Source organism: Lupinus angustifolius, chromosome LG06, assembly GCF_001865875.1.
Source record: "Lupinus angustifolius cultivar Tanjil chromosome LG06, LupAngTanjil_v1.0, whole genome shotgun sequence".
NCBI lineage: Eukaryota > Viridiplantae > Streptophyta > Magnoliopsida > Fabales > Fabaceae > Lupinus > Lupinus angustifolius.
In genome coordinates, this window is record NC_032014.1 from 31,802,545 (window position 1) to 31,944,211 (window position 141,667).

A 141,667-nucleotide genomic window follows, 5' to 3' on the forward strand; every position below is an offset into this window, starting at 1 on the left:
TTGTGTGCGATTATTGGTTGCGATGAGTCGAGAACAACAGAAACGAGGGAAGCAAGAAAAAGGCTCAAATGGTGCTGAGAAGGTCATTGTTGCAGTCAAGGCATCAAAGGAAGTTCCAAAGACTGCTCTTGTTTGGTCTTTAACTCATGTTGTTCAACCTGGTGATTGCATTACACTGCTAGTGGTTGTGCCTTCACAGAGTTCAGGTAAAGCCTCTTTAACCTTCGTTGTTTACAATTGCGCTTCTCTTTTCACGAGATATTGTTTCTTGGTAAATGCCTCTTTTTTCGAAGTGCTAAGTCTAAATTGGTTCTTTCCTATTTGTAAATCCTTTTATCATAAGGATTGCTTTTGTGTTTTAATCTGAATAAATAGATGGTAGGATGACATGTAATAACACTGCTTCCGGTCGTTTATTTTTACTTCCTTAGTTCTAAAGAGAATAGTTTTTTATTGTTGCTATCAATTATACCTGTCATCCATTTGAGGTAGAAGTCTTAATCTGCATACATGCTCTTCTTGACTTTGTTATTGTGTTTGATTTGCCATTTGAACCTTCACTATTCCTTTATTATGGGTATGTTTCCTGACTAGTATTCGGCACATTTTCAGGCCGAAGATTATGGGGTTTTCCTAGGTTTGCTGGTGACTGTGCTAGTGGTCACAAGAAATCTCATACTACAGGAACAAGTTCAGAACAGAAGACTGATATCACTGATTCTTTCTCTCAGATGATCCTTCAGCTCCACGATGTCTATGATCCTAATAAGGTTAGTAGCCTCGAGTCCTTGTCTTTATGAAAGGTTTCCATTGAATGTTGAGTCGGTATCATTATATGCTAACTTTTTTTGAACAGATAAATGTCAAGATTAAAATTGTTTCCGGGTCTCCGTGTGGAGCAGTGGCTGCAGAAGCTAAGAAAATCCAAGCCAATTGGGTTGTTTTAGACAAGTAATAATCTATCTTATTTTTCAACATATAACTGCATGCATGATATTGTAATGAGAAGCAAAATTGATGAATTTTCAACTTCTGGTTTACTATTTTAATTATCCGAGATCATAATTTAGTTGCTGCTGTTGGTATTTTCGTGTTGCTTTCTTTGCAGACACCTCAAACACGAGGAAAAGTGGTGCATGGAAGAGCTGCAGTGCAACATCGTTGTTATGAAGCGTTCCCAACCGATAGTGCTTCGCTTGAATTTGGTTGGATCCCTAAAGAAGGATATTGAAGAAGCAGGTCCATTACCTTCTGAGCAAGATGAGATGGCTGCAAAACAAACCAAGAAGAAGAACAATTCTTTAAATTCGATAAAAGGACCAGTTGCCACTCCAACTAGCAGCCCCGAGCTAGGGACATCGTTTACTACAACTGAAGTTGGTACTTCATCAGTCTCAAGCTCCGATCTAGGAACTTCACCATTCTTCATATCTGAGATGAATTGCGAGTCAAAGAAAGAGGAAACTATCGAAGAAAATCAAGAACTCGATGATACTAATTCAGATACAGACAATGAGACTTTGTCCACATCTTCAGCAAGCTTGAGATTCCAGCCATGGATAGCTGATTTACTTTTACATCAACAATCTTCCCAATGCATAGCAGAAAGATCAGAGAGATCTCGTAATACGCCTCAATCATCTACAACCAGAGCTTTGCTTGAAAAGTTTTCAAGGCTCAATAGAGAAGCTGAACTTGAAATCTCAACCTATAGGACTACTGAATTGGATTTTAGCGGAAATGTAAGAGAAGCAGTAGCATTATCTAGAAATGCTCCACCCGGTCCACCTCCATTATGTTCAATATGTCAACACAAGGCTCCCGTTTTCGGAAAACCTCCAAGATTGTTCAGCTACACTGAGTTGGAGCTTGCTACTGGTGGATTTTCACAAGCTAATTTCTTGGCAGAAGGAGGGTTTGGATCTGTTCACAGAGGTGTTCTTCCAGACGGACAAGTCATTGCTGTCAAGCAACATAAATTGGCTAGTTCTCAGGGTGATGTTGAATTTTGCTCAGAGGTAGAAGTCCTGAGCTGTGCTCAGCACCGAAATGTTGTTTTGCTGATTGGATTCTGTATAGAGGATAAGCGAAGGCTTCTAGTTTACGAGTACATCTGCAACGGATCTTTGGATACTCATTTGTATGGTAATTTCTCTTGATTCCATACAAAATTCTGTTATATGGAGATATGTTTTTGAGTAGGTTCGAACTTACGTGAGCCATTCAACATACAATGTTGATGTAGTGCATTATGCTACTTAAAAGTAAAAAGTGTCATCAAATATTTGGGAAACAGATGAAATATGATAAATTTATTTGTGGCTAATGATATTCATGCCTTTAGACTATTAGAAAGGACTTATCTAATATCTGCAAATTTAATTTGAAAATCTTGTATTTGTTTTTAGTATCATGATGTTTTTGCATAATAAAACTATTGCAATATGATATAAGATACATGCTACTGGCACTGATTTGATCGTGATTTTGTAAACTGACACAATACTTGGAATTCTTTCAGGGAGGCAACGAGAATCATTAGAATGGTCTGCACGGCAAAAAATTGCTGTTGGAGCTGCTCGAGGGTTGCGGTATCTACATGAAGAGTGCAGAGTGGGTTGCATTATTCACCGTGATATGCGGCCAAACAACATTCTTATCACTCATGATTTCGAGCCACTGGTAGGATAGTGTTTTGCCTGTTTGTGCAATGCAACCTTAAAGTTTACAAATGAAAGGCATCATTAATTTATCTGTCTATAGTATGATTCTCTTTTTCTTTAAAAAAATGTTCAGTTCATTAAATAATCATGTTGAATTCTGCAAGGTTGGTGATTTTGGACTGGCAAGGTGGCAGCCTGATGGAGACACAGGTGTGGATACTAGAGTAATTGGAACTTTCGGGTATGTGGTGTATCACTTCGCAGTTAGTGTCAATGTTGAACTTGTCCGCACAATATAAACTTGCAGCTAAGCTATATTGCTGCTATGTAGGTATTTGGCTCCTGAATATGCTCAAAGCGGTCAAATAACTGAAAAGGCTGATGTTTATTCATTTGGAGTGGTATTAGTGGAGCTTGTCACCGGGCGAAAAGCCGTCGATCTCAATCGGCCCAAGGGACAACAGTGTCTTACTGAGTGGGTAAGTCAGAATATTAGTATCTTATTTGTTAAAATCTTTAATTGTTTGATATTGGCATCATCTCAAGTGTTAAAATATCATTAATGAGAAACATGACATGACCATAAATTTCTTTTGTTTCGCTCCGGCCTAGCCTTGAGTGACCGTGTGAGTGTTTCAATATTATTCTACAGGCGCGACCATTGTTAGAAGAATATGCCATTGAGGAACTGATTGACCCAAGTTTGGGAAGTCACTATTCAGAACATGAGGTCTATTGCATGCTACATGCTGCATCATTGTGCATAAGGAGAGATCCTTGTTCTAGACCACGCATGTCACAGGTAAGTGAAATTTTTTAAGCTAAACTTTCTCGGGCAAGTTTTGACATTGGATAAGTTACTTTCATATTTTTTAGAACTTGATCTAGACAGTTATAGGCTATAATACTGAAGAGTCTAAAGGAAAAGTTTGCCTGCATATCTTGTTCAAAAGGATTAGAACATGTCCCTTAAGATATGTATAGTAATCAATTTATAGATTGCTTATGTTTGATTCTTTAAATTGGTCCACTTCCCCTTTTACAAAATCATTAAGGTATAGCATTTGCAAATGTATTAAAACAGGATTGAACTTTGTGAATTCTATTTTATGTTTGATGTATTCTATAAAATATAAACATCACAGAATAGGACATGAGGTTAAAAAGTGAGACATTTTTGTTCTGCTAATAGGGGTAAAATCAAAACCACTCTATTAATGTCACATTCTTCTCTGTTTTATTATGTTCCATTCTATTGCTACCTAAAGAATTCTTGATAGCTTCTTATGTGAAATTAGAGAATAGCAATGGCTTCTAATACACTAAAGCCATATTTGTTTACATGTTGCTGTTCTACCATCTTTTGCTCCCTTACCTGACCGTGATGACATACTTGTGCTTGTGTTCAAGGTTCTCCGAATACTGGAGGGTGACGTGGTGATGGACCCAAATTACATTTCAAGTCCAGGTTATGATGCTGGAAACCGGAATCGTTGATTATAGACAGAATTGCAGCAGAGGCTGCAGCATTAGAATGGTTTAGTCATTGGAAGTGGTTAGTCGGAACTCGGAAGCTCTCTCTTAATAACAGGCCTGACTATTGGAAAGGGACAAAGGCTAGACAGATATCATGTGAAGATGACATTTAATGTTGTTCATGATGAAAATTGCATTCTTGTGATGCTAAATATGTTACTTGCCTTATTATTATATGTAGTTTTCTTTCTATTTTTTTGCAATGCAATCTAGTTCTGCAATGTATAGAGTAGAGGGGAAGTAGGATCGGCAACGCACGAGTCAGTATCCTCTCCGGTACTGGAGAGGGAAGTGACGTAATATATTGAAACTTTTGATATTCTTTTGGGAATTTATGTAAACTATAATGCCTGAATGGCATTTGATCAGGTTCAAATCTCTCTCTCTCTCACCATCTAATGCATGTGAGTTTTTTGGTCTCTTTTAATACCACTTTTTTCATTTGTCATGGACTAATCAATCTCTTGACACTTTTATCATACTTTGATAAAGATACTCTGAACTAGAAAACTGGCAATGAAAATCAGTTACCTTTAAGCATTGATGAGGTGTAATCATTTTTATATGTTGGATTCTGAAGTTTTGAATCATGTAAAGCAAAATATCTTGGTTGTCTGATGATGACATGTCTTAGAGGCTAAGGTCCAAAGTCATGTGATCATGTGACATGTCTGTTTATTGGTTGAGAAAAATGTATGCATCGATATTATACGAGTTTTATATATTATTACTATATTATCCATTATTCATGTTTTATTATTATTGACTCTTCAAAAAAAGTAATACAAATGAATAAGAGACAATGTATTAATTATGTATAAATCTTTACACTGATATTATACTCTTCTGATCATGATTTGGCATATTCAATGCAAGTCTTGCAGTATGCAGAGGTATCTTTTCCTCAAGTGCACCCATAGTATTTGCATGCACATCATTTTTTGAAGGAAAAGAAACAAGTCATCTAAGAAAAGCACAAGAAACTTATCAGTACATAATTGTTATCATTCAGTTAACCTATTTGTTAGTATATATAAATTGCAAGATGATTAAATCCATAGTTAATTAAATAAGAATAAAGAATTTCCTCATATCAGGAGATAATTTATTTTCTCCGGCAAAAAAGTTTGCCTGCATATCTTGTTCAAAAGGATTAGAACATGTCCCTTAAGATATGTATAGTAATCAATTTATAGATTGCTTATGTTTGATTCTTTAAATTGGTCCACTTCCCCTTTTACAAAATCATTAAGGTATAGCATTTGCAAATGTATTAAAACAGGATTGAACTTTGTGAATTCTATTTTATGTTTGATGTATTCTATAAAATATAAACATCACAGAATAGGACATGAGGTTAAAAAGTGAGACATTTTTGTTCTGCTAATAGGGGTAAAATCAAAACCACTCTATTAATGTCACATTCTTCTCTGTTTTATTATGTTCCATTCTATTGCTACCTAAAGAATTCTTGATAGCTTCTTATGTGAAATTAGAGAATAGCAATGGCTTCTAATACACTAAAGCCATATTTGTTTACATGTTGCTGTTCTACCATCTTTTGCTCCCTTACCTGACCGTGATGACATACTTGTGCTTGTGTTCAAGGTTCTCCGAATACTGGAGGGTGACGTGGTGATGGACCCAAATTACATTTCAAGTCCAGGTTATGATGCTGGAAACCGGAATCGTTGATTATAGACAGAATTGCAGCAGAGGCTGCAGCATTAGAATGGTTTAGTCATTGGAAGTGGTTAGTCGGAACTCGGAAGCTCTCTCTTAATAACAGGCCTGACTATTGGAAAGGGACAAAGGCTAGACAGATATCATGTGAAGATGACATTTAATGTTGTTCATGATGAAAATTGCATTCTTGTGATGCTAAATATGTTACTTGCCTTATTATTATATGTAGTTTTCTTTCTATTTTTTTGCAATGCAATCTAGTTCTGCAATGTATAGAGTAGAGGGGAAGTAGGATCGGCAACGCACGAGTCAGTATCCTCTCCGGTACTGGAGAGGGAAGTGACGTAATATATTGAAACTTTTGATATTCTTTTGGGAATTTATGTAAACTATAATGCCTGAATGGCATTTGATCAGGTTCAAATCTCTCTCTCTCTCACCATCTAATGCATGTGAGTTTTTTGGTCTCTTTTAATACCACTTTTTTCATTTGTCATGGACTAATCAATCTCTTGACACTTTTATCATACTTTGATAAAGATACTCTGAACTAGAAAACTGGCAATGAAAATCAGTTACCTTTAAGCATTGATGAGGTGTAATCATTTTTATATGTTGGATTCTGAAGTTTTGAATCATGTAAAGCAAAATATCTTGGTTGTCTGATGATGACATGTCTTAGAGGCTAAGGTCCAAAGTCATGTGATCATGTGACATGTCTGTTTATTGGTTGAGAAAAATGTATGCATCGATATTATACGAGTTTTATATATTATTACTATATTATCCATTATTCATGTTTTATTATTATTGACTCTTCAAAAAAAGTAATACAAATGAATAAGAGACAATGTATTAATTATGTATAAATCTTTACACTGATATTATACTCTTCTGATCATGATTTGGCATATTCAATGCAAGTCTTGCAGTATGCAGAGGTATCTTTTCCTCAAGTGCACCCATAGTATTTGCATGCACATCATTTTTTGAAGGAAAAGAAACAAGTCATCTAAGAAAAGCACAAGAAACTTATCAGTACATAATTGTTATCATTCAGTTAACCTATTTGTTAGTATATATAAATTGCAAGATGATTAAATCCATAGTTAATTAAATAAGAATAAAGAATTTCCTCATATCAGGAGATAATTTATTTTCTCCGGCAAAAAAAGTATGACATGTGTACTATTTTGTTTAGTTTTAGAAATATTTTTACAAAAGATGATTAAATATTACCCATGTTATGATTTTAGTGGCCACAAGAAGATAATTTATCTTCTTATACTAGGAGATTCTTTATTCTCTAATTAAATAAGAAAATGATGGAAAGAAAATTTGTTGTGTCATTTTGAGTCTCATTATATTTAATAGTCAATAAATAATGACTAGAATGAAATGATATTTAATAGTCTCATTATATATTTATTTATATTTTTTTAATAATAATGATGATTAAAAATAAATGATAGATAATGAACGATATTATATAAAACTTTTACAAATGTATTAATTATTTTCTCATACATTTTTTCCTCTACTTTACATCACTCCATATATTAAAATAGTGTGTTTGACCAAAATAAAATAAATTTAGTTGAAAAATTAATTGATTATTAATTATAATATTTTGACTACTTTGGGCAAAGTGTGAGACTTATTTTATATAAAAAATGACATGCTATTCTTTAAAGAAAGAGTGTTACACTAAATTTAAATACAATATAATATATATCCACTTAGAAATATTTATACATATTTAATATATTGTGCATCATTCATTTATATTTTATTTTTTAAATAATTAATAATGATTAATATAAACGATAGATAATACAATCTCATTTCAAGTATACTCATAAAGGAAACAACATTTGCTTTTGTTGTTGAAATAAAAAAAATTGTATTGAGGTATTCCAAGTTTCGCCCTCACTCCTTAGTCTTCAGTGAAAACTCTGAACACTGCATCTTCTTCTTCATTCCTCCATTGCGATTCTCAATGGACACAAATGTTGACCCACTTCAAAACCCAGCCAAAAGGTCAATTTCACCTCATCAATTTCCTTTTTTTCTTACCATTTTAGCTTTTGACCTAATGAAACAAGTAATGTGAATTCCTTTGTACGATTCTTTCATTTATTTTTTCAATTTCTTTGTTTGGGATAATGGGTATCTTCTATTTTGTAAATCATCATGCTAAAGCTTGCTTTTTTTATTGTGTTTGGTATTTTTCAGCGATTTTTAATTTTATAAAATAATTGAATAAATTATGGAATCTTCTATATACTGGAAGTAGAATGAAATGTAGTGAGTTATGTATGATTGCGTTTTTGTTACATAGCTTTTAAGGAATAGTTGATTCCTTTCATGTAGACACAAATGCTCGGATATAGTTAGTGTATTACCTGAAATTTGTGTTTGGTATCTGCTCAGCGTGTTGTAAATCTTATAAAAGAGTTAAATAAATGACGGAATGTTCTATTTCGTATGGTATATATCGAGAGGTTGAGCTTTGGCGTAACGATACGATTGTTGTCTTGTGATATGGAAGTCACAGGTTCAAATCTTAGAAATAGTCTCTACGCTTGTAGGATAAAATTGCATATATATACATTTCCCTATGCCCCAATAGGTGGGACCCTCATGCGCCGAACCCTTTTTTATTTGTGTGTACAATTTTGTTTCTTTACATAGCTTTTAAAGAATAGCTGATTCTTTCAAGCAGGCACAAATGCTGTGCATGCTACAAGCAATATAAGAAAAAGGAGCATCTTATAGAGCACATGAAAATCTCATACCATTCGATACATCAGCCTAGATGCCCAATCTGTCTTAAGCACTGCAAGTTTCTTGAGTCTATCAGAGAACATATTTTGGGTTAGTTATCATTGCACATTCGATTTGATGTCGGCATTATTACTTTTTTAATGCCCCTTGGTTTCCTCTATGTTTTAGGTCCATCTTGTTCAGATATCTTCTCCGAACAAGGTTGTCAACTTTGCTTGAAAATATTTGGTAGCTCCGGGTCTCGCAATGAGCATATGGAATTTTGTCGGCTGCCTGCTCCCATTCCCCTGGTAAGTTGATCATTGGAAAAATTCTTATATGATTAAAACATGTTTGCTTTTCGCAATGAGCATATTGTTATATGTTTTCTGTGGAACTGTTACAGGGAACAACCGCGTCGCCCACAATAGTACCCGATTTTGATTGTCAAGATTCTTGTGATGAGAACCATGTTGGCATGCGCCCTAGAGCAATTGCAATTGACTGTGAAATGGTTGGTGGAGGAAGTGATGGGTCGCTTGAACTCTGTGCTAGAGTATGCTTGGTAGATGAAGACGAAAAAGTGATCTTCCACACCTATGTGCAGCCTCAAATGCCTGTTACTAATTATAGGTATTTTTTAAATTTGTATGCTTGTTTTCCTTTACCACCAAAGAGAAAGATGAAGAAGGAAAAATGACTTCGGGGTTAACGGTTGACTTTGCTTGACATTTTCAGATATGAGATAACTGGGCTGACAGAAGAGCATCTCAGAGATGCCATGCCACTCAAGCAAGTTCAACAAAAGATATTGCAAATTCTACACAATGGAGAATCCATCGGCAAAGTTAGATTGGAATCGTCGGATGGTGGAAAGGCCAGACTTCTTGTGGGGCATGGCTTAGCTCATGATTTAGATTGTTTGAAATTGAGTTATCCCAATCACTTACTGAGGTAGATGTTTCCTGATTAGCTTAGTTATGCTTATTAGTTCCAATAATCATTATTGACAATCACTTATTTCACTTCGTTTCCTTCTTATCCCTTTTAAGGACTTGTCCTCTGATCAATAAAATGATTATTGATTAGTTGGAACTTGGAAATCACTGAATTATTTCCCCTTTTTTGAGGCCATGGACAAGGTTATAAGCTGAATTGTTGAATCCACTTTGGATTATATGACTGCTATGGTGATCAGCTTTTTGTTAACCTGAAAAAGTTTACAGATTTTAGTGAACCATTCCATTCTATTTTCCTAGCCAGTTGCTTTAATTTTTCATATATTAAAATTGTTAGGTTGATTGAATTTTCGCTTGAATGGACGGTTTCTATCTGGAGAACTGATCTTCGAATTTATCAGAACTCAGTTTTTGTCTAATGTTTGTAATTTTGTGATTCAGGGACACTTCATTGTATCCTCCATTGTTGAAAACAAACTCAGTCAGCCAGTCACTCAAGTATCTCACCCGAACATATTTAGGGCAAGTTAACTTTTTCCTCAAGCTTCTTTCTGCATTATCCGCTTCTTCTAACTTCGGATTTTCCATTGTCTTTACGATCAAACCGATACAATCCATCTTTTCCACATGCATGTACATTTAGCTTTAAATCAATTGATCCATTTAATGACAGATTCATTGTAAGTTAAAACACTTTCTATTGCATATGTCAATATGTCATATAAATTGGGAAATCTGGATGGTTCTGAGTGTCAGGGCAATACAAAGCAGTGGTCATATAACTTACCATCCTGCACCATTCATAAACATAAGATATAAACACACTTTGTAGTTTACTGCATCTCTAGAAAAAACACACTTTTCTGTTTAGCTTTCAAATTTCTACAGTAGGGGTTCACATAGTTTAAATTCACCATTATCTACTATACTAAATACTGATCCTATATCATTGTGTTTTGGCTTTACAGTTATGATATCCAAACTGGCACTCATGACCCATATGAAGACTGTGTTTCTGTAATGAGACTGTACAAGAGAATACGAGGACAAGTTCATCAGGACGAAGGCAACAGAACATCGACTTCGACCGCAAGTAACAACATCATTCCCGAGTCTGATCCCTGGGGGTCGAAGGAAGTTGACAATCTCACACCAGATGAACTATATGCCATGTCAAATTCAAACTTCAAGTGTTGGTGTTTGGATTTGAAGCCAAGATCATCTTGAATTATTGATCTTTTGACAACTTTTGTCCATAACAGTCTTGCATCCAGTTTCTAGGGAGCTACTCATAGATCTAATTTTGTGTTTGGATTTGAGGCCAAAATCAGCCTGAAACATTGAGCTATGCAGTCTTTTGTCTATATCACTTACCCAGTTTCTATACTCAGATCTAATCTCATATTTGAGTTTGAGGCAACAAAATCAGCCTTAACCATTAGATATGATATGATAAAGTGGTTATATTCACACTGTTATTTTTCACTTACACCACTCACTCTTAATTGCTAATCTTATTTTTTTTCCATCTGATAGTTGCAGAAATAAGATTATGATTAGAGTGAATGTAAGTAAAAATAAATTATAGAACAACCATTACTTCATTTTGCAGTTGTGTATGACTATGCTCTGTGTGCATCTGATTAAAATGATGAATTTCACATATACAGATACAAATTGCCAACTAGAGATATATAATCACACTTTCCTATTTTATTTTTTTAAAATATAATATCACAATTTTTACCTCAGCCTTTTTTACATCTATTTTGTAGCCATAGATTATGAAGTATTTTTTTTTATAAACCATTGATTGTGTAGTATTGTTACTTCCGAAGCAAAAGAATTGTGTGGTGAATTTGTAAAAAGTGTAAAAAGGGACATGCGTAAAAATTAACTGAAATAATTAGAATATGCATTTGACATTGGCAAACAGAATAATGTTCAAAATAAGTTGAACTTAAATTAAAAACGAAATACATCATGGGTATGCAACTTGAGATTTAAAGTATAAACCCACACCACATTATTTTCAACTCTGTCTCTCTCAAACATCAATCCTTCTATTCAATTTCCTCAACACAAAATTTGGTCCAAGTTAGAACCTTGAAGCACATTTTAACAAAATAGAATTAAAATTAAAACTAGTGTAACTAACAACACCACAAAATTCACCTATCACCCACCAATCATAACAAATTTCTTCACAAACCCCAAACCCTTTTATTAGCATTACTCCATCAACTAATTCAGTCAATTTTATTTAGTGCACAGAATACATGTCTAATTGTCTACTATCACTATTGCAAAATATTACACAAATTAATTCTTCAAATCACATTAACAAAAAAATACATACATCCAAAGAAATAAAATCAATGGTTTTAAATTTGGACCCACATCTTCCAATCTAAACATTGTATCATTTCATATATTCATTGTTCTTCATTGGTCAGAAAAGTAAAACATAAATTAAATATATATTAAGTGACCAACGAAAAAACAATGGTACATGAACTGATACAATGTTTCGGAGTTGGGAATGACCAAAACCATATTGAGACCATAATTTTAGGCAATTGATCATAATTTTAGATCAAATATAAGTTTCCTTTTCCCCCAATTCACCAAATTAACAACATAATGGTGGCAAAACAAAATAACAAGATGAACAAATTAAGAGATAGAAGAAACATGGACCAATCAAGAAGCACTATAAATCAACGCATCAACTTCTTCTTCATCCACGAACAAATCATCGGTCCTCCTCAACACGGCGTGCACCACCACCAGCACCGCCCCGATCAGCACCGCCACCAATATATTCGCGGTAGCGCCAGTCAGCAACAGCAGCCCTACCGTAACCACCGCCATGACGCCGAGCACGGCGCGATCGTTGACGGTGCGTCCGAATACGACGAGCGGCTGGTCGCGGAGGAAGTAGAGGAAGAGCCACGCGGCGATGAGGACGACGAAGACGATGAGAGAGATCGGGTGCCAGAGGAGGCTGAGGAAGAGAACGAGGAGGAGAACGATGGCGTAGTTCATCTGGAAGAAGGAGAGGTTGGTTGGAATACGGGAAACGGCGTCGGAGAGGCCGTGGGGGAGGGAGAAGGAGTGGAGGTGGAACATGGTGTTCCATGGGCGGCGCGTGGAGAGGCCGTCTTTGATGCGTTGTTTGGCGCGTGTGATGAACTCGAGGTTGGAGGTGGTGGTGGGAGAATACGAGGTTGGGATTGTGCCGTAGTTTGTCATTGTTATTGTGATTTCAATGGAAAGAAAGAGAAGTGAAGACAAGAAATGTTTTGTGTTGTTTGAAAGGGGTTTTGTAAGGAAAAAGGAGAAAATGAATGAATGATTAATAGGATAAGAATTTGTATTAATTATATATTTTTTATTTGTTTATAATCAATATTATCCCAAATAACTAATCTAACTTATTACATTGGTTTAATGAGGCAAGGTCATATTAAAGCTACAAGGTTGATGGTTGATTATTGAGAACGATATTTGTTAGGATGGACAATCACGAACAATTGAACTTTCACATTTGACCTAATACAATAATAAAGTCTTATAATATTAGGCATGAATTCTCTCTATTAGTAGAGAGTTCAGTACTAAAATGTGATATTCATAATGAGTTTGATGATTTATAAATATTTTAAAATCTACACTGTTAATTTTAAAGTATATGTGTTTATCATTTTACCCAATATTAAACCCCCAAATATTAGAGAAAATTTGGATTCTATACTACTGAACCATTAACTTGTTTGTGAATTATAATATATATTTCCTTTAGAATTTATCTACCTAATATATCTACTATCTTTATTTATTTATTGGCTTGTTTATTGGGGATTTGTGTTTGTGATGTGGGGTTTGTCTATGGTTTTATTTTAGGATGATTGCCTTCGTGAGTTCATCATAGCATATGCAACTTGGAGAGTTATGAAGATATTTGAGGTTTACTTTTCACTATTGGATTTACATTTCCTTTTGTGTTTGTGTAATCATGGAAATATTTTGGTGATTGGGGGTCACTCTCATTTTTCATCAAATTTGTAAGTTTGTTGGGGTACTTTCTTTCATTTGGTTGTATTGTTCAACCAATTTTACCTATATTGAAAATGGGAAATAAAAAATAAAATCAATAGTGGAAAAAAACAAGTGAATTCAGAAGATTTTCATACTTTGTTATTTTTGTTTGTTAAGAAAATATTTTTATATTACTTTTTAAAGATTCAGGTGTTATTGACTAAAAGAAAATAGTTATATTCTTATAATTAAATTAAATATTTATATTTTTATATTTATTTAGTTATTGCTTTTTTCCTCACAATATGTTAAGTAACATAAATCACTATCTTTTATGTGAATTTCCTGGTAGGCATCATTTTATTGAGTTTAGGCACCAACATGGAAGATTATCAATCAAATATAAGATATCAGCTTTTTTTTTATGTGAATTTTTTCCATGGTGAAACTTATTTATGTTTTATTCTTTTTAAAATAGATTTGTAAACTAGGCTCTACAAGCCTTTTTAGTTTTGAAAGAGGTCAAGCTATACAATGTTTTTATAAAGATTTATATAGTCACTGCATCATTTATCATTCATTTGAATTATATTTTATGAATAGTTAATAATAATTAAATATTAATAATGAATAATACAATAACAATGTATAAAAGTTATTCAATGTCACTGCATATATTTTTTCTCTTAGAAATTTATCCTATAACATACTAAATTGATAAATTCTTGCCATAACTTTACAAAAAAAAAGGAACATATGTTATGTGTCATAAACTATATCATTATATGTGTTACTTACTATAATTAATTATAAAAATATTTAATTATTATATTTTTAATTTAAATATATAATTTTCAAATAATCATAATAAATGATATAATATAAGTAATTGTACATTTTTATGAGACAAAATATATACGATTTAAAATTATTAAATCAAAAGCCCGTGGCAAGGACTAACTTAACGAAGGTCCAGGCCAGCAAGGACACGTGTTCACCATGAATCCCCAATAAGGTTGGCAAATATTTTTCTATTTGTTTAGTTTCCTTATTCAAATAAATATCTATTATTTTCCCCACTTTGTTGACCAAGTAATGATAAATAAAATTTTGTGTATATTTTTCATACTATATTTTATTTCATCCATTGTTTTCTCATTAGTTTACAAAAATAAATCCTGAATTAAATATATAAATTAACATGTCTCCACGAATAAAAAAAGATTTTATATAGAATGAAGTATATTATGAAACAAATAAAATTTGTTAACCTTCAATCCTATATTCCTATGATTTGTAAAAGAGGGAGAACCCATTTTATTGAAAAGAAATTTCAACAATGTTATATGTTATGCTACTTGAACCAGATTAATTAATTTACAATAGACAAGAATAACCAAGATGTAGACCCATTCAATTTCACATGTTAATGTAGAGGATAGTTAATATGGTAATGCACAATTGCATTCATAGTCATATTAAAAATGATTACCATAATCTAATGGTTGATGATGGTAATTTTTTCCTTCTTAATGATCTTTTAACCATGAAAGATGACGGGTGGTGGTGAAGCAAGAATGTGAAACAAATTCAAAGAACCCAAATTATTAAATGTTAGTTTTAATGGAAGATGGACTCTTGAGTGAGTAGTTGGTGATTTGGTGTAAGAAAAAAGGTTTTGATTTTGTTTCACCCCGACCAACTAACTGAGCATTCCACATTGCTCCAGCTGGTCTCCATCCCAACTGCTGAGAATCAGGTACTGTTGTGTTGTTCGCATAATTCACAATAATTCTAATAGCACGAGATAATCTTTATTAGCTGAATCACAACTAAGTCGCTCTTTTTAAGACGTCTCATGGTACTGCTAAAATTGTGCAAGCAGACTGTCAACCACGCCGTCCTTAAGATAAAACAACACAGTTATTTGTTATATGATTTCTTACTGCACTGTAAGGATCATTCTCGAATACACCACAATACTGATTATCAATGTCAGTTCTTGAATTCTCACATTATAACTATATGTGCTAATTCTTTATCCACAATACTGACTACCAGTGTCAGTTGTCGAAATCTCACTTTGGATGCATGTGTCAATTCTTAAGTGTCACGGAAAGAAATGGGGAAAAGGATGCCGAAAATGCATTGGTGGAGTATTAGGGGAGAAAGAAAATTTGAGAGGAAACGCCTTCAACTTGGTGCAAGTTCTAATAAGGGGAAGATGTCTTTATTTATAGCGTGAGACCTCCAACAGATCCCCATCCGAAGGCCCAAAACAATGGCCAAAACACAAACAGTCACAAGATCTGACGGCTAGAATTGTTGATCACACATATCACAATCTCAATCCGTGATCCACTCCCCCACGCTTCTCACTTTCCAACCGTGTTGACTACGTCAAACACGTGTGGCATATGTGTGTTGACTTGGTCAACACACAGTCTAAGCCCACATAGCCCAAAAATAAATAAAATTAAATAAATGTTTATTTAGAAAGAATGTTGGGTCAAACACGAACCGAACCCAAGCCCGACCTGAACACGAATCGAGCCGACCAGCCAGACGGCGGTGGAGGAGGTGGTGGTGCGCATGTGTGTGGAGGGGTTTTGTTTGTGTGAGTCCCCACTCACTCACAAAACTCATTGTACCCCTTGGGGCATACTCCAATGATGAAACTTAAGGCTTATAAAGCCTTCAAACTTCCCTCATCCAAGGAATGTGGGACTAGTGAGTTTTTTTATTTCACAAACTCAAAAGTCACCATAAATGACTTCATTAATGTGCATTAAAACCACTTCAAAAACTCATCATTTTTTAACAAATTCCAACAGATACTTTCAGGAAAAAAAAAGCTTTGTCAGATGCCTTATTATTGGTCGGATGCACTAGGCTAGTCCAAGGACTACTACCCCGGAATTTCACCTGACACACTGCCAACAACGTATTGTCATGTCTCCCATAAATCTTACTTAAACTCTTGCCAACACGACAAAGACAAGCTTACGGTACGACTATTAGACCTGCTATAGGCTACAGGTCAACTACACACAGAGTACAGTCTTGCCAAATCCGTCCGACACGGGTGAAGCAACCTCTGGAAAACCCAAATGGTCAGCCACGTCGACAATACCTGCTAAGAATTGCTTCATCTATCCTGCCACTATAAATAGGGGAATCCCCCATAAGGAAGTATTCATTATTCTCTCTTATTATTCTTGCTCTCTAGCCTTAGCTCTCTATTACCTTTCGTCAATCTCATACTGGCTTGATCATCGGAACATCTTTTCAAATACCTCCATTGACATCCAAGCTTAATCCAAGCACCTCCAAGAAGACTCCTCACCCGCATTCTAACCCGACTTATATAAGAAGAACTCATGCCCAACCTACCAACCTTATCCACAAAAGAACATATTTATTTAGTTTGAACTTTGAACATAAATCATACTAATTACACAACTCTACAGTGTCTCTTTATTGGCTCATGATGTTCTTCTGCTACTATGCTTAGTTGCATTGGCTAATTTCATAAAATTATGATTTTAAACTCCCTACTTAGATACTTAGATGTATTGGTTAATTTGATAGCTCTAATACATAATACATTATCCTTTCATTTAGTCTATATGCATACTAGATTCCACATACCATGTACCATATATCAAGTTTGTCATAAAAAAGTCTTATAATAATAATAATATAAAAACTAAAAAACCACATAAAATCAGTTGCAACACATTGGAACTAGTACCATGTAACTATGCTAAGTACGTTTTCTTTACAAATTGAGGTAATTGATCTTCGATAACATTTATAAATTCTGATGTGTGACCATCAAACCATTGTTCTAGTAGTGCAAGACTCAGCTAGATTCTTAGGATGACCAAAATGTCAAAGGTTCGATTATTGGGAGCAACACTTGTTAGGAGAGATATCCATACATCCTGAAAAAAATTAGTTACTTACCCAAAGGGTGAAGGAATATCATCGATAATACAAAAAAATTCTGTTGTTTGTCTATTGGGCTGATACCTAGGTTGGGCTAAAGTTGGACACTTTGGAAAATTGACAACTACAGTCCATTGGGCTATGACATGAACCAAACATAACAAAACTTGAAAGCCCAAACCCACGACACAATACATAAAACCAAACCGGAAATATCTTTTGACATTGTCACACTTCTTATCTCTCTCTTTCTTCATTTGCTACTACTATAATGCAAGTTGTGTCTTCCACATCGTGTTTTCTGAAACTAGGAGTAAAAGCTTCATGGGACACACAACAAAGACCCTCTTACAACCCAAATGCTCCTAGAAAAGAGCTTAATAAGAAGCTTACAAAATCACAATCCCCTCCTTCTCCTCCTCCTTTGATTTCTACCAAGAAAGAGCAATATATTTCTGATCTTTTGAAACGCAACAATGCTCCAAATCCTTCAACTATAAATGGAAAACAACAACAACAACAACAACAAGAAGATGATGCTGATGATAATGGAGTATACTTGGGATATGAAAGATGGTTGCCAACTCCACCTAAAGTTGTTAAGCCTCGTTCTGTATTTAATGCTGCAACTTTAGCTTATATTGGTGACTGTATCTATGAGGTTTTGTTGCTACCCATTTTCCAAATTTTGTTCTTTTGATTTAATTAATTTACTCTACTTTTAACTGGATATCAAAAGTTTATTTTTTTTTCAGTTTTAATTCCAAAGTTTTAATTTTGGCTTTTATAATTACAAGAGAGATAGAGAGATATAGATAGATAGGTTAGTGGTAGTGGTGACATAAGTTGTAGTAACTTAAAAAAAAGTTGGGTCAGTGCTTGAGGCTTCCACTTAGTGAGGTTTAAGGAGGGTAGTTGTAGGCTATCATGTAAGGGGAGAGTTTTCAGATATTGATGTGTTTGTGATAGACACCATGGCCACGATGTTGCGTCTGCATCATGTGATGCGGTCTGCAACCATGGCCTGATGCGGTATGTGTTCACTGCTTGATCCTGTTGTGACAACCACTGCAGCTGCATCTTGTGATGTGATAGGCAATTTAAAACCTTGAAATTTGAATTTATTCTTATTGTTGATTTTGCTAATGAAAAAAGCCCAAGTTTTCACTACCTTTGTTAACTGAGTAGGCTTACCCACTTTGTATGATAAGTTCTGTAAAATTCAAACAATTTTCACGAGCTTTAGAATTTATGGATATCTTGTTCTCATTTTTTTCCTGAAACATGCAGCTATATGCCCGCCGCCACTTTTTATTCCCTCCCCTAGGTATTGAAGAATACAATGTTCGTGTGATGGCGGTTGTGCGTTGTGAAGCTCAAGTATGATTTCTTCCCTTGTTTCTTTATTTTAGTGTCATGTGAAGCAACGAAATTAGATAACGAAATTATTTCGGTAAATATTTAATTTTTGGTATGTCTTTTCCCCTCCCAAGTGAAGAAGAAGAAAGAAACCCTCAGTTGTCTTCTAATTGGAGTTAATGAAGTTAATTTTTTACTTTTCTTGATATTTGTTTTAGGTCTCTGCCTTCAGTGATGTCTATATTTTCTCTTTCTCAATTTTGGTACCGTTCATGTTTTCTCCATCCGAAATCTATTCATATAGCTTTACATGCTTATGAGATCTGTTTCACATGACATTAATCAATATCTATTTCTCACTATTGGTCTGTAAACCTTTTCATCACTAGAAGAAAATTATGGGCAATTGGAATGAGCCACGCTTTAACAAGTGGAAAAAGATGTTATTCGAGATGAAATTAGGAGAAATTCACTAAGGGTCCGTTTGGATGTTGGAAACGGAAATAAATTGTAGAATTTAATGTCAATTTTGTCAAATTTGAACTGGCTATGAATTTTGATTTTAATGTTTGGGGCAAATAAAGAATTGAGGTATATGATTGTAATCAATTTGGAGGATGTCATCGGTGATGGTGGTAGGAGGGGTGTCATTGACGATGGTAATTAGTGAGCACTGCTAGCGGCGGTGGTCTGAGAGTGTCATCAGCAACTATCATCAGTGGACACTGTTAGTGATCATGATCGTTGGTTGTTGGGGTGACATGGTTTTTGGATGCTATCAGTGATTGAAAGACACTGCCAACAACAATGGTCGGTGGACAACGTCGACGATGGTTATCCATGGGATTCCCTGATGACAATGCTTAGAGTATGCCACTGGCAATGATGGTGGTTTGTGGACATCATGAGTGATGGTGGTAGGATGCTGTTGCAAGTGACAATGGTCATAGGGCATCCCCAGTGGCAATGGTCAAGGGACAACGCCTATAACGGTGGTCAAAGTTTAACAATGGCGATGGTGGTTGGAGGACTCCACCAACTTGACCGGCATCAACAACAATTGTTTTTGAAGTATGCGACAAAGATAATAAATAATAATTACAACTTATTGATTTTAACTTTTATGCCTGGTATAGTGGTATCAATAATTCTTAGGGTCTAAGCTAAGAATTGTGTAAATAATAATAAAAACATATTTTCCATTTTCCTCGTATTGGAATTTGGAATTCTAATTTTTATGCACCTAATTCCACGTGCCTAACGTCACTTAAGTGTATTTCATGTTGAGTTTTAATAACAAAATAATATGCTTAGCTTTTTCCTCTTGTTTGCAAACTTTAGAAGCTTTTCCCTATGGATGAATTTGTTGAGAGGGTTTTTTTCATTGTTTGAATGCAATATTCTAGCTATTAATTGTGAGCGTCTTAACTATTGTTCTGCTTTTTTTTATTCCTAAAGTAAAACGATGTGAATTTTGGTTTCAGTTTTTGATGCCCTGTTGTTTTTCTTTATTATTACTAATTAATAAAGGAACACTGTTCTAAATTTAATTATGGCATATACTAAATTATTCATGTTTTCTGCGTTCCAGGATGCATTGCTCCTGAAACTTCTCAACAGTGACTTCTTATCAGATCAAGAGAAGTAAGAATTTGTTACTTTCAGGGTTTCAGCTCTCTCTTTTCTCTCTCACACACAAACACTTTCTAATTTTGTTATTATATTATGAAGTTTAATCCTTCGGAAATTCTTAAACGTAAGAATATGTCAGCCGTCTTATGTTTTCCTTAATTGAGATCTGTATTTTAACTTTTAAATATATCTTTGTCTCTAATAGTAAATTTGGTGCAAGGAAACTTTACAAACAACTGAGTCTAATCCACTCTTCTAGTTGTTGTGGGGAACTTAAAAGGAATATTCTTTTCACTTTTATGCTTTAGAAACAATTGCCACTCTACATCTCGGTTCTTGACTTTATGCTTGTAGTCGTATATCTTGTCAAATTCATATTTTTGGTTTTGAACAATATGTAATTGGTTCGTAAAAGTTGATGACCAGCTTGGTTGAGTAGCTTCCTTTTAAAATATGGCAATTTTTTCCCGAAAGAAGGTAGCGTAGCTTCCTTTTAGAAACTTGCACGATGAAATGTCTGGTACTGATAGCTTAAGACCACTTTCATGCTTTAAATTTGCGGCTATATTTAGTTGACTCTGTCTCATGGCTTGTACATGATGATGATCAGATGAAACTAATAGACTCTGAAGTTTGTGAACTAAAATAAAAAATACGGCTGATACGCTGAACTGTGCCAGCAAAGGAACTGATTGACAATTCTGCTAATCTTTTGCTGGTTCAGTATAGGCTTGACTTTCTCAACATGATATGAGTTGGAAAATCATAAGAGATCTGTTAAAAATTGTATTTTTGACTATTAGCTTTTAATGATCTTTATTGCAGAGATGTTCTTAGATGGGGAAAGAACATTGATTCAACAAGCAAAACTAAGACAAAAAGGCGTGCAGGTTCTGCTGTATATAGCAGAGCATCTTCACTAGAAACATTAGTCAGTACCTTCAAACTTTGGACTATTTTGCGATAATATAAGTCATGCATAAAATACTTATCTGATTCTTGGGAGTTTCCTTTCTATATTTTTCCAACTCTAGAATATCAATTACTGTTAAAGGATATTGGTAACTTGTAAGGGAGGAAGAAGATTAAGAAAATCCTTAGGTGAAGTGAAACCATTAGAAAGGATTTAGACCCAAATTGCCTATATCATAAAATTCGGTACTTTATAGAACATAGCAGTGTTATTTGATCCATGTAGTGGAAATAGGCTTCAATTGCTATTGCTGTGCCTATACACACTTGTGTATTGCATTGTTGCAACATATCCATCTCTACTGATATTTTTCATTTATAATTGGAAATCAGAGAATTTGATAGGAATAGTCTTAAACTAAGTATTTCTTTCATAATTTGAAACTTGTTTCAGCCTCTTTTGTAACATACATTTATTGAACTAGGTTGGCTACCTCTATATGACAAATGTGATTCGCTTGGAAAAGCTTATGTCAGAATTGGGATTCTCAGTCGATTCTTCAATAGCTTTGAATGTGGAAGAAGTTGTAGTGAGTTTCATATTATCCACTCCACCTTACAATTTATTTTTATTCTTCAGTTTTTGCTTTCCCTATTGAATTTAAATCCGAGATAAACTTGAATCTGAACTGTTCGCCTCTCCACTTTACGAATTTCTCATCAATATGAAAATCTATACTTTTGAAACTCTTTTTTGCATGTTAGACCTGTTGTTTACATAGCCAAATCTTTGTGCATACAATAGTGATTAGTATTCCTGCTACTGTCTTTCCCAGCTTGTTCTACTTGGTAGGACTAGTGATATTAATACAACATTCTAAGGGGAAATTACACTCGGTACTCCTGAGGTTTGTCACGATGACACGCATGCTCTCTACTTTAAAAAATAACACGAACCTCCCCTATTTTGCATTGTGTTTCACTCACACAGTCACATCCCATATGACAAAATTTGTTCATATTTTTTCCTCATTCCCTCATCTCTTATGGACGTGCATGCTATAAAGTTTTTAAGAGACTAGAGGGTAGAATGAGTGTGAATGTGACTCAAAATGCATAATAAGGGAGGTCAATGTCATCTTTTAAACTAGAGGGGATGTGTGCATGCATGTTTCTGCGACAAACATCAGTGGTACTTACTACTTAGTGCAATCTTTATGTTTTGGAAAGAATAGAATCTGTTCTTGGAACATGTTGCATGATGCAGCATTAAAACAGACATCATATCATTCATACAATGATAGATTATAAAGAAAACATTTAACATATTTCATAAAAGACATCGGTGGGGTGATTCAAACAACGCTGCTGCATTTTTGCAATTATAGTACAGCATAATCTAGTTAATACAAGCCATTTGTTTGTTTTACTTGTACTTTTCTTGTTGAAGATTTGAACATTGATATTGTGTTGCTTTTCTTTCAACTTTTAGGCAAGCGAATTGAATAATGTGAAAAGATGATCATCAGCCACTCTTTCACTGAAGCAGACAAAACAACATAATGAAGATTTAGTTCAATCCTTTGTGTTCTTCTGCAAAAGTTAACCAAGTAAATCGGTTTCCTCTTTCGCTTATCGGTCGGCGATGCTGTACCAGTACCACATTCCAACCACATATTTTGCCATGCTATTGATTAGAAGAAGCCTTTTAGGTCCTGTCCTAACACAAATTTCTTTGTACAAATTTTGTGATTCCATAGTTTGTTAGTAATTTGTCAATCTTGTTTTTAGAGTACTCAATCAAAAGAAGATTATGTAGTAAAACTTTGGTTCTATAGGGTTGATTTGTGTAAGGTTTTGTCTTCAGTTTTGCTTGAGAATTTGGTCCAGTGAGGCATTGACTGATTAAGGTTGGAATTAAGTTGAGCTCAGAATACAAGGGATAAGGGATACCACCCTTTTATTTTCTCTTGAGATGGAATACAAAGGACATAAAGACCATTATATCTATCTGTAATAGTTCTATGAAATTATTGTTTAGTTAAAATTTTCATGGTGCAGAGTGCACTGAAAAATAGTATATACAAACGTATCACACTTTTTCTTAAACAATTTTTCATATTTTATTACCACCCCAGAGCCCAGGCAAGACCCTATGGTTCTACAAGGTGTGATATTTTTTAATACTCCCTCTATATTCCTCCCACACAATAAAGTATATCTTATAGTAGGAGATAACTTAAAAGTATGACATTTTTAATATAATGTTTTGTTTAGTTTTATAAATATTTTTGTAGAAAATAATTAAATATGATATATGTCATTATTTTATAGACTGGAGGAGATAACTTATCTCGTTATATTAGGAGATGCATTATTTTCTTTATAAATTGAAGGATAGATAGTCACATGAATGAAGATAAGATTAAGGATGTAACATGATGGATAATTGGTTTCTTAATGCATTTGGTTTCTTAAACTTAATTTACTATGATCAATATTACAAACAAATGATCAATCATAAAACAAACTACAAACTCATTAAATCTGAAATTGGTCAATTATATTGTAGGTTGGTCTAAAGTCATCAACCCCTACAATAATTGAACCCAAATCAAATGTGGTAAGCATGAAAACCTATATGGGTGAAATTATTAGATCATCCTAAACCTTGTTAAATATATCACCCAACATGTCATTATTATTGATTTTTAATTAATAGGTTAAATTTTATATAAATTTACTTAAAAAAAAAGGTTAACAAGTGACTTAACTTCCATAAGGTTTCATTGATACAAAACTTTCTTGGAAGCTGATGCATTTATTAAATTAAAGGCATGAAATTTATACTCTCTAATACAATTTCTGGTTTTTGAAGATATGTCATGTGGTAAGTTTTCATGTATGTGGTAATATTATACCTTAAATAATTATAAATTTTCCTAATTCATTTTTTCTCTAAAAATCCGAATTTTTTCAATGTTTGAGACAAGATCCAATCACTTTTTCATTTAGGAGTTGCTTTATTTAGTATTAATCTTTTTTTTAGTAAAATGTATTAGGAGGGTGTAGCAAAATATCTATGTTCAATTTGTTTGGTTAATTGAACATATGGTTTTGTCTTGCCCCATACTTGTGAATATGATAAATGACATTGAGAAAAAAAGAATGTGCGAAATTCAAAGCATGAATTTTGGCCCCATCTAAACTCCCCAACCAACAAAGAAAAACAAGACTAAGAGGGAATAAGCATACAATTCATTTTGCCAAAAGGAACTTAAGGTCACCATCTGATTTTCGGTTGGAAAACCAGTTCTGTGACTTGGTGAGTTCCCAACAAAGTTGTCTGCTATCGCGACACTTATAAATTGGGGAAAATGTTATTTCAAGAGTCTAACCACATTCACATTTTCTGGTCTAAAGACAATTTGAGACCAAAGATGACATGCAATTTTGGGATTTCTCATGATTTGTGCTACTTCATGTATCATCAGTTATAATTAATTGACAAAATCTATTTAAATTAAAAGTTTAATTATTAAACATTTTTCCAATTAATTACAATTGATAACAAATAAAGTAACATAAATTACGGGACAAAAAATGTGTTCTCTTTAACCTAAGAGTTGGGCCAACCAACCTTTTCATTTTAACTTAATTTCTAACTCAAGTAAATAAATTACATAATCATAAAAATAGTTAATTTTATTTATCTTTACGATCTTCTTAATGCTATTTATAGATGTTTTTCTATTTTAGGATTATTTACCATTTTTATAGACTTGAATGAAGATCTATAAATTGTTCCTTCATATGAACAAACATGCAGATATTATTGGTTTCTTCCACTTGCTCCCTAAAGAGATCAATTTTGGGTCCATGTATATTTGCATCACTGGCTCACATGTTTTCCTTAAATATTGCTACCTCTCCTCACATGTTTTCCTTTCAAATTCAATAAAACTTAGCCTAAATTGCTGTCTTCAGTTACTTCAAATAATTTTTTAATTTAAATCATATTTTGTTGAATTTGATCACACATGCATAAATCAAAATGTGCACTTATATTTAACGTCACTAGGTTTATTGAGCTATGCTCACTAGTGTATAATTAAGTATAATCAATTTAACCAATCATTCATTTGGTTTAATTTCTATGACATTCCCAAAATGTTTATTAAGGTAAGTCACCATGGTCTGAAGCGTGTGAAATTGAAGGTTTCTAAAATTCTTCAAAAACATTAAATTGGAACCACCAAATCTAGATGATGAAAAGAATCAAACCTTCCCAAAAAAAAAATGATACTAAGACAAACAAAATATATTCTCATACAATGACATAAATTATCTCACAGTTACAAAAATTATGATACATGTTATATTTAATCATTTTCTTAAAAAATATTTTTAAGAATAAAATAAACATGATACATGTGTGGCTGAAAAAGATAATTTATTTACGAGATATTCTAAGTAGCAGTTAGGAGTATAATATAAGAGAAAAAATATAGGCACTGTATAAATTTGATACACTGATCACTGCATTATCCAACATTCATATTTATTATCAACTTTTCAAAAAAAATAATAATATAAATAAATGATGAATAATACACCGATGTTGTATTTATAATATCAGTGCATACATATAAGCTTGATAATATAAAGGAAATTGATTGGATTGGATGGTGCAGGTTGGGCTTCAGGTATAAGCAAGGACAAGAAAAGCTGTTGGTCCCAAAGTTCCATAATGGGTCCCACTCTCTTTCAGACATGACTCCATACTCAATAAATGCACCTTCATATCACTTCTCTTTTCCCACTAAAATATCTCTTATTTTAATCAACTTCTTTATTTTTAATTCATAATCTCACCTATCAAAATTTCAAGATTTATAACTCTAATCTCAAAACAACAATATATACTAGACACATGTTACTAGGGAACTAGTACATTGAGATAAAGAACTAAAGCCACTTCCTTGTTGTTTCAACTTTGAAGCATTGAAAAAAAAGTGCTTTCAGGAAGCATTGAAAAAAAAGTGCTTTGAGGAAGTATTGAAAAAAGTGCTTTGAGGAAGCATTGGTGCTTTTTATTATACAATCATAGTGGGTGGTTTTGAGCTTCAAACTCATAAAAAAGTGATTTTTATACCAAAAAAGTGCTTTGAGGAAGCATTGTTGCTTTTTATTATTCAACCATAGTGATTATGGGCTTCAAACTCATAAAAATGTTGAATGTGAAAGTGGTGTTGCTGCTGCTAGCATCTTCACTTATTGCTTTTGCTACAGCTTCTGTGTCATATGATTCCAAAGCTATTACCATTAATGGCCAAAGAAGGATCCTCATTTCTGGATCCATTCATTACCCTAGAAGCACTCCTGAGGTATCAAATGTGCTTCATGGTCCTTTCAAAGTCTTGATTTTTATTCTTGTTTTCATCAAATGGGTCTCTTTGAGTTTATTCCATTTTTTGGTTTTGCCTTATTTACATTACTAAGTTGTTGATTTTTTTGGGTTTTAGATGTGGCCAGATCTTGTTCAGAAGGCTAAGGAAGGAGGCTTGGATGTGATTCAGACTTATGTATTCTGGAATGGGCATGAACCTGAACCTGGCAAAGTATGGAATAAACAATAATAATTATAATATAATGGCTTCTAGTTTTGATTGCACTGTTAAACATTGCTTGGATTTGTTATGAGTCTAATTAGTCTGAAATAATCAATGTTCTTTTTTTGGTTGATGTAGTATTATTTTGAGGGTAACTATGATTTGGTGAAGTTCATAAAGTTAGTACAACAAGCAGGCCTTTATGTTAATCTCAGGATTGGTCCTTATGTTTGTGCTGAGTGGAATTTTGGGTAATGAAAATGCTCATTTCCTATTGAAATTGACAAAAAAATCTTGGTGCATGTCAAGCTATAAATTATTAAGAACTTTACTTGATTGATTTTCAGGGGTTTCCCTGTTTGGTTGAAGTACATTCCAGGTATCAGCTTCAGAACAGACAATGGCCCTTTTAAGGTGAGACTTCAGAAATAGTTAAAAACAATCGTAAACTTTTTTCCGTTTTCATTGACGCGAGACCTTCTAATTTCGTTTGATTTTGGCATTGTCATAATGAAGTTTCAAATGCAAAAATTTACCAAGAAGATTGTGAACATGATGAAAGCAGAAAGGTTATATGAGTCTCAAGGAGGTCCAATAATTCTATCACAGGTAGACTGAAAATGCTGCTTGCTTTGTACTTAATTCAATCACTTGCTTTAGATTATGCTGTACATTTTATTTATTAGCTTGTTATTTCTTGACTAGAGTGGATATGTGTAGTTGTGTACTGAGACTATCACCTTTTCTATCGGTGATTTTGTACAGATCGAAAATGAATATGGACCTATGGAGTATGAAATCGGTGCTCCGGGTAAATCTTACACTAAGTGGGCAGCAGATATGGCTCTAGGACTTGGTACCGGGGTTCCATGGATAATGTGCAAGCAAGATGATGCTCCTGATCCTATTGTAAGCTCAGACATTATTACCTCTTATATACATGTTCATTACTTTCTCGCCGCTATTTGAAGCCTCAATTATCGTTTTCTTGATGCATTCCTTTATGTTGTTTTCAGCTTCTAATTTCGATGTAATTTTTTCTTCAGATTAACACTTGCAATGGCTTCTATTGTGATTATTTCACTCCAAATTCAGCTCACAAGCCAAAGATGTGGACAGAAGCTTGGACTGGCTGGTATAACAAAATTCGTAGATTGTATTTAATGCCTTGTTACTTACTTTTTAGGTTTCCATAAGAATAAAAGACATACGAGCTAGATATATCACCTCACTATTCTTTGCCTCTATTCCTCTTTTATGCTTTGAAGGTTTACGGAGTTTGGAGGTCCAGTTCCTTATCGACCTGCCGAAGACTTGGCATTCTCGGTTGCAAGGTTTATACAGAAAGGGGGATCATTTGTCAATTATTACATGGTAACTTCATTATTTGTTGATTTCGATGTGTAGGTTCATTCTTTTTTAAATATTTAACTAAGCCTCTTTATTTCGTTCATTCCAGTATCACGGGGGAACAAATTTTGGTCGCACTGCTGGTGGACCCTTTATTGCTACAAGCTATGATTATGATGCACCTCTGGATGAATATGGTAAACACAAAGGATCCAATACCTGATATTATATATATATTTTCTGCTTTATGCAAGGAATAAAGTTCAATATATAATCCGTGCAACCTTCTCTCTAGCTAAGTACCTTGATGCATAGTATGGTTGAACATTGCACTGTTACTTAATTTCGACTAAAAATCCAAGTCAAATTTTCATCACATAATTGTGAGTCCTGTGAATAACGAATACGGTGGTGTAATATTGACCAAAAATTGCTGCTGCAAGCAACTATTTTGGTTTGTCTTTTTCTATAACTCGGATTATAGAATAAATAATTGACTATTCAGCTTCTTCTATGACTATTGGTCGGTCCATGCCTTAGAAATGCTCCATTTATCCTCTTGCAGTCTTACTTTTGTTTCTTGTATGATTGTGAGTTATATTATTTCCTCTCTTTGCAGGACTACTCAGGCAACCAAAGTGGGGACATTTGAAGGATTTACACAGAGCAGTAAAACTCTGTGAACCTGCTTTAGTAGCGGCAGATCCCACGGTAACACAGATCGGAGACTATCAAGAGGTATGTATAACTTTACTTAGTTATGTGTGAATTGTCAATCCTATCTGAAATGCCTTATGACCAAACTGAATTTCTACCTTTAACGTCTAGGCTCATGTCTTTAAATCAAAGTCGGGAGCTTGTGCTGCATTCCTTGCAAACTATAACCCAAAATCTCCAAGAAGATTGTGAACATGATGAAAGCAGAAAGGTTATATGAGTCTCAAGGAGGTCCAATAATTCTATCACAGGTAGACTGAAAATGCTGCTTGCTTTGTACTTAATTCAATCACTTGCTTTAGATTATGCTGTACATTTTATTTATTAGCTTGTTATTTCTTGACTAGAGTGGATATGTGTAGTTGTGTACTGAGACTATCACCTTTTCTATCGGTGATTTTGTACAGATCGAAAATGAATATGGACCTATGGAGTATGAAATCGGTGCTCCGGGTAAATCTTACACTAAGTGGGCAGCAGATATGGCTCTAGGACTTGGTACCGGGGTTCCATGGATAATGTGCAAGCAAGATGATGCTCCTGATCCTATTGTAAGCTCAGACATTATTACCTCTTATATACATGTTCATTACTTTCTCGCCGCTATTTGAAGCCTCAATTATCGTTTTCTTGATGCATTCCTTTATGTTGTTTTCAGCTTCTAATTTCGATGTAATTTTTTCTTCAGATTAACACTTGCAATGGCTTCTATTGTGATTATTTCACTCCAAATTCAGCTCACAAGCCAAAGATGTGGACAGAAGCTTGGACTGGCTGGTATAACAAAATTCGTAGATTGTATTTAATGCCTTGTTACTTACTTTTTAGGTTTCCATAAGAATAAAAGACATACGAGCTAGATATATCACCTCACTATTCTTTGCCTCTATTCCTCTTTTATGCTTTGAAGGTTTACGGAGTTTGGAGGTCCAGTTCCTTATCGACCTGCCGAAGACTTGGCATTCTCGGTTGCAAGGTTTATACAGAAAGGGGGATCATTTGTCAATTATTACATGGTAACTTCATTATTTGTTGATTTCGATGTGTAGGTTCATTCTTTTTTAAATATTTAACTAAGCCTCTTTATTTCGTTCATTCCAGTATCACGGGGGAACAAATTTTGGTCGCACTGCTGGTGGACCCTTTATTGCTACAAGCTATGATTATGATGCACCTCTGGATGAATATGGTAAACACAAAGGATCCAATACCTGATATTATATATATATTTTCTGCTTTATGCAAGGAATAAAGTTCAATATATAATCCGTGCAACCTTCTCTCTAGCTAAGTACCTTGATGCATAGTATGGTTGAACATTGCACTGTTACTTAATTTCGACTAAAAATCCAAGTCAAATTTTCATCACATAATTGTGAGTCCTGTGAATAACGAATACGGTGGTGTAATATTGACCAAAAATTGCTGCTGCAAGCAACTATTTTGGTTTGTCTTTTTCTATAACTCGGATTATAGAATAAATAATTGACTATTCAGCTTCTTCTATGACTATTGGTCGGTCCATGCCTTAGAAATGCTCCATTTATCCTCTTGCAGTCTTACTTTTGTTTCTTGTATGATTGTGAGTTATATTATTTCCTCTCTTTGCAGGACTACTCAGGCAACCAAAGTGGGGACATTTGAAGGATTTACACAGAGCAGTAAAACTCTGTGAACCTGCTTTAGTAGCGGCAGATCCCACGGTAACACAGATCGGAGACTATCAAGAGGTATGTATAACTTTACTTAGTTATGTGTGAATTGTCAATCCTATCTGAAATGCCTTATGACCAAACTGAATTTCTACCTTTAACGTCTAGGCTCATGTCTTTAAATCAAAGTCGGGAGCTTGTGCTGCATTCCTTGCAAACTATAACCCAAAATCTTATGCAAAGGTAGCATTTGGAAATATGCATTACAACTTGCCTCCTTGGTCTATAAGCATTCTTCCTGACTGCAATCACACGGTTTACAACACCGCACGGGTGAGAAAAAACTTTACGCAAATTTTACTTCAGATGACTAGTTCAGTCGGTTATAAATGTAATTTATGTTGGAGATTTGATTATCAAAGAGCTTGACCAATCATATGTGATTGAATGGATTTAGTGACTTCATATATACAGTTATAGTTTTATCTGCAAGATTGGCATTTTTATCTATAAAAGGAAAAAAATGATATTTTATCTTTTTCAGCTAAAATTTCGTTGACAATGACGAGAATGCTATTTTCTTTTCAAGAAATTTTTTGTGGAGATTTCAGCCAAAATAATTTTTTGCAAAATCTCTGTACAGATTGGTTCTCAGAGTGCACGGATGAAGATGACTCGTGTCCCTATTCATGGAGGACTCTCTTGGCAAGCATTCAATGAAGAAACAGCTTCTACCGATGATAGTACCTTCACCATGACTGGCCTGTTGGAGCAGTTAAATACAACAAGAGATTCATCTGACTACCTGTGGTACTCCACCGAGTGAGTAACCTTATGATACAACTCCGCGGTCTTCTTTCCTTGTCAATCCGTAGCTAGAAAACTTACTTGATAAATCTTATTATTCATTCAGGTTTTTTAACTCCTTATACTTGCCTTGTCGTTTTTCTTGACAGTGTTGTGATTGATCCCAAAGAAGGATTTTTGTGGAAAGGAAAGGACCCTGTTCTCACAGTACTATCTGCCGGGCATGCTTTGCATGTTTTTGTCAATGGTCAGCTATCAGGTGAGCAACATAATGCTGGGTTAAAAAATTTAAGTAATACTCATTCGACTACTAAGAACAATCTCGGTGCTTTTGGAATTATTCAAAATCTTCAACTATTAATCACTGTATTTATTCTTCGTAAGATCCAAAAGGAAGAAGCTATAGTCCCTAGAACTAGTTGATGTATGCTTTTGAGGATTCAAACAATTAGAACATTTCATGAAATCAATCTACGGAGTCTTTATCAAGTGATTTACCCAATACTTGATTTGAAAAATAAAAAGCATGGGTCTAGTTGTCGTTCTTGCTTTATCTTTTCCTTTCTTCTTAAGGCAGTCCAAATAAACTATTTTACATAGGGTGGTTATAAGTATTCAGTAGCTTTGTTATTGATACATTGAGCATATTATTCTCCTTCTTTTGATCAGGATCTATATACGGAAGCTTAGAATTCCCGAAACTAACATTTAGTGAGGGTGTGAATCTCAGAGCTGGTGTTAACAAAATCTCTCTTCTAAGTGTTGCAGTTGGGCTCCCGGTTTGTTCTCTCTCTCTCGCACACACACATAAAAATTACGTTGTCATATGAAGTTGCATGTTGCGACTTGCGATCATAACTATGTTATTCACTTGCTGCCTGTTATTGAAATGCAGAATGTTGGTCCACACTTTGAGACATGGAATGCTGGTGTTCTTGGTCCAATTTCATTAAACGGCCTCGATGAGGGGAGAAGGGACTTAACTTGGCAGAAATGGTCTTACAAGGTTCTTTCTAAAACATTCATCGTGCCTTCTCTTTCTTCTGCTTGATTTAGCTAGAAATTCATTTGAATGCATGTTTTATTTAGGTTGGTCTTAAAGGCGAAACCTTGAGTCTTCATTCTCTCAGCGGAACTTCCACAGTGGAGTGGATTCAAGGGTCTTTAATTTCTCGAAAACAGCCATTGACTTGGTACAAAGTGAGTATATATCACAATGCCTCTAGCCCTCTATAACCTTCAAAAGTTACAAAAACTTGTATAGTCTTTGCTTAATTTTTTATATTGATCTGTTCTTGATATGGTACTCTTTTTAAAGCACTATATTAAGTAGAGAGGTTTTCTTTAAAAGAATACACATTACTTTCTTTTCGGTTGCACTTGTTGAAAGGCTGAATTTTTTAGTAACATCATTTCTTTTATGATATTGCAGACTAATTTTGATGCCCCTGCTGGAGATTCACCATTTGCTTTAGACATGGGCAGCATGGGCAAAGGTCAAGTATGGCTAAATGGAAAAAGTCTCGGCCGCTACTGGCCTGCTTATAAAGCATCTGGTACCTGTGATTATTGCAGCTATGCTGGAACTTATACCGAGACTAAATGCAGAAGTAATTGCGGCGAGGCTTCACAAAGATGGTGAGAAATATATAAGCTTGCTTTGAATTTTTGTTAATGCTCATGAGAAAGTGTAGACAGAGTAATGACTGCATGGTAATTTCAGGTATCATGTTCCCCATTCATGGCTGATGCCAACTGGAAATTTATTGGTTGTGTTCGAAGAACTAGGTGGCGATCCAAACGGGATATTTTTGGTTAGAAGGGATATAGATAGTGTATGTGCTGATATCTATGAGTGGCAGCCAAATCTTAGAAGTTATCAGATGCAAGTTTCGGGCAAAGTTAGAAAACCTGTGAGACCGAAAGCACATTTATCATGTGGACCAGGGCAGAAAATCTCATCAATCAAATTTGCTAGCTTTGGTACTCCATTAGGGTCTTGTGGAAACTTCCTTCAAGGTGGATGTCATGCTCACAAGTCATATGATGCATTTGAAAGGGTATTGCTTTCTATTTTCTCTTTTCTTTCAAATAGTTTCTTGTGGTGGTGGGAGTAGGGAACTAAAGACATCTTTTTCATGTGTTCTTTTGCAAGTTTTAAAGCTTTTGTTCAAGAATCTCTGAGGTAGTATTTGGTGCACATAGGGCTGACAATGAACCGAACCAACTCGATATTCGTTCGAAATTCGATTTATTATTTAGCTCGATAAACTTGATTCATGAAACAAACGAGTTCAATTTAGCTAAAATTAAACTCGCTAAATAAACGAGTCTAATTTGAGCTAAGTACAGTTCAACTCGTTAGGTTCATGAGATGAATGATCATATATACACAGACATACATATACATGTAGAAAATTGATTAAATATATAATCATCACTCGAGCTGACGAACTAAACCAATCGAGCTAATGAGTTGAACTAAACAGTTCATGAACTCTTAATGAACTAAACCAAATCGAGTTAGTGAGTCGAACAATTCGCGAGCTCAAACCGAGTCGCGTTCGAGCTGGAAAAATATCTCCTATTGAACTCAAGTTGAGTCAATTCTTATTGAGCTTATCCGAGTCGAGCCTAAGTTCTGCTTGTTTCTAGCCTTAGGTGAACAAATAGAAATGGATGGAACAATATATCTTGTTATGTCTCTGTAGTTCCACCCCTTATTCCATTCTATTTGACATGTGAACCAAAATGTTGTGAGTTCAATTCTACAAGTCAATTGATCCATTTATGGTTACTTTTACTTGGTTCATTTCATTATTCACTAATGATTTGTTTTTGCAGAATTGTATTGGACAAAACTGGTGCACAGTAACATTGTCACCTGAAAATTTTGGAGGAGATCCATGTCCAAATGTTATGAAGAAACTTGCAGTAGAAGCTATTTGTACCTAATCATTTCAACCTCAAAGTAAATTGATCAAATGTTCCACAGTGATTTTTTATGCAATTCAATACAGGATTTTAAGTCTCTATCAACTAAGTCTTCAATTCTAGATCAACATAATCATTTAATTTTGGCTTAAGGCAAGGTGAAGTTGAAGATAATACAACACACTAGCTGGTTGAAATTGCTGAGATGATTGTGGATATTTGTATATATATTGGTGGAAGCAATGTTAAGATTTGATTGATGCACAATGAGATTATACTAGTTGAGTCAATGTGTAAAATGTTTTTGTACAAGTGATATTCTAAAAAATGTAATGAATTCACAAAAATATTATATTTAAACATCCACTTCATTCATTTTAATCTTTTTATAATGAGAAACAAATTGTATATTCAAATATTCCGGACCACATCTTCTATCCCACATTGTATGTCACTTCATGTGTCATTAGTTGTGATTGGTTAAAAAAATATATTTAATTAAAAATTTAATTATTAAGTATTTTTCTGAACAATTACAGCTCATAGCACATAAAATGATATAATATTGTGGGACAGAAGATATGGTTCCCTGATATTCTAATGTTACAACTCAACTCAATTTAAACATCACTCTTTTGGTCTTTACTAAGGGATATGATTAGTTAATATCACAAACATTATTCGTTTTTTGATATTTAATGTGATCATGATTTTTTTTAATAATGTCATAGAAGTTTTGATTTGGAATATTGTTGGTTTCTATAGGGTTATTCTGTTTTCTGTGTCACATATAAATGCATACACGTATCCTATGTGTTACATGCATCATTATTAACTATCCATATCAATATGCATCATTATTGATTTATGAAATACAAATAAACATACTTTTTTTTGGGTACATACAAATAGACTAATACTACTATTATTATTAAGTTTTCTTAAATATTAATTAACTAGTGAAGATACTGTCTCTTTAAATCCAATAATAGATTGACACCAGGGTCACTATGCCTTTAGAAAAAGTTCCAGGATTTTGACATTTTCATATCTAACTTCACTATTATAATAAAAATATTTCGATTATGTAAGCCATAATTTTTAAATTTTAATATTATAATACCCCTCTTATCTTTTCATAACATGATTTTTGTTGTGATCTTATGTATAGATCTTTTAAAGTTTATGTATCATTATTTTTTTTGATGGGCAAATAGTTTCTTTAGGACAAGTACATGGTGTGGGACTCGTTTCATTAAAACTTTAAATATGAATCTAGGGATAAAGTGAAAAAAATTAATTTTTTTTATATAACCAAAGTTTATTCCATTACTCAATGAATAAGGAGTTTATCTTTTTGGAGTGTATAAATATCTTTCTGAACAAATGTCGGTTCAAAGAAATTAAACTTGTAATATTGTAACATATTTGAATATCTAATAAAACTTTACAACACAGTCAACACTATACCAATATTATGTTGGTGAGATAATTTAATTTAATTTTTAACCTTGAATAATAATTTGATGATAAAAGAGAATAGTCCTAAAAGGCAAAACCTAAACCAAAAAAAAGGCAAAAACAGATTTTTATAAGGAAAAGGAAAATTAAAAAGAAAGATGAAGTAAGGAATAGAAACCTTTGAAAGCGCCTTAACTGAAACTGAAACAAAAGAATAATGTCTTTCAATTTTTCAATTTCTTTGCTTCTCTTCTCTCTCCTCACTTTCTCTCTCTACATGAACCATTTCTTCTTCTTCTTCTTCTTCTTCTTCTTCTTCCATGGCTACTCCTTCACTTTCTCATTTCATTACCTTCCCATTTTCTTCTTCTTATTCTTCTTCCTTTTCCTTCTCTTTGCTTCATTTTCACTTTTCAAAAAACGGTTCTTTAAAAACGCAAATGGGTTGACCCAAAACCCGAAAACCATTGATTCTAGCCATTCTCCTTCACGACCCGGCGAAAATGACGATACCCATTTCACAAGTTCGGTTCTTTTGGAGGTTTTGCCTTCTGATTCTTCCAAATGGGTGACCTTGTTTGATGACCCGAATTCGGCGTCTTCGGGTTCCGGAGAGAATTACAGTAAGAAGAAAAGGAAGAAGGCGAATAAGAAGAAGAGAATGAATTTGGGAAGTGAAGAGAGAGAAAATTCGGGTTTGGATTATGGGTTCCGGTTTGAACCGGGTTGTTTTTACCCGTTTACTTCTTCAAGTAGTGCCATGCAGAGGAGGATCAAACAACAGTATGATGAACTCGTTAGATGTAATGAGTCAAAGAAACTGACACTGCCTCAGGTTTTTTAACTTTTTCTTAGCTTGCACTTTTGTCTTTTTTCAGTTGATGCATGAATCATGTGTCAAGTGTGGTCCACTGCATGAAACTCGTACTTAGTGGGGTCTGAGAAGGATAAACGTACGTTGCAGCAGAGATACTATTTCCAGGATTTGAATATGTATGAATCATGTGTATTTGAACTTTTTTTACTATAGAAATTCATTTGTTAGACTTATGAATTGACTAAACCTTCCATTGATCAATTCTATACTCAAAAGACTATACTGCCATATAGTTCATTCAAAGTATTTTGTTACAAATTTTAATCATTTGAAAGATTTAAAATATCATCAGTTGCTCTTAGCTACCAGTTAAGTACTCAATTTGATATCAATAAGGTGTTGGTCTAGTGGTGTAAGGCCCCGCTTGATACCAAAAAGTCAAGAGTTCGATTCCTTGGAGGGACACTCACACACCCCGAAAGAGATTAGTTCCTTACCCAAAAAGGTGATCTTGGTAGTACAAAACAAATAGTACTTCAATTTGACACTGTTTTTAATCTTCAAAAACTTAATTGTTGTTAAAAAATATTGAAGTACCTATCTGATGATACCATAATCTATTGAATACTGAATTGAGGGTTACTCAGTATGAATTTGTTTACTACCATGTCCTGCCAGTATATAGAATTAAGTGATACAAAAGGCTCTCTTGTACTAGTTTAGTCTATGTTAATGATTTTCATGGTTTTGAAATATCTCTATTTGTAGACTCTGTATATGCTATTGAATTTTGTAACTTCTCTGAAGGAAACTGATAAATTTTATTTCTTAGCTTTATGTACTCTTACTCATTTTATATGTAAGCAGTACATATTTTATGACAATGTTAGGTAGTTTTGCGGACAATGGGTAGTAACTTAAGTCCTGGGATGTAATCTTTAGTTCTTCACCCATTTACGTCACATGAGCAAAGCTTAATGTGCCCCTCCACGTATCGTGTACATTGATTTGTGAGTCAATTACCGCTTGAAGTCTGCAGAGTTTTCGGATGATCCGCTATCTATAGTAAATGTGCTGTTGTTTATTGCGATTGTTAGTTTGGTAATTTATTGAAGCTATCAGACATGTTAAGCATTCCTTCAAAATAATAAAGCCTGATTTTTTCTACTGTGTTTCCAAAATTAGATTGGATCAGTTTCTGACAAAAAAGGATGAGACAAGGATTGTTCAAATGAACAGATAACATAAATAAGAGATTAAACACGATTTGCAACGTTATCATTCTCTACATTACTACATTAGATGGATTCATAGATTTTCCAAGGAACAATCTCTTTCTTTGGTAGTTTTTGCTTTATATTTTACATTCGTCGCTTGTGTTTGTTTTAAAGACCATGGTGTGTGGTCCTTTTCTCATGGTACTTGCAACTTAATAATAATTTTCTCATGCAAAATGAGATTGGAACATTTAATTTATTTAAATGCAAACACCTTGAAGATTTAATATTCTTGTTCTTTTATGATGCAGGTTGTGGAGTTTGCTAATAGTTTGGTTGGTGTTAGGAATGAGCTACAACACAAGTATGTCCAAATTTATTCTATAGCAGTTTCTTGAGATAGTTTTTCTCTCTATTTTATTTTTACTCGGGGAAACTTTTTCCTTGTGATATTGGAGATTTCTATATATTTTTGCAAGTATGATGAACCGGCAAACGCCTAGCCTGGTAGTTGCAATATATATCTGCTCATATTGAAGATTTCTTGGTTGTGACTTTCTCTTCTTATTTGAATAAATTATTATATGACACCCTACCCTTGTGGAATTCATATTTAAAAATTAAACTCAGATTGTTTTGGTGTGATGTGCAGATTTAGATTTTGCTATGCTGTGTTATTCTGATTGGTTTTATTTCCCTCTTATTGTACAGAGCTGCTGTTATTCAACGTAGATTTGTAATAACAAAAGCTTTACTATGCAAGGCAGACCGATCAACTTTCGACCGCTTACGCCAACAGGTAGGGTTAGATAGCAAGATGTTCGACATGAGCCTTTATGGGCATCAAATAGGTGACACCTTCGATGAGTATTTAATTTTTTTCATTTCAGATATACAAGCTGGAATTAGAGCAAAAACGATTAGAGGAGGATGCTTTTGTTTATAACTCGCTTCAACAACAACTTAAACTCTCACCAGCATACCAACAAGTATTTTCTCTTTAATTTTCTAACAACAATATGTAAATGTTGATAAACATCATAGCATGGTTTCTGTTCATGAAAAATCTTATATATGGATATGCTAATTATGTAAACTTCTCCACAAAGATGCTTGAAATTGGAGCTTGCATGGAGAAAGCGAAATCGTGTGAACCGGAAGAGAAGTTAGATGATGAATTTGATGACATTTCTTTTGAAGAATTATTAGCACAAGAAAAGAAGGATTCATTTTGGTTAGTTTCATTTTGTTCTTTCTTCCCTTGGTGTTTTATTAAATCTGTATATTCATAGGAACCTCTTCTCTTAAATGTACAATAACCACTTTTTCTTGTGTATTTGAACAGGCAGAAAAATGGGAAATCAAGAATATGCTCAAGATAATTACAGAACTAGTTTTCTTTACAGTAACCAGAGTTAGTTTAGTATGTAAACCCAGTATCTATAAAATTGTACTGTGTCTGGAATGCTCTTTTTGGTTCTTTGCATGTGCCATTTTTGGTTGTTTTTGGAATATAGTTTATACAACTTGAGTTTCTTTTATGATCTTCTAGTTAGTTGAAATCTAAAAAGATTCAACTCTATTTATGAATAAAAAATAAATCACTGGTTCTAAATATTTATGAAGAGAATGGTCTCTTTTTTTTTTGTGGGAATCCAAAACAATAAATAGTGGTATTTGCTACCATATTTCAAGTTTTCAACCAACATAAGACTTGTTGACAAAGAATTTGTAGTTTTCAGGTAAGAAAAATCAATTTCACTTTTTATTGATAATCCATTATTATACCACCACAACAATTTGCAATTGGGATCAGCACAGTTTTGCAGTTGCTTTAACTGCATTTACCATAATTTTTATTGTGCATTTATTGCTATTTCTAATGTGACATTCTTTTTTGCTTTCAAAGCAACTAGTATTAGACCAAATCACCAAGAATATAACAATTGGAACTATATATTCATATGGAATCTTAGAGGAATTTAGCAATGAATTTTTTCATATAAATACATCTATTATAAAAAATGTATATACTGATAGTGTAAACTTTTTCAACTGTCACTATATCATTATCATTAAAATTTGATTATCATAGACTTTATTTTAAATTGTTATTTTAAATTCCTTAACTAGTAGCATTTGCCTATTAATTAGCACAAATCAAAGACATAAAAAAGTTCCATTTCATGAAAACCATGCACAATTCGCAAAAAATCATGGCACGAGATTCTACAGTTTTTAACTTCTTTTCGCACTAAGGTGCATAAATTTCAAGTTTTGCTCAATTGAGGATTGAGTAAAAGCCACTTGTCATATTTACACTAAAACCCAGGAGTTATTATTACAACTTAAAAAATTTCAGAAATATTAAGGAACATATCCTCCTAGTATTTGAGCCTTGTATTTGTCCAGCTCAGCTAGCACTTCTTCCTCTGGTCGATAAAGCAGATCAATCATACGCCAAATCTGCATTATAAAACAAGTTGTAAAAAACACTACATTAATTACTAGAGGAAAAAAAACGTATGCACTAATAGTGTAAAAATTTATACACCGTCATTGTATATCTACTCATCATTGACTTAAAAAAAAAACAAATAATACAAATGATGTAATGTTAGGCAAAATTCCACTGGGGTGTTTGGGATAATAACAAAAGTTAGGTTATTTTAATAATTGATTATATAGTCATATTAAAAATATAAAAAAATATATAGCAGAAATGTTTATTTACCTGGAGTGTGCCACCTCCACCAGTGCTTCCACAATCATCAGAGACACTAGCAATTGTCCATGGATCAGATGAATTCCATTGGAAATCAACAACCTTGTCCCTGAATGCAGAATATATAATTTTGTAAATATTGAAATGTAATCGAAAGTATTTTTTTACATTAAAAAAAGGTCCATTACCAGCTACATATATCATCACTACAATATTATACAATTGAAAGTCCTAGTTGAAATAAAAAGACTAACCACTTAAACATATGTTTAGTTCCAGCGAATTGAATAAAGATAAAAGATGATGCGTAAAAACCATTTGCTATCATTACCTATGCCCAGCATGCTGAAAGAATAATCCAGGTCGAGGATTTTGAGCTTTTGGACCAGCAGAACTTGATGCTTTTCCAACCTAAAAAGCAGCAAGTTTAATGTAAACATTACAAAATGTTGGACAGAAAAATTGATATGACATTCTTCTGTGAAAAAAATAGAATATTTCTGCTGTTCAGAACTCCAGATCAGTATCAGAACAATCATTATAAAAATCTTATGAATTTTACAAAGAAATACATTTTTGTTTTTGTTTTTTTAGGGAAAAGCCTATGCCCCTAGGAGGGTTCACTAACCTTATCTCACTATCCTTGCAATAAATAACAGAAACAATAAGAATATTCCATATATTTCTAATAAGTAGAATGTAGATCTCTTTAAAGTTGTCCTGGAACGGCTCACACAATTCATTGATTTTTATTTTGCTAAATGGAATAAGTCTTTAGTGGCTACTTGCATATAACATTACATAGTATTCACAAGATGTGGCTCCTCACAAAATATGCTTAGAATTTTTATGGTACCAAGAATTAAAAGGCTTGTGAACTCAAGTTTTTCAGTACCTCTAAAACAATTTTAAAGTCCTGAAAATATACATTTGATTCATTTTTAAGTTCACATTTCATAAAAAGAGGGGAGGTGTAGAACACAATGAACTATGACTTCAATATTAATAAGAGTTCAAACCTTTTCAATGTCCCAGATGTTTAAAAAGCCATCCTCAGCAGAACTTCCAAACACAGATGACTTGTCAGGACACCACTGAAACATATGCATAGATGTAAGTTACCAATCACTAAAGCAAAATCCCCATGGCTGATGTACACATTTGAAACCGCAGTTAAAATAAACAAGATGTGATCTCTCGTGTACCTGTACACAGAGGACAGCTGCATCATGACCTTCAAATTTATGAACAGGAGACCCAACTCCGCCACTACTAAGATTCCGGCGATCGAACATGTGAACTGTATTATCAGCAGAACTGAAGCCAAAGCAGCAAAGATTGAGAATGAAGATCCATAACTCTTATAAAAATTTCTAAATTAATGACATTAAGAACTAAATTTATAACCTAAAAAAGAAACAAATTTTTTTACGAGACTGCCATATAAATTGTAATCCAAGTTCATTCAAAGAGACAAAGGCGAGATATACCCAGTCAGGATAAAATTTATATCATGTGGGCTCCAATCAACACAATGAACATCTCCAACATGTGCCTTCTCAACCTGTTTTAAAAGGAAAACGTAATAGCATATTCAGATCTAATTAAGATATATTTTGTAGTAGTTCTTAAAAACCAAATAACAGATACAAAGGGCACAATCTATGCGAAATAAATTTTACAAATAAGTAACAATTTCACATGGTATGAAAGCCCCAATTAAGAAATAAGTTTTATTCAGACCATTTTCCTCTTACAAGGAATATTAGTAACACGGAATAACTTCATGCTACACCACCAATGATTAGGTCCATTATTCACAATCCACCAAAACTTTTATTTGCAAAACTCAAATTGCACAAAAACAAGAGATAGAATGGAGCAATTAAGTACTACATTTAGCTGGTGTTAAATCTACATTTATACCAAATTTAAAAGTTAGTTAGTTCTAAAATCAAAATTAGGCAGTTCTAATCATGAAGAAAGCAAATATAACAGATGAACTGATAAACTTAAACCTTCACAGCTGGAGAGTTTCCACCTCGTGCATCCCAAAGTATCAGGGACGAATCATCACCCACGCTACAAAACTCCTGTGCACTGAAATCAGCATCTCAATCCCTTAGTATTTTACTGAAACCCAAAAAGTTTGGAAATTGAAATTTTTACAGTCCAATTTTGTTTTACAACTCGCAAGAACTCAAGTGATCAAGTCTATTTTTCAATAAAATAAAGTGAATTTGACTAACATAAAATTCTATCATAACAATACCAAATATCAAACCTCAAAAAGGTGAGCAATTTACTATTTATGGCAATAAGCAACAGATGAAATGCACATGAGTTTTGCAGTGAAGCATCAAGGAATTGCAGATGTATATATCACATGATAAGCTTATTTTACTAAATTTCAAAAGGATAATAACGACACTTTAGCAAAACATACTTTGACACATGAGTAAAGCAAGAAACAGCTACCTTGATGGACAAAACTGGACATCTTCAACAGTGTCCTCATGACCCTTGAAGATGCACCGTGGTCCAATAGAAGGGCTCTCTTTAGCTTTATCACTATGTTTTGAACCTTGTCTACTGCTGGATCCAGATTCAGCTAATGTTGCAATGTGATCCTGGATGCTCCATAAGACCACAAGTTTGTCCTTCCCTGTCGTAAATAATTCTCACCAAGTCAACAAAATAAAATATAGAGAATGTGGAGTAAATCATCTAAAAAGAGCAAGAAAAAAACTATACTTTTTCTCTGAGATAAGAATGATTGCTATTTAATATTGTTGGAGCAACATTAAAACAACAATGTGAGTTTACCACATAACACATGTCTTGAACTTATATACATAATCACATATTTTTGATAAGTTTAATTTTAAAGACCTCCATAAGGTTAATTTTAAACAGTACTGTGTTTATATTGTTGTCACAAATCCCAGTAAGGTTAAACTAATACAAAAGTAATTTTGACATCATTTGCATGAGAATGAAATCTGAAAAACAATTAAATAGTAAACTACCTCCAGAAAGAACAAACGGTTCAGTTGGGCACATGCCCAAAGCAAATTCAGCATTGTCCTGATGCCCAGTTAAAACCTGCAAGAAGATATGGCTAAAATAAATAAAATCCCCTTTTTATTTTGGGGGGAGGAGGCAATGCCTTACTTATGAATAAAGTACATACAAAGCATATTGGCAAAAATGATGGGTTCAAAGTTCTAAAATCATATAAGCAATCCAACACAACTTACAACTACTTAAAAATTCTACTTGTTATCTTGCCATTAGATTTTTATTCTTTAGATGGGAACAAATAGTTCATAATAATTAAAATAACTAAGAACGGTTAACGAACCATCATCAAGGAGGAAAATGAAAAATGAAATAAAAGATTTATGAAAACAAACCAGATCTGGGTGAGAAGGGTGAGCCCCAAGAGCAGCATTGCGGTTGGGTTGACTTTCCACATCCCAAATGTACAACTGTTTGACAAATAGTAAACCATAATTCCCTCATCAAACTTCCACTACTTTATCATTTGTTAACAAATAAATTGAGGATAAAAATATAAGGCTCCAATTATTGGCAGTATAGAGGAAAATTGAGGCATAAAATGAAACAAAATTTGTTACCTCAGGACTATCGGTGTGGGTTGCTACAATATTGTTGTTCTGGGGGAGTTCCCTGATTCTATTCACCTGATAAACACCATAAGCATCCAAACTAGATTGAGGAAGAGAACAAGTAAAGAAATATGAAAAAGACCAATTTGTGTAGGCTTGAAAAAAGTGTTTCTACAGAAGTGATCTTTTGAGAAGCTGAAAAACATAGTTTCTCTGAAAAACACAGCTTCCTTTTCTTTGCAAGAGTCTAGTCAAACATGCAAGTGCAAAAGAGATTTTTTTAATAAAACAAAATTGCCTAAATACAAAAAAAAAAGTGATTTGGGCATGTTTGGAGGAATCCGTTAGAAATTTCATAAGGAGATTAAATAAAATGGAGGTTAGAAACCTCATAAGGAGATTAAATAAAATCGAGGTTAGTCCAATTTCTTGAGGCAAAACAGACCAAGAAAGAACCATATGTGAAATTATTACGAAATAGTCACAGATCAATGAACATATTTATGATATTCGATCCAGGTAGCCGACTCCACTTATCTGGAGTAAGGCTTGATTGCAATTGCAAAAAAAAGGTGATTGCATTGCATACCTCTCCAGGGTGTACAATAGTTTTGTATTTCTTGACGAAGGGAGAGCGCGCTTCTTCATTAAACTGAATGAAACATTGAGAAGAAAAAATTAAAACACAAAGATCCATTCAATTAAAAAAAATCCAACACTAAATTATAGCATTGATGAGTATATAAGATTTAACAATTAATAATGAATTAATTATAATATCAAACCTGAGAGATATGTTCAGCAGCAGCAATTCTAGGTTTAACAATCTCACAATTCGCAATTACAAGTGTATTTGGAACACTTCCATCAGTCTAATTAATGAGCACAAATATAAGTAAAATCTTCACAAAATCGAAAGATGAATGAAACATGAAAAAACATGAAAGAGAAATAAGAAGCAAACCTGCTCAGAAAGATAGAGACGTTGACGGTTTTTATAAGTAGCTTGCTCCAATTGAGGACCCCACCTGGAAATGAAAATCAATTACATATAATAATCCGCAAACATTCCAGTCTTGACATGCGATCCGAATATAAATCTTAAATACACCGCGACTCAAATCCATGACCTTAGTGACTTATGTTATAATAGATTTTTATTGAGTCTATACAGATAAGTAATTTACGACTTATCGAACAAGTAGAGAGACTGTTTCGGGATACCTGCAGGAAAGAGAAGGCCAGACGAGGTTGTGATTGGCGAGCCAGTCGTAGAGACAAGGGATGAGTGATTTCCATTGAGTGTACCTATCTTCTACTGAAATCTGATCCTTCTTCATTTCAATTCAGAATTTTATCAATCTATTCCTTCTCTACTTTCATCAAATATACTTCTTTATTTATTTCCCGCCTTGTCTTTTCGTTACAATTTTCAATTTTCTACAAAATCGAGAATTTAATACTTATTACAACACCGTTCTAGCTGTATTATTAATTAATGTATAAAATATATAGGAGAATATAATCTACTATAAATATTTATTCACTATATCATTCATTATCTATTTCTGTGAAAAGCCAATGATTTAATATGAATGATATAGTGATAAAATATAAAACTCATATGTTAGTATAAATATTTTTTTTAATATATATTATGTTGAGTGTAATATTTATACACTATAAATATAAAAGTTTATAACATCTTCATCATTAATTTATATTACATTTTTAGAATAACCAATGATAATTAATATGAATAGATATAATAACAATAAATGAAACTCATATATTACTAATATATACATTTTTCTATTATATTTTAGATTATGATTATAAAATGTGTGATTATATTAGGTGAGACTATAAAAAGAAAGAAAAGTTATAATTTGATTCCATAATTTCAAATTATTCATTGAAAAACAAGGTGTTTTATATTTGACTCAAGTAAAGATTAAATGGTCTCAATTATCTTTAATAATTTCTTACTTATAAATTTTCTACTTGATTTTGATTTTCACTAATTTTTATGAAAATGATGTATACACTAATATCTACCATTGATTAGGTATAAATACACTTTTGGTAAGAGTGTAAAATGTATACATTAACGGTTCATTCATATTTTTCTTTTCTATAATCACGCCAAAAAAATATTCGTTACCTGACAAACTGTGAGATTTTTGTGCTTAACATGTTTAATTCTTACAAATATTTATCATTAATAAACACTATCTAATTTACCATTAAAAAATATATATGTAATTTCACTTCAATTTCTACGTGTTATTATTGTTTGCCAAGAAAAATTAAAATAGGAAGAAGTGCTTTGACACCATAAATGGTGCAACAATTTTTGTGTGTTTTATTTGATTTGATGACAATTATCAAAGGCATTGTGAAGCAGAGACATATTATAATGAAAGCGATGTGTTTGATGAAATAACTCTGTGACTCTGATTTCGTCATTTTCTGCATTTAGATCTTTCTATTCTTCAAATTCAATTGTGATCACATTCATAGTTCAAATTCCACGCAGATGTGTACGCATCTTTCAATTTCATTTTCAATTTCCTCTCATTCATGCATTGTTCTATTTATATTTATATAATATAATAAAATCTTGTAACTGCACTTTCCAATTTTTGTCACTTTTGTCTTATTTCCAAGTATTACAATTGAAAATCATCAAATATTAACTCTGGAAAATTTTAGCTGCTTTTGTTTAATAATTATGATTATTATTTTATATTCAATTTTCTGTTTTCAAGTGAAATTTAATTTGTTACCTTTTGGTATTTGCTTGATTTGATTGGTTTTGACCATTTGATCCATTACATTCTTTTTTTGGGTGAAGGATTCATAAATGCTTATAATGGCAAAAAAATTCAATAATTATAATCACTGTTTTAAATTTAGTTGTGTTTACCACAAATATGGAAAATTGTGGTCGCTGCCGTTGTCGAGAGTCCGAAACCACAATTTTGCGGACACAATTGTGGTTGCAGAGTGTGATTTAAAATAATGATTATAATTGACATTGTATGTTAGAGTGCATGATGCAATCATTTAAAATTGTGGTCCACAACTACCATTGGCACCATAATATTGTGGTTTTGATAATCTGCCGATACTTAAAAATTTCTGTTTTGCTCATGGAGATAAGTTACTGCATAAGTGGAATTGGAAAGTGTACACATTTTCTACATGTAACCTTGTTCCTTACTAATATTGAATACATGTTTACTCAGCGGACAATGAGAGTTGTTCCACCCAGCTTATTGATGGAGATGGTACATTCAATGCTTCTGGGATTGAAAAGTTCATGAAGGAGGTTAAATTAGCAGAATGTGGACTTTCCTATGCTGTTGTTTCAATTATGGGTCCACAAAGTAGTGGTATGCTTTATCGCCATGACAATCTCCAATGATTGTTCTTCTTTTCATAAGCTGATTGGTTTTGTGATTTCTTTTGCCAGTCTTTGCATTTCAAGATTTGTATGTTAATAAGATATTTTACTTATAACTAATGCTGAAGATGATTGTGATTTAAGATCGACTGAAAATATTAATTTGATGATTCTGCCTTACGCGACAGTGATCCTTGAGCAATGACTATCACATGGTTCATTTTAATCTATTTTCTTGAAATTGTTATGTATCCAAGGCATGAGCTATCAAAGAAAGCTATATTTATGTTGAAGTGATCTTAACTGTTATCTTATTTGGTCTGGCAGGCAAGAGCACACTATTAAATAGTTTGTTTCATACCAACTTCAGAGAGATGGATGCATTTAAGGGAAGGCATGTTTTCGCAATCCTAACATTTCACTTCAATCCTGCTCATTTAGCATGGTGTTAACCTCATGGGATGTGCTTGTTTACAGGTCTCAAACAACCAAAGGAATTTGGATGGCCAATTGTACTGGTATAGAGCCTTGTACGCTTGTGATGGATTTGGAGGGTACAGATGGAAGAGAACGGGGAGAGGTGTTTATTCATAACTTACTTTCATTATGGTCATGGTCCTGAGTCTATTGCCAATTGTCATTTGCATTTCTATTTTATATTTTGGGTATTGGCATAGCACATGTGTTCTACCCCTATGGAACATGATACATTATACGTTTTTTATTATAATTTTGCGGATGTTCATTTTTGCTCCTGATCCAAATGGCAATATATAATCCTCTTTTTCCTTTTGCTTGGAAGTTATGATCCTGACATTTTTCTCTTGCCAATGTTAAATGAGAGGATTCATTTATCTCTCAGATATCTCTGCCTTTGGTTGCTTCCTCATTATACTGAAATTGTATTTCTCTTAGGATGATACTGCATTTGAGAAGCAGAGTGCTCTTTTTGCCTTGGCTGTTTCTGATATAGTGCTAATAAACATGTGAGTTCTTTCCCCCTCTTCTTCCTCTATACATCATTAATACAGAACAATGCTACAAAACTTTTAGGTGTCTGTAGCTGTTGTACTTCTTTTTCTAATGTTTTTCAAGTCGAATCTTATTTTTGTGCAACCAATCTTCCCCTCCGCAATATTTGTAAAGGTGGTGTCATGACATTGGACGTGAGCAAGCTGCAAATAAGCCACTTTTAAAAACTGTGTTTCAGGTATCTTTTGTTGGCCTATTGACTTCAAGCAGCTATCTCCAAGCCCAACTCTTGTTCTTTGTCTAATTGCTGCTTACATTCGTTTCAGGTCATGATGAGATTGTTTAGTCCACGAAAAACAACACTTTTGTTTGTTATACGCGATAAAACAAAGGTGAGTTAGCCAAATGCTGCTGCTTGTTTTAATAATTCTAAATATTTAAATGTTATTCATTTTTGAAGTGTTTGTATATAGTTATTTACTATGTGATTAACCCTTTTTTCCATTTGCAGACACCACTTGAAAATTTAGAACCTGTTTTGCGAGAAGATATCCAGAGAGTAATGCTGTGCTTTCATTTTGATGTGGTATTAAATTGGTTTACAATTTTTTGTTGACCTTTCTTTCTCATTTATTACCTCTGCAGATATGGGACTCTGTTCCTAAACCACAGGCTCACACAGAAACTCCACTAAGTGAATTTTTCAATGTATAATCATCTTCCTTCTGAAATCACTAATCTTATGTTCGCTTAATGTAGTAGAGTTGAATTGGATTTTTGTAGTAATTGTTATACTTGGCAACAAATGATCAGGTTGAAGTTGTTGCACTTTCTAGTTATGAAGAAAAGGAAGAGCAATTTAAGGAGCAGGTATGATTTGTACAGTAAATTTGTTATGGTTTACTTGTTGATGGTACTGAATGACCCATTATAAGCACTTATGGCGGTGTGCATCCTGTATCTGCGTTTATGACTGACTCCATGTGTGTCAGTCTATGTACATATGATACTATATTAGTTTTGCTTTAATAGTGGAAGGCATAGTTAGCCATTTTTAAGTTAATAAATATCCCAAATTTTCATATATCTTTGATTTTTCTGATAACTCTTATATATAGGTTGCCAGCTTGAGGCAACGATTCTATCATTCTATTGCTCCTGGTGGGCTTGCGGGGGATCGACGCGGGGTAGTTCCCGCTTCAGGCTTCTCTTTCAGTGCTCAGCAAATCTGGAAAGTCATTAAGGAGAACAAGGATCTCGACCTTCCTGCACACAAGGTAATATCTAGAATCTTGATGCTGCAGTGCTATTACTTTTCCATTACTTGTATATGTATATTAATGTATATTTATTTTATCACTTTTGATCCACCCACTTGTAGGTCATGGTTGCTACTGTAAGATGTGAAGAAATTGCCAATGAGAAATATACCCTTTTTGCCGCAAATAAGGTATTTGCATTAAGCTTTGTATAGTCCTCCAACAGTTTCAAGTACTGACACTAGGAAAATCACTTTCTAATTGCCACTCAGGACTGGTGTCAGCTGGAAGAGGCTGTGAAATCTGGCCCTGTTCCTGGATTTGGGAAAAAACTCAACTCGCTCCTTGATACATGTCTTTCAGAGTGAGTATAGTTATTAATTTCTGTATGACATTTGCATTGTCGTCATTGGCTTCTCATTGTCATTAAATGCCATGAAAATGCTATAATATAAGCTTTCTGCTAACTCTGTTTGCTTTAGACAATTTTCTTGGCAATATTGGGTCTCTGTCACACATAAAATTATTATTATTATTCTTTTATAAAATCAGAAATTCATTAAGACAGAGAAGATGATTGCAATGAGTTAGGAGGATAAGAGACCCTCCTTTAAAAGGAAAAAATACGTAGATAAAGAAAACATCCAAGAGAGATCAAGGAATGGTACATGAGAGAAAGGAATGGTTGTTATTGTTCAATCTGGTGCAAGAAGGATGGGGATTCATGAATGGATGATTTTTTATTATCAGAATGACCTTTTCAGTTTTTTGTTAGTTATTTTATCTATTTATTGTTTTGAAGGTTTCCAATGTGACATGGTACAGTAACACCATCTGATGCTTTTATGATTTCTCTTTACCCTCAAACAAAGTACTGAGTATTTTGTCATGTTTTCTAGTGTTTTGATACATTCAAGTCAATTTTATCGAAAGTAAACTGTCGATTCGAGTTTCCTGCATTAATGCTGCATGTTTTAGAAACATTATATGAGAATAAACTTCATGTGCACTGAAGGTATCTTGAGCTATTTTTTTTAATGTAGGTATGATGTTGAAGCCAATTATTTTGATGAAGGTGTGAGATCTGCAAAACAAAATCAGCTTCAAGAAAAATTGTTCCAAGTGATTCTCCTTTTCTTCATTCTTGTGTAACTGTGGTTGTTTGACCTTTTCCTTTTCATTAAAATAAATGTATTTGTGATTATTGAAAGAAAAAAGATCGGCGATATGGAATTAAGTCTGGCTTTTTAAGATATTGGATCATAAGCCATGTCTATACCCCCATGCTTTTTGAAGACTAGCATAATATGTGAGACTTATAATGCTGATGTATTTCCCTTGATGCCTTTTCAAATGGTTAGCTTGCCCAACCATCATTCCTAGCTGTGCTGGGACATATAAGGTCTGCAACTTTTGATAAGTTCAAGGAAGCATTTGACAAGGCTTTGAATGGGGAGGAAGCATTTTCTGCTGCTGCAAATAGTTGCATAGGGTTATATATGACTCAATTTGATGAAGGGTGCGCAGGTATGAAGACATTTTCCTACCCTATTTCATTAAACATCAATAGATTAAAATTGAAGATCAAACATGTAATATTGCTTGGAAAGGAAGAGTGTCTGCAAGAGATGAGTCTGCACGAAGTAGATTCTATGCAATTATTAATTTAGTGTTGAGAGCAGAAGCTAGCTTTTGGTTCTTTCTGATAATCTATTATTATAGAGTTAGATTTTGTTGCAAGTATGCATTTAACTTGCTCAAGTGAATTACAATGTGAATTATTCTTGCAGATATTATTATTGAAGTAGCAAACTGGGATACATCTAAAGTAAGGGAGAAACTACAGCGTGATATCGATGCACATGTTGCATCTGTACATTCAGCTAAGATGTCAGAACTTACCTCATCATATGAGGTATGTGTATGACATTGGTCATTCTTAAGTGACTGTATTCAAATCTCAAGCTCAATAACAATGGTACCATTTCAGTTTATATATTTGTGCCAAAAGGACCACTGTTGAATCTTTTTTGGTGGTAATATGGAATTAGAACTAAACAAGTATTTCCACTGATAACAGTCATCCAATCCGGGGGAAGTAGTATTATGAAATCCTTATTAGTTAGCTACGCCAGTTGCTATGTTTCTATAGTTGACAGGCTAACTTCTTGGGAAGCTTTGCTGATAGTAGTGCCCTTGCAGGAAAAACTGAAGGTGGCCTTGTCTGGACCTGTTGAAGCTCTTTTGGATGAAGCCAATGGTGATACTTGGCCATCAATAAGGAGCCTTCTCAGCCGTGAGACTAAATCAGCTATTTATGGGTTTTCTGCTGAGCTTACCAGATTTGATATGGATGAACAAACAAGGAAAAACTTGACAGTAAGTTTAGAGGATTATGCAAGGGGTGTGATAGAAGCAAAGGCTAGGGAAGAAGCTGGCAGAGTTCTAATCCGTATGAAGGACAGGTATAAACCTTCTGCAACGTCTGTTATGTGTCAGGTTTTACTTTAGAGGCATTCACCTTAAATTTGAAAGCAGGTTTACAACAGTATTTGGTCGTGATTCTGATTCAATGCCTCGTGTTTGGACGGGAAAAGAAGATATTCGAGCCATCACCAAGACTGCCCGAATTGAAGTAAGACACAATTAATTATTACAATTTGTTGGCTGAGATTGTATTGCATTTTAGACAACTTATAAACCAAATTTAACATTTGCAGTCCTTGAAGCTGCTATCTGTTATGGCTGTAATTCGTTTAGATGATGATGATACTGATAATGTCGAGAAAACATTAGCAGTTGTGTTGGTGGATTCATCAAGCAGTTCTGCTAAAAATAGAAGCATTGCAGAAGTCGATCCACTGGCTTCAAGCACTTGGGAGAAGGTGCCTTTGCATTGTTCCTGATTTTATATTTAATATGCATTAAATTGTGTAATCATTTTCATAAATGGGTGGTCTGATCGGAGATGAAGTGATGTCGAAACACAGAAAATTAATTGTAGCAGGAACCTTAACTTTAATTATTATAACACCATCCATAGTTCCTTCAGAATGCTTATGCTTATAGTGTCAAATAAAATGCAGAGAAAATGACTTAGTGTTGCTCATGAATTGATTAAACATATTTTGTTAGAGAAATAATAACGCTATTTATGTGCCTTCACCTAGCAATTTAAGCATTGAGGGGAGTTGGTTTAAGCCATATTGTTTGGTCCTTGCAGCCCCCATTAAAGGGCGGTCAAGTGTATTAGGTTCCTGCCTACTGGAGTCTGGATAAATGTAGGCAGTTTTATCCCCAGCTAGGGGAGAAGCTTTTCCGAACAACCTTACAATTGCTCCAAGGCTCACCCCCATTCTTCTAATAACAAGTTGAATTTAAACACATAGTCATGATGGTTTGTTGCTTTGTCCATGCTTTCAAGCCCAAAGGGCTCTTGCATAAAGGGGTGTGTTACATATATAATAAAACTGTGCATGTACCATCTCATATTAAACTTTCCAGAGAGTTGGTTCCTGACGTATGTTGTGTTTTTGTTTCTTGCATGTTCTTATAATTTGAGAGATGACACTGATCAGTTATCCTGAGCAAATTTTTATGCAGGTTCCATCTTCTAAAACATTGATCACGCCTGTCCAGTGCAAATCTTTGTGGAGGCAATTTAAGATGGAGACAGAATATAGTGTCTCTCAGGCCGTTTCTGCACAGGCATGATGTTTTGCCTTTTCGTTTAATGATTTTAAAGGTTCCTCATGTATAGGAAAATCTATCATGACAAAATATAAGTAAATATGTTTGATTTGAGAAGCATCATGGGTGCATAGTATATGAGCATTTACTAATTACTATGATAAAGTATTTACAAAGTTTTGCTTAGTAATGATGTAATTTCTTTTTTAATTTTCAGGCAGCGAACAAACGCAGTAACCACTGGTTACCTCCGCCATGGGCAATTGTAGCTTTACTTATTCTTGGATTTAATGAATTTATGACACTTCTAAGGTGCATATCAACTTCACTCATGATATCGCTTTTTTTCCTTTGAAAGGAATAAGCTCTGTTTCTATTTGCTCTTAACTCTCCACCTCTCTCCTCTGTTCTTAAGAAGGTTTCTGGATGCTCTCCGTTTAAGTTTCTAAAATAACAGTTGATGCCCTTCGAAGATTAAACGGAGAATATCCAGAAAGGTTCTGTAATCATTGCTATGTTTTATCAGAGAAAAGACAAAAGAAAAAACTTATCCCTTAAATTGTTCCATTGCTGTCCAACCTTGTGATCAAACAACAGCACATATTGCAAACTGCCAAATGGCTTTTCCCCTCTTTGCCTCTCCCAAAACCTCTGGAATTATATATATGAAAGTGCTCCTATCCAAAGTCACTGGACAGAGTTAACAGTAGCAAAACATACCATAGAGAGAGCCTATCTTGTTAATATCTAGCTGAAGAGTGTTAAATCAAATTATTTTTTAAGAATTATAATTTGGGAAATTCAGTCTTTTACCCCTTGTTTTTTTTAGTGTACTTGTACCCTTAGCATTTAGTGGTAAATATTCTGCCATGTATACTAGTAGTGATGGAGAAATCTCCTATAATTTGTGTTTGACATCAAATATTAGTAATTAGATAGACATTTCATGAACATTGATTAGAGCAAAAATCTAAAGAAATTCCATTACTTAACTATATAACTGATCTCACTCTTGTTGGTTATTCTTTGTGGCAGAAATCCCTTGTATTTGTTTGTCATCTTTATTGGTTTTCTTCTCATTAAAGCCCTATGGGTGCAACTTGACATTAGGAGTGAATTTCGCAATGGAGCTGTAAGTATTTTTGTAGTTCATTGTTCAATGCCTCAACTTATAATTGTTGTTAGGTCTCTCTAGATTTTTATCTACTGTTCATTCTCTGTTTGCCGTGTATATGCTTAGTGTAATCATGTAATGTGTTATGTACAACTAATTAAGAAAACTTTTGTTGTCCATTGGCTTTGGTGAAAGCATTTTGTGATATGTGTATAGATAAAAGATGAAAAATAATTGAGATATAGATAAATTCGTTTGTTGTAAGAGAGGTAAAAGAAAGTTGTCAATTTTTAGTTGTACCTCAGTATGTTTAGTATCCTTATTTCTTAATGTTTTATTTCAGCTTCCGGGAATCATATCTTTGTCTAGCAAGTTTGTTCCAACTATTATGAACATTATGAAAAAACTAGCAGAGCAAGGAGAGAGTCCAGCAACTAACACTTCTCAGAGAATTCAATCAAGAAGCAATCACAATCCTGATACTGCTGATAGTGCAATGTCATCTACTGCTTCTTCATCTGATATAACTTCATTCAACAATAATGCAGAATACACCAGTCCATCCAAGTATGATTAGAGATAGATTTTTTTTTTTTTTTTTTGCTTTTCCATGAATTTATAACTTCAATCATTTTTTGACTCGTTTAAGTTGATAATTTATCTCTTTTTCTATTATATATATAATTGATTGATAATTGATATACTAGGCTTTGAAAGGTATTAGTTATGTCTAGTAACGCACATTTTTACTTCAATCTATTTCATATTTCAATATATTTCATATTTTATCTCAATGAGTATCATAGACATAGCAATATATTTTAACTCAATATATTTAGTATATTAGTGTTATCTTTTGGTGAGAACACTAATTTTAGTGTTGGTGGATATATACTATTATACTAAAGGAATCAAAATTGGTCCCCAACATGGCAAAAGACAGCTAAGATAGTATTCCTGTTTCTCTCTGTTCATCTAAGTTCCCAAACTACCATTAATGAATCATCTCAATTACACTATTGCCACCTTTCATGAATAGTTAAACAAAAAACAAAATGGTTCTATAAAGGTTAATTTGAGAGTTGAATTTTGGAGAAGAAGAAAAGGAAATAAAAGGTTTAGAAGCCATGAAATACACTTCTGAGATGCTTCTCAAGCCTTCCTTTTCCCCTTCAAAATCTAACTCTAAAGTGAAACAGAGAGAAAAACTCAAATTGTCTTCACGTTGTATTGATAGTAAGAACATGAAAATGAAACATAGATTATCATCAATAGCTCATACTGTATTAAGGAAATGGAGAACTAGAACTGAACGTCATGATGGAATTTCTGGACATGTGTATTCTATTGATTTTAAAGTATACTTTTACCACCAAGGCATTGATTTAGTGGTGTAAGGATCTATTATATCCCCAACTATACCAAAAAGTCAAGGGTTCGATTCTTGAGAGTGACACTTGTTGGGAGGGATAACCACACACTCCGAATGAGATTAGTTCCTTACTCATAAGGTGAGGGGATACACTTGGTTATACAACAACAACAAAAATAGACTTTTCAGTAAAAAGTTAAGTTACAACTAGATATAAGACAGCTTCATATTTCATGCTGAGATTTGCAAAACAGTCATTCAATATCATACAATCAACTGTAACTAATAATGACAAGAATCACAAGACATTATTATCATCACTTAGGAAAAGAGATTAAATATATATTACTTCCAAGGTCCCTAGATTATATGAAAGATTTCTTCACCTTCCCTTGTGCAATGCACCTGAAAGCAGTATTTCCCACACCATGCCACAATAATATCATTACCATGAAGGACTGCTCCAAAGGCTACCCTTGCCTTGTTCATGTTTCTTTTGAAAAATCTGTATCTTAAAGTTGGCAATTGAGAAATAAAACTTCCACAGCTACAGTGATTGCAGGGGTTCCAACCTAAGACTCTGAAAACTATCCAAACTCAGCATCACTAGCCCAATTATTGTAGTGATGTGGAAATCAGAAAGATGTTAGCAGGTATCTCTACTAGCACAATTTACTACAAATATTTAATACACTTGAATTTACTACAAATATTTTATGAAAAGTCACATTGTCAACCTCCTAGAATTGTGCAATGGCATTCTTTTCCTTTCAAAATGTTCAGATCTCCACAAAATATTCAAGTTTTAACGTCACTCAAATTTCACAGCAGTGGATACATCTCTATGAAAACACTTGCCACAATTACCAGAAAACACATTTCCAGCATTAATTTTCATCCTGTATTGAAATAATATAGGAATACATAAACAGAAAGCATAAGTTATGGTTTTCAAGATACAAGAAAATACCATAGAATCATTCAGTATTACTGCAACTCAGATGGTTCTTCTGAATCAGACAATGGTAATAGGGTGCAGATCCCAACCATGTGACCGTTTAGGCATACGAAATACTCGACACGATCTTCATACGAACCCAGCCTGCAACTAGCACTTTGAGGGATCATTTTGGCTTGCAGCATGCTCCACAACTTTGCCTTACAATAAGGGCAGAGTTCTGTTGGATGGAGCTTGGCACCTTTATTAATAAGCATCTTCCTGACCTTTGAAGTTGCAAATGATTTAAAAAATCCACGGAAAAATCCAACATCTCCTTCTTCACCTTGATCAAGATGCTCACATGGATCAGACACATATAAAACATCAGTTCTACATTGTGGCAAAAGAAAGCTCTTTCCTGAAGTTCTAGAAAAACGAGTCTGATCGACAAAATGTCCAGGGACATGATTAGTATTAAACAAACCACCTTTCTTCCATCCTGAACAGTATATAAGCAGCTTCCCTAGGGCTCTCCAGTTACCATCAACGCTGTGACTCCCACTAGACTGCAGATCGAGCATCATCTTCGGAGCTCTTGTTCGGCAAAACTCTTTCCATAGAACTCGCTTTGCAAAATCATCAAACCATTTGCACACACATGATAGAGTAGCAATTAGCTTGGGATTCCAATTCAAATGATGAAATAGTAAGAATAACACTTCTTCAGTTAAATGCCCTTTAGTGCAATGACAGCTAGCTGAGTGTATGCACCGGTATTGCTTCGTGAGAATCATTTTCTTCACCTGTCAAAACTGAAAGAAAAATCTCAAGTTTATGACAACCTTTGTGAGGAATATTTTAGGGTATTCCAAATTTGTCAAACCTAAACACAAAATTTCTTCATTAAATACTTCATGTGCCAAAAATACTTCATGTGGTTCAGGAAATGTATGTCAACCGATGAAACCAATACTAACTCTGCACAGGTTTAAACATCGGAAGCACATACAATATCAGAATTCACCCAAACAATATAATTCCATAATACTCAAAAATCAGTTGAAGAAGAGAAATTGAAAACCATTCCTCTCATTCCAGTGAATTGATGTCAGAGTGGTATGTCATGAACTCCAAGTGTACTTTTACTTCAATTACTTACTACTTCCTATTCTTTTTGGTAGAATATGCTTGCTACTCTTACAATTCATAACATACACCTCACTCTCTCCAAATTGAAAATGAAGGCTGCAAATTAATCATCAAGAATTCCTAACAAAATCTATGCAAGTTCCAGAGAGAGTCTCAAAAGTTGGAGCTACAACACCAAGCTACAAATTCCAGTGAATCATTTCAATTCAACCCACTTGCAGTTTTTTTAACTCTTCTATAAAAAGATGCCAGCTTTTAGGTCATACTAATATACCAAAACATAAGGAAGATAATTAAACGCATCATAGAAGGAAAAAAAGCAACATTTTTCAGTTCCCAACAATACAAATCTTCAAAACCAAAATTTCAGAGAAACGAAATTTGTAGACACCCACATAAAATTCAACAGCAAAGTAAGTTAGCATAGCTCGTAAATAAATCCGAATTGTTCCAGCTCGAGGTTTCACTCAAAACGAGAAATTTATGACCCACATGAAGAAATCAACAAAAGCAAAGAAATTGAAAGTTGATCATAGAAATAGAAACTTGAAATTGGGATTTTAACAAATCAATGAGTAAATTGAAGAAATAAAACAAAATTTTCACTAACCTCTGCTTATTTAAGGCATAGGCAGCAAACCCTAGAAAAATCAAGTTCTGCATCTGCATGCAAATTGGAAACAAGTGGATAAAACTGAGAAAAGAACACAAATTTGAAAAGTGTAATTCGGTAAATTTAGGTCTAAGGAGGGGTAATTTGGTAAATAAAAAAGTATATGGAATATGCTCCGAAGAGATAGCAAAATGTAAGGGAAAAAGGAAAGGGAAATGATAGAGTTACATGTCGTGTCATGTCCGAATAAATCAACTGCAAGTGCAAGGTAAGTTAATGGAAGGTTATTTTTGTAATATGACATTTGTCGATCGAGTGTTTGATATAGATTATGTTTTTAGATTGTAATCAGATAAGAACAATATCATTATATTGTTGTTAGTGTAAATATTTATACAGAATCATTATATCATTCATTTGGATTACTTTTTACGAAAAAAGAAGAGATATATACTGATAGTGCTTTTACACTGACACTACATTATCGAACATTCACTTATAATCATCACTCACTCTTAGATAAAAGTAAAATAAATGATAGATAATATATTGATTATGTATAAATCTCCATGTCCATGCACCAATATTATACATTTTTTAAGAGACAATAGTGATTAAATATGAATGATGGGTGATATAATAATATAAGGTATAGAAATGAACTAATTACTTTTTACTTATTTTTCTTGGTTTATGATTTTTTAATGAACTAAACTTGTTTGATAATAGAGTTAGGTCTACTAGTTACTCTTTATTTATTTATGGGCATGGGATAAAAGATAAAATTTAAGTTTATCTTGGGATAGGAATGCTGAAAACGGGATTAATTATACGATAAAAAAGAGTAATAACTATAATAAGGAGTTAGCAAATGTGATTGTTAGAGTATTTGACATGTTATATCAATACTTAAACTTTTGTTGGATTTGTTAAAAACCAATGGTTGTATAAGATAAAGTATTTTAATTCATATTTATAAGAATGTAGGTATACAAAATCTAACTAGTAATATAGGGTATGTGGATGAAATATATTCACATTTTCTTCAATCTTCACCCTCCTTCCCACATTCCATTTACACTCAAATATATGAATAAAGATCTTTTATAATACTAAAGAGTCCAATACAAAATATAAATTGACCATATTGTCTGTTTGGATCTAACCATCACATTGTAAAGAAGAACATGGTGATGCTTTTGGATGACAATATAATGATGATAGAAAGAGGACAAAAACACATATGATAAAACAAGCAACAAAACCCATAACATTACTTTAGTCAAACCCTATTTGTTGTGCCAAAAAATGTACATATCTATAAATGTTATTTTCTTTCATTAGTTGGGTGATAGTGGTGAACTAGGGTGGCAATAGTGTGTCACCACCATCTTTGTTGTAGTGGTGATAAAGATGATGGTGATTGTGATAGCCATGATGGGGTGGCATGGCATGGTCATGCCAATGGAATTGGTTCCTACAATGATGGATTCCAATTAGAAATTGGCGTTAAGAAAGTTAAACTATAAATTCTTGTTAGAGTATTCAATGATAAATCAAACAATTTATTGGAGTTAAAATCCTCTCCAAGATGAACTAGGATCAATTTCTAATTAATTAGATTTTATCAAATAATATAAAAATATGAATTTTTAATTTTAGATGTTTTTATTTAAAGGACATTTTTTAATTAACTGGATCAGACAATATGGAAAGACTTTGAGAAATTTCATTGAATGAAGATCTTCTTTCTTTATTAGTGTTCTCATTTATATCTCAAATCAATCAAAATGTATCATTTTATTTGAGAAAACAAAAATAAAAACTTAAATTTATTTTTTATATTATTTGGTATTATTAGGGAGGTAGGAGGATACAGTGTTCCTCCACCACGATTCTTTCCAATTTATTGGTTGAGCAGCCGCCACGTGTAGAAAACAGTGATACGCATGTTTTCTTCAAAACATCATAGTCCACATCTTCTTTAACACATGACTCTGACATGTCTTAAAGAATCTTTATCTCACCATTAACTTTATCTTATCTTAATGTTGCAGACTTGGTAATTTTATGGTCACTACAAAATTAATTTTTTTCTCACATTTTTTGCTTTATATCTCCACTAGTGCTAACATGAAAATCTATCCATTCCTATTCAACTAATTTTTCTACTCCCTATAGCTTCTTCTCAAAAATCAAAACAAACATGTCTATTGTATATTATTTACTCATTGATTTGTTTGCTTTCACATACCGATCACATTTCTCATTTTTTGTCTTGAATCAATTAGATATCCTCATATAAAAAAAAAAGAAAATTTTTAAAAATAAAAAATATTATTATTTATTGAAACTCAATTGGTCTAGGACAAAGAAAATACGAGATAAATAATCTCTACCTTTTGTCTTAATTACATAAAAGCTACCTCTCATTATACCATGCCAGAATTTGGCCCTATCTATTTTTATGGTTCATAAATTCTTTGTACGATCAACTAGGCTAGGGTTTTATATTATGCATGACTGACATTAATAGCATGTTTGATTTTGAAGGGTAATATGTTAGGAGGGAAATAATATAAAAAAGAATTGAATATTTCGGATTTTCAACTTAATAACAATAATATAAAGGAAAAGGGTTGAAAGAAAATGACATTAACTCTTATACTATAGGTGATATATTATGCATAACTGATATTAAATCTTATACTAAGCTTAAAAAATCAGTATAAGAGTTTTGTCTAAGTTGAAGATGTTCATCCTTGAGCTTGAAGAAAACTAAAATAGAGATTGAAGGGATTGAAAGAGAATGAAAATATAACCTAATTTCATTGATTGAATTGTATGATATTTACACTTTACGAAGGAAAATTGGCTTTCTTGTTCAACAAGTAACCGAATATGACCAAGCTAGGTGATGGGTGCATTGTGATCTTTCTATTATGTTAGAGTCAATTCAATAAAGAGATAGAGAAAAAAACATTATTGAAGTATTGATATTAAGTCTTGTACTTGGGACAGTTGAACTTCACATACATGATGGCATAGTCTTGCTTAAGGAAAGGTAAGAGAAAGAGTTTAAAATCTATGCATTAATAGTGTAAAGTTTTTTACATTGTCAGCATATCATTCACTATTGATTTGTAATACTTTTATTTGAAAGTCAATACTTACTAACAAATGAATGGTGAGGATTTGTTGACAGTATAAAAATCAATTACACTATCAGTGTATACATATTAAATCAATAGAAAAATTAAATATAATTAAAATGGGGTGAGAATGTACATATATTTGGTGGCGTATTTAATACAAATTTATTACTCTGGCTACTCACTCAGCTGTCTCTCTATCAAATTAGTGGATATAATCACAAGTGAAATTCTCATCATTCTTATAAAGAATTTGCTAGGCCAATAATGCTTTAATTTTATTGAGTTTATTCAAGTGCGAAGTCTCACATTGGATATAACCAGAGGAATAAAAGAGTTTATAACTAAAAATGACCATGAAACTAATGACTTAAGGTTCAAGACATGAGGTTTCCCACTTGTGACTCTCTAGTCTTCTTATATCTGGTAACAATGGAACTCTCCAGTAGTTAAAGGTTAAAGACTTTCTAATCGTCCAAATAAACTAATTCATTTGAGGGATATTTGCCTAAGGCAATGTAGATGAAGTCTTATCATAATTTATGTTTATAGGTAGTTTTTCTTATCAAGTATTTATATGCTGTGTTCACACAAAACAAGGCCAACCAGAAGCATCCACTTAGAGGTTGAGAAGAAGCAGTAACTGAGTGATTATCTGTGTTCTGTGAGACTCAATGGCTTCAGTTTCTTCAGTCAAATTCTTTCTGTGCTTAGTTCTATGGCTCTTCAACTTTCTACCTCTTTCTCAAGGTTTATTATTATTCATCTATTTAATCTTATATCCTCAATGCTTTATTTATTCACTTCCATTAGTTCCTTTGTTTACAACCTATACTCATCTACACTATACAATTTTCAAGGACTCTCTGGAAGAATATTTTCCCTTCAAGATATATAAGAGGGATTCTTTATTTTTCTTCTCAATGATTTTTGTCTCTAGTTTTGTTTAGCAAATAGCATCTTGGTTTTACTTTGGTTTATGGCATGATAGACTTTAGGTTGGGACTTGGAAATATAGAATATGGCACTTATCTATCTCTAAGATCAAAATACATGTGTGCTAATAAACAAATATATATACTACTAGAGTACAGACAAAAATATTCAAATTGCTATTTTATGAATATGAGTTTTGTTAATGATGATCAAATACATATGCTGCTGTTTTTTCCTTCCATAAAACAAAATCAATGAATACAAAACTGTTTTTATATTGTGTGATTATGGAGCCAGTTTAAGATTTCAAAAGAACAAGTTTTGCAAATTGATGTATTCATTATATAGCAAGGTGATTTACTTAGTTCAACTATAAAAACTTGTTTTTTATTCCTAAACAAGTATTAATTAATCAGTACACAGTAGAAAAACCAATAAGAAAAATAAAATGCTATTTCATTTCATGTCTTTTTCCTCTCTTGTTTTTTATCCAACAACTTTTGTATCCTCTAGCTAGGAGGGTGAGGTCTTAACTCTTTGTCAACAAAATGATCATGTGTCACTTCCTATCCCACAAAGTTGTGATTGGTAGAAAAACAATTACTTTATTTAATATTAAGAGATATTTTACTTTTTTATCAATCACAAATCAAAATATAAATGAGTCAAATTCCTTTTCAATATTGAATAGTTTAGTACTAAAATATGGAGAAAAATAAGAATTTTTGTCGATAACCTCAGACCCATCAATTGAATATCGATTGAACACTACTTGAAAACGGCTATCACATAATCCATCAAACACTATTTGAGAACAGATATTACATAGAAAATGTTGTTAATCCCAAAATGAGACTAAAATTTGACCATAAACTTTCATTGCATTGCAGGTACTGAAAACTCAAATGAATATCACTATCCATTTATAAAAAAAGCAAGCACATTCTCATCTTCACCACCATCAGCTTCAACAACCACCACAAATAATGTATATGACTACATAATAGTGGGAGGTGGCACATCAGGGTGTCCATTGGCTGCAACATTGTCTCAGAATTTCAGTGTTTTGTTGGTTGAAAGAGGAGGAATCCCTTTCACTAACCCCAATGTGTCATTTTTAGATAACTTTCACATTAACTTGGCAGACACTTCACCAACTTCAGCTTCTCAATACTTCATTTCAACAGATGGAGTCATGAATGCAAGGGGGAGGATTTTGGGTGGTGGCACTTCCATTAATGCTGGCTTCTACACTAGAGCTAGCACAAGGTATGTTGATTTTATATTTTCTAACCAATAAGAATGAAACGATATATGATGATACATATAGTAAATCAAAGTTTAGAATAAAAGATATGTTTTCGGTACTATTAATATCTTACTCATAGGAGTAATGACACACTTATACATATACTATAACTGAAATTAGGAAAATTTTGTTATAATTCATGTATTAATGTAAATGCATCTTGTATCATTCTAAAACATTAATGGCACACTTTGGCATATATGACACTTTAAAAGAATATATGACAGTTAAGCTTAAAAAACCAGAATTATAACCTCATTTGATTCTAAAATATAACATGTCTAATTTCTAAAACTCAAATTTATAATATTCAGTTTTAAGTGGCTAGGAAGAACAATGTAAACCACTCCAACCCACCTATCAATTTTAAATTTATATAAATTACCTAAACATTGATACAGATTAATCTTCTGCCATGGCCTGAAAATGTTTTACGCAAGTTTTTATATAATTAAACTTCAAATGATTAAATAATGTAAAACATGCAAAACTAAATAATTAAAAATTGTACCTTTAACTACACTTAAATTTCACACAGTTACTTATAAACATACAAAATTATACACTGATAACTACATAAATATACTTAGTGTAATTTGTATGTCCAAAAATGAATCTGATCTCTATAATTTTCTCAACAGTGTCAGTACTTAATTAGTAGTGGGTCATAAAATTGACTCGTTAGAATTAACAATTTATTAATATTCATACCCAAAAAAAACCAGGATCCTCTCCACTAATAATGGAAAGATAAATTCTTATTTTTACACTTATAATAAAGAAGAAAAATATCATATCTTCGTATTTTTTTCATGTTGTTATGATGTACTTGTCTCTCCATTGATGAAAATGATACTAACTCTTATACTATACATATGCTGTAGAACACGAAACTAAATCAAACATGTTTTCTTAACATTTATATACTAAAAATTTCAGATACATAGAAAAAGTAGGATGGGATGCAAAGCTAGTAAATGAGTCATATCCATGGGTTGAGAATCAGATTGTTTATCGTCCAAAGTTTTCAGCTTGGCAAAGAGCAGCAAGGGATAGTCTTCTAGATGCTGGTGTATCACCTTTTAATGGCTTCACCTATGATCATAAATATGGTACCAAAGTTGGTGGAACCATTTTTGATAGATTTGGTCACCGTCACACAGCTGCTGAACTTCTTGCACATGGAAACCCTCATAAACTTACTGTTTTGATCCATGCAACTGTCCAAAGGATTGTTTTTGATACAACTGGTATGTATATATATAACTAAGATATCTAAAATCAAGTATGTATTTCATGTGATGTATATAAGTATGAATAGAGATTTGTTTTAGATATCAGCTCAATGATAATAAAGCAAAAACATCAATAATAATGAATATTTAATTTTTTTAATTAATATGATGTTTTTTTATTGGCATAAACAAATTTAGGACAATAGATCTTTGTTCATATAAGTATGTTACCTTTTTTAATAGGCAAATGTTAATATATTAGTATTTATAGTGAGTAATGAATAAGACTCGAACCTTCAATCTTCTTATAACTTCATTCTTTAAACCTTTCAGCCCTAACTATCTGACCACCCGCAATTGGGGAATATTGTAGGACAATGTGACTGTAATTGGTGTTGTGGGTTGTTACCAAATGGTAGATCACAATTTGTATAGGTTTCACATTTTGATTACTTGTGGTCCCATCAAGTTTCCTGCACAAATATGCTTTGATTTTATCACATGCTTTTAAAAAGGGGCAGTGATGTGTTTAGGCCTAATGAAGTAGCTTAAAATTACATTGACATAACAAGATAATAACACAATTGTTGCAGGAAAGAGACCAAAAGCTATGGGAATTATTTTCAAGGATGAAAATGGGAAACAACATAAGGCGATTCTTGGAAGTGATAAAAAGAGTGAAGTGATTGTGTCTAGTGGGGCAATTGGGACTCCTCAATTGCTATTGCTTAGTGGAATTGGCCCAAAATCAGAACTTGAGAAGTTGAACATTTCTGTGGTGCTTGACAACAAATTTGTTGGTAAGGGCATGGCTGATAACCCAATGAACACAATATTTGTTCCTTCTAAGAGACCAATTCAGCAGACACTCATAGAAACTGTTGGTATTACCAAAGTTGGTGTCTACATTGAGACTAGTTCTGGGTTTGGACAGTCCAATAACAGCATTCACTGCCACCATGGTCTCTTATCAGCTGAGGTATGCAATATACTCTAACTAAATTAATTTTATATCTCATATCATAATCTTGTGATATCCCATGTTTGTTTTATGTCCTATTTTTGCTTCCATGCATGAAAAGTCATTATTCTATTCTTCTCTACATGATAAAACCAGATTGGGCAGCTATCAACAATTCCTCCCAAACAAAGATCACGAGAAGCTGTTGAAGCTTTCATCAAGAACAAGAAAGACATACCCATTGAAGCATTCAAAGGAGGATTCATCTTATCAAAAGTTGCAAATCCTTGGTCAACAGGTGAACTCAAATTGATGAACACCAACGTTGATGACAACCCTAATGTTACCTTCAACTACTTCAACCATCCAAATGATCTTCAACGATGTGTTGAAGGGATTCGTTTAGCTACTAAGGTTGTTCAGTCACAACACTTCACAAACTACACTATGTTTAATAGACAAACTACACAGGAACTGTTTAACCTAACTGTGAAGGCTAATGTGAACTTTATACCTAAGAATCTCAATGACACAAAATCGTTGGAGCAGTTTTGTAGAGACACTGTGATCACTATTTGGCACTATCATGGTGGTTGTCATGTTGGGAAGGTAATCAACTCTGAGTATAAGGTTATTGGTGTTGATAGACTCAGTGTGGTGGATGGTTCAACATTTACTGAGTCACCAGGAACTAATCCTCAAGCTACTGTGATGATGCTGGGCAGGTACGTTCATAGAAAATAACAAACAAACATATATTTGTGCGAATGAAAATATATTATATCAATTAAAAATTGTCGTTCGTCATGTTGTTATGAGACAAATGATAAAGTTTTAGCATCAGAGTAAATGTTAAATGTTGGGAAGTATAAACAAATATAAAGTAAATAGCAATATTCATTTAATAACTAAAAAGTGGTTCACTATTCTCGGTTCTCTAAGCTAACATTGTTAGGTTAATTCAAATGTGAAGCTCTGCATTGTATAGAAGAGAAAAATGAAAAAGTTTATAAGTGTAGTCTATGAAACTAAATGTCTTAAGTTTTGGTTCAAGACTAATGTCTTATTTATGACTTTTCACTCTTCTAACAATATAACTCTTAGATGGTTTTAAGCATTTGGAAAATGTTCACCTCATTGCTTCTTTATCATACCACTTTTTATGCACAACTTGTGCATCCAAATGAAAAGTGGTTTTTGGCAAAACAAGTGTTGGGATATTATTACTGTTTAGGTTTAACTTTCTTATTAGAAAGGTTATGATACCAATAAATAACAATATTCAATTTTTGCATGCACTAATAAAATATTTCTGTTTGTGACAGGTACATGGGACTGAAGATATTAAGAGATAGGTTGGGGAAATTGGCTGGTGTATAAGTACTAGTATGTAATATGAACATGCTCTCAAGAAAGTTCAGGAAAAAAGTGTAGGACTGGAAATTAATTTTATTCAATTCGTATTTGTCTGTTTGGAATAATTAAGTAATCAAGAAAAATTCATGGAAGTCTTTAAGCGTTTGTTTTAACCTTAATTGACCGAGGGGACCAATTGTTCTCAAACATGTCTTAAAGTCTGTCCCAAACCAATCTTAGTGAAATAAAAATAGACAAAATCATAAATATTTAAATTTTTGAACTGATGTGACATATAGTAATTGGTTTAGGACAGACTTTGGTACATGCTTGGGAACAACAGATCCTTGTCCCTAAGTGACAATGATTGCTAATCAAAACTAAGAAATTGCAATTTTAAGCAAAGACTTTATCCACCACAAATGTTGTTTTCTTTGAAATGGAAACACCTATTATTCCAAATTTATTCAAAATAAAGTTTGATAGGAACATGAGTTGATGCTTATAAGCTTAGACAATTTTCACCATATGAAGTACTTTTTGGATTAAATTAAGTTTAATCATTTCAATGTAGTTTCTGATTACCCTCTACATGTCCAATGGCTTAAGTAAATAAATATGTTGAGATAAATCTTTTATCCGAATAAGAATATTATTGGTGCAGCAGAAGCAATCGTTGTATAACATTGACCACAAGTAATCAAATAAGGTTTAATGCTTATAAGTATAAGGCTTAGATAATCTTCATGGTATGAGTTAATTTTTGAGGTATAGACATTCTAATAAAAAGTAATGAAAGAAACTTTGAAAAGGGGTAGAATAAACGAAGTGATATGATACAGATCATTAATCTAACGTATATTTCACGTGCATATTTGCTTTGAAGAATTCTAATAAGTTAGAGACATTTTACTTTAAAATAGGACTATCCGACAAGAGTGATTAATTAGAGAGGTTAATGTGTTCTTTTCTTATTCATTATTAGTTGGCACACGCGTTAAGGTGTGTTTGGATAAGGATATTACAACTAAAAAATGATAGTAAATTAAGAATGATTATTAATAAAAACTGCAACGACAACAAAAATAAAACTATGCTTTGATGACTTCCCTCCTACATGGGGAAGATACAATAAAACATATGTATATGTAAGGATGTATAAAATAGGAATACATATTTTTGCTTGATAAAATTTCGATATCATCATAGGTCCCGGTCAAGTCATGGTGAGGTTGGATTTTCAATCTATGATGTTTGAAAAGCAACCTCATTTTGGGGTCGTCAATGGTTCAATGATTGTGTTGTCTATATAATATTATATATATATATATAGTATGGAACTATTCACGTGAGAATAATGCGCTACTGTGAGAAATGAGAATACTTAGTATGAACTACTAGATCTTGATTGAATAGTTAAGATTAAAATATATATGCACATGACTATCATATGACCAATAACTAACTTGTAATCCTAACAATCCCTGATTGTTTGTAAGGCTAAGATCTATTATTCTCACAAATTTTATATGAGAGATGTTCTCACTTGAGGAGCTCCATATATATATATATATATATATGAGGAGAGATCCGTTTACATTAATTACACTCAATCTCATCCATTAATTTTCCTAAATCCTATGGACCAAATGAGTGAAACTAAAAGTTATTTAAGATTTCTCTTTTTCTTATCATTACTTATTGCACTCACTCATTTGATCCAGTGGATCTTAGAAAATGAATGATTGAGATTGAGTGTAACTTAAATTATGTGTAAACGAATCATCCTCATATATATATATATAAGAGTGAATCATGTGAGAATAGTTCTTATATAAAAACTATGAAAACAATAAATATGAATCTTATAACTAATTATGAAATGTTAAAATTAAAATGTAGTTATTAGTCACATGATAATTATGTTTATGTATTTTTTTAATCTTAACTATTTAAATAAGATTTATTCTCATATCTCACAGTACCAAGTTTTATTATGCAGTCTATCTATATATATTCTAAAAAGAAAATGAAGGAAATGAATGATACCCTGAAGGGGCAATTTAGTTTATAATTGTAAAATAAATTAACAATGGGCAGAATACATGCCAGATTGTTATGATAATGGACAGGTAAGAAAAGCTAGAGTAAGGAATGGAAGGTATAAGATTCATTTATTTATTGGCTAAAAAAATATATAATTAATAAATAAAAAAGGGAACGAATCAATTTGAAATCAACTGCTATTTATTAACATTGATCTAAATAATATATGATGATCACAAGAAATTGATCATTGGTGATTGCAACTCATAAACATGCAGCCTAATTATTTATGTTGTACTATATTCGAGTAATGAAATTGGAACCACATCAAGTATTATATGTAATATCATAGATATGGTCCAAATGATGAAGTATCAGTTTAATCACTGTAACATTATATCAATACTCAAACTAATATAATAATTGCATTAATAACATTACTTACTATAACTCAAAGTCTTCAATTAGGTATACTATGTGTGCGTTTGTTTCAAATTATGTACAGAGGGGATGCCACCAAATCTTTCACCTAACATTTAATTTTGTTGCTGGGCCATAAAAAGCATGCATATTTTGTTCATTTAGATATTTCTTAGTTTGAAAATGAAATACAGTGTAATATATACATTATCAATCTACAAATTTATATTCAGTCCTTCATTAATTTGTAAATAACTCTTATACTTGTATACATTTTTCTCTCAAGGAAATATATAGAAGAAGACTCTAAATTAAAAAAATGTAACATTACTAAGAAATATAATATTTTAATAAGTGTACATTGATAGTATAAAATTTATATACAGTAATTAATATTAATCAAGAGTCAATAATGGTTAATAGAAGAAGGAAACATATTGTAAACAACTTATAGATAATCATTATATAATTTTATTTTCTATATTTTAAAATGATTATCCTACGAGTACTGAATAACATATCAAATAAATATTTTTAGACATTTAGTATTTATTTTTTATTTTTATACGAACATAATATAAATAACTAGATAATTAGCTAAGTGCCTTAGTGATAGTATTTTTGTACGGTTACATTCTTTTGTGTGTGTTTGTAAGATATTAATTTTTTCAATCTCGCATAAGTGAAATAAATTAGTATATGAACATAAATAATATTCTTCTCTGTGATCAAAAGTTTGTATCAATGAAAAATGACCAATATTTTCTTAACAAAATATTCTAAATCTATATAAAACATATGTGTTTGTATATTTTTTTGTTAACGTATCTAGATATTCATATTTTGTATTTTAAAAGTGTTCTATGTTCTCATATTGTACTAATATGCCATTATATATAAAATCTTAATTTCAATAATACCCTAACAATTCACCTTAACTTGAGCAAAACGTTAAATATTATGGAAGCCACAGATTCTAAAAAAAAAAATTAGTTCTTTATCTAAAAGATAAAAATTACTCTTAATAATACTAATGAAAATTCTCATATATCTAGTAGAGGACAATAAGCATGAGTATATATATATATATAATAACCCAATAAGTAATATATATAAAATTACTAAAGAGTAGGCTAATTATTGTCAAATAATCCAAAAGAGTGATGAGTCTGCCAACCTTGAATATTTTAAGCAATGAGCTACCTATTGCTGTAATTGCCTAGTCGGTTCAGCAATTTTTTAAAATGGAATAAATTTGCGTCTCAATATATTCCAACGAATCAAAATATATAATCAATTTCAGGCAAATAAATTAATACACGCCTTCGAAACAATAACAATTTTTTTTGCTTTACATAGTAAAATTTGGATTGAAGTAGGTCATTCAAAAATGAGTTGACTTAAAAGTCTTATACCGACACAATATTGTGTATGAGAATTGATAGTATTTTGAGTACGCGCCTAATGAGAAAGCATAAAGCTGGACACAGCTAAAGGGTAAAGTGTTGCTGTATGCCTCACATTTCCATTATTTAATCCATACTTAACCTAACCCAACTTATTGCATATAATTATATACTAAACCAAATGTAAAATTACGCTAAAGTCTTAGAAAAATCAAAATATTAATAATTTGATTCATATAAGCGACATTTATTGGGAGTGACATCCATACAACTCAAAAATGATTATCTTTATCCACATGATAAGGGGATGTTTTTGATAAACTAAAAAGACATTAATCTAGTAATATAAATCTATAAGGTTAAACCAAAAGATTAAAAATTCGATTTATGTGATTCTGTGAGGGTGTCTTGTTGGGAAAGATCGTGTACATATTAAATTCCACATGATTTATGAGTTTTTATATTATTACAAAAAAAAATCATTTTTTTCTGTATAATTACATTGGAATCATTTTTTTTTGTAAATTATATAATCATCTTCCTAAGAAGTGAGTGAAATTTATAACCATTTTATATAGTTTTTAGCTTTAACTTTCCTTTCATTCTTTCCAACAAATCCTACCCCTCTCTTTCCTTTCAACTTGTTTATGCCATAACACTTTAGAAAGTGCTTCTCTCTCTTTATATTTCCCTTACACACTCTCTCTTCATTTACCGACAACATTAATTCATCCAAAAAAAACATAACGCCACCATGACAGACAGGGTTTACCCTGCGGCCAAGCCCACCGTCAACGGCGGCGCTGCCAACCCATCATTTCCAGCCACAAAGGCCCAACTTTACGGCGCCAGCCGCCCCACTTACCGCCCTCAACCCTACCACCACCGCCGGAGCCGCCGTAGGATCTGCTGCACAATATGCTTCTGGCTCATCCTCATCATCCTTATCCTTCTCCTCCTCATCGGCGTCGCCGGCGCCGTCGTGTACCTCCTATATCGCCCCCACAGCCCTTCATTCACCGTCACCGCCCTCAAACTTTCACACTTCAACCTCACCTCTTCCACCCTCAACTCCAAATTTAACGTCAACGTTACTGCTACAAACCCCAACAAAAAGATCACCTTCTCCTACGACCCCACCACCGTTTCCATCTTCTCCGGCGACGTCGACGTCGGCGACGGCATCGTCCCCGGGTTCTTCCACCGCGAGAAGAACACGACCCTTTTGAAAGCTTCGATTTTGAGAAGTGGGGTGGCGTTGGAAAATGATGATGAAGCGAAATTGAAGAGTAGCATGAAGAGCAAGAGTGGGTTACCGTTGAAGGTGAAGTTAGAGACGAAAGTGAAGGGTAAAATGGGAAAATTGAAGACACCTAAGGTTAGAATCAGAGTGGTTTGCGACGGAATTAAAGTAACACTTCCCGTAGGGAAAAAACCAGTGGTGGGGTCCACTTCGAATGCTAAGTGTGATGTTAATGTTAGGTTCAAGATCTGGAAATGGACCGTTGGATGAAGAACATGTTGATTAGGTGCGTTCAATCAATGTGATGTGTTTATTTGTTTTCTTTTGAATTTCGTTTTATTTTTCTATCATGTTTTTTAGTTATTTCCTTAAGCCTTATATGGTTTCTATTTTTGTTGTTTTTAGCTTATTCTGATTTTGATTATTATTTTTGTTTTCTGAAAAATTTGTTCATACTCATAAGTCATAATTATTACTTTTGAATGCTTGTAAATGGCAAGAAATATTGCTGCTAGTGGGGGTTATAGTGGGGAACACCTTTCACTTCTTTAGTTGATGTATACATTTCTATTTGTTTTTTCTGCAAGAAACTTGTGTTTTCCCTATAATTATTATATTATTTGCATTCATTATTCTTTCTCATTGCTTTTATTTGTCCTAGTGATGTTAAAAGTTTACCAGTTGCATACCTTAAAGTTTAAAAGGCATGAGAAACATTAGTATTTAATTGAGGATTGTAAAATTGTAAGTAAGCAGATGAATGGTTAAGTCAATTAAGTTATTTGAAATAAAAATATTAGCTAACAAAATATATGTTTAGTATTTTAGTCAATTAAGTTATTTGTTTATGCATAAAACATTATGATCTCACAAGCTTTTAATTAACTTATAAGTTTTAGCTAATTATTAACAAGAGCTTAATATAAAATTAAAAAGGGAAATTGAAAAATATGGAAGTTAATTTTTCAAAATGTATTTTTTGGATTCCTTAACTAATGTTCTTGTAGCATATTGCTAAGTATTTTTTTTCCATTACTTCACTTTTAGAAATATATGTATCCTTTCTTTTAAGACTACGGTTTTAAAAATGTTGAAGATAGAGGCATTATCATACAAAAAAAAAATGTATTAGTGAAAATACCTTTTTGAATCCATTAGTTTTTAAAAGAAAGAAGAGAGTGATTTGACATGGAGAATTTTTTGGATTTGAAGCAGATTTGCATTCGCACGATTGTGACTAAATCTCTTTCCCTTTCAAAACTTCCATCCACTTGCTCCATAAATGTGATTTCAAATTATTATTTTTTGAAATGGAAATAGAAAGAAAACTACATGAAACTAGACACATCAAATAAATAGAATTAGCATCCAAAGGTGATGAGTCACATATCTTTTCCTTCTCCAAATCATATAATCCGTCATCATATTCTCCTCTATGAAAACATGTTGCAGTTAAACATTCCAATTCTTTGCAAACAAACCACGTGATTTATTTATGTCATTATATCCAATCTACTATTTAGATATTTTTATTCTATTTATTTAATAATAAATGATAATTGACATATGAATATTGAATGATGTATTAAAAATGTAAAAATGTATAAATATTAAATCCTATTTGGGATATGTACTATCATTTCATCTATCTTTAGTGTGTGTGATGAGGAGAATTGGAACAAGGTTTCTTGATCTATCATCTCTCAATCTTCCAAGTCACTGTTATTGTATAGAAGACGAATTTAACTCCTCGTATAAACACTATTATTTTAAGTATAATTTATCACGAGTGTGAAGTTGGAACTTATACTATTGCACATGACACTCAATTATGGTAGGTAGTTGATGTACACTAATGTCATAGATCTACTTAATCAACAGTTACTTATATGGTCAATTCATAAAATATATTGTATTAAGATGGTATGTTTTGTACTACTAAGGCATTATGAGAACTGGACTGGACGGTCTGACCAGTCTAACCTCTGACCGAACTTGAGAATAACTTTGGTTTGCAGTCTTAATCGAGTTAGGATTGAACCGCGTTGAACTGGGGCAATTTCGGTTTGACTGTGTTAAACTCGATTCAACCGTATTAACCCGAGAAATAAACCAGACGGTTCAATTAAAAAATTAAAAAAATGGAACACCACTTAAATATTTTGTTTTACTCTGGTCCAAAAAATATAAAGATATACTACTTCAAAACAATTATAAAATATAAAACTTTGCATTTACATATAATTATATTTATTATAGAAATTATTAGTTATGTATAAAATCGTCCGGTCAAACCAAACGGTTTAACCGGTTAAACATAATACGATACATTTTTCGGTTTGACGTCTGACTCGGGTTTCACAACATTACTTTTAAGAGTATCACCTTATCCATTTAGATAAAGAATTAATCTATTTTAAGGTATATGATTATCCCTTCTAAATAGTCATATAGCTCCTCAAATGGGTGAGATTTAAGTAGATTGGCAAAATAAGTTCCACCACTTTTCTAAAATGGCCATATTCAATTAAGTGAAACTATACAAACAGTTGAGATTTAATAAAACTACAAAAAAAATATATGTTCTTTTTTTTAACCTACACATTTTATCATTAATTTACATATATACATTATATTGATTATCCTTCTTCACTTAATTTTTTGTTAGAATAAAGTCCAGCTGATACACGTATCACCATTTTTTTTTGTAAAAGATTATATTTATCTCTAGCACAATTTTAATTAATTTGTTTAGATGCAAAAAAAAAAGAGAATAATTTAACTAAATCTCATTAAAGTATAATTTTCTCTAGAATCTAAAATATACTGACATTATAAGAATAAGATCTGATTCTTATAATTGTAGAATCTAATACTTGTATAACTAAGCAACGAAGCGTGACGATTTTTTATGTTATACCTTACCGACAATTTATAAGGTTAAATATAAGTTTTACTTCATATGCCATTATACAACTGGCTATATTCTGAATAGAAATGTTGAAAACTAATATATTTATTAATTTCTGAAATTAATTGCCAACTAACATATTGATTATAAAAGAAAGCAATCCAACCAAATTTATCATATTTTTGTTTGACTCATAACTCTGCGCTGCATCTTTGACTCATTACTGTTGTATGATGTTGAAAAGTGTATCTTTAACATGTGCAAAACGATAATTCAGGCAATGCAAGCCATGTTCACTTCTATGATTTCCTCACATGGGAAGAGCATAAGTGTATAAAACATGGCATGTGAAAAAAATCACATCCCAATCTTCCTTCAATGCAACACTGCCGATTTCATCTCCCCCAACAAAAATACAAATAAAAAGATATAATATTGTCATGTTGATGTTTAACATTTATTATAAGTTCTGTTATATTTTTGCTATATTCTGATACCTACCACTAATATATGTCATTTGTAAATCAATCGTTAATGAATAAAGTATCATTTTTATAATATATATATAAAAATCTGTAGGAGAATATATCATTTTTCATTTATTATATAAGAGAAGTTGCATATAATAATAAACTTAATAAATGATTAACATGATAAATATAAATTATAGATAAATTTAACTAAAATGAAATTAAAAGATAATGCTCTATCAATGTAAATGTCATCTAAAACTAATAAGAGCAATCACAATAATTATTCTTAAGATTGTCCTTAAAAGAATAAGAATATTCTTATTAACTATGACATTTTTTATTTTATAAACTATGTTCTTAAATAAGAACAAGAAGAGAGAAATAAGAAGAATGAAAAAAGTAGATGTTTGACTAAAAATGAGATAAATTGTAGGATCTAAATAAGAATGATGTTTGTTATTATGGAAAAATATATATTGTTTTTATTTCATGGGAAATTGTAATAAATTATAAAATAATGCATGAGACTCAAATAAAAATGAAAATTTTATTTACGATTATGGTTGCTACAAGAGTCAATATATCATCTATTATATTTGTATATTAATAATTATTGATATGATAAAGGGAGAATATTTTTTTGTATAATGAAAATATCTCTTCACGATAAGAAACTAATATATTTTGGAGTGTATATTATAAGAGAATAATGTATCTCCTTATATAAGGAGATAACTTATCTCCTCTAGCCAGTAAAAATGTGACATGTGTGCTATTTTGTTTATTTTTAAAAATATTTTTATTGAAAATGATGAAATATGACACATGTCATAATTTCACTAGCAGGAGGAGATAACTTATCTCCTTGTATAAGGAGATACTCCATTCCCATATTATAATTACCCTTCCAATAATTATCACTAATCAGAATCAACCTTCCCTTCACGGTAAGGATGGAGTGTGTGACTGTTTTTGGATAAGTGTCATTTATAGGAATGAATCTTAACATTTTAGTCTACCTGAAAATGAAAAAATGTAATAAGATGTTATAGTAGGAATTAAGGGTGACAGGCCAGGCCAGACCAGACTTTGCCTTAAACAGGCACAGCCTATATAGTATGTAGGAGCCTGAGCCTGGCCTGTTAGCCTGTTTAAAAAAAATTTCAAAGCCTAGGCCTGGCCTGTTTAAAAGCCTGGCCTGGCCTGTTAGCCTGTTTAAAAGCCTGTTTTACTATATCATCTTGAAATAGGTCATCATATCTACATTTAGATAGGTTAATATTCCTACTTTTAATTAGACTCTTCTAACCCTAACAATTAAATTATATTTTTTATATTAATATTACATATGTATAATAATATTACTTATATTAAAATTGTATAATATGAACATATTACATAATATAATTAAATAGGCCGGCCTGTTAGGCTTAATAGGCCTTTTGGATGGCCTACAGCCTGGCCTATTTAACTAAATAGGCTTTTCAAAAAGCCTGTGCCTGGCCTGTTTACGAAGAAAGCCTGGCCTGGCCTGGCCTGTTATAGTCCAGGTAATAGGCCCCTGGTAGGCGGCCTGGCCTGTTTCCACCCTTAGTAGGAATCCACTTACTCTAAGAGTAAATTTTTTAACTTACTTACCATCGTAACCATTAACTATAAGAATATCTAATGATATAAATCTACTAGCCGAAAAATAAAAGTTAAGGAAAAAAGACACAATTACACAAGTGACATGTCGTTTAAGGTTTGAAATGATTGTCTTCTGAAAACCTGGCGCCAAACACTGTCTTCATTGTTCTCCTTCATCCTTTTCTAATTTGAATTCGTTAAACTTCAAGTTCTAAACTTTGATGCTGAATGCAGTTTCTGAGCGTTTCTTTTCTCTCTCTCGTCGTTTCATTTCATCATCAAATCCAAATCTCATTACTTCACTCTCCCTCTCTTCCAACCACAATGAACTTCTTGATTTCTTCGATGCACTTCTTCAACGATGTCTCACTCTCCACCAAGCGCGTCAAATTCACTCCCAATTCATTGTCACCTCCGCTTATCGTTCGCCTTTCTTGGCCGCAAGATTCATAGCTGTTTATGCGCGGTTTGGTTTTATCTCTGATGCTCGGAAACTCTTTGATTCAACCTCAATTGAGGGTTTAAACAATATTCTTTTGTGGAATTCAATTCTCAGAGCCAATGTCTCAAATGGGTATTATGAAGATGGGATTCGGCTTTTTGTTAAAATGCGAAAGTTTGGATTTTTACCTGATGGGTTCACTCTTCCATTGGTAATTCGAGCTTGTGCTCATGTTGGTAACTATAGTTTATGCAGGATTGTTCATTGTCATGTTTTTCAAATGGGTTTTCGGAATCACCTTCATGTGGTGAATGAATTGGTGGGTATGTATGGGAAGCTTGATCGAATGGAGGATGCGTGTCACTTATTCGATGGAATGCCTGTGAGAAGCGTTGTGTCGTGGAATACTATGGTTTCAGGTTACGCCTTAAATTATGATTCAGATGGTGCTTATAGCATTTTTAAGCGGATGGAGATGGAAGGTTTGCATCCAAATTCAGTAACGTGGACTTCACTTTTGTCAAGCCATGCTAGGTGTGGCCTTTATGTTGAAACCCTTGAGTTGTTTAGGTTGATGAGGGAAAGGGGAATTGAAATAAGCGCTGAAGCACTAGCGGTGGTGTTATCTGTGTGTGCTGATATGGATGAAGTTGGCCGGGGAAAAGAGATCCATGGGTATGTTATTAAAGGTGGGTATGAAGATTATTTGTTTGTGAAAAATGCACTGATCGGTACTTATGGGAAGCATGAACATCTCGGGGATGCACATAAGATATTTTTTTACATGAAGACTAAGAACCTGGTAAGTTGGAATGCTTTGATATCATCATATGCTGAAGCTGGATTATGTGACGAGGCCTGTGCAGTATTTCTGGAGCTGGAGAAGTCAGGTGGTCATCGACTGGTGAGGCCTAACGTCATAAGTTGGAGTGCAGTGATTGGTGGTTTTGCTTCTAAGGGGCGTGGCGAAGAGTCCCTGACACTTTTTAGACGAATGCAGCTTGCGAAAGTAATGGCAAACTGCGTGACAATTTGCAGCATTTTATCGGTTTGTGCAGAGTTAGCTGCAATGAACCTTGGCAGGGAGCTCCATGGTTATGCTATTAGGACTCTTATGAATGACAATATTTTGGTGGGAAATGGTTTGATAAATATGTATATGAAGTGTGGGGTTTTCAAGGAAGGGCATTTAGTATTTGATAACATTAAGGGTAGAGATATAATCTCATGGAACTCATTAATTGGGGGTTATGGTATGCATGGGCTTGGTGAGAATGCCTTACGAATTTTTGACGAGATGATTAAATCTGGAATGAAGCCAGACAATATTACTTTTGTTGCTGTTCTATCTGCTTGCAGCCATGCCGGACTTGTTGCTGCAGGTCGCAACCTTTTCGATCGGATGGTTACAGAATTTAGGACTGAACCTAATGTTGAGCACTACTCATGCATGGTTGATCTCCTCGGCCGTGCTGGACTATTGCAAGAAGCAAGTGATATGGTGAGAAACATGCCAATTGAACCTAATGAGTGTGTTTGGGGAGCTGTTCTAAACTCGTGTAGAATGTACAAAGATACAGACGTTGCAGAAGAAATAGCATCACACATTCTAACACTGAAGTCGGAAATAACTGGGAGCTTCATGCTGCTGTCGAATATTTATGCGGCAAGTGGAAGATGGGAGGATTCTGCTAGGGTTAGGGTCTCAGCAAAGACAAGAGGTTTAAAGAAAATACCTGGCCAGAGTTGGATTGAGGTGAGGACGAAAGTTTACACATTCTCAGCTGGAAATGTAGTCCATTTGGGTCTGGATGAAGTTTATGTGATCCTTGAAGGGTTAGCACTTCAAATGGCAAGTGAAAATTATGAAGTCAATAGTTGCTTTAGTCAGCAATACATTGAGGAAAAATCAGAGATTTTGCTTGTTGCAAACTAAGGCTAGATCCTATGTTGTCCTCTTATTTTCTTCACCAAACACTGTTGGAAAGATTTGAATCCAACTTCTGAGAGCTATTAGAAAAATATTGTATACTAGATTTTGTTACTAGGGATGCAGAGTTAACTAAATTAGAAGAAAGGAATATAAATGTAAACATTAAACAATAAATTTATGAGAAGGAATAAAAATATAATTGAGTTTTTCTATGTTATCCTATAATTTCATCTTAGGAATTCTCCTATTAGCAAAGAAATTGATAGCTTTAGCTTTCATCTACAAATTCTTAGTCAAATTCATCTATCTATTATTGCTCTAATTATTCTTCATACATAAAGCGGTTGCATTCATATGAAACTAAATGAATCCAATATTGAAAGCTAAGCAACATCAATATGAATGGCACTGTCACAACATAAGAGTATTGTTCTCTTATAAAAGAAGAAATTCCAAACTTCATTTGATATATATGGATTGATGAAAGGGACATCACACTTACATAGTTCTATTATTTAGCCTTTGTATCGAGCTTGACATAATGAATACTATGTATTGGGTTTCTTATAAAAAAATCTTATAATAATAATGTAAAAGTGACAAACCATATAGAACCACACGAGATAACCACTATCGCGAAACAAGTGCATTTATATACATGTAACAATTTCACAGCCCATTTACATGGTCCAAGTGACTAACTGAACCGGGCTTATGCTAGTGATCCACCCTTTTTTGATAAACTATTTTCTGTTATTCTTTAACCATTGTCACAAAATAAACAACTCTAACAACAATGTCTTCTTATATACTTATGCAATTGATCATGTTTCAACTCTTCAATAATGATGTAATGAGCTGTGTTTTTGGAATGATATCTCTACATTTATATACATAAAATCTATGTGATTGAACAATTGTCATAGGTCATGCCTTTCTTTCCACTTATGGAAAGATTTGTCTAAGAGTAAAAAGAGGGAGAATGGGGTCAGGTTGGGTGGACCCAATATGTGTTCATTGTTGTCTGGTTTGGGTTAAGTATTCAAACCCTCTTTTCATAATTGGATTGAGCTTGACCAAGATCTATGCTTTTGAGTTTTGACATCCCTATAAGCATGCATTTTATATCTCATACTAGAGTTTCATTGGTAAACAAGAGAGAAAAAAGTGGCATGTAAATATCCCTATAGCACTAGTGGCACCACACAAGCATAAATAACTAGCATACTACTTTAATTCATTTGAGTTAATATCTACAGTGAATAAACTTATAGGCAAAGAATCTAAACAACCGCATAAAGTTCCCACAAAATTAGTTAGTGCCAAGAGATACATGCATGGTACATTAGAAACAATATTTAATATTCTAACAAATATTAAGTTATGAACTATTACTTTGGTATGGTATTTTGCTCTGATCCCCACCTTTTTGGACAGCTTCCCTAGCAGCAACTCTCAGTAAATGTCACTCACCGGAATCGAGTACTGATCTTTGGTCTTGTACGATACCTAGAAATTTAGCTTTGTCCAACTACTTACTAGTTACTTTGGTTTAATTTAACCTGTCTTACTGGATGCTGTTATGTTTTACAGCTAAAACTAGGCAAGCTTAAGCTAATTGCACTCTTGAAAATCTAAGAATTTTCTAATTTAACTGTGTAAGTGCTACTATACATAGGTACTTTTTATGTGAGCAATGTAACATACTTGTGTCCAAAGTAAATGCCCTATTGAAATCTAAGAAAATGGATAGGCTAGTAATTGTAATACCTATGATCTATATATTGAAAGTTATTGAAAAAAGATATAAACTCATGGATCAATAGCTTAATTTAAATGAATCTAGGAATAAGCACACAATAAGGCCTTTGAATTCAAATGCACACCATATTCATACAAATTCATTTTGTTTTAAAGTTTCAAGATAAAATGAAAACAAAAAAGGGTGAGAATAATATCCTAATATAGCTATACAGCATTTTTGTGATTCACATGCATGGTTTGACAGCCATATAGAAATCACCGCTGGCTTAAGATACTTCCATTCCTTTTCCTACAATCCTCACAAGATAACCGCTTAAACTCACCTACACTCTTTTTTTCTTCAATTAATTTCTTCCATTCCTTTTCAGTAGATAAAGTTATTGCTTAGTAACCGAGTTTATATCCCAGAAACAATTTCTTGTTCACATGATAAGATTGTGTGCATTTACCTTCTCTAAACCTTACCACGTATTTAGACATTAGACCGTTTTTATTATTTACTCCATTCGGAAAAAACATAGTGGCGACTCCAAACTATCGTGTGTTGGACCATGCATCTTTCTTTTTCTTAAACAACAAGCAACAACCCATTTCAAATTTTCAACCTCACACTCTATATCTCTATTCTCTACACTTCCTGAAGCATCTTTCATGGCAACCAAACATGAAGAAGAATTAGCCAAAAGGGTGCAATACCCACTTGACTCTTCCTCCTACAAAATCCTTGATGAGATTGGTGCTGGTGTAAGTGCCATTGTTTACAAAGCAATCTGTGTGCCCATGAACTCATTAGTAGCCATAAAATCCATAGACCTTGATCGTTCACGCCCTGACTGTGATGATGTTCGACGTGAAGCCAAGACTTTGTCACTTCTTTATCACCATAATATTCTCAATGCTCATTGTTGTTTCACTGTGGATCAACGTTTGTGGGTAGTGATGCCATTTATGGCTGGTGGGTCATTGCAATCTATCATTTCTCATTCTTTCTCTGATGGCTTAACTGAACCATGCATAGCTGTGGTTCTCAAAGAGACTCTTAATGCTCTTTCTTATCTTCATGGTCAAGGTCATCTTCACAGAGATATAAAAGCTGGTAATGTAAAAGTTGCATGCTTATTCATTAATTCACCTTAACATTAAGAATCATTCCTTATTATATGTAAAGTCATGCATTATTTAGGAATCAGACTCCTCTCGAGTGCCGAAGAGGAGAGTTATATGAAAAAACAAAGAAAACACAGTAAAATGATACTTGTATCCTTTTTAGTTATAGTAAGATTACCCTTTTACCCTTAAAATTGAAAGAAAGAACAAAACTTCCCTGCTTGAGATATAGCAATAGGCATGAAGTAGTCATTTGCCTCCACTAAAGTTGAGATTTTTTTACTACATGTAATAGTCATTTTCATATCTATATGTTTTATACTTGTATGTATTTTTGCTCCCATTTTCATTTTTGTACTTGTATGGTTATGTAGTGTTTATGACAATTGTCGATAATTGTTGGAAAATATAGTCGATCTAGCCGCAAAAACAATCATATGTAGTTGTGAAGATAACGAAAACCATAACATTATGACCTCGATTACAGTTGTAGATTCATGCCGGTTTTAACACCTTTCCTAGAAGTCTCATAGCTCTAGTATAAATAGGGGATTCTACTCTTGTATCAAATATGCCAAGTAATAGAAATCTTTATTTTTCAACAGGTAACATACTTGTTGATTCAAATGGTTCAGTGAAGCTTGCAGATTTTGGTGTTTCTGCATCCATTTACGAGTACCCGAATTCGTCATCATCAACTGCAGCACCATGTTTGTCATCCTCTTCATCTCTTAGGCTAACTGATGTTGCTGGCACACCATATTGGATGGCTCCAGAGGTGATTCATTCTCACATAGGCTACAGTTTCAAGGCTGATATATGGTCTTTTGGTATAACAGCTTTAGAGTTAGCACATGGAAGACCTCCACTCTCTCATCTTCCACCTTCTAAGTCTATGATACTTAAGATCACAAAGCGGTTTCGGTTTTCGGATCTCGACAAATATAGGAAAGGTCATGGTGGCAATAAGTTCTCAAAGGCCTTTAAGGATATGGTAGCTTCTTGCCTCCATCAAGACCCATCAAAGAGACCTACAGCTGAGAAATTGCTCAAACATCCCTTCTTCAAGTACTGCAAGGGATCAGAGTTTTTAGTGAAGAATGTGCTGCAAGGATTGCCTAGTGTTGAGAAAAGGTATTGTTACAATATGATTTGTTTTAGACACAATTTAGATGGCATAAGTGTAATAAGTTCAACCAAATTCAACAACTTTTAGTTTATACTTTTAAAACAGAAAGTTATTGCATCTGGTTGTACAAATAGAATTTGGTTGTAGTTATGCTTAGTATTAATGATTCTGTTTGTAAATATTTCCTTATCCTACAAATAGGATTACCCTTATGTACATTTGAATCATGATATATTTGGTCTAAATTCAATTTCTTTCAGGTATAAAGAAAGCAAGACTCAGCCTACAACGGCGAACGATGATGATGACGAAGATGAAGGTGACCTGATGAAGGAACAATATGTGAAACAGAGAAGGATCAGTGGTTGGAACTTCAATGAAGATGGATTGGAACTTGACCCTGTATTCCCAAGTGATCATCAGTCCAGGGAGAATGTTACAATAGTTAAAGAAGTTCGGTTCGAGGGCGAAACTGTTATCCAAGACATGCAGCATGGTGAGTTAGAAGAGAATGTTGATACTTCATCAAACATGAGCAAACAAAACACAAATGCTACTTCTAATGTGACTATAGTTGAGAACTTAATGGTGAGTTCTATTCATGGATCATCAAGGGTAGTAGAATCAATTGGTAGTGATCAAGGTGGAGGAATCTTGAACAACAAGGAAGCTATGTTGACAACACTAAATGTGTTAAAAGGGAGTTTGGAACAAGAACTAGGACAAGTTAAGGTTATGATGAATCTCTTACAAGGAGAGGAGATTCAAGTTGTTGATAACCAAGAGCATATGATACAAGAGATTTCTAAGCTGAGGATTGAATTGGAAAATGAAAGGAAGAAGAATTCAGAGTTGGTGTTGCAGGTTGAAATATTCAAGCTTCATTCTTCTGCTGGTGTTAATTAATAATTCTGAAATCTGATTGAAGGTCTCAAACAGTTATAATGTCTAAACAACTTCTTCACTAAACAGCTAAATGTGAATATGTGCTTCTAATAACAAAAGGATGCAAGAATAATATACAGTTTTTAATGTGCACATTTAAGTCTAAATCCTTGATAATTAAGTGTATTGTAACTTTTTGTAACTTTATTATCTAGGAACAAAATGATGTAAGAATAATGTATAAAAGTACAATATCATTAATTTAGCTATGTAGTATCTTTGTTTAATAAACATTTGGTAGCATCACTTTGGATGGTGTGTGAAATAATATGTCTACTCCTTTTGATAGTGGTAGAGGGTTTACCTATAAATATATAGATATATGAAATAATATGGAGTTACTCACATGAGAACAATGTGGTATGGTAAGAAATGAGAACACTTAATATATATTATTGAATCTTGATTGAACGGTTAAGATTAAAAGAAACATGCATATGACTATCATTTGACCAATAATTGACTTTTAATTTTAACTATCTATGATTAATTGTCAGACCCAGATTTATTGTTCTCACAATTTTTATATGAGTATTGTTCTTATACAGGTAATATCTTATAATTATAAATTTTTACACTCATCAAGAAATGTAAACTAAACCACCATTAGTATGACAATAGTGCTAGCCTATGATAGGCTTAGGAAGTGGGTGTGGTCTAATGAAGGGAATCTAAAAATCATATATATCAATCCTATAATCCACAAAGAATATTCCATATAATATATTGTTATTTTCATGTATGATCACCTATATAAAACTATGATTTCTACTTCCAATACCAATGGGATAGAGTTGGTATTAGAATACTCAAAGACATACATCAACAAAACAAAAAGGAGTGGAACATATAACTATCTATTAGGTTTAGCGTATCACAACAGATTCATTGTACTACAAATTTTGCTATAATATATAACCTATGATTATAAGAGTTCTCGAATTTCAGATCATAACTATTGCTACTTTGTGGGATGGAAGTTTCTCTAATCAGTTTGAGAATGGTTGTGAAGCCGTGACCATTAATTATGTTTTGGCCTAAACCATGCATTTGATGGAGAACAAGAATAGCACTATTTGACAAAAGTGATGGAAAAAAATCCAATAACATTATAATTTGTAGTCCACAAAGAGAAAGAATAAAAGCAAATTGCAGCAACTTTGTTTTAAAATTTGAATGACAATATTCTAATTCTAATATGTAATATCTTCTAATAAAATGACCAAAACCTTAAAGCTAAATTGCAGCAACTTTGTTTTACCCTTTGTCTAATTATACCGAGTAAACATTGGAGCACTAATTATGTAGTCTTCAATTCAGACTCCACATTTATAGCTGAGGACCTAAAATGCAATGAATTAGGAAATATTATATTTAAATATATGATCAATCACAACCACCATAATATCAATGGTTTGACTCATGGGAAGAACGAATATAATACCAATGTTCGACTATTGGGAGCACTTTTAAAATTTTGGTGTGTTTTCGAAAAAATAAAAATTTAAACTAATACCTAAAAATTATTAACTTGGGTCTATAGTATTATAATTCTTGTCAAGAATAGAGTGTAATATATATACATAGTTAGTGCATCATTATAACTTTTTTCGAAGAGTCAATGATAATTGAAAAAATGAATGAGGATGATACACTGACATTATAAAAAATTGTGACACTACTAGTATACATCCTTTTCTTTATAAAAAATGCTAAAACACACCAAAATTAGTTAACAAGGTTGAAGTCAACAATGATGAATGTGCTAGTTAGAGATGTTAAAGGATTTCTAAGTACAAACCTGAGTTTGAGTTTTGTACATCACAGGCGTTAACATTCTCTACCGCTATTCCATCCTTGATAGCATTTTCTCGGGACAACAATTTCAATTGTTCTTGAAAATGAATATCACTTTCGTGAAAAGGAATAACATCATCATTCACATTGATGATGTTATCAGCTATATATGGATCATATTGAACACTTTCTGTTATAGGTTGATATTGTGCTCTAAAGAACACAAGATGTTGAAGAACAATCCGTAATTCCGCCTCATACCGAGCAATCTGGGAACAGATACGATGTATACATCCAACACAACCACCAACTGGATCATTAGCGCGCATGTTCGATTCATAAATAATCGTGCTCATGGCTATGTCTCTTTGAACCGCATCAAGAGGTTTGATCAAGTTGTTTATTTTACCAACACCAAACAATTTATGAGCATTCAAGAATTGTTTTTGGCGATCATGAGGAAAGTATGGTGCAAAAATGCAGTTAGAAGGGCACTTTCTTCGTTGGTATTTACAAGCTGCACAAGCTTGTGATTTTTTGGTGTTGTTATAGTGAGATTTCATGTGTCCATGTAGGTTTAGCGTGTGCAAAGTTTTTATCTTGTTATTATCATATTATATAAGAGATTAGAGATGAATCTTATAGAATTTAGTTCTATTATTTAGGAGTTTTGAATGAAATAAAATTTTCAAAATAAATGGTTTATGGGAATTTTTTAATTAGAGTTTAAAATCTGCACACTTTCAGTATAAAGTTTTTTATATTGTCAATACATCATACACCAATTAATTTGTATAACTTTAATTTAAGAGTCAATAATACTTAACATATAAATGACAATGATTTATTTATAACATAAAAAACACTTACATTATTAGTATATACATATTAAATCATTCCTGTAATGTAAATCAATATAATTGTTGAATGAGCGGTCATATTAATTAATAATGAAACAAACTCTTCTAGATGATTATTATCTCTTTCCTTCTAACTAATTCACTTCCAACAAATTTATCACTAAGCAGTAATTTTAAAATTTAAAATATGAAAATATAAATTAAATAAAAACAATGATGACTAAACGTTATGAGAGCTTTGATCATGTCGCATGAATGGAATAAGCTAAGTTGGGAGAAGATGTATCACTTTGGTAATCTTTAGTTGAGTGCATAATTAATTAAAGTTTTAAATCTTATGTGCTTTAATATTTGTTATTTTAAATATTAGATGTTTATCACCATAGATAAATAATTATTACTTTTGAATTAATACCTTAAATATAACAATTTGCATAAGATGTTCTAGCAATTAATTAGAAATGTACAAAAAAATTAATTAGAAATTTGAAAATGAAAATAATTAAATGAAAAAAATAATGATATTTTTGTAAATCATTATCTTGATCCTCTAAAAACATAAATGCATTACTTTGAGCAGGAAATCTCTCATCAAACAAGTTCTTATTTAAAATGTCATTAACAAATGTGTTAGTCTAGTGTTGTAAAATCTCATATCAAAATGTCAAATGTTCGATTTATGTGGACAACACTTGTTAGACGGAATAGTCACGTACCCAAAAATGAATTACTTCCTTACTCGTGGGGTGAATTAGGTCCTTACCATAGGGTGGTACGCTAAGGGTAAGGAATAATTCCTTCGGGTGCTTGACTGCCCCTCACAATAATTGAACCTTTAACTTTTGTAGCTAACACAACACACATCAACTGAACCCAGAGTTCTCTTCAAATTTCATTGATGTTTCATATATTCTTATATTGGTTTTTAAACATAACAATGATCATGATCATGGACTCTAAACCTCTCTAATATGCTTTTCACATTATATTTAAAGCTGATGAACGTTCATACCACTAGAGCCACATGTGAAGTCTGGTTCATCAATTGTGTGTACCACAAGTTCAGGGTCTGCAGATTCTAACTCAAATATAACCTGCACATTAGTTGAAAATGAGTGCAATCACTATAGCACCATGAATCAAGTTGTGATTGATGCGAATATAATTCTCTGAGAAAATACAACTAAGCTACTATATGATAACACTATATGGATGTGTTTAGACAAAAAGTTAGAATAATGAAGGGTGCAGAATTAGAACCAATGAAAACAAAAGCTAGCTGAATTTAAATGATATAATAAAAGGTGGCCAATGCATGAGGCTCCCACTTAGTGGGGTGTGAGGAGGATAGATGTAAGCAACCTTGCTGTCGCAAATGGGGAGACTGTATCTAGGATTTGAACCCGAGACCTCACGGTCGCTAAGCAACAGCCTTACCGTCGTGTCAAATTGGTCCCCAAAGAAAAATGTCACCAATTAAGTGCCTGGAATTTAAAAAATGCCACCAAATTAGTGACGACATTTTAAAAGTTCTAGGTCTTATTTGGTGACACTTTTCTTTAAAGGGCCAAACTAGTGACACTTCTATCTTAGGAGAACCAATTTAATGCATTACACTGTAAACAACAATAAATGCTTAAGACAGATAATAACTACTTTTAAGTCATACCAAAAAGTTATCTCCTTGCTTAAGTATTGGAGCAGGAACATAGAGATTGCACTGTGGTCCTCTCAACTGATAAAGAACAACAAATCAATACTTAAAAGGAAAGGAATTATATATAGTGAACTAACTATTAAGGTCATTCAACATAATCATAAATATAATTCACTTGAGGCGCAAGGGTCGATTTTACCGGCCAATATCTTCCTATGTTAAATTCATTAACAAATGCAATGCCTTTGCCCCAATTCTTGAATGATATATATGTATCCTTGATCTGACTTGGTTTATCAATTGTGAAACGGCCGGAATAAAATGCAGGTTCTTTTGATGTCTTATTTTCTGCAAAAAAAGAAGCACCTTGGTCAGATAATTCACATCATCATCATCTTATAACTGCATGGAGTGATAATTGAGCAAAGTAGGAGATACAAAAGAGCAGTGATACAATAAAGAATCATGTTTTTATTATCATATGTATTGCAGTACATACCAAACTGATGAATCAAATTTTTTCGGAAAGATAATTTTTTGTTGAATGCAGAATATGTAGCCTGCATAATGGGATTGTATGTTGGCACTGCATTCAGGTTGTGTAAATTAATAGGGAACATTTTCCACCAATTTAGTGGTTCCCCATCTAGATAAACAGATGACAGAATTCCCTGAAAAGTTGTGACGAAGATCAGTAAATTATGATCAAAAGTTTAAGAGTCGCATCATTTTCGGATGAACTTTACCTTCCTATCAAACATGAAATGCCCATAATTTATATGACCCATATTTTCAACCTGTAAAAGGGGAGGAAGAAATCATTTCTAATTCCGTTTATAAAAATATATAAATAAAAACAGAAACCATTTCCAAATCCTATTATATATTGTAGAAAGTTCTTCAAAAGTTTTTCAAGACCAAAATATTGTTATCATCATAAGGCAGTTATATACCAGGATAAATAAGTTGATGTTAGAATGACATTTAGCTTCAGGAAGGTTAAGTTTGTCATTTGACCATCTTTCAATCGTACCGATATAAGTTGGCCCGGCGCCACTTTCTCCATTAGGGCATGATACAAATACTTGACCTCTGTCATGCAGCTGCACATTCATAATTCATGATGTTTTGATAAACAATATTCTTGTAGATATATGAGAGATTATGTGAACTTTCAAACTATTGAGGCAACAGAAATGAGATGCATCTGAAGAAAATATCTACAAAACATGAGTTAATGAAAGAATTCAAATAGCACCTTTGGTATGAACAAAGTGCTTCCACTACTCTTTGCTTTGTATTCAGTGACATATAATAGGAACCCAAACAACTGAACACGAAGACATTAAGTTTCCTTCAATAATATACCGTTTATGAAATCATGCAACATTATGAACAGCCATCACATACCTGGCCCAAATGCTCCATTGACATTGGTTTTTCAGATTCAAACACATTTTTGGAACTGGTGAAATCAAACATATCAAAGACGGAAGCTTTTCTCTGTAAGTGAATTGGTCCGTAACGTGTCTTTTCAGTATTAGAGGGAACGGGCGGAGGAGGTGCTGAGCCATATTGTGCTATAACCTTCCGTATAGCTGAAACATATAAACAAACACAGATTTAAAATCTTGCTTGGATGATCATAATTAAAATTACGTAATTTAACAAATAAAGAATCAGAAAGGGAAAGAATATTTGGTCAGGTAGAAACTCGAAAGGTCAATGATAAGAATCCACTAGGCCCTAAATGTAAAAATGGAGACTAGTACACACCTTCTAGAATGTATAGGATTCACTAGGGGAAATTAAGATCAATTTCTTAGAATAAGGCATGCACATGAGTGGAATCCCCTCAGCCGGAGAGAACTATGAAATAGTAGCACAGCTAATGTCATTTAGACTTAATTCCTATTTCATCCGATTACTTTTGCTATGGTGCATGGAAACATGGTTTGCTTTAGCAATTTGAAAATACAAACAAAAGTAGCATATCAAAACTGTAAACATCAACAAATTCAAAAGTACAGTATTGAAAGCTTGGAAATGAGATAAAAACACAAAAACCATACCATTGAACTTCACATTGTCAACATCACCAGCTTCCGTAATTGGTGCATCCTGGATAAGAGATAGTCAGTTCAGTTTGCTAATATGCATAGCCGATGCACTACGAATGTAAGATGCTCAAAAGATTCCTAACATAATCATATGAAGTTAGGTCAGCGTGGTAGTCATCCTCGTCTGCACCGGTATTTGCACCACTGTAAAAACCAAAGTTCGTCCCACCATGCGCCATCTGAAAATTAGATAACCCAAACCAAAAGGATTATTCACAAAGCATTTTTCAAACAGTTCAAAGGGGAAAATTGAGACATACATAGAGGACTGCAGAACCATTTTTCTTCAAAATTTCCTCAAGAGCAGCTGCTACAGAATCAGCATCAGTCTTGGCATTTTTCTCTCCCCAGTGTGTAAGCCACCCAGTGTAAAACTCTCTATATGACAAGCACTTTCAGCATTTGATAAACAAAAATAATAGTCCATAAGAATACACTACTTACGCTGACAATGGTGGCGATTTTCCTGGGGCATTGAACTCCTTTTGTAACTTAAATATAGGCCAAGGGTCATCACCAGTAGTGAAGTCAACAGCTAGAAAAATAGAATATGTGGTAGGTATTAGATCAGATATGGCCAATGAAAAGAGTTTGATATATAGTGATGCAAATAGCATATAATAACAATAAAATAGGATTCAAAATATAATTATGGTCTAATCTAGTCCAGAACAACAACGGCATGTTGAAGCACCAATACTTCAAAATGAAGAATCCTTACTGTAACCTATCCAATAAAGTCTCGCGTATGATACTCCTAAACACGCCATCCTGCTAATTTTTTAATTTATTATGGGAGATTATTATATTTTGTTTTATGAATTAATTTGCTACATGTTTGTCTTGATTTCAGTTTCATAGTCTGTTTATGTTATACCAAAATACACGTCAGCCAAGAATAAGGATAAAAAAATACAGCCGGAGTCCATATCTATGATATCATAATATACATGGTGCACATACTAATAATAGATAATTACAATTTTATTGCAAAAAAATATGAATTTATATCAACTGTATTGCATGACATATTTTTTTAGTATTTTCCTTACTCCCATCCCGGGTCCTTACGAGGAGGAGGAGGATAAAGTTGAGAAGATAAATGTTAGTAAAACCTTGTAAGTAACATTTTTAACATTGGAATTTCACCTGAAAAGACAGCATCCCCACGAATAGTTCCTTTCTCGAGATTTTCCCTAGCCCCTCCATCTGTAGTGTATCTGATAAGAATATACAAAAAGAGGATCTTCTTCAGGCTAACCTAGATGTTGCACTTTTCCATTATCCGTTTAAACTTAGGTGTATACTATTACATTAAAAGTAGAAGTTCAAGAAATTGGAAATCAACTTCATATTTTAGTTTCTGACCAATCCCTCCTTCAAACATTTCAATTCCTTAATCTGGACAACAGAAATCAATAGTTCTAAAAGAATAACATCGACATCATGTTACAATGGGACACTTCAGTTTAAGTTGTTGAAGAGATAAAGCAGTCTTAAAGACATAAACCTCTTACAATATAACTTCATTCCCAAGATGATGTCTAGCACAGGAGACCAGAGAATGGAGATATGCTTGGTCATCTCCATACGAACCGAATTCGTTTTCAATCTGTGGCAAACAATGTCATATAAGTCAATCTAACTTTTCTTTCATAAAATAAGCTGTTAAAGTTTTAAAGACAAGAAATTCATAAATCTTTGAACATGGAAAGGGATGTTAGAATATCAGGGCTCTTATATATGTAGATTGAGCTACTTATTTATTCTCATATTCAGGGATTTTATTTTTACAGTTCGGGTTTTGAGGACTTATGATGTTAGTGGTCTAATTAAGATGGGATAGTACTAGTCTAGTCATACAAATCACATTAGTGACTTGCCTTAGATTATCACTATAAGGTGGTTTGTCTCTAATACATATAATATCAAGCCCATATATATTCTTCAGAATATCTTATCTCACTTTCCATCAACTCCTTACAATTTCAACATGGAAACTCTTCATTTTCTAACCGAAATACAGACTCTGCATCGGAAATCAGAACATACTTTGAAATAGTTTATGTTTAGCAAATATCCTGTATAATAATGTAAATCGGGTAAATACAATAAAAAAAGTTCTACCGAAAAATTGCATACCTGAACCATTATTATAGGGCCTCCATTGTGATATAGGAGAGGAACTAATTTTGGAAGAAGGTTACTCCACCATCTTTCAACCTTAAATGTCAAACTACAATAAGTCAAAACTTCAACACAGTAAGACAGACTGAAAAAGGACATACAACAAAAGCTTACAAGCATATAGATGTTTTAATGAAAATAAATTTGTTTAGATATGCACTCTAGAATTGTTTAAAAATGTAACCACTTCAATAATCATAAAAGTTTGTTTAATCTATTCCATGTAATTATAAGACATTTTTAAAATGAAGCAATAAATTTCCATTTTAGAGCATAACTAATAGATGTTTAATTAAGAAAATTTTGTGACTGTAAAAAACATTATAAAGAGATATAAATCTAGAATAAAAAACATAAAAATACAATTCTGCGTACAAGATCGCGAATATGAACAAGTTAGTTGCTAGGTAAATCAATCTTATCATAAAAGAAAATAATGAAAGCATACCGCTTGAAGATAAGTAGGATCAGATGATCTTAGTCTGGGGGATTGGTTCATGGAAAATAACCACGCTGGGAAACCGCCCAAATCCCACTCTGAAATATATCAACAGTAACTGCCGTAATTTTTATCATCTTCAACAAAATATCAAAAGCACGAAAATGTAAAATTTAAGCGGGATAACTTTATAAGGCTTCTATAACTACGCTTTCTTGCTATTAAAAAAGGTACAAATTTGAGACAGGACAAACCAAAACCTAAATTATCCACTATTACAGCAGACTTGAAGATCAGAAAACTATGTTTAGTGAGCTATAAAATCTCGAAGATCGCTGGTAAAATAAGTGACCAGAAGTTTTAGCTAACCTGCACATATGTATGGTCCAGCTCGAAGCATCACAACGAGGTCAAGTTTGTGACAAAGTTTGAGGAATGATTCAATGTCTGCAAAACCCTCAAAAACAAGGTTTCCGGGAATTGGTTCATGTAGATTCCAAGGAACATATGTTTGAATCGTATTCAATCCCAAAGCCTTGGCTTTTAACAGTCTATCTTCCCAGTACTGCAAAGTAGCAAACAAATGATACCACCATACAAAAGCATTTGACTTTAACAATATACTCTGCTTTTGATGTCACAAAGAATAATGGGGCAAAATTCATTTATCCAACTTGTGTTATCCTCATAAGGAAGATTAAGAAAGATGGTGATAGCTCACTCCACTTTCATATTCTGCTTCCTAACACTACAGTTTAACACTAAAATTATTTATTATATATGATATGAGACCAGAGAAAGAATTTGATTTTGAGATAGTTTTTTCTAAAAAGAAATATTCTTGTCCAATAAAGTCTTATTTTATTGCATGTATTTTTCATTTCTTATCAGTGACACAAAATGGTGAACGTAGCACATAAGTTGTAAATCATATGCAAATCTCCATTGCCAATGACTTTTAAGTATAACCTTGTTCTGTCCCCTTTAAGAAGAATATGATATGCAAGGATCTGACTTAAACATAGTTGTCGAAGATGACTATGATGCTCCTGATCACTACAAGTTTCCACCAATCCTCATCAAGGCTCGATGCCGGGGGAAAAACTGTCAAAGTACAGTACACTTGTTCCCTCTTCCCATTGATTTTCAAATTAACCAATTTGCATCGCCTACTTCTAAATTTTCACTTTTCCCCACCTCATTATATGCTGCTAGTGGTTCATCAATGGATTATATATGGTCCACTTTAGCATTTTACTTGCATACCGTTACTTCAAAACATATTGGGTATTGGTTAATGTGTGCATAAAATACCAAGATAAAAGAACCAAAACTTGTTTTCAGTATTGTCTTAGATTGTAAAGCGGTTATAATGTACATTGCACAAAGTGTACAAAATTATCATCCTCTCCCTAAACTAAGAGATGTCAGCTAGATGCATACCTCTGGATGCACTCGAAAATAATGCAAGTCACCACCAATTATCCGAAAAGGTTGACCATCTTTCCAGAACATATCGCTGGCAATCTCAAACTTTCTGTTAACCTGATAAAAACAATCACACAGGGGAGTTAAGATGGAAAGTGGATAACAGTGACCAACTATAGATCAAGTTATCTCAAAATTGAAGACTGTGTTTATACGAAAACACATCTTATAAACAAGCTGATAGTTAACCTCATTCAACATGGATAACAACTTGAAAAATTACAGTCACTCTATGCTGAATTTTCCTGCCAATTTGGCAGTTGAAAACTACAAATAGTTCATTATTTCCTAATCATGTAATGAGATAAAAAAAATTACAGGAAAAGGAACAAAAGAAAAGAGTGCAAACAACTTATACACTTCCATAGTTTCATTCCAAAAAATTGGTTATCTTTCATAGCTTGAACCTGTAACAATTGTGTATCCGGAAGAAAACCTCAAAGGGGCGTTTGGAAAAGCTTATAGGTAGAGTTCATTTGGGTTTTTGAGATCCACTTACTACAATAAACTCATAAAAACAGCTTATTATTTGGGTTTATGAGAACAAACTTATGAAATTAGCTTATGAACTTCTTATAAGCTCTTTTTAATTTATTTCAATAAGTTTACCAGATAAGCATATGAAAATAAGCTCTTTTTAGCTTATTCCAAAAAACTTATTGAATAAGCACTTAATTGAGCCGTTTACCAAACATACCCAAAATGATCGAAAATTTTGATTTTTCTTCAATTGTGATATTGCTTTGATTCCATTAGTTCATGCAAATTCCCATTGGTAAAATACATAAACAAGTAATTGGCATACCCAGAAAGTAAATTTCCAAAATGGATGAAACAAATGAGTAAAGGAACTTACTTTATGGTGATGAGAATGATGGGCATTGTGAGAGGTGATAGAAGGAATAGAAGTTGAAACAGAAGCAGAGCCACAAAACACAGTGAAATAGATGAAAATGAAGAAAAGGGTAGCTTTGAAGATTGGATTTTTCGCCATTGGAAGCTGAAGCTACAGTGTTATTGACCTTCTTCTTTACACATATATCATGTGAAGACCCCATCAAAAGTTACTTTAAATATGTTTTCTATTATAAGGAAAATTCAATTACACGATTCTCCATACAAATTCATCTATTTAGTTATATATGTTTGCAAATCAATCATTAAAAAGTATTATTTTGTCAAATATATCAAATTATTCTTGTGGTAAGAGGAAGTAGGATATTTCATTTCTTTTAACTAGTTTCCCATATATATTTTCGTACTTGAGACAATTTTATTTAAACTAGGAACATCAATAAGTAGGTTGGGCTAACTTTTCAAATAGATATTTTTTCATCCATAAGACTTGAACTCGAAACTTTACTTAAAAAGAATCAATCATATATTACTTAAACAACACTCGTTCGTTAAATATAATTTGATTCCAGATTTGTGAATCACTTAAATAAGAATATAGTTAACAGTGTCATAGTATATGTGACTATTTGTGGTATTATTCCCACCAAACTAAAAACAAATTGTTGAAATATTTAAAAATAAGTTCGGCTAATAAAAGTTTAGGGGATCATGACCAAAATTGTGTCAACTTAAAGAGAGAGAAAATGTTATAATTATACTTGTATATAAGGAATGCATTTATATGAAGAAGATTACTGAATTCATTCATATAAAAATAAGTAATGGAATACCTTTTATAATAATAAATAAATGGGAGGGAAGTATTTTAAACTTATCATTGAAGTAAGTGAATCATCTCTAAATCCACCTAAACAAATAACCTGCTTTGAAAAATAAATTTCATTACTTAATTATTTAAATTGCACCATATGCAATTCAAGTTGGTTTCTCAACAAAAAATCAAAATGTGGAAGGTTACGAATAACAAAATATTGGTCTAATAGTATAAGGTTGTATTAAATCCCTAAGGTCGGAGGTTTAATTCATGTGACCGACATTTATTGGGAGGGACATCACAAACCCAAAAGAGATTAATTCTTTATTTAAGTGAAAAAATTATCTAACAAATATAGAAATTAGTTGTGCAAATAATAAGATAAAAACACGTGTGATTGATATTGAATTCACACGTGTTTGATTTCTTGGTGAAAATCTTAGAGTAAAGGTCAATTATATCTCGCACCAATAACAATATTTTTCTGTTGAAATTGTTGTAAGTAGCTTCCACGTTTGTAACGCACATTTAACATATTGTAATGCGGTTCCAAACACTCACGGTTTATGTTTATATTTTGGTACAAAATGTTCTAATGTTTGACAAATGACAACTATCTTGATGTCTACTATGATGTCTCCTTCCAAAGCCGAAGTTGTCAACCTTTTTTCTATTGGTAAAATTATTAACATGGCAAGTGCTAGAGGCCAAGTACCTCAGTGTAAGAGCGAAATTTTTACACTTACACATATAAATAAAAATGTTATTTTATTATATTTTAAGAATAAAAATATCAAATTATATTACATTTTTTCTCTTGTTTTAGATGTAATTATTTTTCCATTAATAGAAAGAATCCCAACTCATCAGTAACGTGAAGGTTGGATATCGAAGATGGGAAAAAAGTGAATCATGAGAAATGTCCAAGAAGGGTATTGCAGAAGCAATGCACCTTGGTCCTGTAAATTTCACCAAATGGCATTGACAATGCCACATATAATACTACTAGTAATAATTCTCTATTGCTTGTGATTTTTGGTCAAACACATTGAAGTTGTTATCACATTTTTTGTTATTAAAACGGAGAAAAACCTTTTTATATGTAAATAAATATTGGTCTTTCAACTATAATTTTGGATTCTTGGAGATAATTATGGATCAAAAATGTATTAGTATTATATCCACCCATTATTAAGCTGTACCCTCAATAGTCACATTTAATTAAATACATCATAAAGCTTGTTAAGTCAAATAATTATTTTAATTGGTATTCTAAAAAATCAATAAAACATTTATTCTTTTATCAATTATACTATTACCTTCACCATTATAGAAATAAAAAAAATTAATTATGAAATATAGTGAGGAGAGGAACTAACAAGGATATAATAGAAAAGTTAACAACAATTTTCTTAAAAAATTATTGATTTGTATTGCCAGAAACATCCAAAAAAACCCTACTAATTATTAATGCTGCAATGCATGTGAGACTTTGGGCTTTATATGATGAATAAGACTTTGGAATGGACCTACAGAAAAAGACCCAACATTACTCACATACCTAAAATGTGACCGTTTATAATATATATCAAGTAGTGGGATAAAGTGATGATAAACTCAACTTGGAGCTAGTGTTGTGTGAAAAGGAAGTGTCTTTGGACAGTTGAATTTTAAAGGTTGCAAAGACTTTATGTATATGGTTACCGTTATGATTGATCTAGCTTTTATTTTCTTTCAAAATTTCAAATTTCAAAACCTTAATTAACACAACACAACATAAGTACACAACACAACATAACACTTCACATTCTCTAAAGTCAAACATAAAACAAAACAAAACAGCAAAACTTTCTCTCTCTTACTTTCTCTGTCTCTCTCTGCATCATCTACTAGTAGCTGCTGTTTCCATTTGCCAGCATAGTAGAATTCTGCAAAAATTGAATCTTTTCTCAAATGGGTGCTTCAGGAAGGTGGTTTAAATCACTTCTCTCTCATAGAAAAACCTCAATGACTACTGATCAAGTAAGTAGTAGCCTCTACTTTACTTACTAAGTGCATGTTTGGTTTGATTCTTTTTGTTGTTGCTTATTTTGATTTTGGACCTTTTTTATAAAATTAAGTTTGTTTGGTGATAAGTTAAGTTCACAACAACTTATTGCCATGGACAGTCACAAAACCCGGAAAAAAAAAATTAATTCCGTACAAAACTAACAAAATTGAGTAAAATTTATTTTTTCAGTTTATAATCTCGGAGTTTATAATCAAAATCCAAAAACACAATCTATACCAAAACATGCTTACATGTTTCATTTTTACTACTTAGTGTTGTTAATTTTGGTGCTTTATTCAGGAGAAAGGTGGTGGTGATATTAGTAAGAATAGTAAGAAGTGGAAGCTATGGAGGACTTCTTCAGAAGGGTCTTCTTCAATGCCTATGAAGAAGGGTGGTGTTAATGGTGTATATGACAAGTCTTATGAATCTTCTTCCTATAATGCTGCTATGGCTGCAGTGGTAAGAGCTCCACCAAAGGATTTCATGATCATCAAGCAGGAATGGGCTGCAATTAGAATTCAAGCTGTGTTTCGATCATTCTTGGTAATAACTAACTCCCCCTCTTCTCTAATGCACAATAATGCATGCCATTTGTGATGAGAAATGGTTTTTTTCACAATGTTTTAGACAACATTTGATTTATGTGAGTTGAGATCATTATTGAGTTATGGCATGTTTTGAGGTAGAGTAGAGAAATGTATGCAAATGTGAGTTGTTGTCTCAAGTATTGTTCAAATATGTTATACAAATAATAGCACTGGTTTGTTTTATATGAGTTACTACTTTCTATTAACAATGTATGATTTGATAAATTTACATTTCAATTGCAAGTGCCTTAAGCAACAAATCCTTAACTAGGCCTCATAGTTGAATTTCCAAGTTCAATTTAGGATCTGGACCTCTTAATCTTATCATGGTCTAGTTTCCTATACAATTAGATTTTATTAAATCAAAAGTGTTGTGCAAGATTCATGAATAGATTGAAACTCCAAAGGTTGTGCTTTTATTCATGATTTGAAATCAGCTAACCATATCAAAATGAATCTCTAACTTTTTAGTCCTACACTCCTACTAAAGATAATTATGACATGTAAGCTTTTTTTCTTTCTTTTCTTTTTGTTTTGGGGAGGTAGTGAAGCACATAAGTTTGATTTTGATGGTTATTTAGCTACTTTACTATGGACATATAATTAAGAACTGACTCTGTTGTGCAAAATTTCGAATTTTTGAATAGTATGAATAATTGAATATCAGGGTTTATAACAGAAAGATTCGCCACTCTCTTGCTCGTTGTGAGAGGATTCGATTCGTTATCGATAGTACATTAACCGTGTCCTTCATGTGCTTGCATTTTTATGTGTTCATGCTTCTCCCTCTATTTTTATTAGTCTTACTTCTGTTATATTATACGCGTTTCAGGCTAGAAGAGCTTTGAGGGCCTTGAGGGCAGTGGTAAGGCTGCAAGCTATATTTCGAGGTCGGCTAGTAAGGAAGCAAGCAGCTGTTACTCTAAGGTGCATGCAGGCTCTTGTTCGAGTTCAGGCACATGTCAGGGCAAGTAATGTGCGGAAATCTCCAGAAGAGAAAGCGGCGCAGAAATTATTGGATGAACATCACAACCAATCTGATTATGTTACGGAGACTGAGGTGTCATATCAATGATATCATAAGTTCTTCTATAATTTGCTATAAGATTATGTAACATTCTTTAATGTATATAATGACATGCTACTAACATGGCATATTTTGCCGTTTTATTCTCAGCAAAGGTGGTGTGAAATTCCCGGAACTGTTGATGATGTTAAAGCAAAGCTAAGAATGAGGCAAGAAGGAGCCATCAAGAGGGATAGAGCTATGGCATACTCTCTCTCCAAACAGGTAACAAAATTAAGAAGATATATATATACAAGTTTGTTTCCTTAGTAAAAACACAAATTTGTCTCTATAAGAAAAATTGCATGCCTCAACTAGAAAAAATGCCAAATATAAGATTTAGTCCTTCATAGCTGAAGAATATATACCTGATTCCGAAAAATGTTATCTGCAGATAAAAGTAGTCCTCAATAGAAGCTAATTTGTCTCTAAAAATGACTAATTTGATGGTCGATTTTTCTTATTGATGAATTTGGATATTCACTCTTTATGTTCTTGGATTTACTTTTATTTTGCTTATAGCAATCAAGAATGTGTGCTAGTCCAAACTCAAGATCTTCGAAGGCAGTGACACCTCTCAAGCATCACAGCCTAGACAATAAGAGCTTAGGGTGTACCTTGTTAGAACGCTGGATGGCAACCAAGCCGTGGGAGAGTCCAATCTCGAGGAGAAGTGAAGATCTTGTTCCTACTTTTCAATCAAGAATGAATGGCATGACAAAGAGAATTTCAGTTAAATCTCTTAACCAATCGACTCCATCATCTTCGGCTATAAGCTCTGAATGCGTGTATGATGATAGCCCTGTATCAACTTCATGCACATCAGGATCACCACCATCTCTGCGATCTACCAATATGGTGGAAGCAACAGAACAAAAACATGCTCATAAGCTAAGCTACATGAATTTGACAGAATCAACTAAGGCTAAACTGAAAGGATGCAGGTCTTCTTCGCAGAATTCGAAGAGGCTCGCAATGGAGGATTGTATGTCTAATAGCTCAAAAACAACAACCTTTCCGAATGTCGATGCTAGAAGCAGTTCAGGCTCAGATCCTTCGGTTAATTTGTGGAAGGATCTTTCTGCAACACCTCTAAGGGCAAGTTATCAAAAACGATACGCTGGGAGATGAGTTTCCGTAACGAAAGGAGGCTTCGCATATGTCTACTTTTCATGAGTTCAACAGCTTGTTGCCTATTGTTACCTTGACACAGTGAGATGAACATGCATTTAAAGTCCACAGATAATAGCTAATTGAGGGTGTAGATAACATAGGTGGTTTTGTGTGAAGAATGAAATGCCACACTAGTACACTACTTTCATTTGTTTGGTGCTTCTCTTTTACTAAATTTTACATGATATCAAGGATGCATTGCTGTTTTGTGTGAAGAATGAAATGAAGGTTTGAATTAAATTGGCATGAAGTTGTGTTGCTCTTAGCAACTTGTGTTAAACATTAACCTTCAAGTTTTTGTATTGTTCAGTATCAGAAAATTGTGCTCATATACTCAATTATCCCTCTAATTTCACATCAAAATGTTGTGTGATTTTTGTCCAAATACTAAAGATTGGACTATGTTGATTTTAAGAATTTATATCCACTAAGAGACTAATATTACTCAGCAGTATAAATTATCCTTATAGCATGTTATCTGGCAGCTGCAGCACTAGCATGTCCAATATTTTTTTTGGGTTTCCCACATGTATCCTCGCACTGGAGGTAATCCATAAGTATGTGGGCTAACTCTCCCAGCAAGTATTTTTTTCATCCACAAGACTCGAACCCGAAACCTTGCTTAAGGGGAATCAAACATGTATCACTTGAACCAACGCCCGTTGGTCTAGCATGTCCAATATGATCCTGCACTAATATACATTAAAACTGTTGCTTTAGTTCAATCTAAGATAAATGTTGACCATAAAGAAATTATGTTCTCTGCCAACTTCTATGAAGCACAAATACTTCAATAACTTTCATGTATCCGTATTCGTTACGTATTCGATACCGATACTTCATCATTACGTACCAATATTGTGTCCTACATTTTTAAGAAAATATGTATCAACGTTTCATATACGTATTATATCATATACTCGTATCAGTATTAGTGCTTTATAACTTTTGTTGAATGATCCAGAATCTCTTTACTTGGACTGGTGCTTCTCTTGTAGTTACCATAATTTCAAACCCAATTATAGTTTGTTCCACTCCAAATGAAATTTAGCCCTTCAAAAGTCTCAAAGCTCTCAATTATTTTTAGTTCATTTTCTTTTTGAACATGTGTCTAATTGTAATGTGGTAGCTTAAGGGATAGTGTTAGTGTTGGTGATGGGCCATTGTCCTTGGCAAGGGGTCTAAGTAGGGTTAGAGATCAATCTAATGTAAGGTTAAGTTTAAGGAAATAAAGTTGTATTGACTAATAACTATAGTCTTTGTCCAATAGTAAGTGATTGTCCTACACATACTAGAGCATGTCACATATTTGATTTCTAAATATGGCAATAGCCAACATACTATACTTAATGAAATAAACATAGGATATAATAATATATTTAGTGTATCTAAGGTTATTTCAAACTATCTTGATTAATCTTAGAATATATTGTGAAATCAATTAATTGATGAAGCAATGTTAAAGTTACTTCTTGATACAATTAGACATAAATAGTAGCTATTGTTGTGTCATTTCAATTATATCAATATCAGCACGTTATATAATTTGATTTAATATCATTATTATTTCTCTGTTCCTTATTCTTTACTGTTAACTTGATTCTATGCTTAAGCAACAAAAATAATTTAATAGGAAAAATCAAGTGGTCCAAATTTAATAATGTGTAATAATGCAATATCTAGTAAGGTTTGGTCATTCATGCTTTTGGTGAAAGGACCACTGTTATCACCATCAATGAAAGTATCATTGTATCAGTGAACTGATTAATATCAATCAAATAAGATCGGAGAGAAAAAAAGAGAAAAAATATATGCACTGACAATGATTAATATCTTATATACAGTAAATAATATACTGATTTTGTATTAATCTTTATACTAAGAATATATAGATATTAGTTTAACAAATAAATAATATTGAAACACATGTGTTCACAGGTCCATTTTAGAACCATAGGCATATACTACTAAGGCCCTTAGAAAGTATCTCAAAAATCCAATCCATTAAAGTTGAGTTCTCTATACTACATGGCCTATGTTCCCCACATGAAATTTATCACCTAACAAATGCTAGAAACCAGAAATGCCACTTAAAGTTGTAAAATATTTTGAGTGTTATTTTATAGGATTATGAAGTGAAGGTAGTAAAAATAATTTGGGGTGATTTTTTCAATTTGGAGTAAGTATGTAACTTATTTTCATGCTGATTTGCCATAAATAGAAAGAAGAAGAAATGTGGCATTATTGGGGGCTATTTTCATTGATATCCCTTTTTTGTGTCTTGTTTTATTGCTTTATAAAGAATATATCTTCTATCTTCATTTTTCCTTTTTTTTCCCATTATGGTCCCTTGTTATATGATGCCAATTATTGATTGAGTGGTTCAATTTTCATTTTGTGTAAATGATTGTTGTGTGAGCAAAGCAAGTATTAATTTCTCATGTTTCCATCAGCATTTTGAATTTAACCTCTATAATCAACTACACCTATTCAACTATCTAAGGAGCTAGTGTACAATGAAAGGAAAATAATTGTTGCATTTTGTGTGGCAAAATCTTATGCTACACTTTTTGATTATCAATTGTTTACATAATCACTAATTAATAATGATAAATGATGTTTGTGACCAATCAAAGATGGTATGTTGCAATATATAGTTTGATAGTGAAAGTCTTCCCTTGATGCATTGTAATTAACCTCCAAGCTTATAAGAAATAATAATGTATATGTTGAGATTTGTTATTATTGTCTTAAATGATAAAGAAAAACAAGATTCACTTATGGTTTTTATATCAATGTATTATTGGTTTAAAAAAATTTGTATAATAAGTAGGTTATTTATCATTCATATACATTACATTTTTAAGACTTAATGATGAGTAACATATGAACTATAGATGATGCACACCAACACTGTAACAAACTCTTACGATATTAGTGTGTGATTGTCCCTCCTAACAAATGTCATTCCCAGAAATTGAACCTTTGACCTTTTAATCATCCTATGAATTACTGAATTTAGTGGAATCTTACGCCACTAGACCAATATCTTGTTGGTTTTTAGGATATACACTTTAAAAATAATAGTTTTGTCATCTAAAGTATCAAACCAATATCTCATGGTTTTATTTACCATGGAACATATGTGATTTGAAGATAAGTTTAGATGAACCAGATGCTATCTTTTTTTATTTACAAATTTCTTGTATCTCAAGGTACAAATCATCTTGATTTCTTTCCCTGAGGAAAATTCTTCACCCTTTTCAAGAGAGGAAATATAAAGAAAAAAGAGAGAGGAGAAAACTAGCTTTTGACTAAAAATGACCCAACCAAAACCAATGAGAATCATGAGAGGACAAAGAGTTACATAGCATTCCTCAGTGTACTTGTCTTGATATCTGAGTAAGTTGGGAAAAAACAAAAGACTCTAACAACAAGAGTCCTTTGATGGCTCAACAAATAAAGCAAAAGAAGCCAATAGTATTAAATGTTGCATGTGCTGCAATTAATTAGGATTCTTGTTTTTTTAATAACTAGTTGTTTCTTCTATCATAAGCATGCCAAGCTCTTACTTTTTCACTCTGAAGCAACAAATTACATAAACTCCATGTTCTCTGCCACCTTGTTTCCACACAATAAAGAATTTTGTTTTCTATCTACTTTCACTTTTTTACTATATATGGCACTGTCCAAAGGGCATGTGCAAATCATAGTTAGAATTGTCCTAAAAACATTTTTTTTTGTATTATTAAGAGTATCTCTTAGCCTTTTCGATAAAGAATTAATCCATTTTGGGATTCGTGGTTTCTCCTCCCAATAAATGTCGCTCCTAGGAATTGAACTTTTGATATTTTGGTAATCATGTAAATCTAGCGGGGCCTTACCCTACTAGACCAAAATCATGTTGGTTCCTAAATGACGGGAAATTCAACATAATAACAATGAAAACTCTAACAAAATAGATGTAGCATATAATGATTTTCCCAACTTTCTAAGATCTATGGGGAGCAATAACAAACAATAACAGCAACTGAGAACACACAAGTGACACCGAATTTTAATATGGAAAACCTTCTCAATGTGAGAAGTGAAAAATCACGCGCACAAGTCAGTCAATCAAGTTCAACTATGATCAAAATAGGAATACAAGAGTGCCTAAAAATACAACACAAAATGTGTTCAACAATATAACATACAATAGAGCAACAAGCTTGAAAATAATAACAAAAGAGTAGTTGCAAAAAATCAGAAAAAAAAGATGCACTAATAGTTTGTTTTCTACCACCTTGGATAACTTCTCACTAATCCAACTGTTTAGAATGAAGTACCAGAAGCTATGAACCTGCTATCCAAATTTCAACATGATCCAACCGTGAACGAAGACACAGTCGCGAATTCACCATAATTGCTATGAGTTTCTACGGGTTGAGTTCTCTTCTTTTCTCTCTCACTTTTCTATTGCCTTCTTTTGTTTAAAATTGATTGCATACTCACATCTTAAGTAGGACAAGTGTGTTTTGACCAATTAAGTATTTTTTCCACATAGGAATACCTTAAGGGAGAGAGATGAGTTCTCTTGATTAAAATCACCTCATTATTTTCCCTCTTTCTGATGTTAATTAGTAATTACACATCTTGATTTATTACTTTCAAGATTGAGTAACACTACAAACTTCAATGTTTCTTCTTCTCAAAGATATGACTCTGAAAGCTCTATCATAAAATTGCAACCAGGGTACATTATCATGTCACTTGTCATTTAAACAATGTTACTCTCATTAAGAAAGATAATGATTAATCATCATTACTTTAAGTATTTACTATTCACTTAAGTAGTGAATTGAAAAAATATATGTACGGATAATGTATGAATTTTATATATTATCATTGTATCATATATTATCTATTCTTTAAAATAATTAATACAAATGAATGTTAAATGATATATTTATTGTGTATAAATTTTTATACTAATTATGTAATGTATTATATTGGATTTGAATGAGTCATTAATGTTTGAAAGGTTCTCAAATAATCTTTCAGTGTGACATAAGGTGAAAATCATTGTTTACATGCTTTTCATCAAAATTGGTCCACTTCATTAATTTGTGCGGTGAATAACTTATCTATAAAATTATGAATTAGAATAGCTTACTTTACACTACAAAGAAGATTCGCTCTATAAGCTATGGTTTCCCAAAAATGGGAAACACGTGCATAATTAAGTAATCTAACGAATAATCATTACATTTGACCGCGTTTGGTGGCAATTTTCTAAAGTTAACATGTAATATAATGTATATAACACTCTTTTAGAAGAACCAAAGATGTTTTGTCCAGAAATCTTTTTGTCCATATGTTCCAAACTAATTATATCTCACTAAATCACATAAAAATATTATGTTATATTCTTTTTTAATTTTTCTAGTATATGTCAAATTTTCATTGGAGTGGAACATAATGGAACACAAAAAAATGGGACAGCTGATCCCCATTCCTTTTAGACACATTTCAATTATAATCTTAACCAATAAGTGATTGAATAAAAAAAAAATTATGCTGCCAAAAGAACTTGTTACACTGATCTTCTACATTAATTAATCCAGATACCTATTGGATAATACCTATGCATTATTAACGTGAAGATTTATATAAATAAATATATGATTACAATTTATTGATATTGCTTATATTTAAAAGATAAAATATTATATTTATTATTGATTCTTAACTTATGTACAATAATCTTAAATAACAATTTATATATGAAATATATAAAATATGATTTAGAGTTAAATTACAAAAATTAGTCTCCTACAGAGAATCTCGTATATCAATAAGACCCTAAATCAGTTGCATGATTAAGATCTTTTGACAATTAAACTCCTTATATTTTATGCAATGCTTTTAATTTTTTTTAAGGTTAGGATTAGGTTGGGTTTAAAAACAACTTATATACTTTTGATTCATGCGAAAACTAAATTAATTAGGTTACTAGTTCGTGAAACGTTTTTGGGGAGCTTTTTGCTGCTTCTACTTTTATGAATGTAAAATAGTTTTGATATATTAATCATCTGGCATATTAGTTGAAACAGTAACAACGACGTGTTAAGTTGGTTTTGGGAGGCAACTTTTAATATTATATAAAAAATTCTCAACTTCTCTTTAATTGTCATGGGTCAAAAAATACATTTTAATCAGGATCAAAAGTAATTCATTAACTCCTCTGCTATACTTATGTGGATGGGTCATGCTTGGAGTAAGTCTCCTATTATTTGTCTTATTTTCTTAAACATGATTTAAATATTTATAGGGTTATTATTCTCGTTGTTGATTGGGTTTGAGGTAGAATCTTTAACTAAAATCTTACTGAATTTATATGTATCATATTAGACTAAATATCATAGGTTCAATCTCTAGGCACAACACTTGTTAAGAAGAAGCGTAGAAATAATTTTCTCATCCATAATATGAGGATGAGGGTATACCCTTCTTTATATATAAAAAGAGAATACTCATTGCAAGTAATAAGTATTTGTCTGTCTAAGGATTAGTGAAGCCTCTTAATACAAGGTGCTGAATTTTCTCTCTCCCTTATGAATTACAGTAAATATATATTCTCTCTTTTGGTGTTTTTTATTATATTTTGGATTTTTATTTCAAATATTTTAATATTTTAGAAATCGAAAGTTTTTCCCCCTTTTTTCTAGCTCCACTCTTATGCTCATATTCTCACTTCATATGTATATCTCTTCCTTAAATGTATTATTCCCTACAAATTTATTACTCCAAATTAAGTGATGGTATTTTCATCAAATTATAATAAATTTTTACAATATTTAATAATTTCTTAAATTGTATGCAAAATTTTATACAATAAAATATGAAATAGGGAGATGATAAAATAATTTCTATGTTACTGGATGCACATACTTTTGCAGTGATGATAAAATAATCAATTGATCTAATATTATTAAGAAGGCATTGGCCACCCTTCTCTTCTTCCCCATATATCTATCACTTTTAATTTGGATGCTTTTCACGCAATGTCTTTAATTTAGAACTTTATACATGCATGCATGCATGCAACATATCCAATAAAACATGCATTGCCACTTAGTAAATCATCAATATTTGCTAAAGAGAAAGGAAAAAAAGAACAAGGTATACCTTTAATCATATATATCTTTAATAATGGTTATTAATTTGCTTAATTTGGGTTGGGGGAGAGTGCCTTAAGAGTTGTTTTGAAAGATTGTTTCAGGTTACTTTGAATAAAGATGCTTGCATTAGCTCTATGGGTGAATGGAGGAATGGGGTTTGGTGTTGGCTTCTGAATTGGCGAAGGTCTTTATTTCTATGGGAGCAAGATGAGGTAAATGATCTTCTTAATAAAGTGGAGGAGGTGAGACTCGTCCAAGGCAATGAGGATGGGTGGCTTTGGGTCCACGATAAGAATGGTACCTACTCGGTTCGTAATGCGTACAAGGTACTTCAAAATGAGGTCAGGAATGATAATTATCTGCATTATAAGAGATTATGGGCTTCCAATGTCCCATCCAAGTTGAAATGTTTTACGTGGAGACTTTTTGTGGGAGGTGTGCCTACTCGGATGAATTTGGCTAGACGCGACATTATAGGATCTCTTCCCTCGACTCTATGTGCCTTTTGTGGTGAGTTAGAAGAATCTTCTGATCATCTGTTCTTCACGTGCTCGTTGTCTTACAGTGTATGGCAGAAACTTTACTCCTTGTTCGGCATCTATTCTATTCTGCCTAGTAGTACCGGAAGCAATTTTCTATCTCATTGGCACTTGTTCGGGGAGGCAAAAAAATTTCATCAACAATGGATGACCATTTGGTTTGTCACTATTTGGTCCTTGTGATTAGCTAGAAACAAATTTATCTTTGAGGAATCTTCTTTTAATCTTGATGAGGTAATGTTCATTATTAACCTTCATTCATGGAATCTTCTTAGTGCTCGATTCGAAGGGTTTTCTTTCTCCTTTTTGGAATGGGTTTGGAATCCATCTAGTTGCATTTCTTGTATAGTCATCGTCTTTGTGGATAGGAGTACCACTTGTTCTCCTAACTATTTATTTTTTAATAAATTATTGCTGATCAAAAAAAATTTGCTTAATTACTAGAGTTTTACATTACAAGTGGATGATTGGGTCTTTGATGAATTCCATTGATGAAAAAGTGATCCATGTCAAAAAGGACAAAAGTTAATTATGAATAAGTAGTAATTTTTAAATTTCATCTAATTTCAAATCTTGTTTTATCAAACAACACGAACTTAATAAATTACTTACACTATACATGTTTCTAGCCACATGCATACTTACAAATTCACTACAAACTCATTGCTATATATAACAACTTTACATATACACACAACAACAAGCTTATAACTATTAAATATAGTGACTTGATAAAACAAAATCTACTCCTGAATTCCCAAAAAAATATACACATAAAAGTAGTAACTTTAACCATTTTTTAAATAAAAAATGAACTCATTGACACAATGGGTCCCATGACCCTGCATGTGTGACACATGTACAAACCAGCCCACCCCTAAAGTGAGCGAAGAAGTGGGTATATTTATAAGGAAAATGATTTTTTGACCCAAAATATATTTCAAATCATATCTCGAATCAATGAAATTGGAGTAAAAACAAAAAAACTAATAAATATTTAATTTTTTAATTAACATAATATATTTTTATTGATTCAAGACATAGTTTAGAATAGAGAGATCATTTTCCTATTACAAGTTTTGCAAGGTTACACTGCAGCTTTTAGCTCTTAACTACAAACCCTAACAGGGGCCACAATGGTACAGCTCCTACATTAAATTCAACACCTCAGAGTACTCACACTTCTGCACATATCATCCCATTTCTGTTTAGATTCCCCTCACGCCATTATTTTCACATTTTAATATAACCTCTTTGTAAACTAGGGCTACAGCTAGAAACCCTATAAAGGTTATAAATATGGCAAATTTATTTTGTAGGTGTATTTTGACTAAAATAATAGATTCTTAATGCACATTTAAAATTATTTATCAAACTAGTGTACTTTTTAAAAAATCGGCAACTGGATCACCGACTTTCTTGTTTTTTTTTCTACTGTAAAAATAACTCGGTACTTACATTGCGAGTCTTGGATTATATATATATATTATAATAAACTAGTTACTAGGAAAGGAGTTTCCAATTTTTGTTATTTTTTTAATAATTTCATGTTAAAATTGGAACTGCAAATGGAGTTTTCTAATTATAATTTTTTGTGTTTTCCCTCTAAATGGAGTTTTTTAATTTTTGTACTTTTCTTTTTAATTTTTACTTTTCTTAAACATACAATAAGATTAAAGTTTTTGGACTTAAAGAAGAGTTGAGAAAGATGAGTAAAGTAAATCTATATGTCAACTAGTTCATACTTTCTCACAGAAGATCTATTATTGATAGGATTTTATTTTTTATTAATTATATTATTTATTTCTTATTTTCTTCTATACAATTTTACAAAAAAGAATTTGTGATCAGGGTGCTCCTTCAAGTACTTTAGTCCCTTCTAATTATCACTACATATACTGAGTGTACTACCACAACATGTCGCATGAGATATTATGAACCAATTGACATGTAGATTGATACTAACTTTCTTTAATGATCTCTGTCAACTCTCTTTTATGACAAAAACTCTCATTTTATTACATGTTTGAGAGGAATAAAATTGAAAAGAAAACTACAAAAGTTATAAAATGGAGTTGAAACTACACCTTAACATGAAATAAAAAAAATGGAAAAAGTGCCGTTTTTAACATGAAATTGTTAAAAAAAATAACAAAATTTGAAAACTCCTTTAGTAGGGACGAGTTTGTGTTTGCAGCAGGAAAAAAAATAAGAAACTTGGCAATCCAATTGTCGAGTTTTTAAAAAGTGCACTAATTTAGTAAATAATTTTAAAGGTGTATTAAGACCGTAATAATTCAGTCAAAGTGCACTAACAAAAAGTAAATTAGTCTTATAAATATTCCCTTGGTTCCCCTACATCTTTTATCTTTCTCATTGGCTTGTATACTAGCTAGTACTTTGAGACTCAGAGACATGGGTCATCACTCTTGCTGCAACAAGCTGAAGGTCAAAAGAGGGCTATGGTCACCTGAAGAAGATGAAAAACTCATCAACTACATCACAACTTATGGACATGGTTGTTGGAGTTCTGTTCCAAAACTTGCAGGTACTTACACAACTTATTTTACCTCCTTTTATTCATTTCAGTTTTGATATTTGTATATACTATATAGGGTTTTAAATTCATATAAGTTTATATTTGTAGTCTTATTTCTGCTTCTTACCTAGCTACTTCTTATTTTGGTGTATGAACATTTCAAAACTAACAACAGAAAATGCATTTCAGTGTTGTATATATAACATTTTTCATCTTATTTTCTTTAGTTCTCAAACTCTTGAGCTTCTTATTTCATGCTATATATATATATATGCAGGCCTAAAAAGGTGTGGAAAGAGTTGCAGATTAAGATGGATAAATTATCTTAGACCTGATTTGAAACGTGGAAGCTTCTCTTCTCAAGAAGCAGCTCTCATTATAGAACTCCATAGTATTCTAGGCAATAGGTAATATTTCAGCTATTGCTCTAGCTAGCTTCTTTTTTTTTTTTACCTTTTTCTTCCTTTAATTTTTCACATTTTTTCTTTACATGAACAACAGTGCAACATCACTTTTTCTGTATGAAAATATTGGAGTAGGAATATTCTCAATTACCTCATAAAGAAGTAATGTTTTTACTCTAAATTTCAAAGATAAAAATGTTATTACATGTCAAATAGAAGTATATACATGTCATTATATTTTGTTTGTTTTTTCATAACACTTTCCTTTCCGATAGTAATAGAGAGAAGTGTGGCTCGAAAAATATAATTCTCCCTTTATTCAGTTTTCAACAAGAAGGGTATTGTCATTGGACAGGTGGGCGCAAATCGCCAAGCATCTACCTGGAAGAACAGATAATGAGGTGAAAAACTTTTGGAATTCAAGCATAAAGAAAAAGCTTCTTTCTCATGATGTTATTCCATCTTTATCCACTTCTTCTGGTAATGGTTCTATGGAAAGTTTCTTCCCTTTAAGTACTGAAAACCCTATTCTTATTAACTCTCATCTTCATAATCACCTAGACCATTTGTACCTTCCAATCTCATCCCCAATCCTACAAGGTAGTTATGATCATAATGGTATCAAAATAGACATGAACAATTATAATTCCAATTTCCTACATATTCAGAATCCAATGCTACAAACAGTATCATCCAATAATCCATCTTTCTTTGAAGATTCTTGGTCATTGGGAAGTGTACCTTCTCATCTTAATCCAAATCAAGAAACTCAACTTACCAAAAGTGATGCCACTACCCATCATTATAATATTGTTGAGAAATTCATTAATCCAAGTACAATGCAGCATTATGACTTGGTGGAACCCAACATTACTGTGCCAAAAGCATGTGACAGCATTGAAGATTATGTTTATACTATTCCATATAATTCATCTGCTTCATCACAAGAACATGAAGCTCTTGAGAGAATTCAGTGTTATATACCTAGTATTTGTCCACAAGATGATCAAACTCTAGTTGCAACCAATCAGGTGGAGTACATTGATGCTCTCATCATTTCATCATTTCATCATTCCAATCAACAACAACATCTTCATCAATAGTTACAAAACCAATCATTCCTTCAAGTCTTCAACCTTGGATTACTATTGAGCATTGATATTTGGTACTCCATACATAATTAATAGGGTTAATTTTTATGTATATTACCCTCTCAAAACTCCACAAGATGGGAACCTTGTGCATTGGCCGGAATGCCCCTTTATATAATTGGGTCGTGGTAGAGTCTATTAATGTGACAAACTCAATTAATTCTCCCTTGCATTTTAAGGCCCAAAATAATTAAAATTATTGTATGCATTTAATTATGTCCTGAAATTTGGAATAAGATGGTGATAGTAGAGAGTATATCTCATTGGCAAACCTGAGCCATTGCTAGTTCAGTATGTTGCAATATATGTTGGTTGATGAAGTTCCATAAATATGTGACTAACTAGGTCCTACATTTTGTGGTTAAAAGTAAGTATAATATGTGTATGGGTTATTATTATGGAGTACTTATTGTATATTGTTCTACCAATATTATGGCTACTAGTTGTGCACTTTCAGTTGACAAATTGTTCCATATATAGCTTCCTCTCTCTCTCTCTCTCTCTCTCTCTAAGAACAAAGACAAAGCCGTACACATTATCATGGTCAACTAGTTTGCACTTGAGGCCAAAGTTCCTTTAAATGACATAAAGATAGGAAGGTAGCTAGGGGTGTTGTGGCACATATATGTCATAGCATATTATTCACTATTTAGTAAAAGCTCATTTGTCAATTCATGTATTTTTGTTATAGATGGACAATAAGAAAAATCATTTGTGGATGCCTCTTTGGTTTCTCACAATTTAAACTTTTTCGCATATTAGGAACAAATGCATTTTTGAGAACAAGCGTTTTCAACTTGATGAGATGATAAACTTATTTTATTCCCCTAACTTTTCTTTATCTCTATATTAATAATTTTATTGCTGATATAAAAAATAATCTCTAAGTATATTTTCTTAATTAACTCAATATAATTAGCATATTTTCTCATTGGTTAAGAGGGATTTATATAACCATCAACATCCAATATAATTTGCAGTCAGTTAGTTCTCAATTGCATGATGCTAGGGTTTTGATTTCTGTTATGTATATAGAAAAGACTTTGTGAATAGAAAATATGGTAATATTTACCCTTTTAAAGTATTGACGGAAAAAACTCTTAATCTTACAAAAAGACAATTATATATTAATCACAATATTTTATTTATTCAATCATTTCTATAGGGAACATTGTCATAAATAATTAAACCAGACCGAGAGTTGGTACATTTGTTAATTAGATTTGATTCTCAAGTTTTCAACAGGTGAAATATATATTTCAATATAAAATCATGCACCAATATGAATCATCCAGTGAAAGCTGATTTGTTGAACTCCAATGACCTCTTCAGCCGCCACCACTGAACTTTCACTATTAAATTACTTTTCTATATAATGCATCTTTATTCTTGAGTCATACATTTTCTTTACGTGTGGAAACTCTGATCTTGCTTATAAAATGGATAAACTATACGGAAAATAATGAAGAACAAAGTGTCACTTCCACACTTTCGATAGAAAAGAGCCAGGGAGAAGAAAAAAAGAGTATTGATTGAAAAAGTTCTAGCTTTTACTAATTTAAGATGGTAGATTAAACGAGTTAATAATATGAATATCATTATAAGGTAGTACTGAATAATCACATTACTATTCTAAAAAGTACTCTAATTTTAATAATCCATAAAACAAAATTTGGTACTACTAAGATTCCGAACTAATCTTTTTCATATGTGTGACTACTCCTCCCAACAAGTATCATTATCAAGAATTGAACATTTAATATTTTGATCATCATAGAATCTAATTGAGCCTTATACTACTAGACCAACATTATTGGTAATAATTCATAAATTATGACAAAATGTCCATGGTTTACTTTTTTATTATTGTGTCTTATACTACGTGCAATTTGTTTCCCCTAATTTCATTAGGATTTATTAGAATATTTTGGCGTATTTATGACTCATCGCAACATAAAGTAAAAGGGCATGGTGAAGGTCTATGTGGTCATTTTAAGAAATGAAATTACTACTTTAAAAATAGTGTATGTTTTCTAACAAAAATAAATGGCACATAATTGTGGTCATTATTATTATTATAAAAGTTTATGTATGGTAAGGTTAAGAGCTAACCTATAACTATATCCTCTCCTAATTTAATAAAATTCGTTTTGCTCATAAAAAAAAACTAATAACTTACATTTGACCAAAAATAAATTACTTAATTGTGTTTGACAACATAATCATAATCGCACTAATCACAATCGTAACCACAATCACAATTTAAAACACGGTCACTTATGAACTATATATATCATGAACTTGCTTGGCTTATACGCGCAACTTAGTGACGACGACGAGAATTAAAGCGTAATGTAATTAATAGATCTCTATCTTACAACAAAGTGATTTATTAGTTCATAAAACTTACTCCTCCAACTCACTAATCCACAACACATCATTAATCAATGCATTATGCTCCAAAGTGACTCATGCATTATTCATACCATATTCCTTGTCATTTTGAAATGTGTGGGGGTTTTTTGTGAAGTATTCCAAAATAAAGGAAAAAGTGTTAAGCCCCACATAAAGGAAAACATGAACCAAGTGTATCTTTCCAAACCATCATATACATCCTCAGTACACTACATTTTGCATGGGTTAGTATTATATATACTAGCGTGTTGACAGCCACTATCGTGTCTGTCAACCCGCTTTCCTATCATTTATAATGTATAGTTTGTATGTCATAAATGTCAAACATAATATTTTGTGTTAAATATTTGTAATCTACAGTTGAATTTATTTGATTTGTGTAATATTCTACATTAAAGACTGATAATCATAATGTAAGAATAAAAAATAATTAACTAAATAATGAGCATATATTAGGTGAAGATGAACATTAGGTTATATATAATATATTTTTTTAAAATTTGAAAGTAATGAGGGTAAAATAGGGAGAATTGCGTTATTTTGGGTTTTCCTTTACAAGTAGGATATATATATATATATTATATATGTTTCATTCTCACTACATTCATCTTCTAGCTTAAATCTAAAAGGGCTTGTCGAATCCTATGATACCATTGCATGACTTTGAAAGACATAAGATATCACACTATCAGAACATTTGGACGTTTACAAGATTCTCATATAATAGGGTATTAATCTAATAGGATATTAAAACAATAGATATATACCACCTTCTCCTACGAGCGAAAAAGTTACTTTTAGGATTCAAGTATATTATATTCATGTCATAAGACAAATGACATTTTCACGCCGATAATTACCCTAATGGCCCAACAAAGGTTCTTATCTAAAAGAAAATTATTCCCTCATGTATCGTGCCATTACTGTCAATATCATAAAGCAAAAGTAAAAGAACTGTGTTAACTAAAAAAGGATAAAAAAACTTCATTATTACTTTTAAAGCTGCCGAAAAGAATCATCTCTAATAATAGAGAAATAAATTATTAATTTTGTATTTATAATTATAAATAAAAATATCATCATATATTGTATTTATAGGATAAAACTATTACATTATAAAAAATTCCCTTTATTATTTATGAAGTGACCAAATCAAGAAAATGCCAAATTGTGATTGTGGTATGGAATCTTCTTAAAAGAATCTCTTGCAGCATTACCGTCCTTTCCGATCATAGTTATGTCTTAATAATTATATTAAATCCTTTAATCCTAAGAATATGTCACTTATAAATCAATTATTAATAAAAAAAATAAAGTTTTATCTCATGTTAATTTTATGATGAAAGAGAATTTGTATGAAAATTTAAATGAGAATATGTTATTTTCCATTATATTTTGTTGAATGTGAATTTGTATCATTCATTAGAAAGTTTCTGACAGCAGGCACTGCTTTACCTTGAATAATTTGAAGGACCCATAACTTTGGAAGTGGGTTCCTTATGAGACAAGGTATGGCCCATATATTTTGCATTTCAAACAATCTACATAACTCAGAATCTTGTAAAGTTTTTTTTCTTTCTATTATGGGCCATCATTCTTTTTTCCCACAGGGAATTGAGCAAAGAAAGAAAGATGAGAAAAATAAAAATAGTTTTTTTCCCAATTTACCACAACAATAGCAAGGATTTTTTTTCATTTTTTTGGACACCCCCTCCATCCTTTATTTTAATTTGTTTATTTATGTATTCCCATGTTTCATTACCTTTTCACCTTGTAGAAAAAAGAAAATCCTTGTATACTTAGGAATTGGCATGTGAGGAGTTAGTACTCAGGTTTTTTATTTTTCTCTTCTTATTGGGTCTCATAACATGTAATGAGTTTAAAATATAACTAAAGACTCATTAGATGATAGTTTATTCTTTCAAGTTATTGGTGACATTTTCTTTCTTTTGGATAACAAGTTAATAATACTTTTATTTTTGGATTACTAAATATTAGGTTTAGTTTTTTACACTCTACACAATAATGCCTAGTTAAGAAATAATCTTGGAAAAATAAAAAGTCCTTGACATTATTTTTGCTTTTAAACTTCATTCATTAGTTGGAACTTATATCTTAACTTAACACATTTACATTATTAGGTACACACAAACTTCTTTTCTAAAAATATTAGTCTACTGTTGTCATAAGGTCTTATTAGATCCTCGAATATTATGTATAAAGTTTAATTTCAGGGAGTAAATACTTATTAGAAAGGATAGACTCGTATTCCGAAAGATATTAGTTTTTTATCCATAAGATGGGGATACCTTTGCTTATACCATAAAAAACTTTTTCCCTAAAAAATAAAGAAATAAGAGGAAATTTGACATAAACCAAGGCCTAAGCTGTAATCCTTTAATGTCTGCTTCATATAATGTGAAAGAAACATTAAACTGATGAACTTTCACGTTGGGAAATTCTATATATAAAGTCAGCAACATTTGTGTCCCAAAGGCATTCTATCAAGTGATAAGTGAGAATCTATGACCTTATAAAGGTCCTTGATCATTCACCAACCAACAAGGATTATGCTAGATAAGTGAGAATCTCTCACCTAATGTGTAATGTATAATATATAAATATTGAAAGGTTATAAATAAATATATAAAAATTGGAAAAGAGATGGTTAGGACTCCCACATGTGGAGTATCCAAAAATGTAACTGAATTTTGAGAGTCTAAACTAAGTTTAGTCATGTAATCTATCATTATGTTACCCTCTCGAAAGATAGGCTTGATATGAACATCTCAATTTCTTATAAACAAAACACTAGTGTTATGAATAACTTGAAATAAATATTGTAAGTTACTCTGTGTTATTTACGAAACAATATTGATTACTTCAAAGCAGTCACTTTATAATATAATCAAAAGATGACCCTCATCTCAAGCTTGTAGTAAACCATGTTCTATTACAAGAAGTTCCTGTAGGATTGCATTCTAGATCCAGAATTTGCAAAGAAGCTTGAAGGCCAATTGTTCATCATGATTACAGATAATGTTACCCCCACCAATGTATTGACTATAGATATTACAACTGTTGTCCATATTAAATTTTACTCTATTCTGGTCGACACCATTAGATACTAGATATAGAAACTTCATTAGAACATGTATCAAAAGAAAATTAATATCTAAAGTCATGATGGACATGAGTGGAGTTTGTTTGAGAGTGATATATAATTATTAACCGCTTAGATTTTTATTTAAGAGAAAAAACATATATACATGAATTTTTTATATTGTCATTTCATCATCAACTATTCATATTCAATCATCATTGACTCTTTAAAAAAGGTAAAACAAATAAATGATGTGTGATATATTGAATGTGTATAAATCTTTAGTACAGATATTACACTATTTTATTAAATTAATAGACAAAATTTAAATTAAAGTTAAATTGTTATGCATGTTACCTGCAATGTGTTTTTAATGGATTTAATATAATCCTCTTCAACCATAGCACATCTTTCAAATCCTAACATTTATAATGATTAAGTGTAGTTGATTTACTATCACGTTCCATGTCGGTGATTCTCTTCACTATATTCTGATTCCTTACTCGATCTTTCACAATTCTCATGTGAACCATAAGAGAATCATAATCTTGTGCAAGCAATGTTCATTAAATTATCTCTTAGATATTTCACTTAATAATTATATATTAGTGTGCACCAAATGTACTTCCCAACCAATAGCTCAAAACTAATTTCTTCCTAAGTATAAATATTCCAAAATGAAATTCACTACTCCCAACAAAAAGAGCCCAAAAATTAACACCAAAAAACTTAGGCTAATCCTTTTTAAATACCCTCACAAGTCACAACTATATTTCCAAAGGGAACATATCTTCTATCCCCACTTCATGTATCACTTACTTGTAATTAGTTAAAAAAATTATATTTAAATTTAAATTTTAATAATTAAATATTTTTCTGACTAATCACAAGTGGTGGCACATGAAGTTGCATACTTTTTGGGAGAGAACCATTTCAAAGGTGATTCCAATTGAAAAAGTATACAAACAAATTGAATTTTCAAAACTAGTTATTTCAAGATAAATTAAGAATTACAACTTGATTGTGAATTTCTTTTACTATAGATAAGAACAAATTCTAAGAAATCATCAATCAAAGATTAACTATCTTCAAACAAAAAAATAAGAGGTAAGTTACAAGTACTCCAGTGTAGTAAACATTACAAACATAAGAAATGGCATTTTTCTAAAATATGCCCAAGCTAGTACAAGAAGCATTTGCTTCATATCAGAATTAACTTACTGATACAATGAAGGGACCCCAAAAAAATGTTAAAACCAAAATCAAAAGGAAAAAAAAACATTACAGAATGAAATCAACTATTGAATTGGTGTGACAAACACTTTGCTCCATCTTTTGCTTTAAAGAAGGTTACAAAAGAATTAACATAAATCTCAAATGTACACAATCATACTGAACTTCTAATTTATTGTTCTCCATGAAGCATAGTAGAAATCCAATCAGAAGCTGCCATTTGAATATCAGTTTCAATGTGAGGAGAAATAGATTGTGGAGTCACTGCAACCTGTTACTCGAAATCAGTTGCAAGAATCAGTAAGAGGAAATAAAAACAACTTGGTACATGTATGTATATAACAATAATTATAATAATGCAGCCATTAAGAACATGAAAATATTAGTTATATGACTAATGTTACTTGAGAAGATAATAATCTAATCTTCCGACTTACGTATCCACTTTCAAGTGCTCTGTAATCCAGATCGTCGTCATCTGTATCTTCCTGCTGCTTCTCCAAAAACTGAAGATACAAGTAGAGCATAGGTAAGATCACTTCTTCTACCAACAACTTAAATTTTGCTATATAATTATAGCATACACAAACACACTAAGTGAAACTAGAAACCTAAATCGTAAATGGAGAGAAGTGTCTCAAGTAATGAGTTAAGATAAATCTTTTCAAGTTTGCAATCTTCCAGGTAACTTATGAAAACAAATTCAAATTTCTATGATAACTTTTTCTCTAAAGATTGCTAAGTTCCATATTGAGCATGGGAAAACATGGAAACTTCAACACTAAAAGGACTCAAACATGACAATAACAACCAAACCTTAGTCCCACTAGGTGGACTCAAAATTGATAACAGCAAAATCTAATAAAGATTTTATGATTCCCCTCTCTATTTACCTCGAGTCTGAAGTATTTCTTCACCTTTTTGGAATCAGATTTTCCTGCCGCTCCAATTGATTCAATAACCTCCAAATTCTTTTTCTGTGTAGTCAGTCGACGAGCTGCACCCTGAAGTAGACAAAGATGACAATAATTCGAATCTCAGCAACCAGCATTAATATATGCATGAAAACCCATTCGGAAAACACAGAACATGAGGACGTGATTTTAAAGCATGTAGGACATATACCGCAGCAGAGGCATCTCGTCCCAGCTGTGCAAACTGAATACCAAGGCCACCTTGTTGATTGGCCATGAAATGACCAGCTGGATAGCGGTTAGTTGAAACAGCTAACCAGTTTGGAGTAGATCTCCATATACTTTGCTTGGTCAATTTGAAGCCCTATCAATAAAAGGATAACACTGAATCCATGTAAACATAATGCCCACAAAGAAAGAGACAACTACGAAATATTCAAATCATTATACTGTAATCAGCCAATAATATCATGCAAAGTAGATTTTGTACAATTATATCGCCAAAAACCTAGAGAGACAGAGCATTGAGATGCTACATAACATTTGAGAAAAAACACCCAATAAAAAATGCACACCTTGTTACTCAAAGGTGATGTTGGAATTTCTATATTCAGAAAGCAGCTTTTGAGAAAAGCTCCTTTTTCAATATCCCTGATGGCTGCATTTATTAACGGTAAACAGACTGTTGCTGCATCCTTGAAATCAGTTTCTTGACTTTCATCCTTCTTCCTGCAACAGGACATGTAGATATTCAAAATCTCCAGCAGGAGTTAAAAGTGGATAAAATGAAGAATCACCAAGTTACCAGTTTAATGATATTGACAATGATGGTACACCGGATAATAATGCTTCTCTAGCTCCAGCAACAACACCAGAGTAGAACCTGGTGTACTTTAAAGCATGAGATAAACATTGCTCTAAATATAGGGGGTGCAGATTCTGGAAAATATACTCACATCTTTAAATGAAACAAAGATTCAAATGTTGAAAGGGGAGATGGGAATAGTGTACTGACACAGATTTACATATTTTTATATCTATCCCCAGCCAAAATTGATGAACTTACATGTGATGACCACAGCTTGATCCACGGTTAATCCCACTAATAACCTGAAATTGAAATCATATTTTCATCCATAAATCTTCAATGCTTTTAGGAGAATAAGCACGCACATGACTTTCATTTGTATGATATAAATGCTAACCATTGTAGGCTTTGACCATGAAAACAATGCCCCGGATAATGCTAGCGAAACACAATCCACAGGAGTTCCTGAATTATATATTAAAAAACAAAGAAATTTATTTAACTCTATTGCCTTAGAATCCAAGTAAATCTACTTCATAAATGCAATAAAATCATATGGGGAATGGAACAAACAAAGATGATACCTGAAATTTCAAAGGCAGTGGCACCACTAACATTAGCAGAACTCGCTTCCACAGTTTCTCTCAGAGTTACAGAGTGCCCTGAAACTGATTTATCCCTAAAGCAACAAAAAATACAAACATATTTACATATCCCAGATTCAATAACAACAAACACCATAAAAAATTCCAAACTTTTTAACAAAATAACAAACATAAAGATAACCCAAAAACCAAAAATTGAAAATTTATCAAATTATACAAAAAAAAGACCCACGATTGAGGAACGCAGACATGAACATTGTAAAGGCCTTCACGAACAAGAGCTTCAACGATGTTTGTGAGGCCAGGGGAATCAACCCCATCACTGTTTATGACCAAAATAATAGGCTTTAAAGGATCAATTTCAGCTTCAACAGGTTCTGAGGGTTCAGCATTGTCCTTTGATTCTTGTTCTTCGTGTTGTGGTTTAACACCTTTTCTGTTGAGAAGAGCTTCTTGGAGATTGGAAACGAGGCCCGGGGGCATCATCTTGAAATGATGTCGTTGAACAGGAAATGGGTGATGTTGATTGATGGTAAAATTGAATTGGGAATTTGGAGGATTCAAAACCCTAATTTGAGAGAAATAGAAGGAAGAAGAAGAAAGGGGAGAAAAGAGGCTGAAAATAGATTAGCGGATAGACCGCTTCTAAAGGCGATTACGTGGTAAAAAACAATTTTTTCCATACAATTTTAGGTATATAATTTTCTATCTCTGTCACTTCGTATTTAATATTTTGATCTACATATATAAATTAAATGAAAAGTAGATAAATAAATTACTAACTTAAAAAAGAGCATACATCAATAATTGTATATAAAAGAATAAAATAAAATAAAAGGGTATAAATTTTTTGGTAATTTAAAGTTATCTACTTATCTTTATGCATGCATGGATCAAATTCAAGTTTCAACAAAGACTAAATTTATATGGGTGTGTATAGTTTTCTATCCCAATAAGTATTACTCTCAAGAATCAAATATTTAATCTTTTGATCTACCTATATAGATTAAATGAGAAGAAGATAAATAAATTACTAAAAAGAAAAAATGGTTAATAATAAATACTTATAGAAGACATAAAGTTTAAGGAATTTAAACAAATAAAATTATATTAAACCCTGCCCTATAATTTACCTGCCAATTTGTTATGATTTGTGTGGTTTTTTGAATTATTTCTTGAGTTTAATACTTGTTTGCTATTAGTGTAAAAAAATTATATTGATTTCATATCAATTTTTATTAATACTTTACTTTCATTCAAATATTAATGACTATTAATACATGAATATTAGATGCTATGTTATAATAGTGTAAAAAATTATTATATTATGAATATATAAATTATTTTTTTGTATTTCAATATACTATTAACATATAGTAGAACAAATAGAGGTGATGGTTGATCAAAAAATAATTAATTATTAAATTTTTAACTTAAATATATATTTTAATTCAATCATAAACAGTAATATATAGAGTGATATACTTTATAGAAGAACATATGTATTAACCTTATCCATTTTATTACTCATGTAGTTCATTAGATTTAGAATCATTAAAGTTTTTCTATGCAAAAAACTTGAATGGTCAATTTACATTATCACTCTTTTTATAAAACACACAGCTTTTTAAAGTCCAAAAGCATAGTGCTACTAAAATTAATTTGACTAACTCTATAAGCTTAAGAAAGTCAGAAGAAAGAAAGATCTGAGAGAGAATATAAAGAGAGGGAAATAGATAAAAAGGAGATGAGAAATATAGTAGATTTTCATATTGTTTGGTAGGAGTGAAATGAAAATGAAAAAAAGATATATTTTCTTCTCTATCTCCCTTGTTTGGTTGAGTATAAAGTAAGAGGAAAGATAGATATTATATTTGAAAAGACAAAAACACCCTTAAACAAAAAGAAAGAAAAATTATTAATAAATGAGATTGTATAAAGTGATTTCATGTGTTCAACTTTTTCTGCCCTAGCTTTCACTCTGTATTTGGGGAGAAAGAATTTTATGTGGATCCCATTTATTTTTACTCTCTTCACCTTTTCTCTCTTCTCAATCAAATGAGAGAGAAACTTAATTTATTCTTAACTTCTCTCCCTTCAACTTCTTTCTTCACCATTTCTCCACAACCAAATAAAGGCTAAGCAACAACTTTTACAAGCTTTCAATCCATCTCTAACACAGCACCTTTTCTTTTGCAATGACGTTTGATGCTACTTTAATAGCTTCTAAATAAAGTTTTGAATGATGGATCAATGAGAAAAAAATATAATTGATAAAATAGATAATATGAAGAAAAATATCACTTTTTGATATAAATTTTAGATAAAAAAATGTTTTCATTGATATAAATTTTTATATTTTCATTGCATCATCTATTTATTATTTATATTTTATTATTATTGACTCTGACATAAAAGTAATACAATTAAATGATTAATAATTCATTAAGTATATATAAAACTTAATACTTTCAATACATAGATATTACACTCTTAATTTTATATTTCAATACATCTACTATATTTATAGATGACTTTAATGAAACTTTGATGTCCCATCCATGAAAATAAGACTATGTCCAAAAGAGGTTCCTGTGGTGTAGCCAGCAATCACTATGCAGATACAACTAAAAATAATAATTAATGCTTTTTCCAATCTGAATCTGATATATTAAATTTTATTTTAAGGATTAAAATATGTTTGCCAATTTATGGCTAAAAAGTTAGAACATGATTAGAAGCAACAACAAAACTTAAAAGAATAAGAAATATTATTCATTGGAGGAGGATTATTTCCCCTTTTAATTTGGACTTTTATATAGATCATGTGAGTCAGATATAAATAAACGTGACAACACATTATGCTTAGGTACACCAAACCTTTGACACTAACATAAATAACACAACCTCTTGTATTAAAGAAAACAAAATGCAGTTAGTTCTATAGAGGCCAGATCTTTTAAAATCTAAAGAAAATCTAACATATATCATTTCTTTTAAGTATAATAAAAGAGTTTAAAATCTATGTAATAACGGTGTAACGTTTTTTATATTGTTAGTATATCATCCACAATTAATTTGTATTACTATTGTTTGAGAGTCAATAATGGTTAATAAATTAATTATGAGTGATTTACTGACAGTGTAAAAAACACTTATACTGTCAATATATACATATTAAATCCATAATAAAACAACATATTTATTATTAAAAACATAAGAAAATTGAAATATTTATCTCTTTATTACGTGAAAAAATTCTTATTCATGAGATTTATGTACTTTCCTATGGAGTTTATATTTCAAATAATTAATAGTAGTAGCTATTAATATGTGATGTGATTATAACTCATTGTTTGTTAACTCTTACCATGTAATTTTGGTCCATGCTATTGAAAGTAAAGATAGACACTGAAGCAAGAATTACTTAGGATCAAATGATAACAAGTACCTTTTGTCACATGCTCCTTTAGTCCTTTAACACTTTTCCTTAGTCCTTACCCTTTAGTTTTTTAGCTCTAGTTCTCAAAACATAATGTATGTGAAAAATAAAAACTTGTCATGAGTAATAAGATTGTGTAAAGTTAGTGCAATACCATATCCATCTATATTATCTTCTTTTCATATATACACACATATATATATAGATGAATTTAAAAATGAAATATAACATCACACACTTAAGACATTAAATATCTTTCACTTGGACCCACACATATTATAGGTTGCATGAGATCTCTTGAGGAATTATAGCATTCTGGATGCAACTTTGGATATGGTAAAAGGGCCCCAAATGAAAATGGATGGCCATACATACAAATTCAATGTTGTACTATAATTAAATATTGAGTAAATTACACTAACACGAATATATATATATATAGCTATGTTTATTTATTTATCTATATATCTTAGTGGTGATGAGTTAACTCTTTCAACAAGCACAAACACACTTGAGACCTTTGCATGTGCCACTTAGTAAATTCTCTCCTCTCCTGCAAAGATAATCACATTCTCTATTCCCAGATGAGCCAACACATCCACCTCAGAATAAAGCACTTGGTTTCTCACAAGCCTCACTTTGCACCATCATTTCTTCTGGAATTTCCAAGTCATACAAAAGCTTGGGTAATCACTTATATACTTAATTATACACAATCGACTAATAAATGATAAATAATACAGCAACTATATATAAATATTTACACTAATAATACATGAATATAATTCATACATTAATCATTATGGAAATCTTTTGTGCATAAGTTAGCCAACTAAGCTAGTAAGGAATTTGTCTCTTTGTCATATCATTAATGTACTACCCAAAATAACATTTATTTGACTTTATCACACTCAAATTTGGTAACTTGTGCATTTTAGATTACAAGTTGAGCTTAGAAAAGAAATGGATAGAATTGAAAAACTTGAACATTATCTTATAAGTGTAATTTATAAATCCAAAGTTTCCACTTTAATTTTTATTTTCTATTCTCCAAAACTAAACTCATGAGTCGACCGTGAGGGTGTATTGAGTATTTTCATATGGAGTAGAATGGAATAAAATTAATCATATAATTTCTTCATAAACTCTAACTCAAATTAAATTGTAAAGAAATTTGGGTTTAGACAATAAAAGTTCATTAATGAAGCAATTGTTAAACAATTATCTCCATTTTATTTATTCCTTGAGTAGTCCATCTATATAAGGTAAGTTTGTTTATATAAGAATTTAATAATCTTTCCATAGCATGAAAAGTCAAATTGGGTATCATTAACCTTGGAAAAAAGATATGGATATAGTGGAATAATCTTACATTTTTGTGGTGTGTATACTACAACTCAATCTACTCTATTATTTATGGAAATTGCTCCACTATCATCATTTTTATTTATAAATTGCTTTTGGTATCTATAAGTGGGTTATTAAATTATTTATATCCTGAGACATGGATAGGATGCCATAGGAATTCCCTTATTAAATTATTATCAGCATAAAAATTATTTGTCCTTATTTATGTTCAATTTTTTATCTCGGTCCAATGAAAAGTCACATTTAATTAAAAAGAAAAATTCTAAAAAACATAAATAACATATTTGCTCATTGGCTAAGAATATAAAGAGACATTCATTTTGAGACATGTGATCCTCATTTGTATTGCGATAGCTACTCTTTATAAAAAATATCTATATATTATTAGTGTAAAATTATTATTTTTACTCGATTAATATATCATCTATCATTTATGTGATTGATATCATTTAAAGGGAGAGATTTACTTACTCTAAGAGTAACTTTTTTAAACTTACTTCTTATCATGTCCATCAACTCTAGGGAAATCCTTTGAATTAGTGAGTAGATCTAAACCATTATATTTTTCTATAATTGATGACTAAGATAAAGAATAAGTTTAAAAACTTACTCTTAAGATAATTGGATCATCACTCTTGTTTAAAATTAGATGTTTATTAAATACATACAAAACTATGAAAACTTTTTTTCCAAGTCTACCTTAGAATGGGCTATTTTGTTAAGTCAAATGCAGCCCATAACTAAGCCTAGAAAGCACTTCCCAAGCCCATGCAAACTACTCACAACTAATGTAAATTAAAATAAAATAATCCCACATAACCTCATCACCTCTACATTAATATAAAATAATCATGATTTAGAGATATGGTAGGTACACCTAAATAAATAATCTTGTAATTGGGCATAGAAGAGAGGTGGTTTAGACTTTAGATGGAGCAGGTTCATTATATCCCTTTGTAGTAATGCTAAAAACATTAGTGATGTAACATTTCTCTAAAAATATTATATTTAGTAAAGGACCCTCTAATATAAAATATGAGAGGAATAGATTTTAATATTTTATTAAAATATAATTAAAATCTGAATTGTTAAAAAATTCTTTGTATCACATGTAAGACTCTTTCTTTATTAGTGAAAAAATCTCTACTCCATCCAATTTACCTAAACACGTTTAATTAAATAAATTCAATTCTAATCCCACAACATTTTGTGCACGATTGGACATAAAAGTTGACAAACAAATAGTTATACTACTTTTACTAGATATCTATATTGTATAACAAAGATGAATGCAACTTGGCAACTAGTGAGAATATATTTAATTTAATTTTTTTAATGAATTAATATTACGATAAGTTAACATTTCTTTCTAAATTATGCTGAATTAAATAACTTCTATCACACTCTGTGTTAGGTTTTCCTTTAATAAAAAATGAAATATCTTTAGGTTTTTATTTTTACTTTACCTTTGCCGGACATTTCACAACACAATTATGGGATGATTAAATAAAACTTTTCTCAAAGTAACCATTGTATCTAACAAAGAAGGAAAAGGCAACTATACTTTATCCTTCACTTGTTTTTAATTAAATTGCATCAAATGCTAACTTTATTTATATATATATATATATATATATATATATTATAAAGAAGGAAAGAAGATGGAGAAGCATGATGGTGGCAGAAGTCAAAAGAGAGTGGAACCCATGATTCAAATAAGTCTTAACATATAATAGAAGTTATGATTGATATGAGGGAAGTTGCTATGTGTATTTTAGGGTGTAAAATGGACTTTTTTTAGAGGAAAAAATATATATTACTTATAATTATATAAGCCCATAATTTATTTTGTTTGAAATGTCATTACATGTTTTAGGAAAAAATAAATAATAATTATTGTGTTGAATTATCTTATAATGTTTTGGATATATAACTTAAGGAATTTTATAATTATTTCTCCAAGATAAATAGACACATGTTTCTTTGGATATGCAATTTAATTATTGCAAAGTTTTTTTCTTATGATTTTGTTCAACTGATTTGGTGATGTTTGATAATAAATTGAGACTAACATCATTGATATGTATATGAGTGTTGAATTTGTTTCTTCGAAAGGAATCAATGATATTTAAGATAAGTTGATTGAAAGTGAAAGATACATTATTTACACATTAATTTTTTCAACTATCAAAATTATGCAAAATATGTTGCGTAATCGAATGGGAGATACATGTATGAATAATTATCTAATGACTTATATTTAACAAGAAATATACAATGAAATTGACAAAGAAATTATTTGATTAAATATATTTAAATTTTGTAATTCTTACATTAATATTTTCATCTTTTTATAATTGATAATATTTATAATTTTAACTTTCAACGTATATCACACAACTTGTCTCTGGGTCCTAAATTTGTCACCAATCTCACATGCTCAAATTTTATTGCATAGGGGTCATGGATATTGCTTTAAAGTGGGGAATATAAAGTTAACTGATTATCAACCCCTAATTTGTTATTTAAAAATGGAAGGCTGAGATTCATCAGCCCCCACTCATTTATATAAGGAGTAACCAATACTAAAAAGAGAAAAAGATGTATATACTGACAATGTAAGAGTTTTTATACTGTTACTGTATCATCTAACATTCATTTTCAATCATTATTGACTTTTCAGAAAAAGTAATCCAAATAAACGGTAGATAATGCACTGAATGTGTATACACATGTATACTGTCAATACATAGATTTAATACTCTATTATAAAACTATAATTCAAGAGCATAATCTTAACCATGACATCACTATTCTTCCTTGGCAAATTAAGCTCATAACCAATAATATCTAATATGTAACAAAAGGAAAAGAATCTTTGCTCATAAAATGACCAAGAGTATCTACTTAAATATTTAAATATGTGTTAACCTTTTTAATTCTTTTCTCCTTACTAGCCTCCTCACGAATATTAAAAAGTACATGTATATATGATGGTGTTAACTAGTTCTATTTTCCATTCCTCGTTAAAAGGACAGGTAAATGGGAACATGTAATATATTATTAATATAATTATTAAACTATTTTCACATCCTTGAACTATTTTATATCAATAACATATTATTCGTTATTAACGTGTTAATAATCATTAATTTTAAATAAAATTCTTACATATAATGGTCGATGATATCCTTCCAATAGATTAATGCCCTCATAAATAAAGGTTCTATAAATATAAATTAAATTAAAAAATAGAATATATAAAACTTATTATTAATATTAATGTAGATTTAATGTTAGATAGATGATATGAATATCATGTAGGTTTGAAATATATATTATCACTAAGGATAAAATATGTCAAATTACTTAACTACCAATGTTCTTAATTAGTAGTAATTAGTTCATAAGATCAACGTTCATTATTTGTTTTAAATAAATGTATGTAAAGCATATGATAATTTTTTATGCATATGTTAATCAAGTTCGAATTTCGTGATTGAAATTTTTTTATGCAGAAAGAACTAAGTCTCCTACTCACCTATGTTTTAAATTAACTTGGCTAAAAGTATTACCTCCCATTATTATACACATAATTTATATCTATATCTATCTATATTTATATTTATATTTATACTATATATAAAGGGAAAACTTCTTAGAACTACCTATATGGTGTAATTATTTCTTACATATTTTACCCTTTTAGTTAACTAAAATTACAATATTTTCTCACATAATAAAAAATATTAATAAAAATTAGATTAAGTTACATACACCAAAAATATCAAACCTCCAATATATTTTTCATAATATCATAATTTATTTTCATATTTTTTATCACAAAAATGATAATATCATATACATTTCAATGTAGGTCAGCAGTCACTTCGTACCTACGAAACGCTAGTAATAAGAAAGAAAATAAAGTTCTAAAAAACATATAGTAATTGATTATTGAGTGGCCTATATGAGAGAAGCATATGATAATCTTAAATGCAACATTACACGAAGTATTAATCAAATTAAATGAAAGAACAATTTCACATGCATGCTATGTTGACGTTAAGTTACTATTGATGGACCCATATAAAGGTGAGAGTCATATTTAGCAGCTCCATTTCCTTATATAGTAGGACTTCTCTCTATAGAAATAAATGATTTTTTTCGGTAAAAATATAATATTATTTTAAACCAAAAAATAAATGTTAATACATGTTGTTTTTTGGTTTACTTTTATATAACATTTTCCTCTTCATTAATGGAATGGGTCCCACTCTATACCTATTGCATTGTCTTTGTCGGACAAGGATCCTGTGTCCTAAGATAATTTTGTCTCCTTGTACCTAGCCAACTAAACTATATAGAATAATGTGAAAATATTAATTTATGTTATTATAATATATTTTTAATTAAGTTAAAAAAATTAATTGATAAGAACACCAAGTGGAATGTGATAACGAACATGTTATCCTCATCTGTCTTTATGACATAAAATGCAATAAGAATGATACATGTGATCGCATTCTTCTTAATGAATAAAAATTTGATGTCCCAAAAAAATCTTGTATCTATATCAATAATTTAATCAAACTTAATAATATAACAATATTAATTTCTATTTTATGAGAACACAAAATGAGACAAAAATAGGACTAGCTATTCTTTCCCAAAGGGTTCCAAGAGAAGGCTTTTGATCCATGTGTCATATGGTAGGGCCACTTCGACAGATAAACCCAAAAAATTAAGATACAAATATCAAAGACTCTCTGATATGAAGTCCCAGGCACGTTGAACAAATGGCTAATATTTTTTTTTCTATCGTGGGAGTAAGTATCATTTTTATGAATGAAATATTCACATTTAATCTTATATGATATTTGGAAAGTCTGCTTCATAGAATTCTAAAAAAATTAATAATATGATTAAACCAAATACAAAAATATTACACATGAGATAAATCCTTCCGATTTACTGATAAGAGTGAGATTCACTTACTGTCCACTTACTCTAAAATTAAATTTTTTTAACTTACTTCTCATCATAGTCATCAATTCTAGTAATACACATTGACGTGTATATAAATCCTCCATTTTTTTCTTCATCACACATGAGATAAACTGAAAAAACAAATCTAAACCATTAAAATTATAAACAAGTTGTCGTTTAAATAAATAAAGATAAAAAACTGTATTGAAATGAAATTGTTAATAATCCAATTTAAAAAAAATGTATGAGAAAAGATATTTGTTCAGTCACAAATATCTGCATCTTGCAAGAGTATACGTTTCATTTTCATTTTAGCCTCTCGCATTAAGTAAGATTTATTGGTACCTTCAACGACAAAAGACATGACTTATAGGTTAGCTTATCACATTTTAATAAATATCTAATGAAAATTGTAAAATAAAATTCATTTATATTATCTATTTGTAAAAAAATTAAACTTAACTCGAACACCAACAGATGTTGGTTCAAGTAGTACATGTTTGATTTCCTTTAAATAAAATTTTAAATTCAAGTCTTGTGAGTGAAAAAATACTTACTAGGAAAGTTAACCTCACATACTTCTGAATATTCTCAGCTCGAACATGATTGTGTATAAAAATTGACTTATACTCTAATAATAGCCTATACTTACAAAGTTGGTGTCACGTCAGGAATTTTATTATGCCCCATGGCATTGATTGGCTAAGGTCTTGAAACATTAATTCCATCCAGCTCAAGAAACCGTGTTATTGGTAGGGTACTAGTTGAATAACATAAATATCTACATATATGTGTAAAGATTTATACATAATGTATCATTTATCATTTATTTTTTATTACTTTTAATTAAGAATTAATGGTGATTGAAAATGAATTGTATGTGATACAATGACCATATAAAAACTCTTATACTTTCCGTGTGCGTGTGCATATATCATTTTCTCTAGTCGAATTTGTTTACTCGAACTACATTAATTTTTTTATAAAATTATCTAACCTTATTTAATAATTATATTTTTAGATTAAAAAACATTATTATTACATAATTACTTACTTAAACTATCAATAATGAGTGTTTAAATAGAAAAAGATATTACAAATAAATTAAAAATATCCTCAAAAATATAATTAAATAATTAAGATTTTATTTAAATAAAAGTTAACATTAACACAATTATAAAAATGTTGAAAGAAGCATGCTTTTTGACCAAATCCCTTTGATGTTTTTTAAACAAATTAATTGCACACTCTGAAAAAGTTGTATACATTATCATATTATTGGTCCCATTGAGTCAAGTTTTATAACATGAGTACATATAGAACTTTGTCCCTTATTTTCCCTAAAATAATAGTTTCTCCTTTAATTTATTAAGTCTTTAGGAAATAACAAACATGTATGTGATAGCGAGTTAGTGATTCTGAATAACAAATAAGTGCTTGTTTTTCTCTTCAGATTTTTAATGATAAAATATAATTTTATCATAAATAAAAGGATAAAATTTTATCATAAATGAAAGGATAAAATTTTATCATAAATAAAAGGATAAAACTTTATCATAAATAAAAAGATAAAATTATATTTTATCTAATTTTTTTGTTATTGTGTGACACTCTGAAACCCGGATACATTGAACACTCTCACATAGGGTTGTTGACAATGAACTGAACAAACTCGGTATTCATTCGAAACTCAATTCGTTATTTAGCTCGATAAACTTGATTCATGAACCAAATGAGCCAAACTTTAGCTAAAAATTAAGCTCGTTAAATAAACGAACCAAACTTGAGTTGGATACAATTTGACTCGTTAGGTTCATTAGCTAGTTTAACATAAATATAAAAAATATATATAAACTAATTTTTATGTTTACTATGACTCGTATATTATTTTTTTATATTTATTGTTATTATATATATAAACATGGTTATATTTACGTGTATACAACTTTTTTGTAGTATTTTTTAAAAGTTAATTAACTATTTAAGTTGTCCAAATGAACCAATCGAGCCGAACAGTTTGTGAACTTTAACCGAACTTGAGCTAAAAAAATAAATCGTATCGATCTTGAGTCGAGTTTCGAGCCGAGCCAATCCTTATCAAGCTGAACTTTAGTTCGGTTCAGTTCGGCTCTTTTTCAGTCCTATTAGTCTCACGTGTCGGTGTCGGATACGTATTCATACGGATACACTCGGATTCGTGAAAGATACGTAACCTAAAATATCCAAAAAAAGATAAAGATACGTATCTGATACATTTTCAATAAAAAATAAGATAAAATATGATATGTGTTATCAATTTTATGAATTCTTCTACTATACTTTATAGTTGATACTTGGAATTTTGGAAAGGACAATGATTTATAATTTCCATTATATTTTCTACTTTAGATATCTTAATTAACCCTCATAATTTTATCATATTTCATACACACATCCCCAAATACGTATCGACATATCCAATACATATTGTATCCGACACATGTATCTATGTCCGTGCCTCATAGGTGTGAGAGTTGAGTATCTAATGATGGAGAAGATGGATAAAACCTTGAGTAATGAAAAGTGAAGTAGCAATTAGAAAAGTCTTATTTAGTTGGGACGTGAGAGGAGGGAAAAGAAAGGACACAAAACACACTAACATGTCTCTCTCTCTGTCCTCTATACTGTGTTTCTGTCTCCTTTCATAGCTCCGTTCGTCGTTTCTTCTCTATTCTCTCCCATTCTTCCTGTCGTTTCATCAACTACTACACTATTCTCCCATTCTACTCATTCTTCTTTTTTTCTTCTTCATCAAATTGCAGGTTTTATATTATCTTTCTTTGTCACAGCGATTTCTTACTTTTTTCACGTCAATTTTCTTAGCTAATTTGCTTTCCTTTTTTGTTTTTTTTTTCATTTTAAGTTTAGCAAAGGAAATAAATATCTTCCATATCCGTATAAATTTGATATATTAATTTCTTTCTACCTGTTTTGGATTCTTGAGATGCTTAGTCTAGAGGTTGCATTAGTTACTAAATTTAATACTGCGATATTAATTTTTTAAGCTTTTTTGTTTCCCCTTTATTTTTATGAATTCAATTCAATTCTTGTTTGTATGGTGGTTCTGTATGTAGTTCACTTTTTATTATTTTCTATTAAAAATCATTCATAATTTTGATTTCTTAGTTTATATTGAATTGCACATATTCTGCTGATTCCGTAGTGTGAATTTTGATTTCTTTGTTTATATTGAATTGCACATATTCCGCTGATCATGTTTCCACTTACACTGATTGGTTGAAAAAATATATTTAAATCAAAAGTTTAATAATTGCGTATTTTACTGACCAAATAGAACAAGAACTAACACATGGAGTGATAGATTTATGTGGTATGTGTTGTCTTATATGTTCTATACTTAATGCTTCCCTTTTATGTTTATGTTTTCAGGTTTTTGGAAAACAATATATTGGTGATAAGGGGGAAGTTTGATCAATCCTTAGAGGTATGCGTGAATTGTCAAATTTAGCAACCTTGAGCTGAAATCTTACTGAAATGTCACGAGGGAGGATCAGGGTGAAGCTCCGAAGGAGCCATCTCTATACGTTTGGTTGCGTTCGCCCAGCCACCACTGATGAGTTGCCTAACCCACTTCATGGCCCTGGGTTCTCGAGAACGGTTTATTGCAACCAGCCACAAATCCATGACAAGAAATCTCTATTTTACTGCAATAATAATGTATCAACTACCAAATACAATGTTATCACGTTTTTTCCAAAGGCGCTCTTTGAACAATTTCGAAGGGTTGCTAATATATACTTCCTTCTGGCTGCGTGCCTATCAGCCTCTTCGATTTCGCCATTTAGCCCATTGAGCATGATTGCTCCTTTGGTGTTTGTTGTGGGGCTTAGTATGGCAAAGGAAGGGTTGGAAGATTCTCGCAGGTTCCTTCAGGATGTCAAAGTTAATCACCGGAAAGCTAGCATCCATAAAGGCGATGGCGTTTTTGGTCCCAGGTCATGGCAGAATATTATGGTCGGGGATATCATAAAAGTGGAGAAGGACCAATTTTTTCCATCAGACTTATTTCTCTTGTCATCAAGCTACGAGGATGGGATATGCTATGTGGAGACCATGAATTTAGATGGTGAGACCAACTTGAAGGTGAAAAGATGTTTGGAGGCTACCTTGTCTCTAGATAATGATGAGGCTTTTAATGGTTTCTCAGGAACATTACATTGTGAAGACCCAAATCCGAATCTTTATACTTTTGTTGGAAACTTCGAGTATGAGCATCAGGTTTATGCTCTTGACCCCAGTCAAATTCTCCTACGAGATTCAAAGCTAAGGAATACTGATTATGTCTATGGGGTGGTCATTTTCACTGGTCACGACAGCAAAGTCATGCAGAATTCTACAAAATCCCCTTCAAAAAGGAGTACAATAGAGAAAAAGATGGATCATATCATATACACTCTTTTCACTGTCCTTATATTGATATCCTTTATTAGTTCAATAGGATTTGTTGTGAAGACCAAGTATCAAGTCACAAAATGGTGGTACTTACGACCTGACGACATTGAAGACCAGTATAACCCAAGGAAAATTGGATTGGCTGGGATGAGCCATCTGATTACTGCACTCATTCTTTATGGATATTTGATACCTATCTCGCTTTATGTTTCAATTGAGATTGTGAAGGTATTACAAGCAACCTTCATTAACAAAGACATTCATATGTATGATGAAGTAACTGGGACTCGAGCTGATGCACGGACATCAAATTTGAATGAAGAGTTGGGTCAGGTAGACACTATCCTCTCTGATAAAACTGGCACTTTAACCTGCAATCAGATGGATTTCTTGAAGTGTTCCATTGCTGGTGCTGCATATGGTGTGCGTGCTAGTGAAGTTGAAGTTGCTGCAGCAAAGCAGATGGCTTCTGATGTTGAGGAGCAGGACTCTGATTTCTCTAATTTCCCCATGTCTAAGAGTAACATGCTATCGAAAAAGGTTACATCAGGTGAAGAAATTGTACTGGAGACTACTGTTACTCCTAAGGACAATCAAGATAAAAAGCCTTCTATAAAGGGATTTGGGTTTGAAGACAACCGTCTTATGAATGGTAACTGGTTGAATGAACCCAATGCAGGTGTTCTTTTGATGTATTTCCGGATATTAGCTGTTTGTCATACTGCCATTCCTGAGCGGAATGAGGAGACTGGCAGTATTACATACGAAGCTGAATCACCTGATGAAGGGGCTTTTCTTATAGCAGCTAGAGAATTTGGTTTCGAGTTTTATAAAAGAACTCAATCAACTGTTGTAGTACGTGAAAGATTTGCTGCTTCAGGACAAGTGGTTGAAAGGTAAGACAGACATTCATGAATTGTATGATGCATATCCTTCTTTTTCCCTAGGGGTCCACTATTTGCTTTTGAATTCTTTTAATTGTTATGTCATATTCCTTAGCCTTTTTATTTATTTGTGTCTTGGGTGAATTATGCAGAGAGTATAAAATCTTGAATATGCTGGATTTTACTAGCAAAAGAAAGCGTATGTCTGTGATTGTACGTAATGAGGAGGGAAGCATTATTCTTTTTTGCAAAGGAGCTGACAGGTTAGCTTACATAATGTTTTTTCTGTCTATATTACTGGCAGCTGAACATATGGTGTTAAATGTTAATGAACATGTAGGACCTTCCATCAGTTCTACTTTCGAATAATTAAAATCCACTTAAGGCTTGTGAAGTTCAAACTATAATTATTACTAGTATACTCTACAATCATGGCAACTCCCTACTCCAAGATAAGAAGCTTGCCAAAATAGTAATACTCATATGCTTTGATAAAGAAATTTTGAACATCCCTCTTCAAACTTTAATGTCCATTGTTTTCTTGCTTTGTTGTGCAGTATCATATTTGATCGGTTGTCAAAGAATGGAAAACTGTATTTGGATTCAACTACTAAACATTTGAATGAATATGGAGAAGCTGGTTTGAGAACACTAGCTCTGGGTTACAGAAAGCTTGATGAGAAAGAATACTCTGATTGGAATAATGAGTTTCAGAAAGCCAAGACATCTGTTGGGCCTGACCGAGAGGCGACACTTGAGCGGTTATCAGATATTATCGAAAGAGAGTTGATTCTTGTAGGGGCTACTGCTGTCGAAGATAAACTGCAAAAAGGGGTAGGCCATATCATTCTTCGTAGTCAATAATTGTTTCTGCATTTCTCTGCTCCATTCACCTAACCTTTTAATCTCCTCAGGTGCCTCAATGCATTGATAAACTTGCTCAAGCTGGTCTAAAAATCTGGGTGTTGACCGGGGATAAGCTGGAAACTGCAATCAACATTGGGTCTGTGTGCTGCAAATTATTTAACCGCATAGAACTGTTTCATATCAGTTCTAATAGTTAAGGTTAAACTTGCATAAAAGTGCCACTATAATTGATGAATTTTTGTTTATGTGATCCAGATTTGCTTGTAGTTTGCTACGACAAGGCATGAAGCAAATCTGTATCAGTCTCCCAAATTCAAATTTACTGGTCAATGATAGCAAAGAGGTATGTTTTTTTCATTTGAGATAGAATAGAGAAATTTATTTTTTGAATATGGGCTTCGTCTGATATTAGGCTTAAACCCTCAGGTTATTAAAAGTAACATCTTGAATCAAATAACCAATGCTTCACAAATGATAATACTGGAGAAGGATCCACATGCGGCATTTGCGTTAATCATTGAAGGGAAAACTCTAACATATGCTCTAGAAGATGATGTCAAGCATCAATTTTTGGCATTGGCTGTTGGTTGCGCATCTGTCATTTGTTGTCGTGTGTCTCCCAAGCAAAAGGCATTGGTATGACCATTTTTGTTTTTCATTGGTTCCTTTGTGAGCTCTGCTCTAGTACTTTATCTGCATTTCTATAGTTAATCACTATAGTCGATCCCTATAGGAATTATTGGGGCTAAAATTGTGCACAACTGCACACATGGTCAAATGGGTAAATGTTAATTAGACAGCCAAAATTAGGTTTGGGTCCATGATTTCTGTTGTGCATGTTTGTTATTGATGTTACTGTAGATATAGATTATCTAACCTAATTGCTATCACTTTATCAACTTTAAGAGTATAAATATAGCATGTGCTGTTTCATGATTAATCCCTTAATCCATTGGCATCAGGTAACAAGGTTAGTGAAACAAGGAACTGGGAAGACCACTCTAGCAATAGGTGATGGTGCAAATGATGTTGGCATGATTCAAGAAGCAGATATTGGTGTTGGAATCAGCGGGGTTGAAGGTATGCAGGTCAGTGGCTGTCTCTTTTAAGCATAATTGTCACACAAAACCATCACTGCATGTGAATGATTTTAACATACTTTTACTAGTTGCAAAGCCATATGCTCTATATTTCAATTTTATATACCTTTAGTATTTTAAAAATTGGGGTTAGAGATGGAGGAAACCTGTCATATTTTTTGTGTTTTGGATATTCTTCAAGTTAGACAGAGGAGTAGACTTCTTGCTAAGCCCTTTTGTGATTACTGGTGACCAATGATGCAGCATAGAAGTGAATCTCTATTTGAATTCTCATCAATTATTGCAGACCAATTTCTTCTATAAAATGTGGAAAAGCAAACAAAAAAATAGCGAATCATCTCTGCTTTGAATGAAATATCTCGCTTCCTTGTATTTTCTTAAAGTCTTCACTGATAATATTCAAGACCTGATGAACATCCAATCCAAATTTACTCATTTCTTATGAGATTAAAAGGCTAATATTTTCAATGTCGTGTGGGCACTACTTTTGTCCATCCTACCTTTTGTGCATTCCATGAACTTTAGAAATTCATGCTAGTACAGGTTTAATACAATGTCTACTAGCCCATTCAACCTAACTTATAGTCTTTGCTTTTACTATGGGCTAGTAGAAATTGTCAGCTGATCAATACATAAATTTAACAATTTTGCATGCTTCATTTCATGTGAAATAGTGCAAAATGACTAATATGTTTGATTCCAGTTCATGTTTACTTTATCGATCTCATAAAATAATTTATAAATCTTATTTTTGAGGAGAAAATGATTTATAAAATCTACGATCCGAGCCAATGAACACACCTAAGTGTTTTTCTGTTTGGAAGCTTGTAACATTTATGTAAGTTGTGGAACTCAAGCTTGCAACATCTTTTCAGGCGGTGATGGCTAGTGACTTTTCTATTGCTCAATTTCGATTCCTGGAGCGGCTTCTGGTAGTCCATGGACACTGGTGTTACAAGAGAATTGCGCTAATGGTAATTAGTTGATATTCATCTTTAATCTTGATCTTATGCTCAGAAATTGGATGTGTTCAGCATCTTGTGTGCTGTATGAAAACATGTAATACTTTGAGCATTTTATATCTTAAAATTGTGAACTGTTTTCTCTTCTTAACCGATATGTTATTCTTGTCAGATATGCTATTTCTTCTACAAAAATATAGCATTTGGCCTCACCATATTCTATTTTGAAGCATACACGGGCTTCTCTGGTCAATCGAATTATGAAGACTGGTACATGATATTGTTC

The 141,667-nt window shown here is 32.1% G+C and overlaps 18 protein-coding genes and 1 pseudogene across 32 annotated transcripts in view; 13 read left to right on the top strand and 6 right to left on the bottom strand.

Annotated features, from left to right (window-relative positions):
• LOC109351253 (inactive protein kinase SELMODRAFT_444075-like) overlaps nt 1–4,577 on the top strand; it is a 5,941-nt gene extending 1,364 nt beyond the window's left edge. The window contains exons 1-10 of one of the 2 annotated variants that reach the window (XR_002108201.1): nt 1–206; nt 613–770; nt 857–951; nt 1,109–2,145; nt 2,522–2,682; nt 2,828–2,904; nt 2,995–3,142; nt 3,316–3,465; nt 4,074–4,236; nt 4,272–4,577. The exon at nt 1–206 is cut by the window's left edge and continues 711 nt beyond it. Coding sequence is in view for 1 of the 2 variants with exons in the window: in XM_019592663.1 (XP_019448208.1) it covers nt 23–206; nt 613–770; nt 857–951; nt 1,109–2,145; nt 2,522–2,682; nt 2,828–2,904; nt 2,995–3,142; nt 3,316–3,465; nt 4,074–4,160 (2,097 nt within the window). In the remaining variant the exon portion in view is untranslated. Of the gene's footprint in view, nt 207–612; nt 771–856; nt 952–1,108; nt 2,146–2,521; nt 2,683–2,827; nt 2,905–2,994; nt 3,143–3,315; nt 3,466–4,073 lie in introns of both variants that reach the window. The other variant, XM_019592663.1, reaches the window with a different exon arrangement.
• LOC109351255 (RNA exonuclease 4-like) lies at nt 7,818–10,998 on the top strand. Its single transcript, XM_019592665.1, has 7 exons — nt 7,818–7,925; nt 8,611–8,762; nt 8,841–8,962; nt 9,058–9,284; nt 9,390–9,605; nt 10,052–10,132; nt 10,579–10,998. Exons 1-7 carry the CDS (start codon nt 7,885–7,887, stop codon nt 10,835–10,837), a joined length of 1,098 nt encoding a protein of 365 aa, XP_019448210.1. The 5' UTR covers nt 7,818–7,884; the 3' UTR covers nt 10,838–10,998.
• Nucleotides 12,222–12,946, bottom strand: LOC109350616 (PRA1 family protein F3-like; the record flags this gene model as incomplete). The annotated part of the gene is made up of 1 exon (XM_019591841.1): nt 12,222–12,946. A coding segment is annotated over one exon (633 nt), but the record flags the coding sequence as incomplete, so codon positions are not given.
• LOC109350617 (mini-ribonuclease 3-like) lies at nt 17,832–23,515 on the top strand (the record flags this gene model as incomplete). The annotated part of the gene is made up of 6 exons (XM_019591842.1): nt 17,832–18,263; nt 18,893–18,982; nt 20,553–20,605; nt 21,419–21,524; nt 21,991–22,095; nt 22,998–23,515. Coding segments are annotated over 6 exons (816 nt in total), but the record flags the coding sequence as incomplete, so codon positions are not given.
• Nucleotides 26,460–34,897, top strand: LOC109351252 (beta-galactosidase 1-like). Of its 3 annotated transcripts, XM_019592661.1 has the most exons (22): nt 26,464–26,517; nt 26,662–26,892; nt 27,031–27,126; nt 27,256–27,368; nt 27,465–27,531; nt 27,634–27,669; nt 29,379–29,435; nt 29,592–29,735; nt 29,873–29,961; nt 30,095–30,200; nt 30,286–30,373; nt 30,796–30,914; nt 31,005–31,169; nt 31,480–31,658; nt 31,793–31,902; nt 32,313–32,422; nt 32,539–32,649; nt 32,733–32,843; nt 33,076–33,281; nt 33,367–33,703; nt 34,488–34,617; nt 34,657–34,897. In XM_019592661.1, the coding sequence occupies exons 2-21, from the start codon at nt 26,716–26,718 to the stop codon at nt 34,596–34,598; spliced, it is 2,532 nt and encodes an 843-aa protein (XP_019448206.1). In that variant the 5' UTR covers nt 26,464–26,517; nt 26,662–26,715; the 3' UTR covers nt 34,599–34,617; nt 34,657–34,897. The 3 variants fall into 3 exon arrangements, with proteins under 3 accessions (XP_019448207.1, XP_019448206.1, XP_019448204.1); XM_019592659.1 differs by having other exon boundaries at nt 34,488–34,897; XM_019592662.1 differs by lacking the exons at nt 29,379–29,435; nt 29,592–29,735; nt 29,873–29,961; ... (1 more) ...; nt 30,286–30,373; nt 30,796–30,914 and adding exons at nt 27,883–28,026; nt 28,164–28,252; nt 28,386–28,491; nt 28,577–28,664; nt 29,087–29,205 and having other exon boundaries at nt 26,460–26,517; nt 27,634–27,726; nt 34,488–34,897.
• On the top strand, nt 36,210–39,685 carry LOC109351256. Its single transcript, XM_019592666.1, has 6 exons — nt 36,210–36,873; nt 38,384–38,436; nt 38,784–38,871; nt 38,963–39,061; nt 39,182–39,306; nt 39,418–39,685. The coding sequence occupies exons 1-6, from the start codon at nt 36,256–36,258 to the stop codon at nt 39,452–39,454; spliced, it is 1,020 nt and encodes a 339-aa protein (XP_019448211.1). The 5' UTR covers nt 36,210–36,255; the 3' UTR covers nt 39,455–39,685.
• On the bottom strand, nt 40,243–45,808 carry LOC109351254 (WD-40 repeat-containing protein MSI4-like). The gene is made up of 15 exons (XM_019592664.1): nt 45,654–45,808; nt 45,394–45,457; nt 45,215–45,301; nt 45,019–45,081; nt 44,439–44,504; nt 44,214–44,288; nt 43,827–43,902; nt 43,276–43,462; nt 42,816–42,897; nt 42,288–42,361; nt 42,003–42,114; nt 41,817–41,891; nt 41,129–41,208; nt 40,807–40,906; nt 40,243–40,538 (listed from the first exon to the last, which is right to left on the bottom strand). Exons 1-15 carry the CDS (start codon nt 45,767–45,769, stop codon nt 40,440–40,442), a joined length of 1,356 nt encoding a protein of 451 aa, XP_019448209.1. The 5' UTR covers nt 45,770–45,808; the 3' UTR covers nt 40,243–40,439.
• LOC109351257 (protein ROOT HAIR DEFECTIVE 3-like) lies at nt 46,729–55,471 on the top strand. The gene is made up of 23 exons (XM_019592667.1): nt 46,729–46,972; nt 47,681–47,827; nt 48,166–48,232; nt 48,316–48,418; nt 48,754–48,824; nt 48,985–49,048; nt 49,137–49,202; nt 49,322–49,369; nt 49,456–49,518; nt 49,624–49,680; nt 49,929–50,087; nt 50,192–50,260; nt 50,342–50,433; nt 51,113–51,191; nt 51,431–51,596; nt 51,860–51,984; nt 52,272–52,534; nt 52,608–52,704; nt 52,790–52,954; nt 53,673–53,777; nt 53,977–54,071; nt 54,795–54,891; nt 55,217–55,471. Exons 1-23 carry the CDS (start codon nt 46,969–46,971, stop codon nt 55,448–55,450), a joined length of 2,436 nt encoding a protein of 811 aa, XP_019448212.1. The 5' UTR covers nt 46,729–46,968; the 3' UTR covers nt 55,451–55,471.
• Nucleotides 56,463–59,136, bottom strand: LOC109351259 (EID1-like F-box protein 2). Of its 5 annotated transcripts, none has more exons than XM_019592672.1 (3): nt 58,945–59,136; nt 57,216–57,997; nt 56,463–56,650 (listed from the first exon to the last, which is right to left on the bottom strand). In XM_019592672.1, exon 2 carries the CDS (start codon nt 57,977–57,979, stop codon nt 57,233–57,235), a length of 747 nt encoding a protein of 248 aa, XP_019448217.1. In that variant the 5' UTR covers nt 57,980–57,997; nt 58,945–59,136; the 3' UTR covers nt 56,463–56,650; nt 57,216–57,232. The 5 variants fall into 5 exon arrangements, with proteins under 5 accessions (XP_019448217.1, XP_019448214.1, XP_019448215.1 ...); XM_019592669.1 differs by lacking the exon at nt 56,463–56,650 and adding an exon at nt 56,667–56,851; XM_019592670.1 differs by lacking the exon at nt 56,463–56,650 and adding an exon at nt 56,668–56,817.
• On the top strand, nt 62,684–75,961 carry LOC109351260 (protein HOTHEAD-like). Of its 3 annotated transcripts, XM_019592675.1 has the most exons (7): nt 62,684–62,849; nt 63,926–64,304; nt 65,284–65,594; nt 66,173–66,558; nt 66,697–67,265; nt 67,866–67,930; nt 75,951–75,961. In XM_019592675.1, exons 1-6 carry the CDS (start codon nt 62,774–62,776, stop codon nt 67,918–67,920), a joined length of 1,776 nt encoding a protein of 591 aa, XP_019448220.1. In that variant the 5' UTR covers nt 62,684–62,773; the 3' UTR covers nt 67,921–67,930; nt 75,951–75,961. The 3 variants fall into 3 exon arrangements, with proteins under 3 accessions (XP_019448220.1, XP_019448221.1, XP_019448219.1); XM_019592676.1 differs by lacking the exon at nt 75,951–75,961 and having other exon boundaries at nt 62,684–62,851; nt 63,940–64,304; nt 67,866–68,028; XM_019592674.1 differs by lacking the exon at nt 75,951–75,961 and having other exon boundaries at nt 62,685–62,849; nt 67,866–68,028.
• LOC109351261 lies at nt 72,369–73,562 on the top strand. Its single transcript, XM_019592677.1, has one exon. The coding sequence runs from the start codon at nt 72,523–72,525 to the stop codon at nt 73,279–73,281; it is 759 nt and encodes a 252-aa protein (XP_019448222.1). The 5' UTR covers nt 72,369–72,522; the 3' UTR covers nt 73,282–73,562.
• LOC109351262 (putative pentatricopeptide repeat-containing protein At1g17630) lies at nt 78,108–80,616 on the top strand. Its single transcript, XM_019592678.1, has one exon. The coding sequence runs from the start codon at nt 78,246–78,248 to the stop codon at nt 80,400–80,402; it is 2,157 nt and encodes a 718-aa protein (XP_019448223.1). The 5' UTR covers nt 78,108–78,245; the 3' UTR covers nt 80,403–80,616.
• Nucleotides 82,718–85,549, top strand: LOC109351265 (serine/threonine-protein kinase BLUS1). Its single transcript, XM_019592682.1, has 3 exons — nt 82,718–83,259; nt 83,876–84,404; nt 84,660–85,549. Exons 1-3 carry the CDS (start codon nt 82,815–82,817, stop codon nt 85,303–85,305), a joined length of 1,620 nt encoding a protein of 539 aa, XP_019448227.1. The 5' UTR covers nt 82,718–82,814; the 3' UTR covers nt 85,306–85,549.
• Nucleotides 87,123–87,704, bottom strand: LOC109350618 (LOB domain-containing protein 22-like). Its single transcript, XM_019591843.1, has one exon. It carries the CDS (start codon nt 87,702–87,704, stop codon nt 87,123–87,125), a length of 582 nt encoding a protein of 193 aa, XP_019447388.1.
• Nucleotides 88,867–96,955, bottom strand: LOC109351263 (beta-galactosidase 17). Of its 3 annotated transcripts, XM_019592680.1 has the most exons (20): nt 96,835–96,952; nt 96,749–96,801; nt 95,848–95,949; nt 94,774–94,969; nt 94,414–94,502; nt 93,921–94,001; nt 93,296–93,390; nt 92,928–92,998; nt 92,223–92,313; nt 92,039–92,156; nt 91,862–91,957; nt 91,731–91,779; nt 91,069–91,256; nt 90,917–90,988; nt 90,612–90,761; nt 90,405–90,455; nt 90,158–90,329; nt 89,858–90,006; nt 89,671–89,736; nt 88,867–89,095 (listed from the first exon to the last, which is right to left on the bottom strand). In XM_019592680.1, exons 1-20 carry the CDS (start codon nt 96,884–96,886, stop codon nt 88,991–88,993), a joined length of 2,046 nt encoding a protein of 681 aa, XP_019448225.1. In that variant the 5' UTR covers nt 96,887–96,952; the 3' UTR covers nt 88,867–88,990. The 3 variants fall into 3 exon arrangements, 2 of the variants coding, with proteins under 2 accessions (XP_019448225.1, XP_019448224.1); XM_019592679.1 differs by having other exon boundaries at nt 96,749–96,953; XR_002108202.1 differs by lacking the exon at nt 90,158–90,329 and having other exon boundaries at nt 96,749–96,955.
• On the top strand, nt 97,181–102,708 carry LOC109351266 (protein IQ-DOMAIN 1-like). 3 transcript variants are annotated; one of them, XM_019592685.1, is made up of 5 exons: nt 97,181–97,190; nt 99,915–100,160; nt 101,037–101,264; nt 101,382–101,495; nt 101,793–102,708. In XM_019592685.1, exons 2-5 carry the CDS (start codon nt 99,993–99,995, stop codon nt 102,399–102,401), a joined length of 1,119 nt encoding a protein of 372 aa, XP_019448230.1. In that variant the 5' UTR covers nt 97,181–97,190; nt 99,915–99,992; the 3' UTR covers nt 102,402–102,708. The 3 variants fall into 3 exon arrangements, with proteins under 3 accessions (XP_019448230.1, XP_019448228.1, XP_019448229.1); XM_019592683.1 differs by lacking the exon at nt 97,181–97,190 and adding an exon at nt 99,359–99,586; XM_019592684.1 differs by lacking the exon at nt 97,181–97,190 and adding an exon at nt 99,359–99,586 and having other exon boundaries at nt 101,142–101,264.
• Nucleotides 112,532–114,291, top strand: LOC109351000 (annotated as a pseudogene).
• On the bottom strand, nt 120,845–123,951 carry LOC109351267 (5'-nucleotidase SurE-like). Its single transcript, XM_019592687.1, has 10 exons — nt 123,550–123,951; nt 123,297–123,391; nt 123,110–123,177; nt 122,971–123,014; nt 122,710–122,787; nt 122,480–122,633; nt 122,116–122,268; nt 121,884–121,994; nt 121,428–121,496; nt 120,845–121,261 (listed from the first exon to the last, which is right to left on the bottom strand). Exons 1-10 carry the CDS (start codon nt 123,801–123,803, stop codon nt 121,163–121,165), a joined length of 1,125 nt encoding a protein of 374 aa, XP_019448232.1. The 5' UTR covers nt 123,804–123,951; the 3' UTR covers nt 120,845–121,162.
• Nucleotides 135,713–141,667, top strand: part of LOC109351268 (probable phospholipid-transporting ATPase 4) — a 7,002-nt gene continuing 1,047 nt past the window's right edge. Inside the window, exons 1-10 of one of the 2 annotated variants that reach the window (XM_019592688.1) lie at nt 135,713–135,917; nt 136,546–138,464; nt 138,605–138,715; nt 139,010–139,286; nt 139,367–139,455; nt 139,575–139,662; nt 139,746–139,955; nt 140,282–140,407; nt 141,295–141,393; nt 141,554–141,667. The exon at nt 141,554–141,667 is cut by the window's right edge and continues 78 nt beyond it. In XM_019592688.1, the coding sequence (XP_019448233.1) occupies nt 136,651–138,464; nt 138,605–138,715; nt 139,010–139,286; nt 139,367–139,455; nt 139,575–139,662; nt 139,746–139,955; nt 140,282–140,407; nt 141,295–141,393; nt 141,554–141,667 (2,928 nt within the window). In that variant the 5' untranslated portion in view covers nt 135,713–135,917; nt 136,546–136,650. Of the gene's footprint in view, nt 135,918–136,540; nt 138,465–138,604; nt 138,716–139,009; nt 139,287–139,366; nt 139,456–139,574; nt 139,663–139,745; nt 139,956–140,281; nt 140,408–141,294; nt 141,394–141,553 lie in introns of those variants that run through there. The other variant, XM_019592689.1, reaches the window with a different exon arrangement.

What these genes read in the sequence shown, in the direction of transcription:
- LOC109351255 (XM_019592665.1), top strand. Translation starts at nt 7,885, where the DNA reads ATGGACACAAATGTTGACCCACTTCAAAACCCAGCCAAAAG. An exon ending in CTTCAAAACCCAGCCAAAAG is followed by an intron (nt 7,926 to 8,610) that starts GTCAATTTCACC and finishes TCTTTCAAGCAG; the next exon opens with GCACAAATGCTGTGCATGCT. An exon ending in ATGCCTGTTACTAATTATAG is followed by an intron (nt 9,285 to 9,389) that starts GTATTTTTTAAA and finishes TGACATTTTCAG; the next exon opens with ATATGAGATAACTGGGCTGA.
- LOC109351252 (XM_019592662.1), top strand. Translation starts at nt 26,716, where the DNA reads ATGGGCTTCAAACTCATAAAAATGTTGAATGTGAAAGTGGTGTTGCTG. An exon ending in TGCACCTCTGGATGAATATG is followed by an intron (nt 28,665 to 29,086) that starts GTAAACACAAAG and finishes CTCTCTTTGCAG; the next exon opens with GACTACTCAGGCAACCAAAG. An exon ending in GGCGAGGCTTCACAAAGATG is followed by an intron (nt 33,282 to 33,366) that starts GTGAGAAATATA and finishes TGGTAATTTCAG; the next exon opens with GTATCATGTTCCCCATTCAT.
- LOC109351256 (XM_019592666.1), top strand. Translation starts at nt 36,256, where the DNA reads ATGTCTTTCAATTTTTCAATTTCTTTGCTTCTCTTCTCTCTCCTCACT. An exon ending in AGAAACTGACACTGCCTCAG is followed by an intron (nt 36,874 to 38,383) that starts GTTTTTTAACTT and finishes TTTATGATGCAG; the next exon opens with GTTGTGGAGTTTGCTAATAG. An exon ending in TCTCACCAGCATACCAACAA is followed by an intron (nt 39,062 to 39,181) that starts GTATTTTCTCTT and finishes TTCTCCACAAAG; the next exon opens with ATGCTTGAAATTGGAGCTTG.
- LOC109351254 (XM_019592664.1), bottom strand. Translation starts at nt 45,769, where the DNA reads ATGAAGAAGGATCAGATTTCAGTAGAAGATAGGTACACTCAATGGAAA. An exon ending in CCCACACCGATAGTCCTGAG is followed by an intron (nt 44,289 to 44,438) that starts GTAACAAATTTT and finishes TTTGTCAAACAG; the next exon opens with TTGTACATTTGGGATGTGGA. An exon ending in GTGGAGGTGGCACACTCCAG is followed by an intron (nt 40,539 to 40,806) that starts GTAAATAAACAT and finishes TTTATAATGCAG; the next exon opens with ATTTGGCGTATGATTGATCT.
- LOC109351257 (XM_019592667.1), top strand. An exon ending in ATGGAAGAGAACGGGGAGAG is followed by an intron (nt 48,419 to 48,753) that starts GTGTTTATTCAT and finishes TATTTCTCTTAG; the next exon opens with GATGATACTGCATTTGAGAA. An exon ending in CTTGATACATGTCTTTCAGA is followed by an intron (nt 50,434 to 51,112) that starts GTGAGTATAGTT and finishes TTTTTAATGTAG; the next exon opens with GTATGATGTTGAAGCCAATT.
- LOC109351259 (XM_019592672.1), bottom strand. Translation starts at nt 57,979, where the DNA reads ATGATTCTCACGAAGCAATACCGGTGCATACACTCAGCTAGCTGTCAT.
- LOC109351260 (XM_019592675.1), top strand. Translation starts at nt 62,774, where the DNA reads ATGGCTTCAGTTTCTTCAGTCAAATTCTTTCTGTGCTTAGTTCTATGG. An exon ending in GATTGTTTTTGATACAACTG is followed by an intron (nt 65,595 to 66,172) that starts GTATGTATATAT and finishes CAATTGTTGCAG; the next exon opens with GAAAGAGACCAAAAGCTATG. An exon ending in ATGGTCTCTTATCAGCTGAG is followed by an intron (nt 66,559 to 66,696) that starts GTATGCAATATA and finishes TGATAAAACCAG; the next exon opens with ATTGGGCAGCTATCAACAAT.
- LOC109351261 (XM_019592677.1), top strand. Translation starts at nt 72,523, where the DNA reads ATGACAGACAGGGTTTACCCTGCGGCCAAGCCCACCGTCAACGGCGGC.
- LOC109351262 (XM_019592678.1), top strand. Translation starts at nt 78,246, where the DNA reads ATGCTGAATGCAGTTTCTGAGCGTTTCTTTTCTCTCTCTCGTCGTTTC.
- LOC109351265 (XM_019592682.1), top strand. Translation starts at nt 82,815, where the DNA reads ATGGCAACCAAACATGAAGAAGAATTAGCCAAAAGGGTGCAATACCCA. An exon ending in TCACAGAGATATAAAAGCTG is followed by an intron (nt 83,260 to 83,875) that starts GTAATGTAAAAG and finishes ATTTTTCAACAG; the next exon opens with GTAACATACTTGTTGATTCA. An exon ending in TTGCCTAGTGTTGAGAAAAG is followed by an intron (nt 84,405 to 84,659) that starts GTATTGTTACAA and finishes AATTTCTTTCAG; the next exon opens with GTATAAAGAAAGCAAGACTC.
- LOC109350618 (XM_019591843.1), bottom strand. Translation starts at nt 87,704, where the DNA reads ATGAAATCTCACTATAACAACACCAAAAAATCACAAGCTTGTGCAGCT.
- LOC109351263 (XM_019592679.1), bottom strand. Translation starts at nt 96,886, where the DNA reads ATGGCGAAAAATCCAATCTTCAAAGCTACCCTTTTCTTCATTTTCATC. An exon ending in CTTGGGAATGAAGTTATATT is followed by an intron (nt 92,999 to 93,295) that starts GTAAGAGGTTTA and finishes TATTCTTATCAG; the next exon opens with ATACACTACAGATGGAGGGG. An exon ending in ACATAGGAAGATATTGGCCG is followed by an intron (nt 89,737 to 89,857) that starts GTAAAATCGACC and finishes GTTCTTTATCAG; the next exon opens with TTGAGAGGACCACAGTGCAA.
- LOC109351266 (XM_019592683.1), top strand. Translation starts at nt 99,518, where the DNA reads ATGGGTGCTTCAGGAAGGTGGTTTAAATCACTTCTCTCTCATAGAAAA. An exon ending in CTGTGTTTCGATCATTCTTG is followed by an intron (nt 100,161 to 101,036) that starts GTAATAACTAAC and finishes TACGCGTTTCAG; the next exon opens with GCTAGAAGAGCTTTGAGGGC. An exon ending in CATACTCTCTCTCCAAACAG is followed by an intron (nt 101,496 to 101,792) that starts GTAACAAAATTA and finishes TTTTGCTTATAG; the next exon opens with CAATCAAGAATGTGTGCTAG.
- LOC109351267 (XM_019592687.1), bottom strand. Translation starts at nt 123,803, where the DNA reads ATGATGCCCCCGGGCCTCGTTTCCAATCTCCAAGAAGCTCTTCTCAAC. An exon ending in TTGTCAATATCATTAAACTG is followed by an intron (nt 122,634 to 122,709) that starts GTAACTTGGTGA and finishes GTCCTGTTGCAG; the next exon opens with GAAGAAGGATGAAAGTCAAG. An exon ending in CATCACCTTTGAGTAACAAG is followed by an intron (nt 122,269 to 122,479) that starts GTGTGCATTTTT and finishes TTTTATTGATAG; the next exon opens with GGCTTCAAATTGACCAAGCA.